The 121,027-nt window shown below is 39.7% G+C and overlaps 1 protein-coding gene across 1 annotated transcript; it reads right to left on the bottom strand.

Moving 5' to 3' along the window:
* Positions 1-212: 212 nt before the first annotated feature.
* LOC124296781 (acetylcholinesterase-like) lies at positions 213-118,131 on the bottom strand. Its single transcript, XM_046747133.1, has 8 exons — positions 116,673-118,131; positions 62,075-62,217; positions 50,620-50,772; positions 25,837-26,000; positions 22,779-22,936; positions 18,612-20,424; positions 5,506-5,512; positions 213-4,518 (listed from the first exon to the last, which is right to left on the bottom strand). The coding sequence occupies exons 1-6, from the start codon at positions 117,796-117,798 to the stop codon at positions 20,294-20,296; spliced, it is 1,875 nt and encodes a 624-aa protein (XP_046603089.1). The 5' UTR covers positions 117,799-118,131; the 3' UTR covers positions 213-4,518; positions 5,506-5,512; positions 18,612-20,293.
* Positions 118,132-121,027: the final 2,896 nt, after the last annotated feature.

Raw genomic sequence — 121,027 nt, 5'->3', positions numbered from 1 at the left:
TTTATATATATATAATTTGTACTATATATATATATACAGCTGGTAACGGTTTTTGAACCGCAAGTCAAAGTGGAATTTGAAAATCGTTGGACATTTTTCAACCGCAACTTTTCTCTTTTCCCGTTAGTCATACCGAAATTAATAATACAGAATCATTTTTTTTCCACATCACATTATACATACCACGAGGTGCACTAATCCAAAACACGAAATTCACAAATCTATTCATTTATTATTATGTATAACTGAAAGTCTGTTTTAAAAGTTTGCGCACATCCATTATATTTATACTGGGAATATTCGATCTGACATTTTCTCACGTCTGCACACGTCGGCTCGTTCAACGCTTGAGAATTCGATTTTACTCTCTTCTTTTTTTCCTCTTCCTCTCTCTCTCTCTCTCTCTCTCTCTCTCTCTCTCTCTCTCTCTCTCTCTCTAGCTTCTTATTTTCTCGACGCTCACACCCTTTGAATACGCAAATTCCCGTGCACGCGTATCTGAATAAAACATTACAACCACTCAGCACAGTTTCAACCCTTTTCTCAGGTGCAAACATAGGAATTCGAGATTCACATGCAGTTCTATATATGTAAATGATTATCCTTTCGAGTTAGGAAACCACTATTAAATCCGAATTGGTTTTTTTTTTTTCGGTGTAAAAAAATTTGAACGATGATGTTATGTAACAGTTGTTCCTCGGGTTACGTACGATATTTAAAAAAATACGACAAACTTGTGCGATTTCAATGTGACGCTAATAAAAAATCGAATCTCTGCTTTAAGTGGATAATCTTGTAAATCCACGTTTTATGGCGCGGAGCGCGGTTGGCTCGTTATTCTTGTATTTCTGTTATTAGTTATTGTTGTAGTTTTATTTTCTCACCAGTTTTAGTCTATTTCTTTTTTTTGTTTTTCTCGTCCGGTATCCAATTCAGATAGGAGTATAGATCGATGCTGACTGGTGTCTGGGACCGAATCGTGCTACGAAATCTCCCTAAATTTCCAATTAATTGGAAATAATTAAAGAGACAGACGAGGGCAGTCGGTATGAGGCATCATTGATCTTGGCTATTAACAATGCAAGCATAAAGTCTAAACTTAAATTTAGAGCGATGCGGTCGGCTGGGAGTGTCTTTTCTATCGTGTGATAAGTACGGTATTCTTAGAATAAAATAAATAGCCTCGAGCCTCGGCTACAATGAAAACTCTTGGTCGTTATCACCATATTGATAATTACAAATTGCGGATCGTTAAATATGTAACTTTCCTCGCTTTTCTCCTTTGAATTAATCAATACCGTAAGTCGTTTTGCTATTATATCACCTTCGGGCGTATCCTTTTGTTACATATCCATTGCACGCATATGTAAACGAAAGGAATGACAAAACCATCGAAAAATACTTTTACCATATACTCGAGGGGTTGAAACGTGCCTCTGTTACGAGATATCTGACGGATAGATCTCTGGCCGGCGTATTAATATGACATTAAAAGTTAATCAAGCAGGCATGCGGAATCAATGCTGTTTGGATATATACGGTAAAACATTCACCGCTATTTCAAATCAGAGAATCCATGAATGGACTGGCGGCTTATTGTACAAACTTTCTAGATTGATATCTCAGATTAGGCCGAATACACCTTTCGATTTACACACTTGCGTGACGAATGTCGCATGTTGTTTGGATTAATGCTTTTAGCTTTATACTATTTTTTGTAAATCTGTGCATCTTCACAAACATTCCTCGGTGATCGTACGGTGCTTATAATTAACAGCGGAAAAATAACGCATTTTTGTGTAACAACCTTACACGGAACTAGAAAATTCAACATAGTTCGTTTCTTCCTCGGATTACTGGATCGCACCCGCGGAAGAATGAGTTCTTTGAACTTGAAACCGTCAGCAGAACGGCGAAAATCATTTTTCAAAGTTAGGTGAAAGAAAATTATCAGTTTTGCGAAAATTTTCTGCTTAGAGTAATTGACTGCAGTTATATGTACACGTACATCATTTACGAGGAATGGCGAAGCCTCAGACCCCGCAAATAAAGCAGGTGTTCATGTACAGAACACTATTCGTGTAAAATTAACAAATGTTGTTAAAAAATTTATAAAACTGCTTTAAAAATTTTAATTACTGGATGTGTGAAATTTCATTACCACATTCGAAAATTGAAATGTGATGAAAAATGTCGAGGAGAAAAATATTGAATTTAAAAAACTGATATATCTTGCTACGAAATTTTACGACAGTCTTGAGAATTGACACATGAATTTCGAATTTTCGAAATAGATTGCATATTGGAGTTTTAAAATGGGCCAAAAATTCAATTGATGACAAATAAAATTTCGAAACAGGTGTGAAAATTGTAATCACAGGGTTTAAATTAAATTTTGCCGTATATAAGCTCTATGCGCCGAATTACCAACTTTTTGCATAAAGTGTGTCATCGATATTATTTATTCGAACTAACTAGCTCATTGGGTCGCGACGGTAAGTTCACATTTTTAAGTTATCGTTTTTTTTATTTTTAGTAACTATCATAGATTCGAAATGACTAAGAATTTTTATGGACGAGTGTTGCTTTTTTTCATTTTTGATAAAATTTACGTTTTTGCCCGAAGTCGAGTTTCAGATACAATCTTTCGCATGAAGTTTTATTGAGCTGTTTTATTTTCACAACTAGGTGTCTTAATTTAACTAAAAAATGTGAATCGCTGAACGTTTTTTGCTTCACAGTTAAAAAAAAAAGAAAATCAAATATCAAAGAGTAACTATTGACAGCGTATAAAACCAGGCTCATGAATTAATTACCAATACTCATTGTGATTAATTCCGACGAGTAGTAAGAGACTTTGTAGAATTTACATTATGTGGCATGTGACCAGAATCGCTAATCGATCTCGTGTCGGCCAGGTGTTTAAAATTATTCAATTTATTGACATTGATTTTTTTTTGAACATTATTATTTTTATTATCATTTTTTTTCTCTCTTCCTCGAACAATTTGCATCCCGAGCACATGCTGACCGCATATTTCGTCATCGAGAAATCGTAAATTTTTATTCGTTAATAAATTACCTCGTCCCACCTAATCGTAATATCCTAATGAGCAGCCAAATTCATTGAATTGTTTAACAGCTGTATATAATACGGAAGAAATAAAAAGTCGAATCGTGTTTTGTGGCACGTAGATGTGCGGACGTGACGGTTTTCAATTTTTACTGGCATTACCGCGAGCCATTCACGACTAATTAGCGCGAAAAACAATATAATTGCATGCTTACGTAAGTTTTATGTATATTACTAAATGCGTGGAAATTAGTTGATCGATTAAATCTGGACGCTCTCTTAATTTGAATGAATTTACGACTGTACACTTACGACTGGGGTGCAGACATTTCGTATTAAATTAGGTAGGGACTTGTACACGCAACTGTTTTCCGAAGATACGATAGATGCACATGTATCATAAAACCGATTTTGTAATCAATTTGAACGAGTCGTGGTTCGTTGGGAAAATTTCTATACGATCCAACTTACTTTACATTCAATCGTCTTACTTCAGAATTTGTTTCATTTTCTTCTTTCATTATGGATGTTGCTCAGCTTTAAAGCGATCTAATTATTATTAATTTTATTTCGAGATAGTAGTATAATAATTGCGTATAATTTATAAAATTGTCATATTCTCAAGCAAAACTATCACATGCTGGAATTAGAAATAAAATTAAATTCAGAAGACTATTTTCTAAAAAAATAACCGAAACACTTTCCTTTTTTTCAAAAATATTTTGGCATCGTTGAAAATTTAATTTTACGTTATCGGCATCGAGATGGATTACGATCAACAGATGTCAATATTTAACTAATTGCTAAGGTACAAAATCGGTTTCTGTAACTTTGTAGAAAATATGATCTCTTGAATGGAATTAGCCGGTTAAATTAAAACTGAACGGCACTACTGTAAGTGTAACAACTATAAAGCGATTTGACACGAAACGTCGATGTGTAGCGACAAGTTTCTGCTTTATAATTCGAGTATTTTACTACACATGTTAATGCACCCGTATTTTTCTCAAAAGCTATCTCGTAGCTTAGGAATATAATAATTTCATTGATTATACTAATCACACGATTATCACGCAACAACATTGAAGAGAAGAATTAAAAAAGGCAGCAAGTGCCTGTAACTAGTACTTATTTGAAAATTAAAAATACAAAAAACGGAGAGAAACTATTGTTTCTTCGCTGCTTATTGTTAGTCATATGATGCATGGGATATTTGTTGACAAAAATTGCACTTAAATCCTTTTTTAATTCTCCTTCTCAACTAATAAAAAGTATAAATCTTCGGACAACCATCCTTCCTAAAACGAGTGAATGTTACGGAAAGATCGATTCGCCATTCTATTTATCGTTTCAATTTCACCCCCAGCCATCACTTTTCCCCGAATCCGATTGCCGGACGGATCTAGATACATGTGATCGAAGATTTCCACGATCCTCCTCCGATCCTCTTTCCCCTCGATCATTGGGGAGCTCTTTGGCGATTTTCAACGCCGTTAAAAAGCAAATGAACCCTTGTTTAGAGCCCGCTTTGCGGTTCCATTGGTAAACCATTTACGAGGGGGATCGAATTAGCGGGCTTTCAAATTAGCATTATTCAAATAGGCCGGGGTTCCAGGATCCGCAGACCGTCGAGGATATCTTGCCACTGGACCTGTTTGTGTGCCCAATCAAGGTGGCAGCCTATTTACTGATTACCGTCTATGCAGAGGAATTAAGTTGCCCGCGAAAGCTGATACAGTTCGTCCGATACCTCGTCCGGAATTTCGCCCGAACGTATTTTTTCACCCAAAATTTCAGCTTCTCGAAAAACATTCCGATAATATAGCGATACAATTATACTGGCTGAATTCCCATTCACGTGGAGATTATTTAAGCTATTTTACATTCCCGAATACGCAATATTTTGCGTAGTGGTCGAGGAAAAAAAAAACTACATTATGAAAATCGTTAATCGCGATTTTAAGAATTACGATATTGTTATTGCTTATATTTTGAACAAGGTTAATTCACTGACAAGTTTCTTTGAATTCGCCAATTTCAATATGAAAATTAACCGGCGTTTCGAACATTCGTTTTCACACAATTCTGCCATGATGTGAAAAACTTGCGAAGCGTTGGAAGAAAAAACAAACTGAAACTACAAATATTTTCGATCTCGATAATTATATGCGTATTGCAAAATCATTCAAAAGTAAACATCCGATAAACCGGACCGAAAATCTCGTTTTCAATAACTCAAAGTCTGACACCCTGTTGGACTTTAGCGAATATTTTATATAATAAATTCCCGCTGTCTCAGGCACGTTTCGCTGGGTCCACTCCATAGACGTAAAAATACAACATCCATTGGCTCTATCGATTCTGCCGCCTCCTCCGCAGGCTCGTTATTTGCATATTGTTATTTCTGTAGTCTGAATAATGTCTTCTTACACGCTTCATCTGTTCGACAAAAACTTCCCGATGCGTACCAGACCGTGATATTTAGCGCTGGGCGATAGTCGGATCGAATTAATCAAAGTATTTCCTCAACTGTCGATTAAAAATTGATTGCGACTGATTTTCCGCGGTTTCGACTAATTTTTCATTATTTTTAATCACCTCGAATCACTCACACAATGCTTTTTTTTTTTTTTTTTTTTTTTTTTAGAGATACCGACTAGAAGCTGCGATACGCGATTATCTAAAATCGATGAAAATTGCGAATAGCGTTAGAAGCAATGAAAAATGAGTGAATAATTGATCCGAGAAACTTGATGACCGTATAAATCTGTCGGTGACAGGTATAAGGAATATTCGCTGCGTCCAACTGTTTTGGATTCCGGTCTTCGCGACGCAAGCTGGTTGAAAGATATCCAACCAGCAAAATCTCGAGTCAGAATAGCTGAAAGTAAGAAAAAAGGATAAAAATAAAATGTGAGAGCTCTCGGCCTTATTCGCGTTGTATAAAGGTAAGGTACCTTTGTGATTATAGTTTGCGGTCTTCAAGTACCTTATTCAAGTCTGCGTTCCTCCTCGGTGTTTTGTTTCCTTCTCTACTTCTTCTTTTCCATTTTCTTATTTCCCTTCTTCCCTCTTTTTTTTTCGTATTATTATCTCGAAACGCTGCAGCATAAGGTAAGGGTTCAGATGCCGAGAGTGCGTTGCCCTCCGTGCAGACGGTGCGTGGGCTTTGGTTGAATCACCCCTCGACTCGACACACCCTCGCTTACTTAGCTTTTCCTCCGCCCCCTCGTTTTCTATCTTGCTTTAAATTCTCCTTACAATTCTTCTCCCTTTCTTCCGTATTCCCCAATTTATTCACAGGTGACGCAATGCATTACAAGGAGCAGTGCAGGATCGTCGATGTTCGATATGCGTAGGTATGTTAAATGATCAAAAGGAATTGCATTCGCCTCGGCATAAGCTTCTTGTTCGAGCCCAGTACCTGTCCTTGACCTTTCAACGATTATAATATCTTTAATTAAACATACCGACCGTCATTCTTTGATTGATTCGATGAATTGTGGAGAGAGGGTTGCCTATAGTATAATATAATATATATGAGGTAATACTAAATATAGACTTTAATAGTTAATATACCACCGGCATACCTGCAGTGGGAATTATCATCGAGTGACACACCCGTATAGAGTAAAAAAATTAATTTTTCGTACAGTTATGCAAATACATTAATAAGGATCGAGTGCTCGAATAATTCTTTTGAATAATTATGCTTTGGCACGAAATCGTAGTAATTCGTTATACAATTTATTCGTGATAACTACAATGGTATTAATTGTTACACGGTTCGGTTTTATATTTTGTTTTGTTGAATTCACATTATTTTTTTGAACGGTGATAATAATTATACTACTAGAAATAATAATAATAATAATAATAATAGCAATAATAATAACCATAATAATCATATTAATAATATTAATCATCATACGTAGACAACGGTAACATTTATAATATTTAGTCAACCTAACAACATCCAACGTAATTATATATAATTTATGTGTGTGTGTATATATATATATATTATATGTGTATTTATGTAATGTTATAATCCTTTCTTTCAAACGTTTTTTCTGCTTAAGTTGTGTACAATTATACATGACATCGTTATATTGAAAGAAAGCAAAAAGCAACCCATGAGTGAGATATTTTCTTTTTAGTATAACAGCACATTGAATTTCCATTATATTGCGTGTGAATGATATTTAGGTACTATATAATTAATACGTACGTAATGTATTTTTAAATATAATATCGAAAATGTTATAACGCCATTCATCACGTTACAAATTTACTAAACATTATAATATCCACTTCGTTATTTTTCCACCATACGCGATACAATTTAGCAGTTTGTATGCAGCTACAGGAATCGATTATACGTATCGCAACGCCCGTTCTGCAATTTAACTCTTTCAATTACAAGAATATTACATTATACACTGTGTGTAACACGAAGTAGGTGTTTGTGTCTATGTGTGTTTTATTATTATTTTTTTTTTTTTGTCCGCTTTTGCGTGGGCGCGGGTGTCGCGTAGCTTCAGATCTGCTTCAGAGTTTACACCCTATTCTATTTGAGAGTAATTATTTCCAAACGATGCGAATCTGGGGTAACGAAAAAACAGCTGCACGACAAAGATCATTTCTCCTTCGGACGAAGCGTCGATAAAAATTGTTTCACAATCGGATTACAGGGGTTTATTTAAAGTCATTGAACGATTTAGGATTCGAATGAAGTAATTCTGACGAAGAAGCAGCCTGAAGGGCTTGGAATCACTGCGCGTACGTATCCATGTATACGTACGTAGAGCACGCGTGTGTCTGATTCGTAAATGCATTTACCGCAATGGCATAATAACTCCGTGGCCATAAAAACGCGATTAGGTATTATTGTCGAATATATTTTAGCTACGAGCCGATTGAGTGGTTTTCATTGTTGTGTAGAATCGGGAATGAGAGTGGGTGCGACGAATATTACACGTTGACTAACGTGTTGGCTAACACCTTATACCGACGAAAATTAATAACCTCAGGATACGGAGCTATTAACATCGTGTGTCAGCACCTGACGGACTTTTAACGACTTCTGTACGAAATTTCAAAATCACAGAAGTCGCTTCGAATTTGTGTATTACATCATCTCCCGATTAATTAATTTACTCGTATTTCTCATACTCGAAATCCGTCAATCGTAAAATATTCGCGTATCTTGTACAATTATGAGAAATGTCTTTGAACGGGTATGCGTAGTACAGGAAGAAAATTTTTATCCATATTTGTTTATCAAGAAAATTTTCACCCTCAAAATCAATCAGCTTGGTTGTTTATAAATTTGCAATTGGTCTTCGGTTTCGATAGTAAATCGCAGTGTCTGGTCTGTAAGATGAAATTTTTTCACATACCTACACGTTATAACACAAAAACCCCAGACGCGTGTTGGAAGAAAATTTTACGTACATAAACCTATCCAGAAAAGTTGTATAAAGTATGTATATAGTCTTTTGTATAGTATATAATATATAGTCTACATTGTAAGGTAGAAATTGCATTTATTTACAGTGTAGTTTATCTATTTTTTTTTTCCTCTTCTACTCACTATTAGATTTCATTTCATTAACGAAATCGAATCTAGGATGAAGAGAGCAAAACGAAGAAGAACAATCGAAACAAAGTGCGACAAGTTTTATTATTGTTACTTTTTCGTATACGTTTCTAATGTTCATCTAGATGCATGACTCAAAAAGTGTCGCATCGCCTTGAAAAAGTTGTCAAATTTGGAAGGATGTTTTTCTTCTAATTTCCTCATTTTTTTTTTTTTTTTTTGTTTCCGAATCTCTAAAATCAAGCTGATCACGCGTGTCGATTTAGGGCATATTTTTCACAAAATTCTTGTACAACGAACGATGAGATCAATTCCCCGTTCCAAACGTATCGATTTCATATTATTTATTTATATTGATTCTCGGAATAACAAATATTTTATTCGGAAAGACGATGTGTAACCTATAGATGTATCTACAGTTAATTGAACTACTTTATCAGATAAAAGTAATTGAAGACAATAGAAAAACTGTTTCTAAATCGATTAGCTCTTCCAGTTAATGAACATTTATTGATTTCTAATTAACACATCTGCGCTGGCATTTAATCCGATATCTCTTCTTCTCCGAACAATTATAGTTCAAATGATCCGATTTCATCTGACAACGAGCAGCCGAAGATGCGATGCATTCGGTTCTCGCGACGGTTAACATTGACATAATTTGATCGAAAATAATGGGCTTTCTACAGCTATTAGGAAATCTTTACTTTTCAAGGCTGCACCCTGTTCGCCGCATATGCACACACAAAGAGAATGGATCTGTCGAATTTACCAAACACGAGGATCAAATTTTACTTCGAGGGTAGTAAAAAAAATTTCACTCGACTTGACGAAAAAGCGATCCGAGAAATAATTTGTTCGTTTCGATCGGCAAAAAATTTCTTTCACCGTACATTTGATCGCCAGATTTGGTAATGTCGACAAAAAAATTTTCCTGCGTACATATGATAATAAAATAAATGTCGCTCTGAATTTAAATCAAGTGCGCGGAACGATGCAGGGAAAAACTGCGTGGATAAGAAATGATTGACAAAAACGTACAGATGTATGACGTACACTATGCGTTTATGCTGATGTCTAATTCTACGTAATCTACATTGACTTCGTATAGAAGGAGTCGTGAGGAACACCTGACGCTACCCAAATGCGATTTCATCACCTTCGAAGTGTTAATTTTCTCTGCACAATGTGTTTGTGTTTTTAATTGTTTCAGCTGATAGCCCCTGATAATTAGTGATCGTCGTTCGTAAATTCATTCATATATTGTTACAGTTTACAAGGAGGTAGTTGGTTAGCCTATAATCGATACTCTTCATTAATTTTATTACCACATAGTCGCGCATCGAGTAGATCGAGTCAATATAAACGTTAGTTACCGAAGATATCTCAAAAAATACCGAAAATAGAAAATACTGGAATCATAAACAAAAGTTCAGATATAGTGAGACTTTGGTTTAAATCGTTTAAAAATTGTCAAAAAAAACTAGTAAATTTGTTCGGTTTCTCGCCAACGATAAGATGGCTTGTTTCAGTCGGAATACAATTTTCTAAAATTAAATATTCAAATAGACGTAGATAAATGACAATATTAAATCGACTACTGAAAAAAGGAAATACATGTTAGTGTCTTTGCCGAAATGATCTTCTGAATAAAATTAGACATCGTAGAGTAAAATCGAAAATAATTTAAAATACTATATTTCAAATAAGGTCAAATCGATTTGAATCGAAGCATCGATATCCCAGCTTTCGTTTATAATTCAAGTATTTCCTATTTTTGTGTTATTTGAAGAAATCTTCGTCACATCTTTCGAGCATAATAATTTTGCAAATGCTCGATGTGCGATTACTACGTAATAACTGTTAAAATTCGGTAAAACGTATCGTTTTTCAGCCGATATACCCGCAACCTCTTTAAAGATTCCGTAACGCGAGTTTCTCGCAAATTCCTTACCTCCGCCCGAGTGTGAATTAAAATTCTACTCGTAATTTCATCCGTGATTAAAAATAGATTATTAGGTGATATTTCCATTAACGATATTGGACGATTAGTTTACACAAGGTGATAAAATCCAAGTACCAGCCGAACCGTCACTGCATGCCTTCTGGTCAGAGAGAAAGAGAGCATAATTCGGTACGTAATTATCGCGTCACTAATGCTATTGTTTATACAGCTACATTAGCAATACTGCGTTAACGCATCAGGGGAGAAAGTCGTTTGCGTCGAGTAGCTTAAATCCGTGAATAAAACTTTCGTCCGAAAGACCCGATAATTATTATTACTGTTTCTTTTCTTATTTTGCCGAGTATCCTTTCATGTCACTTGCATATTTGACGAACTAATCGCCGGTGCGGAAAAAGCATAAATTAACAGGTCTCACGGGTCTTTTTAACAGCAACTTGACGCAAACGTGCAGTTACGATTTATAATGCAATATATCTCGCGTCTCATTTAAGCAGTCACATTGATCAACGAGCGGTGTATACCTGCATATGTATGTATGTATGTATGTATGTATAATGTGTATATATAACGTAATATACACGTATGTATATATATATATATATATGTATATATGTATGTATGTAAACGTATTGTACGGGAAAAGCACATCACAGTAGAGTATGGATTGTTCGAACTGATGCAGATCCTAGCGTATTACAGTATATTATAGGTACATTATATATTTGTCATTGTATTATTATTGTTAGTAATATATTATCGTACAGCTATATTATACATATACCGATCACGTTTAAAAATATATAGTTTAATCGTTCGTGTCGCTATAATTCATCGATTTTATATCGTTCACCTTTTATTTTCTCAATTTTGTATTAATGTTTATTTCGTCAGTAACGTAATGATATTATACGCGTAAACCACCCATTCGACGTACCTAGACGTCGTGATTACGCTTCCGTAGGCTTTAATGGGCGCTCGTAACTTTTCCTTAGACTGTCAATTAACAAAGATCGTATTATTTTCACGTGTGTACGCTGTAAATAATTGCACGTAGGTACACAAGCAGATCGTATTGAGGCGATCGCGTGAAGTGAAACTTTTTTTCTTTCGATATTTTATATCTGAGCAAGGCAGGATTAGCTAAAACGATCGGTATTAGAAATACATAATTGAAAACTTAGCTTGTGTATATAATTTGAATTCCATATTACGTGCAGAATGGCATTCTACAATTTGCACAGACTCGTTTATAGGTTCGTTGACTTGGACCGAGGTACCAAAATTATCCCTAAATATGCATTGTGAAATAATTACAGACAATTGCGTACATAGTAAATTAATTATCAGAGTGTAGAAAAATTCACGCGAGACAGACAGAATGTATAATATGTTAATGTTACAGTTTTAATTCGTTGCAGCGTGTGTGTAATGGTGTTATACCTACACGAGATAATCAACCCACTACAGATGTATAATATATTAAACTACGCACAGAATTTTCAGTTGATACGTGATCGTTATTTATACGTTATTACGTATATAACATGTAAGCCGATTTTTCGATATCGAATCATTCTACAATTATAACGGTAGTATATATATATATATATATATATATATATATATATATATATACACAATTAGATTCGCTGTCCCGTTGAAAGGTAGATAATCCGTCGAAATATCGTTCTCACACACCTAGGTATCTTTACCTACGTAGTTCTCATTATTTCCCGTAGCACAATATCGGAGGACGATGTTTTGAACTGAATCTCCACACGAAATGTGTAAAAAAAGAACCATAGTATTATACAAGATAAATTTTGGTTCGCGAATTACAACGCTATTTGGAATAAATTATCTCCGACTGGGTTTGATAGTTGTATAAATTTCGGGATAAAAATGGAACGTATAACGTGTAATAATGGTAATTAACAATGATAGTAATTTAATGATAATGATAATAATAATAATACACATAATCTCTACAAGTATAGGCCGAATTATAAATCTATAAGGTATAATGTGTGCTCTTTGAAAAATCTACATTTCGTGTATGAAACAGTGCGACGTGCGGTTTATATATATGTACGTTTTATAATATATATATAAAGTTAGCCAATCCTCCTCGATTAGGCCCTATACACTCGTCGATATATATCCTATAATACAGAGAATTGGATAGGCGTAGCCGAGTTCTTGATTGGATCGTCAAAAGAATTACAATATGTAATGTACTAGATGGTTGAAATTTTCCTATTTGTTTCTTCATTTTTCGATTTTCATTGTATAATGTGGAAACTCGGCAAATACATGGGGTGTACTATTTGCGTGGGTATGTATATATATTATAAATAGATATCATTTGGCTCTGTATCGTGTATTATTATTATATCGTATATAACCCTGTAATACGACTCATTGTCACTTAAAATTCACTGTTAATCCCCTTATAGTTTGCTATACTGCAATCGTTAATTACTCGATTCGAACAGGATGTCTTAAGCGATAGAAATCAACGAGGCCTTTTCCATAAATTTTAAAGTGGCGTGATTAAATGAGATAAGCCCTCGAAACTCGGTGACTTCATTGTTTGTTTCAATATCCATTATTATGGCATGACGAGAAATTTTTTAGAAGTAAGAAAATAATTATGATTGTAATCAATTACATGTCATAAGAGTGCGATGAAATTCGAAGCGCACGCGCTAAGTTGGTATTATGTAATTTCGCAATTCGCTACTCGCAAGCTCAACATTAAAGCGTACCAAAGCTCTCTGTATCGGGCTTCGGTCATCCGGATTTGATGAAATAAATCCGAGCTGTCGGATCTACTGTAGGTATATGTATATGTATCTGTGTATTAGACTGCACAAAAAAAATGGATTTTTTTTTTTTTAAACTTCGAGTCAAACATATTGTTTCAAAGTACAAAAAGAAAAAATGCCGTCAAAGTTTGAGCTCTTAATATTAATATTTAAAGGTGCATCATCGCGATTTTCTATTTTCCATTTGAATAACATGAGAATTGTTTTTTTTTTTTTTTTTCTTTAAACATTGGAATCTCATAACTCGTCAACGTACTAGTGTACTGATAAGACCAGAACGTATTTTTGTAGGAAATTACATATTAATATCAAGAGCTCAAACTTTGACGGCATTTTTTTTTTTCATCATTTCAAACAATATTTTTTACTCATATTTGGCAGAAAAAAATAGTCGATTTTTTTTTTTATACAGTCTAATGTATATGTATATGTATAGGAAAGATTACACTTCATACGTTTATACACTATTCGTATAGGCACAGCGCTAACTCTACTTTTTATACAGTAAATTGTTCGTTTGAAATAACAGTAACAGGTAGAATGGTGGAAGATGTAGAATTTGTACGGTCGAATAATTGTGCCTGATTATTGAAAAAATTGGGAAACCAATTTTCTTTATCGCTATATGTCTTACGACATTGTCGTTTATACCGTTTGAAATATGCAAATTGGCTCTATATCCGAAGGGAAGTGAACCAAAGACCGAATGATCTTTGAAATCTGACGAGGATCGGAATAAAAAGTAAGTGGGTTTATATTCGACGAAGAAAAAAAAGAAATAGAATAAGAGGAGAAATCTGTTCACCGGTAGTAGTGAGCGAATTGTTAGCCGAAAACGAAATCTGTGAATGACAGGTAACAGGTGGGAGTATATGTGGGTATATAAAATGAAAGCGAAGTATATAAAACGGCGGAGGGAAAAGCAAGAAGGCGGAGTTCGCGGAGACTTTAATATCAGAGGAAATGGCTTCCCTTGCGGAAACGTTCTTCCTTTTTCCACTTGCCGCGCGTTTTCTCGCGGCTGTCTAAGTCTCATTAAATGAAATGAAAAAAAAAAGCAAAAAGAAAGTAGCCGTAAAATTGAAAGAATTTCGGAATAAAAAGATAATTACGAGTCAAATTTTGGAATATATATTTATAAACTTACGACGATTTTTCCGTTTTTACCCACGTTTCGTGAATTTGATTAGAAGTTAATTATATCCAACGCAAAATACAGAATTCTTACAATTCCGTTCAAATTGTAATTAACGATCGTACCTTCTTTTTCACACATTAATTATACAATCAACTAAATTAATACGGAATCCCTCTTAGCTTGCATACGAAATTTTAATGACACTAAGAAAGGAAAAAATATATTTGGAATAAAAATAATATTTCTGGTTGATTCAGTCGAAATTTCGTTATTCCTCGGCGAAGTCGCATACTCAATATGAATTTTACGTATACCTTGACACAGCTGTCGGTAATTACGACTTAAAATCCCCCTTTTAGTACTTGAGTATAACAAGAACAACGACGATATTAATAATTATAATAATAACAGTGATAATAATTATCCCAAAAACATTGCTACCAGCCTCATACATTATAATGTTTTTTACGTTGTTAGTATTAAAACGTTGTCTGCCGTTGAAATTATTAATACGTAGATAAATTGTGATATCTTGTCGTTCGAAATAATAAAAAAAAACAAAAAAAAAAGAAAAGAAACAAAAAATTAATCGTTATACAGTGACGTCGCACAATATCGCGATCGTCGAATGTAAAACGACGAGTGAACGAAAATATACATGTATACCGTATATGGTACTTGTGTAACAGCGTTTGTAATTGAGGCACAAATCTACAGTGCTACGTCAATTATATATTCAAATGCTATCGTTAAATCGGCTATTTGCCATAATTGTTACATGTAGGTATAGCTATTTTCTAGTGATATGTGATGAGGTGCTTACTGCCTAAAAAGCCGGGCTCTGCGTTCCAATATTTATACATGTACGTATATACATAAATTATGTCTATAATATATACATGTAGAACTTGTGCAGTTACGCCTGTACTTTAATTTTCCGACAACTATCCACACGACTGATTCATGCCGCCGTACAGATTGCCCATTTACTTTTGCATTAATCTTCGAACGAGCGTATAACCACGACAGCTCGTGCAAATACTCTGATACTTCTTTACACAACTCGATCCAGCAAAAGAAGATAAACAAGAAAAATATCCAAGCAGCAGCTATTTAAATTGCAACGAATTTCCTGAAATATATTCTTTCATTACCAATCATATATAAATATGCAATTTCGTTCGATTATTTATTTATTTGTTGTTTCGAAAACCCGCGGGCATGAGCCCGAATGATTGGAAAGTTTATTTATAGAATAACGCGACATGCGAAGTGCGATAATTATTGAGAATAAAAGAAAAAAATAAGAAAACAGGAAAGAATCGAATGCTTGCATCGAAAATAAATAAGCATGCTAATTTTCATAAATTTTTTTTCTTTTTAATCCTCGTCACCTGGCCCCAAAATCTTGAGCATAATTATATATTTTTAGCATTAAAACCACGTTTCGAACGCCGCAGTGCACGAAGAAACTCCAACACGTCATACAGCTATTAATCAATCGATGAGCAATACTGCAGTAGCTGCACAATATCAAACAATATATAAATATCTATATTCACTTACATATATAGACCTCTGGAATAATTTGTTTTAAAAAATATCAACCTCGTTATTTTATTTTACTAATTTTTTTCTGTTTTTGTTAACTTTTCCCCTTCTTCATTTTTGTATTCATCAATATATCTAAACATCATCCTATATTCTACATAGGTATATTATACATATACATATATATATATAATATGTCATGTTATTGGTAATTTTAACAATTCTCTACATTGTATTTTATATTTACGCTTGTGTATGGATAATCCCCATTTTATACCTAGTTGACAATTGTGATGGCTACCTATCAATGCAATCTCTAATACCTAAGTTACATATATATGTATATATGTATATATATATATATATATATATATCAATATCATCCATCTAGTATAATTACGATATTAATTATACAGCGCTATACGCACAATCGAAATAATAAGAGTATTATATGTATGTATATATAATATATATACACATGTATATTTCAGCTCAATTTTAACTGAATATATATATATTTCCGTAGCTTATAGTGTATATAACAATGTTAACAGTATAGTATACTAATAATAATAATGATAATAATGGTTTCATCGACAATGTATAAGCAATGGTAATAATAATTTTATCGTTAAAGGTGATATGTACCAAATGGAAGATTCACGTATATATGCATATACCATATTTATATGGTATATGTGTAAATAGCCTATGTCATGTGGCGTGGTTCATTTTGTTTGATTTTTTTTTTTTTTGTTTTTTTTTTTATATCAAAGGTACATTTTTGCCTCCGACTTGTATTGTTGTGTAGACGAATTTTCACGATATCAACGGTGTAATATTGTATAATACGGTTTAATTGTACAGCAACGAAGTTGTCGCAGCGACGCGAAGTTTAGAGTCGTTTTGCGGACTGGTAGAATAATTATATGTGTGGTGGTTTTTTTTTTTTTTTTCTTTTCCGTGCTCTTTACATATATTATACTGTTTATTATTTATTATGTGCGGTTGAGATATTAAATGCATAGAATGTGATTTTGAGAAACGCACACACATGCACAGTAGTGAACGAAGGCTTGCAATACAAGCAATGATGAAATTATCGTCGTCAGCAAAAATCGTCCCCGGATAAAAGTTAATTCGTTTAGTTATTATCACTATAATTCTTAAACGGGAATTACGCACACATATTAAATACATCAGGCAAAAAGTCCCGTGAATAGACTAACCTGACGCATTTATCTGCGATCTCTCGTCATCAACTTAAAAAATAAAAAATTCTTTTCATTACCAATTACTTTTATGTAAGATATAATACACACGTGACATACATGTTACCTTACATTTGCGTTAGCTTCGAAGGAATCCGTTCAATAAAAATTCAGTCACACGTTTCGATCCAATTCTTCTCTCGTTTCACATTTTTTCCCTTTTTCTCTTCTTTCTCTCATCTTTTTTCGCACAAAGCTACTCTCTTCCCCTACCATTTCCAACTCCACATTTCGCATCCGCACTCGTCGGACATGTCAAACCTTGTATGAATTTTGCAACATCTGTGCGCCGTTCAGCCTGCAATGCAAGCTCGCTGCTGCTGCAGGTACGGTAACGCGTATAATATGCACACTGCGCACTGTGTATGCACTTCACACGAAAAGCTCTCACGAATTACACGGCTTCGCGCACTAGAAGCGCCGGAGTATCATCTCGACCTTGTTTCCGTACTCGTCTATCTTATACTTCCAGCGTGTCACACGTATCACGTAGGCACGATTACACCTATCCACCTACGTACCTAACCAGATTTATACGAGATGCACCCTTCGATCTCAGCGTATAGAATTTTTTCGATATTCTCGATTATATACCTTCCTTCCTATTCCTTTTCGTTTTTTTTTTTTGCTATCAATCTATTTTCGGTGTTCTATCAGACTCTTTCAAAGTTGTCGTTTTCTTTTTTTTTCATTTTTTTTTTTTTTATCTTTCTTTTCTCTTTTCCTTTCAACTTACACAATATATGTATGTATATGATTATAGGGTATGCACCTATTGTACAGTGCTTATGATACAATAAATCTAGCACGATTATACATGGTGTACCATAATTCTAATTTATACAACTTGCTTTTGTTATTATTACTTTTTTTTAAAATTATTATTATATTATTTTTATTATTAATATTATCACTATTATTATTACTATTATTATTGTTGTTGTTGTTGTTGTTGTTGTTGCTGTTGTTGTTGTTGTTGTTGTTGTTGTTGTTGTTGTTGTTGTTGTCGTTATTATTATTTCAGAAATTGTTTATGTTTAATCAACGTAACACATTGCAAGATAATATTTGTTGTTGTAATAACAATAATAATAATAATCCAGTTTACCTCAGAGAGCGAATTAGGTAGGTATTGTATATTTGACTTATATTCGATATTTCAAATCAGTTTTTCCCCTTCACTTTGTTTATGTATATTATTGTATATATAAGTATATGTATACATATACATGCATAACATATAATACAGCAATGCACGATTATTCGTTTGACGTCGCAAGAGCGATATGTTATATAATTTGAAATTATAAATTTCGACCCGTTTGTTTGACTTTTGTTTATTTGTTTGTTATATTTTTGAATGCGTTCTAGATATTCTAATGCGATACGCATAGGTGACGAACATGTATTAGGTGTGGTGTACTAAATTTTATTAGCCCACCGACTGGCTCGATATTTTATACTTTTTACACATTCACCGTGATCTGATTGACAAATCAATTGCGAACGAATAATTATGCATTGTACATTCATTCGTATATTGATTCTATTCTCGAAAGGGGAAAATTTTCTATGTTTTTTTTTTTCTTTTTTTTTCTATTACAGTATCCGTCAGATTTTGGATCATATCGTATATAATATTAGGCATAAGGACTATAAATCATTGGACCAAACACGCGGTGTTTCGGATAATAACTTCATCGCTTATCCCAATCATTTGACTATAGTGTTAACCGAAAATTGAGAAACCGAACAGCATGTATTTTTTACGCGAACCCTCCGTCCGAACGGCCAATCATAAAACATAGATCATTCGAACAACGGACAGAGATAGGAGAAAAATTGCTGAAAATTTTATTTACACGGTGAAAAAACGACATGCACGTGAGGCGCAAGGTAAATTGGTGCTTGCAGATCTTTCCAGGACGCGGGGTTTCGACTTAATCCATAAACCGTCGAATTATAGGGTGTAAAATATTTACGATCGACGGACAATGTTTTATTCAGAAAAGCCCTCCAAAGCTCGGACACGCGATTTCACTCCACAGCTTTGTATCGAGTCGAAATTCAGACATTCAACAACCGATGCGGTTCGTGTATCCTCCCTTCGAAAACGAATCTTTTTCTTCTCGTTACTTTTCCTCTTTACATTCTGATAATCCAAATAACTTAATGCGGTGTTCAAGCGTTAAATTATGTCAACAATTTATACACATATGTGGTTATTACACAATTATCGTTAATTGCACACGTTGATATTTATATAAACAATAAATGGTCATGCAATTATAATCTAAAAAATATGTATCATCTTTTTTCACTATCTGCGTTCGTTTTTCGGTTAATTTTCCTCCGATACCGTGAATATCTTCTTTGCTACTTTTTTACATTGTTTTTTTTTTTCTGGTCAGGGATTTTTCTCTCTCCACATCCGATTCGTGTTCAATTCCAACCAAATTACAACCTCTGCAAATCGGTCAGACCGACGCGCACATCATTATCGAGGATGAATCATACGGGATAATAAGTTTCTATGGTGTAGCACTTACAACGAGGAGTAATGTAAGCGACATGCGTTGTAATCTCGTCTCGACCTAAGCCAATTTCTGCGAGCAAATGAAATTCAAGTTGATGAAAATCACGGGCTGCTTCATTTTCTCCCGCTCCTTCTTCTTCTTCTTTTTCCTCTTCTTCTTCTCCTTCTTCTTCTTCCTCTTCTTCTTCTTCAGGTTCTCTCTTTTCCTTTAACACACCGTGTTGTCCAAATCGGGACACGTCTTGGAACTTGTTGGGCTTGCCTATTACAGCCTGCAGCGAGAACGTGTGAGGGGGATTTTTATTTATTTTTATTTCTACCTCTTATCTTATGCAATAATCGGGATCGTTATCAGCGTGCAGGAAACTAGCAGTATCAAACTGCATACGAAATCGTAAAGCCGTCTTGCACCCGCTGAAACGCTGGAGGCAACAGCCGCGTCGCAGGCTTCGGGCGGATCTGAAACACACGAAAAATTAACAGACCTGCAATTCAAACGAACCGAGATCGAATGATTCAGAAACACTGACCGGAGACAAAAATAACACGTAAAAAATTTACTCCAATTTAATTTAATCTAATATAACTTTGTGTCAATTCATTTTCATCCTGGATTACTTTTACACACGCAACCTGTTATATCAGCGATTCAACGATTGCAATTTTATCGCGAATTATACCGCCTTACAGCGAATTAAATGTATTATTCAGAGGCGATCGACGTGCGGTTCATTCTAGAGATCATATCTGCATACAAGGATTATGCTTTCGATGAAACAATTATCCGTAGGTATCGTTATAGTGCTCTTGGAAATTTTTACGGAATTTTTTATTAGGTGCATTAGAAACCACAGATGGCGCAGCCCGATAGAACGGATTATTATTCTTCTGGGAATATTTTGAGCACATCTTTGACGATTGCACTTCTCATCGTCTGATGGCCGTCAATTAAACCGTTCACGTGCCGACGATTAACGAATCCAGTGGGTCGTTTGTCACTTAATACCGAGTCATGAAATTGATACCTGTGTAATACAGGTTAGACTTTCAAAATATTTTTCACCTAAATCGCGCAATCCGCTTCTTGATCGACGATTAGGTTAATTTCTCTTTCGTTTTCGCTTGATTGATAATTGTTTTTTTCTTTTTTATCTCATCGTTGGTTTTGTGGTTTTTAGAGAAAATTTGACCTGTATTTTACGATTAAACAAGGTTACAGCGTCGAAATTTCTGTTACACTTGTGTATTAATTTGCGTCTACATATACCTATATTTATGCATGCACGCGCATTACGCGAAGGTATGTATCATACCGCCAGGGATGATTGAAAATTGATACACAACCACACGCCAGCTAGACAAATCCCGATTCCCGTCGTGCGAAATTTCCCGATTTTGTATGCTCAGGGACGGGCAAACACAATCGTCGAATCATTAACTGACGCCCACCTAGGTGGAAATTTTCGACGCAGTGAGCACAGCTTACAGGTTTATTGCACGATGGGCTCGGCTGTTGCCGAGGTAAATACTGTCGGTATTCCGCAAAATAGTAATAACACGTAATAACGTAATAACATTATCTTGTTACACGCGTTGTATGTACGTTATTTCCATCATCAGTCGACGTGTAATTATTTTATTCTACTGGTAGTTCTACTAATTTTATGCAAATTCCGCGATTCGAATTCTTTCACAAGTCTACGTCATACCAGACTTTACTGGGAGACGGTTCCATTATCTTTTCCAACGTAAATAGAAATTTTAATCTATCCTCAATCGATAAACGATGATTTTCTTAGAGCTAATGGATCGTAATTGTATAAGTGCCTCCTTATAACCAGCGCTTGGATTTTAGTTTGAAAACAAGGTAATTTCGTGACGTAGATTAGTGAAATTGATTACAGTAATCCGAGGAAACCAGGAAGGTTGTGGAAAAAGAATATTATGCGTTTAGTAATATTGAGTGATTAAGTGATGGCTTGCGTTGATAGTGAAGCAGTCACTTACTTCGTACTGTCTAATTCTTTTTCAGCATTGATGGATGAAGATTTCAAAGTGTTGTGAGAATAAACGTGGAAAGAATTGAAGAAAAACAAGCGGCCTTTGGCCCAGAAAAAATATAGTAATATCCAATTCGAATGTCGAACTACAAATTCAGATTAGTGATTAACGATTTAAAAGCCCTCGGGTACCGTATCACGCGAAAATATGACGATATTTTAAATATTGAACCACTATAATGGGCCCACCATTACAAATTTGAGAAGTCTGACCTTGGATTCGTTATCGGTGACCTAAAAAACCCCCACCTACTAATTTTTACGAAAATATCAACATTTTTAGATCTTTTTTTTCCACCATATTGGATTCGCAATTTTCGATATCGCCGATCTGACCTCAGATTCGCGATCAACCGCCCGGCAAACCTTCCAATACGAATTTTCATAATAATTCAGATGTTTTTAGTTGTTTTTCAGTAACTTGAATACACCAAATTCAAATTTTGCAAATCTGACTTTAGATTTGTGATTCGTGACCCAAAAAACCCGACGGTACCAATTTTCATTGAAATCCATTCATCCATTCTCAAGATATCATCATTTTTATTTTACTTTTCGAAATGTTATTATCTTGCACACGTACATACGTACACAACGTCAATGCGAAAATGGTCGACGGTGGTTTTCTACATCTCAACGTTTCGAGAACTGGTGAAAACTCACCTTTTCGGGGTGATTACAATAACTACCCTTCTTCTCTGAAAATAGAGAAACGGGAAGTTGGAAAAAAATTCCATCCCGAATAATACATACCAGGAACGCCCTTCAGCCGTGGAAGAAATTCATTCCAGAATGCGCAGGCTGTTGCTCGAGGACCTTTTCCAAGGCCGCTTTCTTCCGCGTCAAACACAAAGTACTGCGGTTGATCCCTCGAATAAGTCGGCCACTCAACACCCTCAGCCATCGGTTTTCTGAAGTAAATATAAATTGGCACGATGACGCAAGCGAAATATGCGAGAAATTTTCTTTTCACGCGTAGAAACAACGCCTCGTTCGTATAATCGATGAATAAAAGGGGGAATTGAATTGTGATGCTGTTTTTGTTTTCAAGAAATTTTTTTTCATCCCTCTCAATTTTACTTTCCTTTCATCTGAATATCCCTCTGAAAATTATCAACCTCGGTATTTGGGCAACGAAAATTCTTGGCCAAAACACATTTAACGATCATAGGTATAATGTTTGCAAAAAATGTAATAGGACTTGTTTTCAATGAGCGAGGATAATCGTAACCACGTAATAATACCGACATCTACGGCCGAAGATGAAATACGTGGAGAAATTAAGATAGGAAGAGGAGAAAAAGAGAGAGAGAGAGAGAGGGAGAGAGAGACAGAGACAGAAACAGAGAGCGAGGGGCAGAAGGGAGGAAGGGGGATGAAATAAGAGAGGAGAGATTTCGAGAGAATCGCGAGAGGCAGAGAGAGGCGAGAGAATTATAGCAGCCTCTGGGGTGTGCTTTTCAGCTCAAGCTTCTTCCTACCCCGGCGAACTTCCGGCGGTAAAACAAAGCGTGTATACATATACACATAATTCCAGTTTCTACACGGTTGCGAAGGGGGGCAAGAAACGACCCGAAACGCACACCGAGCTGCCTGGGTCAACAAAAGAAGAAATCGAATTTCTCGATTGAATAACGATAATTCCTCGACCTCGGGTCGCAACAAGTTTCCCTAAAACTTTACGAAACTTGTCTCTTTTTTATTTTCACCTTCGGGGCGATACGGTCTATATTATGTACATATACATGTACAAACTTACGAGTGCATACACGTATATAAAACAAGTATACAAACTTGGAGAGTCGCTGGAAAAGTACAGAAGAAAAGAGAAAAGAAAGAAAGAAAGAAAGTAAGAAAGTAAGAAAGTAAGAAAGAGCAAAACAGCCGCATAAAGGAAAGGGAGGAAAGAATCCTATCGTCGTTCAGATCAAATGCCCGATTCGTTTTCGTCCTTCGAGGAAGCGATTCGGTCGACGTTACAGCAACGAAAGTACGTATACAACGGGTGTTGATCAATATCTCGGATTGCTCTTGCGGTAGTCGTTTCGCATTATCCCCGCATCCCTTGTGCACTACCGTGCCTTTCGGTTCAAGTTATCGGTTTGTTTTTTATCCACCTCATTGCACAACAAGTTGACTTCGATCCGTCTTCTATACAGACATTCTCTACGGTCTTGTGTACGGAAAATCGACGGAATACGAACGGCGCATTGAAAAAAATTTCATTTGTTGCAGAAATTTCTAGTGAAATCGGTACGTTTGAAATAACGATTCAAATATTTTTCAAATTGCGAGAAAGTGTCGTGCGTATAAGTATTCGGTGTGATTATAACTGACGATACTACATGTTCTGATTAAAGCTGCGTTGAGTCTAATATAGCTAAGTTGAATGAGTCTCGAATGTAAAATCAATTTATCATTGCGTCATGTTTAAATTATTGCAACATGTGTATTACATAAACAACCATTATGAAGAAAAAAAAAAAAAAGAAAAAGCTGCCGATACATACCAAATTCTCCGAATACAATTATACGAAAATTAGTTTCATTTACAGTGGATTTCGGTTGCGATGGAAAGTAAAAACAGTCATGGATTTTATTCCAGTGACCTGCGCAACTAGAAATTTTCACTTCATACAGTATATAAATTCTCATCAGAATTAATCGTAGAAATTTCGTTGTTACAGGATGGAGTCAAGCCGCAGTGAGACATCGTCGCAAGGTGTGTGGGGGGTTGGTTAAAGAAGAATGAGAAAAATGAGCAGAAGATAAGAAGAAAAAGACGGAGAAAGACGGTGGTAGTAAAACACAGGAAACGTAGTTTAGGTGTAACTGTTACACGCCCCATGTGTCATCATGACCTTAAATCCAGATTAATTTATCCGTAGCCAGCGACCTGCAGGGTTTACCTGTGACGTGGATATTTACCAGGAGCAATAAAAAGTGAGATATTACCCGTCCGTAAATCGACGACGAGAGGTGAACGTTTCGCACCGATTAATCAAACGTGCGTCGAACGTCGATCATTTGGCTCTTTTGTAATTGGGGAAGAGAAATAAAAGAACAAAAAAAAAAAAACAAACTAATCTTCAAACATTTTCACAGTCGGATTTTTGTATGGTTTTTGAAAAAATTTCACAATCATAGGTACGAAATATTATTTGTACTGTGATTGCGGACAGTGTAATAAATCTAATAGTTTTGACTGACGTTTGGAAGATGAAGGTGATTTCGACGTCGGAATCGATGTATCGGCGAACTTCCCGCAAGGGAAATGTACATACTTGGTTTCTCGGACGCGAACCTCCCGCAAGATATACGCCAGGCAACCTCCAGCCCATAAATGACATAAATAATTCATGACCCAAGTGTACGTATGTATTAATATGGCTTATTTCAGCTCAATATTCCATCAGGTGGTGCAAACGTACGTGATCGGAAATAACAATACCGAGACACGCCATCACGTGTCGCATCTTTGTTCACGTTTACCTTCGCATGTCGCGTCAACTCCTTGTAACGCCAATTGAAAGATTAAAGGCACAGTTCGGATTTGAATGAGATTTTACAGTGATTAAAACAACGATAAATATATTTAACGATTTGATACGATGGTGGTAGATCGCTGCGATTTGATCGCTGACGTCTACTTCTTACATTGACAAATTGTTACACGCGTGAATATACGTATATACGTGTATATTTGAAATTGAAAGAGAGACAAACTCGTGGAAGAGGGTGTACCGAGAGGAAATATGGAACAAGGGACATAAATTTGTTGATGAAATTAATTGCTGTCGGTTACTCTTACCCCAGAAGCGCGAATCGCGAATATGCCTGCATCATCCTGAGGGAGAGATCCCGCTCCTTTATGTTGTACTGCAGAGACTGGTTCAGGGGATGGCCGAATACGTATTCGATCTCATCCCCGTGCATGACGCCCATCCACTCGCCCCAAAGATTCGTGCTCGTCCTCTGAAACAGAGAATTGGGGCGATGTATCGTATAGGAATGGAAATAATACTTGCGAACAACGGTTTCGTTGCCCTTGATATTTGAGTAGCGAGCGCAGTTTTTCGAAATCAGCTCCAGTTATTTATTTTATCGACATTTTCATACATGACTCAAAAAAAACCATGTTATAATAATATGATAACGATGACGATGATTTGCATTCGCTAGATTTACCGATCCCCAATTGTTTATTTACCTACATTTTTTTCTCTCCCCTCGTTTCCGACTGCAGTACACGTTACTTTATACTTATGCGGGTACGTGGAGGTATTATACTGTAAATATACCGTGCAAATAATACAAGTCAGAGAGAACCGGTTGTACGGGCAAGATGAGTTACAGTGCGGTGGTCGACGTGTACCACCTTTGAGCTTATCCGTCGTCGTCCGGTGCAGCAGAACCGCGTGAAAAGCTGAAAGTTTGAGATTTGACTGAGCGCGGTTTTGAATAATACATCCAGGCAGGGCTTCGTATGCCGGTAACTCTGGTGGAGAGCTGTATGGCCGAGAGAGAGAGTTAAGTTGCAGGTGAAATATTTAAACTGTTTACAACGTAGCTTCGAGCTGCCGGTGGCAGGCGTCCTTAGAAATTCAAGCTTAACAAAATCACTCCGAACATGCCGAAAGAATATTTCAAGGAAAAGAATCGACGTGGTTCTAGGCGAGAAAATCGATCCCAACTTGCAACCGGCTGGAGAAAATGAAAATGTTTATTAATAAAAATGGTGACAAATGATTCTCGAAATGAACCACAGCGAGGAAAACGAGTATCAAGAGTAAAAAAAAAAAAAAAATCCGGAGCTTTTTCGAGCGCCGCGCCGTAAGGTGAGTTTTTGATTTAAAGAGTTAATGGTAACGGATGTAATGAATTCGTGAAACCTTAAAAGCATCGAGTATCCTTTTTTTTAACTGATCTGCACGAGCTTTTTGATAACTTTGTTGCGTTATTCAACGAAGGTATGAAACCTGTAATTATGCAGCAGCTGCGCAGTTCCATTCCTGCTTAAATTCCGACCGTCGGCCCGTTCGCAAATCTGTAACTCTGCCTCCTTGCAGTCCAACTGTTGAAATATTACCCGCCAACCGACAAAGCTCCTCTGACCTTTGAAGCTACGCCGGGATCTTATTCGGTTTCATCCCCTAGAGGCAGCTAGGCGGAAGGTAAGGGAAGCATAGGGAAACCGGGAGAGGAAAGCGGGATTTTCGCCACGGCTGAATATCGGATCTCTGCAGAATCAGCGCCTCAACGACAAAGAGAGACTCGAGGAATATTTTCACCGGGCTGACGAATTTCGCAATAATTATGCGCCCAGGGCCAAGCTTCGAGGCAATTTTCGACTTGGGAATTGTCTAAGCTCCGTTCGAGGGTGGTAAAATTTGTACTTCCGAAACGCGTGTAGGAAACTTGGATTGAAAGAAGGTGAAGGCAGGGGGATGAGAGTTTCGGAGGAGAGTCTCTCAGGTGCATGTCTTGCCATGCGAAGAACTCGAATAATGATCCTGAATAGAGATTGTGACAAAACTCTCGCGGCAAAAGTATGCGGCGAATTTTAAACTAGTTTCCGAAACTATTTTCCTCCCACCGTTTTTATCATCAGCTATCCTCGCGCGGAAGCGCGGAACGATGGAAAAAATAGTTGTCAAAGTTTATGGAGCCGAAGGAGTTTCCCGGCTCTCCGTACTCTCGGATTAACCCGAATAACTCGAGCGGATAAGTCGCATTAATTGAAACGCAGCAGCAGCAGCAGCCAGTCTCAGCCGGCAAACGAGAAATCCCGATTTCTTCCGCGCCGCAGATCTCGAGCTAAATTGTGCTCGGCTCGTCGAGGACAGAGGTTATCTCTTGATCGTTGAGAGAAAGCAAAGTTTCGCTGTATCGCGACCGGGTGAAACGTGTTTCACCGATTTCACCCCCCAACAACTTTGCAAATTTTACCAGCCACAAATTAAACATTTACTCTCCGGGAGCAAAGTTACCCAAAATTATAACCTGCGCCCCTCGCCTCTGTTTCGTTTCCACAAAAATCTCCTCCACGCTTTCTCTTCCCACCTATTTTATTCCCTTCCGATTTCACATTCGAGGATGACGAGTAATTCCGTCTCACGGTCGAGATAATCGTACAGATTGAGAGTTACTCGTTGTTGTCGAAATCCTATATCTCGGCATCATTTTTAACGATGTATAACGTGGCTTTGTTTTCGAGGCACGAATAAGAGACTTAGCATCGTTATGGGTACGAGGATTAATTAACCGGCGTAAAAAATAAAAGACCGCGGTTGAAGTTCGACGCAATACCGTGTATAATTGTCGTTTCAGAGCTTGTAAAGCCGGTAAACTCGTTCGCGTAAAACGATATCTACGCACTTAAATACATTTACGTAACCGATGGAGATTGGCAGATTTTCCGCAACTTTTCGACGCGTAACGGTGGGATTTTCGGAGCCGAGTTGAACGCGTTTATTCCGCAGGCTTTAACGTCGGATTACGAAAGCTGCACGACGCGAATAACCGTGCAGACAAGAATCTCAACGCGAAGGGCTCATCCGGTTTTATATATACGCTTTCACCCTTTTACAGCCTCGGCTTTTCCTCCCCCCGCCCCTGAAATTACCCTAATTTACACGAATATCCTCAGGTTCGAAGTCCAAAACTTGTATTACAAAGAAGGGAGATGTTTTTTTTCGTTCCTTTCTTTTACAATCCGCTTTTTCTTTACGTCTCCTTCTTTCTTCTAATCCGCGGCAAAACTCCCCCCCTCCCCCCCTATATTGCCATTTCTTTTCTCTTTCCATTATATTCCTCTCGGGGGATCGCACACGTGTGAACACCTATTCCGTTCTGGATGTACCAGGAGAGTTTCCGAGAAGAAGATTCGACTTCGGTATTTCGGTCACGTAACCCTGGTGCCTTAAAAATTGGCCAAATAAAAACATTAGGAGTTCAGGCTGTGGCGGGCTTTTAGGAAAATCTACCTTTAAATAAAGTTATCGCGCAAGCCTGACTCGTATCGAAGTTCTATTTTTTTTCCCTCGAAGTATACCTGATGTTTCAAAATATTTGTTTTGTTATTTCTTATATTCGGTATAAAAATCGTTCCAATGCTCGCAGAATTATTCTACCGCCAACTGAGAGGGGTGAAAAAATTAGCAGCTTTAAATTCGCAGCCTGAAGGCGACGAGCAGATGAGAAGTGTTCAAACGAGGAAGAAAGAAGAGCGTCGTAATGACAAATTAAACATTTTAATGACGCTACTCCGCAAAGTTGACGCCGAAGAAAAGTAGCCGGTGAGAAACTTGAAATGAAAGTTGTGCACACCAATTAAAGTTACGCTATGGTAGGAATGGTGGTAAATTTCACCTCCGCAGTAAGCTTGTCGCGTTACGCGTTCTCGTTCTTCCGGAAGTTATATATTTTGCAGCTCCTAATCCGTGAATAAACTTCCGCAACTCGAGTCGAGTACCTAGAACAGCGTGGAATTATCGATAGGGTTCGAATAGGGGAGGTTAAAGATTGCATGCAAATATGGTGGGAGTTTTCATCTCGATTTTCCCTTTCAAAGACGAAATTCGCCCACGACTGGATGAAAATAGTTTTTCGTTGCGAACAAGATAACGTAATATTTATTCAGTTAATTCAGTATAAACAATGCCACAAAAGAAATTCTTCGATCCTTTTGGCAACTGGGCCAAAATTTTTCCGAAACAGCAGACTGTTGTTCTTTTCAAATCGAATTTTCCAAACTCCTGAACCAGTGTAATTATGAAATAGGTCATATATTTATACGCTAGAGGGAAAAGGTGCAGTTTGGGTAAACTGAAATTGCCGAAAAAACATTCGAATCGTTAGGTCGTGGCTGTTGGGTTTATCAACGAGTATTGAATAACTGAGAACGTCAATTCAGAAAGCACGAAAGCGTCGGCGTTGCAGGCCGAGCGTACGGAAATCGATTTTTCGTCACGGTGCTTCTTTTTTCCAAATTTCTTTGCGTTCTTTTTTTTTTTTTTTCTCGTTTCTCCGAATCATGGCAGAGTGGTTCTAACGTGATCCTGGATCTTTGATTTGACTAATTCTCGAGCACCGGAAGGCGGATGCTTAAATAATTCAAAGCGGTACGCGCGTCGCACGAAACGAATTTAATTTTCACATTTACACCGAGAATACTAATTCGGTCGATTCGCCGTATAAACACACGCAGAGTGCAAACAGCACAAAAAGGGAAGGGTAGGTACACCATGTTTGTCGTGACAATTCGCGAATTCGTGCGTCTTACTCGTTTCACATTTTGCTTGTTCAATCTCTATTTATTTTTTTTCATTTTTTCGTTCACTCCTCTTCACCGCTGAAAAGTTCGGCTTCTTACCGAGAGGGTCGAAGGCTGCGGCTCGAGGTCACCTTTGAAGTTCGTCATCGATATAAATGTCTCGGGGCTTCTCGGGGTGATTCAGGGGGTGGGATTCGGGTCTTCGAGGATCCCCGAGGGACCTCGAGGGTCGTACAACTGCGACGTGTTCGAAGCCGGTCTAGTGATTTATGCACGAGGCGCTTGGCAAGTACGATTAGCAGTGCTTCTTTCCCTCTTTTTTCCACCTCAACCATGTTCCTATATTTTTTCGCTCACGTGTTTAAACCGCCTCGGCTTACAGCTTATGATTAGCTAAAACTGCTCGTGACTGGAAGAAAAAACGAAAAAAAAAAGAAAAAGAAAAAAGAAATCGCTCCAACGGATACTTACGAAATGATCCAATTATCCGTTCGGTAGCGATATCGCTCCTTGAAAAAATTCACCGATCAGTTATTTAGTGGAATAAATTCGTAACACCGGGCTTGGACGTTAAGTCAGCGGTTATAAAGATGGAGGACTACTGTGTATTCGGTAAACCAAACCGTTGAACCAAAGCTCGCGTTTAAACACCACGTTTAAGCTCAACTTTTCGAGTTTGTATATAATTTGCGTAAATAGTAAAAAGCCCGGCGATAAATCAGCAAGAGTATGAGAGAGAGAGAGAGAGAGAGAGAGAGAGAGAGAGAGAGAGAGACACTGTGAGACACGTTACATCGGTCCCCATGGATTCTCGTGGCAGAGGACGCGTGGATTTTTTTATCCCACTTGAGGGAGACTTGGTCAAGATTTACATTATGCTCGAAGCGTTTAGCGCGGTGATTTTTTTATTTTCTTTTTATTTTATGTTCTTGTTTGTTTCTTACACCGTTCGTTTCTCTTAAAACGCGTGGTTTCGATGCTTTGAAAATCGATGGTATTGCGAGCTTACGATAATGGCTCGTTACTGCTACGTGTTCGTTCAACTTTCAACACTCGAGTCTCTCGCATCATCGACGATCCAATTAGCCCCCCTCCCCTCGCTCAAGCCTCGCTCTTCACTTCTGACCCACACGACTCAAGAATTAGCTTGTGAAATATTGAGTGAGCTATTTCAGTACATCAGCGGTCAGCGTGACGTCAGCTGACCGCTTTCGTATTTTGAGGTGCATTTATATTTCAAACGAGGTGCGGAGATAGAGGGATCATCTCGTGACCTAGAATTCTCAGGGTGCCTATATTCCGGTGGGGTGAAAGCCGGAAAAAAAAAGGAAGTCGGGCCTCTGATTCTCTCCGAGGAAATAATGTAGGGATCGTTCTCGAGTCTTCCGAAACTCGGGAGAGGAAGAAGTGATCAAAGATAAGTGGAGGATTTACACGCGTGAGTGAGTTCGTTCCTACCCTCGATCCGGTAGCGACTACTTTTCTCGTTGGATACGTTCGACGGACCCCCGAGGCTTGGATCAAACTCGGGGACAAAGTTCGAAACGTCCCTTGTTCACGTCAAGTGAATTTCAACTCCGCGTGTTTTCTTTTTTCTTTCTTTTTTTTTTCATACAAAATAGATGCTACGGGAATTTGTTTCTTGTATACTTCTTTTTTTTTTCGTCTCACCGTCTTCTTACTCAACGTTAATTATAATTGATGGTGATTAGGAAAAAATTGGATTCCGGAGGTGATAATTACTCACTTTCTACAGATGTATGCTGTTAATTTGAGACGAATAGCGTGGATTCACGCCGCCTAAAATTGCGAACGTGTTTTTATCCTTGCGTAGTAATTTGACTCGGCGGCGGTTACGAGACCTGCGGGTCTATAGGTATGTATACCCCAAGCAGGAGTAATTACGGTACGAGTAAAATTAACAGAAGAATCTGCCCGAAGAAATCCCTAACGATATATCGTTCCCAGTCCGGAGATCGGAATAAATGAGCTTTTATAAAAAGAAAAAAAAAAAAAAAATTAAAAAATACACACACACCCACATCCCCGATATATCGTTTCCCCTCTCGAGCGGAAAGGATAATGAACGGAAAACAACGTCACGATAAGTAAATACATAGAATGGCAGGCGGGTCGTATGTATTCCAGTGAATAAACGCAAATAGGAATTGAAAATAAAAAGCTCGTTACCGTTCGCGCAGCTACACAATGCGCATAAGGATACAATATGCATCGCTATGCATTCACACGCAAGTGAATTATCGAGTATCGATGGTCTGAATGAAAAATATCAATTACTCATCGTTACGATCAGACTGCAGGTCTGCGGATACCGTTCGAGAGGAGAAAATTCGTTCGATAAAAATTTGTTATATAGAAATTTCATGCTCCGACTTTACACAATCTTTCCTGGTTCCTGGATTCCACAATGTTGCACCGAATCGAAAAAAAAATAAAAATAAAAAAAAAGCCGACCGCGACCAGAGGCACATAGAAAACTAGTATTTTGTTAAACTTTTGTAATTGTACCTCGAAAGAAACACATTTAAAATTGCCATTTTGAATTTTGTTTACTTTATTGAAAATCAAGTCTTGCTCTGAAATATTTAAAAAGCTGTTTGATTGATGTTTGTCATTTTTGTTTTTTTTTTTCAATTCTAATTCGGCTAAACCCTTGAGCAGAAAGGAGGTACGAAATTTGAAAATGGACATGCAATAGCTGTCCGCTCTGGAAACCAATTAAAATCGTGATGACGTCGATGAATACCGGTTTGCATTTAACCGGGTAAAAAATGATGCTCGTCTAAACATTGACGCGGGTTGGTATTGAAATTGGCCGTGTAGGCTTGTGGTCAGGTCGTCGCGTCGTCGGGGTCCCATGGTTAATTAAAAAACCCAACACGCCCGGAATTGTGACGGTGGTAAAAATGTTCGTGTAAAAATGTTCGGTGATTCAAACGGACCGAGGGACTGCAGCTGCGAATTGTTCGCCCGTTAAACCAGCCGGCAGGCACGTGTGTCACGAGCGATCGTAATTCCTAATTCAACTCGAATCCACACACTCGTCGTCAGACTCGAGTCCCAAGTCGGGCAGGACCGTCGTAATCAACCCGGCTGCGCTTGCAATTAACATCGCTTGGATTCCAGGGGCCCAGGTGCCAACGCTGTCTGATCGTTAATGCTCCGCCAAATGACTCAAGCTCATTCCGATCTCTCTCGGTCCCGATTACTAAATAGAAACAAAGACGCCGAGGTGATTCAAGTTTTCGGTGTGCAGCTGCGCTCCTTGTGAAACTTTGTTTCGCCGAGGGGTGTTTCACCGTAGCAAAAGTTCACACCGCGTGATTACGTGTTTCAAGATTACTTACATTTTATAGAACGATTACTACGCATTTCCTGACGGATGAATTTTGATTTCACTGAGTGACATGTTGTGATTTCTTAAGATTAGGCGACTAGTAATTATTATCTTGACGATTACTAATGCGGAATTTTATTTCAATATTGTCGATTTCAGTGTGATTTCCAAAAATTTACAAAATGATTTCGAATGATATTGACAGTCGGTTCGGTGAAACACTCCATGCGTTTTAGATTTATAACGTCACCTAGATTATTAGGTAATTATGACTGTACGTGACATTATCACTTTATAATTGACATCGCTCGAAATATATATATAATTACATATACACATTTTTTTTTTTTTTTCTAAATTAACATCGAAAACAAGTTCTCAGTATACTTTCCCCTCTCCCTAGAAAATGCCCATTGAATGTGAATTTTCTTTTCTTTTCAATTGGCTTGTTTCACCGCACGACATCTCCTTGCCATACTACAATTAGGTGCCAAGTATCCAGCTGTCAAAACCTCATTTCCCTGCGTGTAAAATTGGACCGATACATCTGTATCGTGGAATATATAATTCAAGTCGAATGACTTGCAAGTAAATAGTGACTGGACTCTTTCTTCGAGCCTCTTTTCCATCGATACTGAAATTCGAATCCTTCTCGTCTATTTCCGCTGTTCACCAAGGTCTTCGATCATGGAACGATATATATATACACAAAGCTAGTTTATCGCTATATCGTTATCTATCACTACAGCTTGCTTACGGGCGGGTGCTTGACGAGTTTGAAAAGTCTAATCATCCCTCGCGGCTGCCTTCACCCTATATATACCCGCGGGACAAAGTTTGACTGAGTTGCTAGCCTTGGCTTTGGTCACGCCACTGAATAATATCGAGGCTATACAAACACGTCTCCGCATATGTATTGTCCATGAGACACATAGATGTATACAGAATACGGTCACGTCAACGCGGAGGTAACTAGTCGCGAGAACTGTCTGGTAAATTCATTGTAATCCGAAGTGACATCTGGCTTCCGGAATAAACACACACACACGCGCAAACATATACCATATATTTGTATGACATATATGCACCACTGAATTATGTACCGCAAAAGTGAGACACGAACACGAGCTTTAATTCCGGCACTCTTTCCTGCGGCAATTATAAAAATAATAATACAAGGGACTGACACGTAATGCGCAAATAGTAGGTACGTGTATACACGTATACACCTATAACCGCGTGTACGTGTGGGTAGAATTTGGAAATGGTGTGAGGAGCCGACGCGTCGTGGTCGCGGTTTCGCCCCTCACGCTCAGTCCTGAAGGACTTCTCGTCTCCCGGATGACCTCTGCCGACATCCACTCGACCGCATCCCCTCCTCGTGATCCTCTTTCTCGCCAAGTATACTCGTGTACGTAGAGACCATGCTTAATCAATTGGTCGAAAGTGCTGGTATACAGCAACCCACCTACAGAGTTCTTACACTTCGGCCGGTATTATTTATGAGGACTCTTTCGGGCCTTCGAGAATACGTCGGCGTTTCAACGATTGTATCTCGTGCCGCTTCCCTTTGCCCGGCGATGAAACTCTCCGCTTGATCTTTGTAAAATTATGCCTTTGATTATGATTATTTTTCTCGTTTTGTGAAACATGCTCGCGAAGGGACAGAAAAGAAGAAGAAAAAAAAAATAGAACCTGAGTCTTCACCGATTGGATGAAAGCTCGGTCACGTTTACCGTGCTAACTTGCACACCTCCCCTTCAGTCATTTAGTATTCGGGATAATTCTTGCGCCGTAAGCACGGCGGCAAAATTCATCGTAAAGAAAAATGCTTGACCCAAAAGCTGACGTGCTGAGCACACGTCGGTTTATGCAAGGGCACGTCGTCAAACAATATTCCGCAAAGCATGATTTGCAACACGTGTGTACACTGCTGAGGACTACGATTCAGAAAATCCATGAATTTAAACCTGGTGCCGGAAAGTTATTGCGAATGGCTAGCCTGACTCGAACTGAATTAATGAACAGTTGATTCGCTGAAAAAGTTTAAAATAAATGACGGAAGGAAATGCAAAACCTCAGTACTACACACAAGTTTTAACGGACAGGCATTCGTTCATCCTTCAGAAAATTCCTTTGACACGTCGAATAATCGGAAAGAATAACATTTTCTACAACTTGTTACAGGGTTCGTCACCCTTAATCGATAGATTGCGTAGCTCTTTTTCGATGCTTCACGAATTCACAGACGAAATTTGCTGATCTATTGATAATCATGGATGACCACGAGTCGACTACTCAAATCCAGATCAGCATCGAAGGTGAAACTGGTCTTTAGACATTTTTCATCGACACGACGTCAGAGGATGAGAGCGTTAATAACGAGATAACGATGGAGGCAATAAGGGAATGGAAGTTTGATTACAGTCTCGGTGTAAGTACGACCGATATTCGCCACCGCGATGCTTCTTCTCGTGCTCATTTTCCTCAAACGTTTCCCTCGAATCGTCCGGTACATTAAGGGTATAATAACAAGGTAGATAGGCGAGTAACAACATATAACGTCGAGGAAATTGGTTTTCGCTATCTTCTTCTCAGTGTCGTAATCCCGCCTCGTTTGACACGTTTCACTTGAAGGGAATCTGCAAGGGTACGTAACGACGTCACGGAGGACATTTGCGGGGCTTCCTTCCGACGTATCCTTCCACTGAATTTCGACAACCTTTCCGCCGCTTTGTAAGCCTCGTTTCCTTGTACCTACTCACCACCACCGGAAGACTTTCTGCTGACGACAAAATTCCGCGTGGCTTGTATACCCGGACTCATTGACTATTAGGGTTGCTAGTTGCTTACACGCCGCGAAACCCTCGCTGTGACAATGACGTCGTTAGCATAGCCTTGGTAGACCTCGAGAGTACGTTCTCCAGGGTTCGAGGGTCACTCCACTCGTTTTTTTGCGAATCGCTGAAAATCCGGTGATCGCGATCGCGCCGCTTGGTCCTTGTCGTTCCTTTTCCACAGCCAAATTTTCACCTCCCCCAATATTTCTACAACAAATCTGGCACTACGATTGTCACATATTTTCTCTCACGAATCTGCAATCTTGTCTTCTCTCGTTCTTTTTTTTTGTAACTACTTACTCTCTGCATTCTTTTTTTCATTACTACACCTCCGATGTTTTTCGTTGTATTTCGTGGCTAATAAAAACTAATTCTCTCTTGCTCGCCGTTCCGCTCTCGATCCTTACTCTTCGTTCTTGTCGTCGAAATTATTTCCTGCAATTTAGGAATCAGCCCCAAAGATCTGGCCGAAATTCCGGATGTATCTTATCTCCTCTGCACGACCGCCCAACCACTCGACCTTTCCGCGGCTTGTCAGTTCCGTTCGCAATCCGCGTATGCGACGCAGGACTTTCTCACTCCTGACGAGGGTTCGACAAGGTGCAATCTGGGCTAGGCCCACGGGTCCAGGACCAAACGCGGAGCTGGACTTTGAAGCCCGTCGCAAGATCCAGGATGAAATTGGAAGCTCGTCTCGCGGTTCGAGACTGACATCCGAAAAGCCTCGGGAAGGCTTCGGAACGTGATGCTACCCCTGCTGCCTCAAATTTTAAAGGAATCTGGTGTCACGGGCCGTTTGTATTCCGTTGGAAATTTTCGGGGAAAAACCGCCTAATCTTTTCCACTGTTTTCAAAATAGAAACGGACCTTGTTTTGACCTGTGAGTTTGTAATATGAATAAAAGAGTTTTGAATGTGGAGTGAAATAATTGTCTTCTTATTACGACGCAATCCCGAGTAAAAAATGTTATTCATACTTGGCGAGGCCGATAGAGAAGTAAATCACGGTGAGATCATTTCGCTCTCTCAATTCAAATTCTCGCTTTAATTTCACCGAGTGGGTTAGCGTTGCTTTGAGTGTAATTTGTATAGAAACGAGCCGCGCGTGCAGGTTGCATCAGTTTTCTTCTGATTGTGAGATATAAAGAGTCTGTAATAAACAAAGGGGGGGAAAGTGAGAGAGAGGGAGTTGCAAGGGGGGTAAACGAAGCTCGGCTTTTCAATTAGTTATCGTTATAAGGTGAAAAGAAATAAGGAGTTCCATAGTAAAAGAGTAAAAGTCTTTGCACCGAATTGTACCCACGAGAGTTCTGAATGTAGACCGTATGACTCTCAAGAATATTTCTTCCGTTTTCTTTTTTCTTCTTTTTCGTTTTCTTTTTTTTTTTTTTGTTTTTTCCACACCACGCAGTCTTTTATACGATTAGAAAATAATCTCGCGATTCATCTAGGGAGAATCTACTTCCGTTTATCCTTCTAGCCGGGAATTACACGCGCAAAGAAACGGATAAAAAAAAGTATGTGAAAAACCGTGCGTAAGGTAATTAAACATCCGCAAGGTGGCCTTTTGTCGGATCACGGGCGGGAAATGACTCGAGGGAGAATCGCCGAGCTTGAGTGGAGAATTCTCGATAAATTAAAGGACGCTGTACGAAGGGCCGGAGTCCGATGCCACCGAACGTCCCTTTGGATAGTAAAACTGGATTTAACTCTGTCCGCTACTGCACGGCTTAACGGACTTTTGCAAAGGTTTCCCTCGTTTCGGTTATTGCTCGTGTTCCTGCGCTTCCACTTTCTTTCTCTCTCTCTCTCTCTCTCTATCTCGGTCATTCTCTACATTTCTATATATTCCACTTTGAGACGAAGGAGAAGAAGGAGTTAAGGCCGAGCTGTTCAAAGTGGCGAAAAATATTTGACGAGCAAAACGGCGTTTCAAATTTGATCCACGCATACGAATCGGTACGAAATTCTACGCCACTTGAATATACGCTTCGTCCTTTTTTAATTTCCAGAAGTAAAAGTATAACCGGAGGTATAAAATTTCCAACAACAATCATACGAAACACGACGAAATTGAATGAGAATACATGAATAATATTATGCAATAAACTCTTCAGGATATCTTATCAAGTTATCCGGGACTGTGATACGGGTAAGTATTACCAGAGTTTTGGGAGTTATTTCGACGAAAAGAAGAAACGAAAGCAACTAAGGATAATTAAAACTTTTAATATTTTTTTTACGGTTTCAATGCGAATCGCGAATTTCTTCAATTTCCATTAATATTATACAGCGCGGAGATAAATTCCGTATTCGTAAAATTCAAACGAGTCCAATTGCAAATTACACCGGATACGGTATAATCACGTCTATCCGCACATGCAGCTGCAGTGAATTCTGTCAGAATTACGTGAAAATTATCCATCAGGCAGCTATAGATGTATATACATACATATTACGTGTATATACATACATATATATATATATATACATATATTCGGTGTTATTATAATTGTCGATACCGGGTGAGTCGATAACGACCGCGATATTAATCTGCTCATTACAGTGGCTTACCATCAGATTTTCAGTGAAACAAGCTCTTGGAATTATTCTATATAACCGTTGCACACGCTTCACTATCATAAGCCTTTGTCACCCAAGAATGACGAAAAATGATTCAAGACCGCTTTAATTATTCAATCAATCGTTATTTGTAGATTGAAAACCCCGCTGTTAGACTTTACTAATGAAATATAATGCAAGCTAGAAGTAATTACATTTTGTTGGTTGCTGGGAAATTATAAAAGAATTGTTATTGTTTCGTTAACGGTTCGCATACAGCTGTTCCAAATACAAGGAAATGTGAAAGAAGTAATTATTTAGTCTGGTTCAGCTGTTATATATTTATGATACGACACTCGTATAACGTTTTCTTATAATTAAAATATCGATCTAATTTATTGCATTACTTTTAAGTTTGGAATTAAACGAGTCTTACGCGTCGTTTTATTGTTGCAATAAAATATATACCTATAACTAGATTTTCTGTTCGGTGCCATTTTTACTTATTCATCACTTTTGGTGATATAAAAAAAAGTATCGATTTCGGTCGAACATCATTTTTTATAAGTCCAACGAAGCTTCATGTTTTCCAACCTCCATAATCCGAAAAAGAGGTTTTTAAAAAAACGTCGGTCTGTCCGAAAAACTCTCGCGATGATATCGGAAACGACTGGATGAAAAAATTCGAAACTTATAGGATCTTACAATCAAATGATGGGCATAAGAAATTGTCATGTTTAATTCGAACTTCCGGTTTTGACGGAAATAAATCGATTTTTAATGTTTTACCGATAAACGCATACTTTTTCCTACCTATCACTTTTTCTAAATAAGCAATCATATTTTTCCCAGTTTATATATTTAGTTAGACAAAAAAAAAAAAATTGTAAATTTCCAATTTTTCTTTCAAAACTTTTTGATTTGGCTGCCAAGTTTTATCAGTTTCATGGTGATGAATAGTATCTCGAAAAAACTGTTTTCGGGTTTATTTATTTACTTTTTTTTCATTCAGAATTAGTATATTTATCAGTTACAGTACTAAAGGGTGATGATTTTCAGGACTATATAGCAATTAAATTCGTCAATTACAAAAATCATTTTTCTCTCCTCGATATAAAAACAAAAGTGTTATTTGCTAGTCAATTTGTAAGACTTGTTCAATTCTATTAAAAAAAATTTTCAAATATCAAGTGCAAAGTAGCGATTCAAAATGTTCGATGACTGCAAGTTAGAAATAATTCATGTTCAAATAGTAAAAGCATCCGCATTCCCCCCTCATCGCCGAAAAATAGGGACTTTCATATTTTTTCAGAGTAAAGTCAACGCAGCCGGCTTTCCTTACTCGGCCGCAGGTGCGAGAATTGCGTAAATAGGGCGCAGAAGACGCGCGTGGTCTGTTAGGGATCCTTGGTATTTACACATTCCTGGCATGGCGACGCGCATTGCGGACGCCGGGTCAAAGTGTAATGGAAGAAAGGAGGCCGGGGCGATGTAACGAAGAGGGGTTACGAGGGGGCGGAGAGATTTAACCCTCTTGGAGATTAGCGGCCCGTAGTGAATCCCCGAATGCGTATATAGGTATGTACAAGCATAAGGGTGGTCCCACCGACGCCTCGAGCTTATTGAAGTAGTAAAGACCAGATTAGGGAAGGCAAGACGCGCGCCTAGTCGAGATGTAAAACGACCCCCCTTCCATTCCTCCCTTCCTCCGCATCGCCTAGCCAGAAATACCGACTTGTCGAGGCACACGTGACTGTGCCTCTCCCTCTCCCTCTCCCTCACCTTCACCCTTCTATACCCACATCGAAATGCACAAACCCGGAGATTATCGTCAGACTAAGCTTCCTCCCAGATGCGGGTGTAGAAAGATTGGAGAAGAGAACGGAGGAGTCGTAGTGACATCTCTCGAAGATGCGAGAATCTGTTTCCTTGATTTAAAAAAAAATAAATAAATATTTATATTTATCACAAAGGGTCGGTGCGTGTAACAGTGAAAATGTAGAAAGGTTGCATGCCGGATTGAAATACACAGAACCGTTGAAATGATTGAGGATACAGCAAGTCGAAATATCTACCCAACAGATTCGGCAGAATTCTGACGGTTCTACAATTTGATGTTTCTGTATTTCGGCCCTTCTGTTTTCTATTCTTTCTACACTTTTATCCCCAGTCTTGATAGTGGAAACGTTCGGTTGAAAACCTCGTGATAATATTGACGATTCGAAGTTGTTGAGAATGAATTAATTTCCACTTAGGTATACAAAAAATTACATAGTTCATTAATTTGCCCTAATCGAGCAAGTTTTATTAAATTAGCTCAAAGTCTGTAATTATCCGTCTAAACAGGCTGAGAAAATTTTTATTCGTTGTATTTACTATCAGGTTCTAGTGAAATGGGAATCGTTAGTATTGTAACGGTTTAAATATTCTGGGAGCTAGGTCAAACATTAATTTATCACTAAACGACAATTAAATTATCGAATTAAATAAAAGAACGTATAGTATTATACGAATGACGAAAATAAAAAGGATAACTAAAACATACGAGATTTTCTGCTTAAAGCTACAAAACTCGTATGTAACATATTTTACTCAAAACTAGTATTTTTTCGTCTATGGTGAGTATTGAAAACAATCAAAGACTGTACAATGTAAGCGTAGTACTTGGCTTTGTAATTCAGCTCATGAAATTCTTGGATCTCCTTATCCCAGCCTTAAAGTTACGATCATTATAAGCTTCGAATTACAACCGTACCAAGTTACAAGATGTATGGAAAGCCTTTGCAGCGCATATAAACGGCGCTTTATACATTTTTAATCCACCGAAATAACGTCCCTTGTTTCACGCACGTGGCTCGTTTTCCCGTATCTTTTCATATTCAAGTTTCTCCGTTGCCGAGACTCGGCAAAATGTCTTTTTCCTTACTTTTTCACTTACACCTGCGTACGATAATTACGAGGATTCCAATACGGTTATAAATAATGTAAAAAGAATACCGCACTGCTCCGTCTGGCACACTTTACAATTTATAGCGGCAGTATAATTTAATTTTCACACGCGTTTTACGACCTGCAGGCTAGTAATCAGGAGGAACAGGTGTTTTCCCTCCAAGCCAGCCGTTGCTTGTGTTAACAACTGAAAACGAGCGATGAACCGAAAGCGATATGAATATCGGCAGTCAATAATGAAGGGTCGCAATATCGTGGGATCAAACTAACAGCAAACGCGGTGCGGATTATTAAAGCAACTTGAGGAAAATACCACGCGGTGGAAAAGAAGGTTCACTGCGGGTAAAATACAAACGTGAATTAAACTTTTGGTCTACACCATAATCTGGTGTTGAATTTCCAAACTGATGGAAAAAATTGTTCTGCGATACTGGGGGCCACTCGAAAATTAGTTAACGCGTTTTTAGTAAATTTTCGCATTCTTTCTTCTTGAATGCATGCAATAAACATAATATTTGCGACGATATTATTATCGAGCAATTCATGCGTTATTGCCGCACCCTTTTAAAGATAATTTTTTATTATTCCGAGGCAGGCGGCGTGTTGGTTTTGAGCACGTACTTCGAATTTCCTATGTTGGCTAAGGCTTGACTGGAATGCCTATTGCCATAGGATAACACTAGATAACGTTTCTCTGAATGGCATACCCCTGTCTTAGCGTTAGCTAATAATTGAACGGCCCCTAAACGCGGACCAGCCAATTTCGATCGATTTTATGATTAAGAAAAAAAAAATAAAAAAATGTCCCAGTGTATCCTTTCTTTCCTTCAAGTATCTGGTCCGTTGACCAAGCTCTGTTTGCGCTGACATGTGCAGAAGGCAAGTGTCGAGCAAAAGGTGCCAATTAATCGATTAATTAAGAAACTCGAAGGCGAGGTCGCGGTTAAGGAAGTAATACCGGTCGAGTGGCTTGAGAACTTGACTCTGGGCTATGACAACGAACAAGCAGGATAATGGCGGAGTACAGATCCGACAGCAGCATCGACCGAGCAACTCTACACGTTGTACCTACTTTGTCGAAGACTCACTACGAAGGGTCAATATTGCAAATGGTCGATATATCGAAACTTCAAACATGCGAAAATAAAATAACGAAAGTTGAAATGTTCGAAATCTTGATTTTTACATGTATCACTGATTGGTAGTCATTCTAATAAGTGACACTTTCGCAAATCAAGATTTGGGGAACCGAGATTCTGAGATATGCATTCCCCTCATAGCCCGGGAGCGGCTCTATTGAGAGGTTCCACTGTACACGCGCGTTCTTACAGTAACCACGGATTTAATCAGTTATTACAAGTAATCGGCTAAATTTTTGTAATAAATCGGTCCAAAATTGTTATTTTTATTACCAGTTATTACGAGGTAGGTGTGTAGAGTATTTATCAAGTTATTACTTATTTCAATTCACTTCCAAATTGTTAAAAATCTCGTAGAGTCATTCGATTCCAACTTCACGATGGCTCAAGGTTAGTCTTTACAAATTCACTGAGACACTTTATTTTTAAACACGTGGCATCGTTAAATGTTCAATTTCATAACATTGCGCTGATTCGACGATGATCAATAAATGACAGTGTTTAATCACCTACTGAAATGGTCTTTCGAATAAAATAATAGACCTACAATAAAGTCGAACGAATCCGTTAGATTTTGAAATAATTTGGAGCTATTGGAGCATCGACATCTGAGTTTTGTTTTATTTTAGTTTTCTTTTTGGATACCAGTATTTTTCAATAGTATTATATTTGTAAATAAATATTCGTAGCTGACGAATATAATAGAATATAACTTGATGTATATTCAACGTAGAAGAGCCTCGTGATAAGACTAATAAAAAAAGTGTGCGCAGTCCGTTGGTTAACCAGCCTTTTTAACCAGACGACTAATTTCTTGCGGATTTCAAGGGTAACTCCACAGCCAGATTATAATTGTCAGCTGCGTCGAGTTGTCGGGTTCAATTGCCGGTCCATAATTACAAAGATAAGAGAAACCGGAGCTTATCAAACTAGACCAAACACGAACAGCTGGGACGCCGAGTCTCTGTAGACAATTCTGACGAACCTGCGGAGGATTGGGTGAATAATGCGAAATCATTACCTCGTTCGCGATGGCGTTTTACGATCAATCTCATTCCTTGACAAAATTGACAAAAGTTTATCGCTCCTATACGTACAATCTTCTATTCCGAGACAATTTTCCGATCCCCCATTATACGTAAAAAAAAATTTTACTCCCTTCTCAGTCGCAAATCAACCAACTGGAATAAAATACATCGCACTTATACAGTAAGAGATAACTAATTGTCTCTCTCGATATCGAAATTGGGTAAAAAACTTGCATTTTGTACATATAGCGAAGGTAGTAAACAATATGCCTGAGTAGCGGCGGGTCGACGTCGAGGCTTTGGAATGTGGGTACACGGAGGAAATGATCAAAGCGACGTTGAGCCATCTATGCCAAGCCTAGTATTATACCTATGCTGTTTACGATGCATCGTCAGACGTGGTTATGCATATTAATAGCGACACGAGGTACCTGAGAGACCCTCCGTAAGGTTGCAGGAAGGACGGCGAGGAATAAATATTTCCAACTAGGTTTAATAACAAGCCGAAGGTGTAGGTAAGAAAAATTCGACATCGTTGGAGCTAATTTTTAACCTCCTCCTCCTCCCCCCCCCCCCCCTCCTCCCTCCCCGCCCTTCTGACAGTTTTTCCGTTTTACTTTATTTTTCGCATCCTCTCTTTCCTTCGAAGGTGGGACCGTATTTAACCGACGAGGGTCGGTAGGTTCGGTAATTTTTTTTCTCCAGTTTGACAGCGTATAAACCGAAGAACCGACATTATAGATATGAAGAGGGAGTCTTAGCACGAGTTACGTGTCGTGGAAACAGAATCATGGTCGAAGGAGTTGCCGGAGTGTTTTCCAAGTTGAAAGAAAGTTTTCGTAATTTATGAGGCCTCTTCAGCTTCTCGTCGTTAAATGACGCGACGGAAAGGAAAAAAAACACCTTCAAACTTTCGTCCGAGAGGTGGAAACTTGCGATAAATATAACGATGGATATACCCACGCGATCTTATACAGAGCTTTGATTAACGCCTGCCGCTTGAACTTAATTCTGCTGGAAAACTTTCACCCGTCTTTGCCATTTTCGCGATCCGTAATCTCCAACTTTTATCCATACTATATCTGTGTATACGTAACAAATAAACATATGATATATGCGTTACATTAATCGCGAGCCTGCGGATCCTCGAATGAGTTTGCAAAATTGTTTCAAGTCTCTTGATAACTCATTTTCTCATCACCGACATCTTTGACGACGGATATTATTCAGAGTGAAAATACGAATCCAGCACTCGAAACTTTCTTAATTCTTTTTCATCTTCATCTTTTCCGAACTACCCTCTCTAAATCGCTAGAAATGTATTTCTATAACAATTTTTTCTTGAAAACACTTCATCGCAGTAATTCACGCAAAATAATTAATAACACTGGTCAACAGTGATTTTGTTGCCCTTGATATTTGAGTGGTCTTGGTAAGATTTGATGGAAATGATCCTTGGAGGAAGCGTAGTGTTTCGAAATTGGTTCCAGTCATTTATTTTATCGACATTTTCGAACATGACTCAGACCGGCAATATTTTAACGAAAAATTCAATTTTTTTTGTCCAATATCTAAAGTTTATCATAAAATACTACACATCTGAACATGAACCAAAAAAATTTTGTAGTTTAAGAACGAAGAATTTACGAACAAAATCATGATTATATTAGAAACCATCCCTTCCCTTAAAATACTACATTAACATAAAAACTAGAGCTAATCTAACACAATCGTGATTTTATTCGTAAATTTCTTTTTCTTCTCACGAGCTGTGTAATCCAAGATGAATTAAAACGTCGAACCGTTTTTGCGCAATGCGTAATTCGCAAATTTTGTGTAAAATGAAGAATGAAAAAGAGGCTAAAACCCGGATGATCCATGAGACCGCAGGGGAGTTTCAGGCCCTTGCTAATCAGCCTGGCTCCTTGAGCAAACCCTTATCTCGGACGTGCGTGCCATGACCGAGGGCAGGTGTAAGAGGCAAGGAACGTGTCGGAAGAGAGCCGCCGGAGATTGGGAGGCTGCGAGGAAAGTTGCAGGAATACTCGAGTTCCGTTGGTACTCGGCGTACCTTGCCGAACTATAAACCGCGTTTAGGAACGGTTACACTTTTCGAGCCGTTATTAAGATTAGGGAGCGCGCATGAATAATGATACACTCTTGGGCTGAGCCCGCTCTTCTTCCTCTCGGTTTCTCTCTCTCTCTCGCCTATTCTTCCCCACCACCATTACCGATAAATTACCAAGCCCGGTAATTACTTCGGCCCTTGTAATTCTCACTCCTCGCACTCTGTTTAACCGAGTACATTTTACTGCACGTGCAGTTTTATTCGTCGTTATTGCTTAAATATCATTTTACATAAAATGTTTCGCTCAACTAACCGCGTACCGCGATAGAAACTTGAAGAAAACTCGTCGCGATTTCGGTCAACAGCATCGTTGGGCGGGATTTAAAGCTCGGCTTTAAAAGCTGCATCAGTATGGAACATACAGGTATAAAACGGATCGAATCCCGGGTCTCCGATTGTTCTCGGAAGAAGTGACGCGTGGCGCAATAACATTTCTTCAACGGAATCTTCCCCACGACGCCTTTTACCCCGAAAGTTACGGGCATTGCAGGATCGACTCGAGGGGAAAAAGACGAGGCTTCGATCGACGCCGTCTTCGCTGCAGGGATCAAGTAGTGAGTGCCGAGTTTAGTCAGACTCGCGATCGGCGGTCCGAAAAATCGATTCACGTTACGAACCTGCGGCAACAAAGTACAAGAAAATCGAGGCTATTACTTGTCACTTTTATTCGCCAAAGGAGCTGGAATAAAGAAAGAAGCAATTTCCTTCAAAGCCCTTGAATTTTCGCGATACTTTTTACCCCTGGTCGGTACAAGGGAAGAAAAACGAACTTACATATTACGCATTGATGCTTGGGACATGAGGTATGCGGGTAATGAAAATACGTAGAGTGGTAACATGTTGCTGAATTATGTTTTCATGGCTATTTTTTTTATTTTGAAAGAGAGAGAGGGAGAGACGAGCGCAGTGGGTAAAGCAACGAGAGTCAAGGAGGCATTTGGTTCTTTTTGGAGGGTCGAATCAACGTCTTATTATACGTGTACGGGTTTGGTCCAACAAAGTGGAATGGGCGAATAGAGAGGGAAAGAAAAAGAAATATGCAAGAAATGAACAGTTGAGACGGGCAGAGGGGAAGAGAAAAGCACGAAAAGTACCAAACACAGATTCGCATTTACATGTCAAGCGGCGGGGGTAGGAAAAAAGTAGAAGCGGAGGCTGCGGATGGAGATATTCTTCGATAAAGTTGAGGGTATGCAAGATGGCGGAAGCTCGCTCGTATCTCTATGCGCGTTACGCATACATACGTACAATACATACATACACGCAAGTATAGTATACGCCGCATATATTAACAATAGCTCGCAGCTTCCATCTTGCTCCGTAGAGCGTTCTTCCACGACCCTGAAGACTGTTTTTATTAAATTTCTTTTCTTCAGAGAAACGCCGTCGCGATATTAAGTTCGCTCCCTGGAGTGCAGCGTAACTTATCGCGGTTGAACGAGTTCGAGAATTATTATTGCTATTCGAGTGAAAACCTCGAGGGAAGGGAAAATTTGTTTGTAAACAAAACGCGAAGGCGTCACATGCTTGTAATATACTGAAACATTTTCCGGTAGCGGGGGCAGGAAAGGTCTAAACTAAACTATAATAAAAGAACCGATAAAAAAAAAAGATAGAAATAAAAAAAGAACAGAGTAACACTATCGCAAATTGTGCTTCTATTATTAACTCTGTAAACTGCCAATCGAAAATCGCGTGTGTAACGCAAGCTGAGCCAAGACTATAAGACGAAGAATATCTGCACCAGTTGGCATTAGGTATATATATATATATATATATGACAAATAGGATTGTATTTTCCTCTGCATGCCTGCACGAAAGGGTGATAAGCTCGACATTCGGAGTCTCGCGATTTCAGACGAGAGTTTCATCGTCGAGCATGAAAACTTTGCAATAAAAGAGAAAAAAAAAGAAAAAGGAAAAGAAGTGTACTTGTTATTTACTCCTCGAAATGCCTGTAACCGTGATGGAAAAAAAGAGCGGCGACGTTTTTATCGGTTGATTTTTTTTCACTCTTTGCATTTTTCACATTTGTAATCACCGGCTGGATTTAACCTTGTTCTTTGACCTGTTCTACTCGCGCGGCGTTTCGCTTATAGAGATTAACTTCGGGGTTTAATTTTAATATGCAGAGAAACACGCAACCCCGCTGCAATATAGGTAGAGAACAACCGTTAATTCGATCGATAAGAAACTTTCTTTTCTAAAACACATTCTCTGCTGTATATATACGTATTCATGCGTGTACGTACGTACACTCAAAAGTATATATATATATATATATATATATTACTTTTCATTCTTTTTTTATCTAAAAACTTTTCACGGGTCATTGACCGATAATGGAGAGAAAGTCTCATTGAGACCTTGAGAACTTTGACAATTTTATTTCCTGTTTACAACAGTTGGATCAATTGTTGTTATTTCGATTTGGGTATTTACTAAAAAAAAAAAAACATAAATAAAGGTTTTTTCAAACAACGGATACAACGTAACTCTGCTGCGTCTGAATTTCCCTCGTCCGTCAAATCTGAAACTTCCAGCCGCGTTTTCGGACGACAATCTTTCGACCGCCCGACAGTTTTGTGATTCGGTAAAATTTTCGGCAATGAAATTCAGCGCGTGTGTCACTTCCAGAGAGTTTGATTAATTCCACAGCCAGCTTGGCAGGGGCACATCAAACAAAACCCCAGCTTTTGTGTGGGAATGTGGTTAAAGTAATGGTCAGACCAAAACCACCGCCGTCGCACGCATAGCTTCTATATTGTATTCGTAAACGTACCTGCATGCAGTCAAATACCGCGGTTACAAATAAAGCTTCGCCCAGATTTGTCTCGCTGTTAAATAAACAGCGACATCACTTCACGTTCTACTGTACGATCGTGTACAGTCGGCTGTTCTACTTCTAATTTGGCAAATTGAATATCGTTATGAGCGATGAGTCGAGTATGCGTAGGTTGAACAGGAACGCGTTTTGCTGAGGCTGGGAACGGGTCATACAATTATACAGGTATTATAGAGAATCCTCGAGGCGGATGTTGCACTTTAATCAGTTCGACTCAAAGGATGTTGCTCGCGTTTCAATTAACGAAATTTCAGTCAATATGGTCCACGGGTCAGTCGAACACATGTGTACGGGAATGATAATTACACCCAGAACCCCTTTCGCCATCTGGGAATTTACCCCGGCTTTTGCGCATCGACCTTCCGCAAATTTTGACTGTTTGTCAGAGTTCCATTCGCGAAAGTGAATTTTTTTCACATCCTTGCGCAACGCGAATATATTTATTTGCTACGATCCATTGACGGCTGCGATTCGTCGTATTTCGAATTGCACCGACGTACTTTAAACAGCAGTTGGTAATTAGATGATATATAAGGTGTAAGACGAGTACTAGCTGTTCGTCAAGTTTGTATTATCGCTAAACTCGTTAAGAAAATAATTTGCCGTCGGGGGCTGTTCTCATACTTATACCCAACCACGCCCAGGTGAAATGTGACCTTAATAAATTATAACCATGCACACTGAGACGTTAAGACACGCCGCAACGAACCGCGGAATAATAATCCTTTCGCAGATAAATTATCGCGTACACGGAGCAGACGCCGCATCCTTCATTATTATTATTGTTATTACTATTATTTACCACGACCATCCGCGATGGGCATCCTTGCACAGAATATATTACAACATTCTTCGAATCTCCTTCTCCACGTTTCTTTTGATTTTTTTTTCTTTCTTAAAATTTTTGTTCCCACACCACGAGACTGGAATATGCGTCGAAGTCTCGTCGGCACGAAGTATAGAAACCTAAATGCTATTTCGCATTGTTACAGCTTTTACTCGGGAACAAAGAGTAAAGTTTAGTTACAGTCTGCAGTCTGCGGGGGGCTAGACGCTGAAACAAGTTTCAAAAGTTTTCTCACGTCAGATGCGTTGGCCGTTGCTGGCGTGAGAGATGAAGAAGCACGAGAAGAAAGTAAGAAAGAATGGATACAAGACAATGTTAAAAAAAAAGAAACTCTTTGCCTTCTTGTCGTATTTTTTTTTTTCTTTCTTCTCATCCCGACAAAATGATTGAATATTATACGGAGCGTCGAGGGGATAAGCGAACACGCTGTGTAATATCAAATTTGAATTCTATTCACGGCCCGTTAGAAGAACCGCGGATACAATTATACGCAATTCTATAAGCTTCTAAAATCAGAATTCTATAATCTGTAAATTTGGATACCGATAAGTGGAAATATCCCCCGACTTGATGTCGAAGCAGTTGATCGTGGTTCGGTTTAAGAAACGAGGGCCGAGTACTCACCTGAGTGAAAAAGTAGTAGTAGACCTTCATTCCACGTTCGGCGAAAAGTTGGGCGAAATGCGTACTGGGACAGATGAAAAAGTAATCGCCAACAACGTCGCCGATCATTTTCTGGTTCAGGTATCCATCGCTGATATGCTCCCAGTCGGTATACTGAAATAAAAAACACGGTACGTTAAATATTTTGGAAATAAAAATGAGGACAGCACTGCAGCAGGCAGGCTTTCAGTCTGCATCAACGGAATATCCGGTTACGATAAGCTGGACGAAACGTTTCGACGGATCTCGTGACGTGAATTCTACAAAACCCAGTTCCCAATTCTGCAGTTTCTCTTTTTAACCTGCAAAATTCTCTACGATGGACCGTTCAAGTATTAGCTAACGCATTTTTTGCAAATTTTCGCATCCCACCCCTAGTGATAACGATTGGTAACGTTTACTTGTTTTGCCCACTACTATTTTTTAACGTTAGTTAAAGTTTTTAAAAAATTTTATTTGCAAATCGATTCACTACCCGAGAATGGAAGAAATACCATTTATAGTCACATCCCGATCAATTTATCCCTACTTCATTATGTGAATTATTACTAATTATTAACACACGTTGACATGTTCAGTAAAACGTGAATCCGTTATCCATCTAGTATTAAACACATCGTATATTGTCTTTCTTCTTGAATACATGCAATAAACATAATATTTGCAACGATATTATTATTGAACAATTCATGCATTATTGCCGCACCCTTTTGAAGAGAATTTTTTATTATTCCGAGGCAGGCGGCGTGTTGGTTTTGAGCACGTACTTCGAATTTCCTATGTTGGCTAAGGCTTGCCTGGAATGCCTATTGCCGTAGGGTAACACTAGATAACGTTTCTCTGAATGGCATACCCCTGTCTTAGCGTTAGCTAATAATTGAATGGCCCCTGAGACTGGCAATTTTTCTGGCTAGCATGATGCTTTCGAGTACTTTAAAAAGTTCACGAAAGTCTCGATTATTAAACGGGAAGTGCTTCGTTGATGCAGAAAAGTTTTCTGTAAAATAACTTTCAGCTTCTCGAGATTTGATACACTTGTTGCTTGAACTAAAAGCCGTGTGAAATGGTTCGATTAAAACTTTATAAAACAGATTTAGTCCGTCTTGCGCGCCACGACGCGTCTGTGTTATGGGGAATGCAGAATATAGAAAACCTGAGCCACTCGTGTACACGTAACGCGACCAATGCGTGTAAAATGTCAAGTTTGTATGTGTGGAAAAAAGACAACCAGTTTCATAAAAGTTATCACACTGTGTGTTAAAGCGAGTAGCGAGAATGCTTCAGCCTTTTATTATCCGAACTATAAAAGTTTGCGATAAAGTTGCAAATGAAATTATTATTGTCAGTATTCTTTTTGGCGGGGCTGTACAGGGGTGAGGGGTGAAAAACTGGATTGGTCGACTGATAAAGGGACCGAAATATCGATATTTTCAATGACACAAAAACCTAATCCTTCGAATTATCAAACTGTATAAAGTCCGGGTACGAAAAATTCCAAATATAGAAAGTCAAAATATAGAAAGGTCAAAACATAAAATGAAAAAATTTTAAATCTGTATTCAATTCTATATTATCGAGACGAATTTTTACGATTTCACCTTACAGCACTCTGCATTCTGCATAGATAAAACACTCGATGTAAAATACATGCAGGACGATTATGTCAGGGGAGATGAAGATACCTATTTCGGTTAAATAGAATCGAAGGATGACGACCCGGTAATTGATTTAACCGGCCCGTGGAACTCTCATCCTGCTAATTTGACACGCTGAAATTAACCACGGCTTGTAGGTGGAGCAGTCGGGATGAAACTGTGTGCGAGATGCGGTCGAGTAACGCGATCAGGACCGTCTCACCTGGCAGCCACGTCACGAAAGCTCTGAAAACCATGCAGGAGCTGCGATAATCCTAATCCAGTTTAGAGAACCGTCGGACATCCGACTCGTGCAACTTTAAATGTGAAAGCACGTATTTGGCTCCAAGTTGATTTTCGGTAACTGGAAAGAATTTCTTGTGACGTATCCCGATTTGATTTTAAAAGGAAGGGAGGATGATGAGAAATCGCGCTTCTTGAATTTATCGATCAGTTGTATCGTTCGTCGGAGTTATGAGTATGAAAATTGAAAAGAACTGAACAGATTTCGATGTAATTCGTTATGAGGAGGGTCCTCGCTTCGGGCCGAAACGTTAACAAGACTGTTTGCGCAAATTCACCTCCATTTCCAAGAACCTACCCCATTTTTCGGAGTTATAGGCAGTTTTACGTACGATAAACCGCTGTATAATTTAAAAACTCGTAAAGGTGGAGGATTGACGGGACAGAATCGAATGGCGAGAAGTAATAACGAATTGGATTTGGTGAATTTAGTCGGCGAAAAGTTTTCAACTTCATGAATAAATTCAACGTGATCGACGCGATTTGTTCCTACGGAGGTTTATTCGTAGTTATTACATATTTAGAAGGTGAACAAATTCCCGTTATGATTATTAATGATTGTCATGTTTCGAGACAGAGATGAATACTGCACGTAGATTTTTACACTCTTGGATAAAAAATAAACAAATAAATAATACAGCGTCTATAAAATCCTACATAGAAGACACGTTCCTAAGAGTCTCGAAAAATTTTTCATTCACGCAATAAAGTGTATGAAAGAGCGAGAGAAAAAAAAGAAGAGGAAAATATCGTCCGGGGGCGCATATATCCATTATATTTTTTTTAACACCATAACCCCGTGTAAAACATACTGGACCAGTTACAAATCTTTGTTAAGATTATAATCTTATGGTCACGATATTTTATATATTAAGTTGGGATTTTTAGTAGACAGATTAACATAATTTTCTACAAAAAGTATTTACACGAGAAAAAAAAAAAATACAGTTTTTATCAACCTTCGCAATTTGACAACGATGTCAATAACAATAGGTGGAGATAATTCTCCCCAAATTTCACTTGCAAAATTTTGTCGGGAATAGGAGAGCGGCACAATTAATTAATTCATGAAATCTGACGAGCCGCTCGCGCCGTGGAGAGATAATGAAAACAACAACTTAAATATCACCTGGAAACGATCTTGTATAAAATGAGACAAAATGAGAAATAATTCAGAGTGTGTGTAACAATCGTTCAATTTTCAGAGGCATTTTTTAGCAGTGTGTGAGTATATTTTGATTTTCGGAATTGGGTGCTTTCGGAACTTTTCAAATTCGGAACTTCAACCTGGCTCCGATTTCTATACTGCTTTGTCGAACAAGCGCGTAAATGCCTAAACAATGCTCGACTTTTAACGATTAACAAACCTTTTCCTCCTACATCGGTACGTATTGTAGTTGAAACATCCGATCGGCGTCGACGGTGGAACTAGAGGGCCGTGAATGATCAAAGAGAGGCTCCGTCAAAGGATGAGGCAGTGGGCACAGGTGCCCCGTGGCATAATTTTGCCAAGTTTAATTTTCTCGAGGATCCAGCTGTCGCCGTGCCGCGAGGGAGTTTGAGGGAAGAAAAAAAACAAGGTTAATTCTCCCGTTAATTTCCAAAGTTTCAAAACTTCCGGGACGTCGGCGCCGCTCGGGGGTGAAACCTGAATCACGTCCCTTCCGGTACGACTGAGTCACTCTTGGATTTTCCACGGTCGCGTTCAGGGAGTAAGTAACACACTTCGGAAAAATTTACTCCAAGGAGTGGAGATTGGTCAGTTGAACGTCACGGGGGGAACGAAAGAGCAGATTTTACTCAAACTTGCAGGAGAAGAAGGGCGCATCAGGTTTTTTTTTGTTACTTGGATCAAATGTACTTTCGAAAATATAGAATTTACTCTGGAAACAGTGAAAAACCATTGTATGAAAAGTAAAATCTGTTACATTTATAGTAAAAAATAAAGTTGACTTGGGGATTTTTTACCGATAACTTTGATGTGTCCCTTTTTTCTTGCAGTTTTCAGTGAAATCTGCTCTTCATCCTCACTCCGTGAATTGTTCGTTAGTTTTATTGCGAGATAGTCATTAATTTAATGTATAATAATACGTTATAACAATGATTTTTCTAAAATCGAAAGAAAAGATATATCGAGTTTGTATAAAAGCGATCATCTCTCTATAAAGTGGTGAAAACTTCAGTTTAGTTCCTTTATTTCATCGAATGCGATGAGTCATTTGATTCAGAATGCTATTTTTCACAAATTTACCGAAACACATTTGTCTCTCAGAAATTTCATTACATATTTTCTATTTCGTTTAGGCTTTAAAGAGAATATCGCAGCTTCCGAGCATAATAATTTACACCAAATATTCAATGTACTTCCTACGAATATTAATAAAAAGTAAATATTTTTGGTCGACCAACCTATTATTTTTCCTATCACTGATATCCAAAATAGGCTCATCGTTGATCGACCATCTTGCCTATTGCCTTCTCCCTGTGTATTTTCGCAATTTTGATTGTATTCGTTGAAAGAAATTGGGAAAACCTCTGACAGGTGATCCAGATTCCTCGGTGCATGTACCCAGGGATCGAAGTCGAGAGCCAAAGTGTGAAAAGGGAAGCAAGCAGTCGATGGGAAAGACGTTCGAGAAGAGTAGGATCAGGCGCAGGGGACTTTGTGTATTCAATCTCGATCGGAGATTGGTTTATGCTGATGACTTGGCTCCATTCCCCGCCCTCCCCTCCATTCCCTGCAAAATACCCCGTCCTTTTCCCCATTTTTCCTCTCAACAATATTATTCCTCATTCCAGTATTCCGCAAGCATGATCCAAAGCGGGAAAGAAGAAATTTGTTTCACCGTCGCGTGGGGGGGAAAAAAATGGAAACAAACTAAACGGGGAACAGAAAAAAAAAAAAACTAATAAAAAAGGACATGGAAAAGAAAAACAGAAAAACCGTAATGTTCGGTTCTGCAGGCGGCGTTTTGCACCGAGCGAGGAAAGAAAATTGCACGAGTGCATATACGTTCGCTTTCTTTCGAGATAAGAACACCGGCAATCTGTGTCACGCGAAAGGCGTGCATGACACGCGTGTGTATTTCCGTATATATCGAGCAGAAACGAGAACCAAATGATTTGGTATTCGGAGTTGGGTATACGTTGAGAATAGTAAGCCGTCAACGCAGACGATTATTGACGGGGTTAAACGAGACGGTGAGACGACGTTGATAACGGTTCGCGGTGAATTTCGGAAGCCTCGAAGCTCCGGAATGCGTAATTCTGAAATTTAAATTCGAGGAAAGACGAGCGAGGCGGTTTCTTGACACCTTATACCTTATACCTTATACCTTCGAGAAAACACGCGGAGAATGAAAGGCAGGTAAATTAGGGGGGAAAGTTCGTAACCTCTAACGAGTAGAGCTCGGCTTTCTGCACCTTTTCGCAACGCGTTTAATTAAACACGTGCCAATCGTCCCGCAATATATTCTCTTCCTCTACTCCCCTGATTCTTAACGGATCCTGATAATTGACTGCGGCACGACCCGGCGGAGCTTTCGAGACGATAAAGCACCGTCGTCTCTGCCGGCTATAGCGTGAAAAACGCGGCTTCGTTCTCGGAGAGAAGGATGTTCGGTGATGCATGCAAAACGCGACATTTTACAAACTGGAGTAAAAAATGATGGGCTGTTAGACGTATATTCAGCGTGTTTTCTCTTTTTTATCGGTGGAAAATAAAAAAGTGACAAAATTCTCGTGGTAAAAAATGATTCGAGCGATAAGTATACATCCGGGTGGCAGTTACATCGGAAGAGCACTTAAATTCGCATGCATTATTCAGTCGGGAGAAGACACAACGCGTACCTAAGTCGATCTACATCCTTAGAAATTTTTAGGGATGTACACGAAATAGGTACGGAGAACCCTATTTCAGGGGAGAAAAAAAATTGACGAACCCCATTCGCATTTCAAATCTCCGCTCAGTCTTTAAAACCAGTCGAATAATCTCTTCTTCGTTTTTTTCCTTTGGGAGGAAAACCCGCTTTCGCAATCAATCAATCAATCCGGCTCAGGACTAATACCGTTTCGTTGAGTTTAGTCTCGTTTCGTTTCGTTTCGTTTCGTTTCGTTTCGTTGCTCGTCGACTTTCCCGGCTCGGAATCGCAGATCTAGTCTCAGACTCGTTGTAGCGATAATTTTCACCAATTTTACTCTAAATCCCGTGGCAATGAACGTACAAGTGGAACTGAAAATAGACCGGAATTTGCTGCAGGCTGTAACCGATGTAGGCAGAACGGCTGGCCGGTAAAGTTTATCCCGGAAGTAGAATTTAAGGAGAGCTCCATTCATCACTCCGGTCTTAACAGAACCGGGTATCCAACACAATAAAGCCGAGTTAGTTCTACAGCCCTATATTTTCGCCCCCAATCTGTATACCTGCGGGTAGATTAGACCGGCATTCTTCGTCGACTTACCCTACCGTCGTCCCTTCTGTTTCCCATAATGCCGGATGGACTCGTGTGAACGGGGCGTAAGACATTCGATACGCACGATAAATCTTTTTCATCTGATCATCGAAACGACAATTTCATTTTCCAAACTCATTTACGTTCAGCAGTTTCTCGCGACGAAAGAATGACGAAGTATAGAAATAACAATCAAATTATCTCGCGTTTCGTGATTGATTTTTGCAAACGGTAAAATTCGGGGATCAAAATACCGATGACCTTATAGTAGTTTATTCAAAGGGTAAAATCGAGGGGTTGGTATACACGGTGTAAAATACAACGCGATAGCTTCGAGGGTGAAACATTTATGCGTATCACCGTGTATTATCGAGAGAGAGAGAGAAACGCAGCAATAAAGAAAGCGGGCATTCAACCTTTCTAACCCGTTAGTTGTTACGCATAATCGGCGCTGATCTTAATGCGAAGGAATTACACTTACTCGTGTTGAACGGTTAAATGGCACACAACGTTTTTGTTCGAATGATGGATCGGGCTGGTTCTAAATCTTGACAAATCGCGCAGGCGTTACACACAACGTTTCACATTTATCGCATTATGCTTGCACTACACTTGTTTTTAGATACGCAAGCGAATCGGTGGTGTTTTTTAATTTTTGCCAATCACGTTGTAACCTTGTGGATAACCGAAACGATTTTCACCGAGTTAAACAGCCGAGGTGAGAGATGATTTAACATAAAAGCTTGCAAATTCCCTCTCTCGCCGCATAATTTTCAATTGAAAAGTTAACGAGAAGATAATATTGAACGAGCAAATATATATCTTCCGGGGCGCGAACGCTGAGTAATCGAAAATGATAAGAAAATACTTTGATAGATTCGAAATATACGACATTTCATACAATTTCTCGCCATATATATTTTCTAAATTCTCCGATCAACGTAACCGATTTGAAAAAAAAAAATGTACGGACTTCTGTGACACAAAATAAAACCTATCCTAATCCTTGATCCTGTTATTTTGTTTTTTAATAAATGAAAAATTTATCTAGGCGACGGTCAGCTATAAATTAATTACGTTCTGCTCTTACGATTAGCGGAACCTCTGCTTGCCGATGAAACGTTACTTTTGTCTCTCATGCAATATAAATATCGGCAAACATACTCTGAATAATGTCTCGTCTCCATTTGCTAAAAATGGTATTCCAAGGACAGGTTGATAAAATGATATTTTATTATTGCACCAAGGAACTTGAATGACATTTTTTTTTCTCGAAAATCTCGAAAAATCATCACGCGGTAGAATAATTCGCTGTAAATTTGCGTTAACACACTGAATACAGAAGTTAGTTTATTTATTTAAAAATCGTAATTTTGCATATATCACAGTTTTTTCATTTCAATTTCACAATAGAACGATGGAAAAAACGGAGTCACGCTCTAGGCTAAGCTAAGCTTCGATTATTTTCTATTTTCGGTTTTCATCCGGGTAATATGATCGCAAAATTCGTAACCGAATGTACGTATAACGTACCTTACACGTGTATAATAAATTCCACAGAAGCTGTATCGCGCCGATCGATACATTCCGGAATTATTTTTCCTACGTGTGACATTTATCAAATATTAAAATCCACCGATTGACATTTGCGCTTTCGCGACCCGAATCCCAGCCTTCGCGGGAATACTTTATTCCACTATTAAAACTGCAATGATTTGTTATCAAACCCCGTGCCTGGTATCTTTAATAAAAATCCCAAATCTATCATAGATCCTTTGATTCTATTCTTGATATCGTATGCGAAGAAGCTTCATCGGGCTTTCCAAGATTGAATATACTATAGCGGTCCAATACTTTTCGACCGCAGCCTGCGGGCTTGGGTCAGCGATTTGGCTGCTGATTTTTTTCAAGAAAGTAGGTTAAAAAAAAGACGATTCTCCAAATTTGAGCTTAATATGAGAAAATCTGGTGGCTATAGAAATTTTTGAAGTTTTTAATAATTCAATTTTTTAGTTATTTTCACGATTTTTTCATGGGAGCTCTATGTGACTTAAAGACTCGAATCAAACGGCATTCCCCTTCTCTGACCTTGTATTTTGAGGAAAAAAATAGTTTTTCCCTCCAAAGCAAAATCCAGTTCAATTGGGACCCTTTTCATGGACTACTATCTTAGCAAAATTTCGCATAACTTTGAAACGCTGCCAAGTCAAGAATTTTCCAAGTAGACGGCCAATCGACGGCTCAAATTTTTCGTCTAGGTATACTTTATCACTACCTACACGAATTATTATTAATTACAACGTTCCTTTCTATATACGGCCTCGCAAAACCAACTGATTTTTGAAAAATCGCTCTTTTCAGATAGCTGTAAATTTTTTCTGTCAACTCGAAATCGCTTGAAATTTTCAGGGAAAATACTTCATTCTATCCCCAAACAACGCTGAAAATTTCCAGCCAGGAGTCGAAGTTGTTAACGAGCTGTGAATTTTCAAAATGTTCGAGTTTTCCCACATAATATTTCATATTTCATGGCATTATTACTCCAATTTCTGTGTTCAGCAAGTATAATCCGCGGAATGGAAATCGGAGGTAAAACTTGAAGCTAGGATGGTATTTCCTAGCGGTTTTGTTGTCTCAAGTAAAAATACACACATTGTATGTACGTATACCCATACAATACTCATAGCTAGAAGGAAGAGCCGGAAAGCTCCGCTTTTGTGTTTTCCTGAACGAGTTCGCCGGCTGGAAGGCATCCATGCGAATGTGGGCCACCTTTCCGTAAAATCACTTTTAACGGTTCCTTTGTTGCGGTCCTTCCCCCCCCCCCCCCCCCCCCCTCCCCCCGCCCCTAGCTGCAGTCATCTCGTCGTTGTTTACAAAAATATGTCAAACTTTGGCTCGGAAAGATGTTGTTTTTCTTTTTTTTTACTTAAATTTTTTCTCATGCATAAATAATTTTTCTTTTTTATTTTTCATCCTCCAGTCCCATTTTCCACTTTCTTCTTTCAGCCGAAGGCGACTCGTTTGCAGCGGAGAAGAGTTAGGGGAAAAAAAATAATTGAAGAATAAAACCAATGCGAGCCGCGCGAGAAACAAAAAAACGGTGGCTGGGGAATTCGAATTAATTGGCAACGAATACGCTCAACTGGGTCCGGAGCTTCGTTATTTTTCAAAATTAAAATAAACAGACTACAAAAGGAAAGGAGAAAAAAGAAAAACCGTGTACCGCTAGCTTCACAGTTTCGAAGCACGAAAATAATTCCGATTGCGAATACTGAGAGAGTCGAGGCGAGCTTATTGAAAAAGAGAGAAGGAAAGATATTTTTCAAGACTCTCTTGCGGAACTGATTGTGAGCTTTTATTCACTGGTCCGAAATATGGTGGAAGGAAATACTGTGCCTTTTCTATATCTGGTTTAATTTATGCATAAATTTATGTATAACAATAATGATATGAAAGTAGCAGAAATTCATGCTGAAAGATTGACGGATTACGAATTATTCGCGTAGTAAATTATTCCTCGGCTTTCGCGACTCTGCCGATGTTTCATGTACAATCTTAAGACACTGGCGTACGAATCCGGTCTAACAAGCACTTCGATTTTCGACATTTTTCTTACCGTGAGTATTATGGGGATTAGAAGGACAAGGTCGGATTTTTGCACACGGTTAGTAAAAGGTTTTATGAAGTTTCATTGTTTTTTTTTCTATCGAATAATATCAATTGACGAAATAAGCTATTGTTCGAACACGAACCTCTGTTTTCCAAAACAGTGTGGATCAAATTTCAAAGTTTATTCGTCCGATTAACTTGAGATCTGTACAGAATCTAGATTATAACATTTTATGTAGAATAACCGGATACTTTTGAAAAAAATTTCAAACCGTAAAAATGGTGAGCCGGTTAGTAAAAGATACGATTTTTGACGAAAGAAAACGACTTTAATCGTTTCTCATTAACAAACGAATAAAAATTTTTCAAAATCATCCGGTCATTCTACAGAAACTGTTGCAATCAAAGATCTGTCCAAATTTCAACTCAATCGGAAGAGTAGATTAATTTTCTTTTTTTTTTTGTTTTATTGTAATAACAGTAGGTTCGTTTTCATTTGATATTTTTCAACAAAAAACAAAACAAAACTTCGTACAATCTTGCACTAACCGTGTGTAAAAATCCAACAGTGCCCTTCTAACACCCGCGTGTTGAAGATAAGGAAAAAAAAATGAAAAATTTGAAAACGCCCGTATTTTTCGAACTAAATTCTTACGAAAGTGCCTTATAAGCGATGTATAAAATGCACAACGGCGCACGATTCAGAAAGACAAAAGTCAGACACGAGACAGTGTTCAGCCTGACGTATAAAATCCACGGACCGAAGGTCGAGCAGCTGTAACATTTACCGGGACAACTTTATTGAAAGCTCGCGTTTTATCCAGTAGCTACATATTTCATAGAAAAAAGTTGAACGAAGTTCAGTAGACCAACGAATGAGCAGCGCTCGCTTTGCCACGTCACGTAATTCAAGCCCCGGGTAGATTCTCGGTTGGATAAGATTTAACGTCGGCACACAAGGTATTGTTTTGTTTGTACAGGACCACGGTCTGTTGGGAATTCATCCCCTGATGAAGCCCTCAGCCTCTCGCTCCGACATCGAAAGCGCGAAACGCGCTCGGTTTTAAGAATTAAACCGAGGTTCGCCACCTCCGAGGAGTCGAGGAGTTGGGGTGCATAATTTTTGTCTCAATCAATTATTAGATTGAGATCGGCTGACGGTTTGTTAGCGAGACTCCGTGGCGCTGCTTCGAAAGCTCCCTGTCGCTTTAATAGCTATCGCAGCTGAAATAGAACGAGCTTTCTCGTCATTTTTTAACATTTTCACACTCGGCAGTAGTGAATCCACTTCGACTCGATGATAATCGAATCGATATTTATAAGGTGTGAAATTCACACGTCTCTCGCATCTCGAATCTTAGTGCAAATATTGCTTTGAACTTCGAAAATACTAGAAATAATTTTCGTAATACTTACTTGAAAGGTGATCGCGTCTCGTTCGAGAGTCGACATATTTTTAAAGATGGTATTGATGATGTCGAGAAATTTGTCACGCTGCAGAAAACTCGGTCCGTCCTTTTCGAAGTAATCGATAAAGTCGTACAGTATGAAATAGGTTCCTGAAACCGAAAAAAACTTTCGCTAAAATAATCAATCGAGGTTTTGACAAAGCTCGAAAGCACATCAACAAGAGTAATAATTATACATAATGTAGAAAAGATACGCGGCCAAAGATTCGAGAGAACGAACGAAAGAATTGTACAATAATTAAGTCATTTTTTGTCAGGTTTTTGCTGAAACATACTTTGACGCGTTGGGTTATCAGATTTCAAACGGCGTAAAATTACCCACGTAGCTCGGGAAGGTTGAAGAAATTTTTCCCAGGGATAACAATCTGATTCAAAGATCTCGATTTTCGGCTTTAAGGTCTCGAGACTCAACGCAAGAGTCTAACCGGCATACGTGACGAACTTTGGATAGAAAACTCGACGTTGTTTTTTTTTTTTTTTTTTCTTTCTTTCTCTCCGAGACATACGTGCTCGTCGGTGTTTTTATCGCTCGATTACCGTTCCTCGGTAATTTAGGTACGTCTGAATCCCGAGAGCGCGGCACGATGTTCACGATGTTCAACATGGCGTGGCAGACCTCTTAGAAAATATTCATCCCGCCCGGGGAAAACGTCTGGCGGTTGCAGCGAGTAAGAAAAAAAAAAAACAGAAAAAATTGAAAAAAAAAGTAAAAGAAAACGGAGAAGAAAAACTACAACAAGAAGCAAGAAGATGGGTAAGAAAATGAAGAAAAGGATGAAGAAGAAGAAGAAGAAGACGTCCAACTTTTCTGCCACATTTCGCAAGCAGAGATAACGAATGCTCGCGCTTAGCCTTATCTTCGCCATTTATACGTAAGCCTCGCAATCACGCTTATGTATGTATTTCTGTTTTTTCCTTCACCTCCCCCTTTTCACCTTGTCATTATTTTACCCACTTTTTCACACCGCGTGACAGACGGCCCTTTAGTCACACGCTACATGAAGAGCCCGAGTTTCCGTTATCAATCCCTATACGCGTCCCGGAGTCCATCGATCAGCGAGATTAGATTACAAGGGGGAGGAAAGAAAAATTTAGCGATTTCGTGCAACACGCTCTTGCGCTTTCACAAGGCGACAATTTCGAAAAGATTTTTCTCTTTTCATTTAATTAAAATTTTGACTCGTAGGCAACGAGGCCAAATTCACTGTCTCATAACCGGAATCGTGTAAGCCCCGAAATTATCTGCCGAGAGAATCGGCGAAACAATATGATTTCAGCTTTCGGGACCCTCGAGCGAATAATTACACCGTAAAACCCAGCGTTGAATATTTCGGCGAAAGGTTACAAACGTTGCCTCGCCACGTTGTTATCCTCTCTTCGCCGTCTCCGTTTCGATTTCCTCTCTCATTTACGGTGTTAATTCGGGCCGTGAATTATTCGGAAAAACACACTTTCGCTGTACTCGGTATTTACGTCAGTATCAAGTTGCTAATGGTAACAGAAGCTTCAATTGCTGCGTCTGCCCGGTACAGTTCTTGTTACTTGCTGTTCGGTGTACAGTACGTAACTCGGAAGACATCGTACACCTAATCAGGAAAAGGATGCCGGACGAAAACACACGGCGAGAAAAGCTTGCGACAATTTCACGTCCGCATCCGCGTGCAGGTTGCAAATAATTCTTGAGCCCCGCGGCGCGAGCAAAACGTCGACAAAGTTCACAAGCCGTGGTGATTAATCCACGATCCGTGATCGTTACCTCGAGTAGGTATTAACGCGTCGGTTGGATCGTCGACGCGGGCATAAACCGAAATGCCGACCGAATAGCGAATCGTTATAATCACTGTACGATCAGACGTCGCAGTTCTGATATTGCGTAAATGTAACACGCGCATGATGTTCGGCCGATAATTTAATACGATTGACCGTCATCGGGTATTCCGTATGAAATTCCAACTTGTCTATGTGACGAACGAGCTTTCCGTGCTTACCGAGATACATCGAAACGGGGCGGGGTTGGAGTTCCGAATTTGAAAAGTTCCGAAAGCACCTGATTACGAATTATCTGGTGTCGAAACTTGAAGATGAGAAACCAAACTTTGAAGAGACAACAAAGTTTCGAATGATCGGATACCAGACGGATCAAAGTTCCGAAACGCAAGATTTCGATGATTCAAGTTACGATTGAGCAAAGTTACGAAAAGGATAGTAAAATTCCGAACATTGAAATATACTCACCCGGTATGTAGTTTACTGAACGAGTGGGTGTAAAGTAATCAGAAGAACCGAAAATCTGAACGAACAGGATTCCGAACGTAAAAGTATCGAAAATCCAAAACAAAAATGATCAAAGTGGTGAAACTTTACCAAGCAAGAAATTCACAGAAGCAAAGATCTTCGATCATTCGGAATTTTACACATTTTCGGAAGCTTGAGCGTCGGGTTTCAGACCGTTCGAAACTTTTACTTCATTACTTCAAGTTTCACGACCAAAAAATTCGGAATTTGGCTCGCCCCTTCGAAACTGTGAGCGCAGTTGTGAGAAATTGGAAAAATCACGAATATGCTATGCTAATTGAAAATGTTTCCCTCCGAATTGCCAAGCTCGGGAGCTGCAGCGCAACATTCGGGAAATGTTATTTCGGTAACGCAATCCCCGTGTAACTGTTTCCTCTAGGATTCCATTCCGCAAGGATTATCAATAGTAATTGCCCGAGTAATTAGTGGATTAATCAGGGATATTATTCAAGTATCGGGCTCAGCCGCAGCAACCGCAAACGAAACGTCGGATCTTCCATCTTGCGGAATGAAATTCCACGAGTAAAGCGTTTCTTCTTTCCCGGTTCTTCAAAGTCTCCGACGCGTCGTAACTAATCTGCTCGTCGACTTTCACGTCCGTGTGATATTTTACCGAAGGGTTAAACGACCCCGTGCCGAAATTTATGAGTACGACAAGTTTCGACGATAGAGATGAAAAAGCTCAAAGCGCATGTTTATATGTACAATAAAAGCGTGTACCAGAATTATGTGAACCCGTTTAGAAACCGGGGAAAGTGAGTCCTGCTGCTTTACGTAGCGAATGGTAAAACTTTTTTACGACGAACAATATATTTCACAGTCTCATCCCGCGGCTACTAGCGAGTGGAAAAAGTCATTACGGAGATGAAAGTGCTCGTGCTGCCGAGCTTTTGCGAGATAAACAATAAGCAATAAGTTTTTGCAGCCGCTGCATCGTCCGCAATATTTTTACCCCGACCGTATCCGAACGACATATTTTTTCTTCAAGCCTAGAAAAATAATGTGCTTTGATTCATTGACGCCTGATCGAAACAGTTGTTCCACATTAATGTCACCGACTTTTACCACGTGTCGAGTACGACGAGACTAACTGCTTGCGGTGTACAATTATCTCGAGAGAAAGAAATTGCACCCGATCATTTAGTGTCTCTTAAGTGAATGTTTCTCGCTTCGACATTTCTCTCGAATCGTAACAAGCTCCGACAATTAAGCTCCCCGCGAAGCTATTCAAGACTAAGAAAAATCGCTTCTGCTACCGTGGAAAAGATTTCTCTGTTCTTCCATACCTTCGTTCTCAACGATAACTGAGATGATCAATCCACTCTATTAGTTTTGGCGCTGCAGAGCCTTCGACGCTTTGATTCCTCGCGCATGAATTGCTTCAAGGAGTTCAGCGACGATTCGATTTTCCCGCGAATAAAACCATCCGAAACGTTATAGAAATTTACTTCCAACGGGAATTGTTTCGTCCAAGTTTAAACTCACTATAAGGTACGCAACGTACATGCATAAGTAATAAAATGGCCGCATTGCACGGGCGAGCAGTCTAGTTGGGGCTATTATTTAACTATCCAGCAAGTAAACTATTTGCATACGGGGGTCGCGTTGCCTTTCAGGAAAGTTATGGACCGGCTTTATACTTCACCGCATGTCCGTGCTGTGTGCACCGTTGAGTAAGCCGTGCCATCGTAACCGTAGAGTGTGAGCCTCTCTCTTTCACTTCGTTACTTTATTGACGTACAAAAGGTTTCAACTTAAATTGACTTAGCTTTCAGCGATCAACCGAGGCATTTCAATTACCCGACGGCTATTTCAACGGTGCAACTTTTTTCCCCTCCATTATTCTTCTGGTTCTTCCATTTTGTTTCGTTTTCTCTTTTTTGCATCGTCCCCCTCGTTTTCCGTCAAATCGCGTATACCTTGCCCTCAAGTACATCTCGTCGGATACATCGTTGGAAATACAATTACACGGTATTCGAATAATAAACGAAATAAACTGAAAATGTACAGAATAAAAACAAGGCACAGAAATGAGATAAACAAAATTCAACTTTTTCTTCTCTACGTACGACGTGTACTTTTCTCATTTTGTTTACCCAACTTCGTAATACTTTTCCGTCTTTTTTACCCACCTAATAGCCTCTCCCCGTTACACTCGTAACAAATTCCGAATAATGTTATTCCACGGGCGCAACTCGACCTCGGATCGCGTCTTCGGTAACAAACGAACAACCGAAACATGAACAGTCAAAAAAATGTTTGTACATGGAAACGACCCGTTTCAACTCGATTGAGTCAAATTTCTTAGCCCTCCGGGCTGATTTCTAGAAACTTCACCGCCATATACACGTATAAACATTGAATAATTTCATCGCTTGTTGAAAAAAATAAATTAGTTGAAAAAAAGAAGAATCGCATAATATAATATTCAAAGTATCTTTGCATCATCGGATATGACTTTTTTTAAATCAATTTTCATAAACTGCGAGTGTTCTTAGTTCTTTTTTAGCGGTTTAATTTTTTTCATAAACGTACGTATACAGGGTGGGCAAAACAAAAAAACGGAACGATTTAAAAACGTGAATAAAATCCGAATGCGTTGACCGATTTTCAAAAACTTTTCGTTGCTCGAAATTAGAAGAATGAGTTTCACCGAAGAACAAGAGAATAAATAGGCCATGTAAATTCAAGTTTCACAGATCAGTGAATAATTCTCTCCCACGATTGCAAATGTGATGCGTTGGATAATTCGCCAATTAAAAAAAAAAAGCCAGCCGTAAGATCGTCTCGGAAACCTCGTAGATGTTCGTTTCATCTGCCTGGTAATTTCTCGTGCCTAATTAAATTCTGATTGAATTCCGATTAACTGTTGGCTGAAATATTGAGATCGTTTACTCGATGCTTATCAATCTTTGTTCCAGTTTTCTACATCGCTAACAACTGACTTTATCGATAATGGACTTTCTTTATAATGTCCCGGAAACAGAACGTTTACCTCGAACCGCAAGTCTTGTCTCTAATATAACAAGAAACGTTTCGTGTCGCGTGAAAAGAATATATGAGAATTTCTAATCGGCCAAAATAAAACTTTGAATCGTAATTTACGACTGAAATTAAGTTGAACATTCTTTAACAATAATTTTTCTCAACCTTCCAGGGATTTTTTAAAAACTCGTGTTTCTATAAATCATGTATCTAGGCTGGAAATGAATATTCTTACGAATTTTCAAAAGCAAAGCCAAAGAGCTTACTCTTCTAGTTCAGTGCGAAAAAAGTTTCCGAAAAATCGGTCGATGCGTCGGGATGGCAAAAAAAAAAAGAACAGAACATCTTTCTTTGTTTCAATAACATCGCAGAAAGAAAATCAGATAACTGAAAACTGAAATCGAATGACGAAGAGAAAATCAGAGCACTGAAAACTTTGTTCGACACGTATTTTATTACAGGAGGGAAAAATGCGAAGTCGCGGAGATGGTACGCGGGAAAAAGAACTCAATTACAAAGCTGGTACATCACAATGCCCGGGGCTTGCGGTTGGTTCCCCATTTTTCTCCTACGACGCCCCGGGCTGGATGAAACGCGTTACTCGAGCCCGGGTGCTAATTCTACGGCTACTGCCGCTGGTTCCCGTCGAGTCTATCGATTCAGCACCGGCAACTTGTTGGCTGCCTCGAACCCAGTGAATTTTATTGCAATTGCATCCCGCGCCCTTTGAGTGTGCCGCACTCTCCAAGTTTTATCGAAAACGAACATACCTGCTCCGACATTAATCTCGCATCCCTAAGGCGGAGTGCTGATTCTCTCGCACCTCGGTATTTTATTCCTTTATTTTTCATTCCGCCTATTCAGCTGCGAAAACTGCGATGTACGAGTTCGCTGCAGGTGTGGAAAAATGAGGGATGACGATTTTTTATGTATTTTTTTTTTTTTTTTTTTTACTCTCTTTATTCTACTCTTTAATACGGTTTTTATCTTCTTCCTTTTTTCATTTCGCTTGAAATTAGATTATCATTCCCCCAGCTGTCGGCCCCTCCTGCAAGCCGGTTCAATTATATATCCAGCATATTTGCACAGGGCAAACAAACTCGGACGAAAAATTTTACCTCGAGTAATTATCGTGAAAATGTTTCACCGCGGTCCGCACGGGGGGAAATAAATTTTTGAATAAACACACCGATGGCTCCGACAACACGTTTCATTTCTCCGTATAATCCAGTAAAGGCTGAATTACACCGTCGATTCAAGGTCGTTCCGATTAACCTAATTCAAAGTAAATTTAATCGACGATTCTACTGCGTAAATCAGGAGCCTCGAATCAATAATAATAATAACGCGCAGTATTTATCGTAAAAGTATATTATTTTCCCGTGATCGGACTCGCGAAATCCATAAAAATAATTAGGACACGTCGAGAAGGTAATAATTGTGTATTAATACAACTTTGATTGGAAAAAGTATTGATATTGAAATTTCCCAGTTCTCGTACACAAGCGAGAAACAAATTCCTCACGTTCCCTTCTTTGGGGATTGAAACGGGGGTAATGGGGCTGAAATTTGAAAGTTTTGACGTGCCCGCAGATTCCGTTTCAGCGTCATAACCGCGTAGCTAAATCGCAATGATGGATTATTAGAAAGCGAGAGTCAGGTGACGGAAGTGGGTGTAAAAAACGGGGTTGTCCGTATTTGTTTAACTTTTGTTGTTGTCGTTGAGTTTTTTTTTTTTTTTTTTTGTTTTCTCTTACTCTTGTCGCGAGAAATATTTTATTAAAACACCGAGGGACGAAAGGATTGTTTGCAAGTCGATGTGTTACGAAAGTCGATCGTCGCGCAGGTGTCTCGGTATAATATCAATCAATACCTTTGTACAAAGCCTCAGAGAAAGGAAGCCCGCTTTCTCTTGTATATCACATACCGATGGAAAATCTGTCTCTTCCTCGATACATTTGCCGCGAAATATCGTCTTCCGCCTGACAAATTACACGCCTTACAGACTGTCTGCCGTTATGCGATATAGGTATACTGGCATACATATATTATGTATACACATGATACATTCGAGGTGTAAGATAGAGCTGGCTTTTAGCTGGGGCGAGAGTCGATTCGGTAAATTGGAACCCCGGACCGACGGCCGACTTGCAAGCTCCGCGTCGAATCGGGCGAGAGAGAGAGAGAGAGAGAGAGAGAGAGAGAGAGAGAGAGAGAGAGAGAGAGAACTTGGGGCGAATGTAACGCGCCTTCGTGCAGAAAAGGAGAGCCCGGATAGCGGTAGGTAATTTCAATAATATTGTCTCGAGAAGAGAAAAGAGACTGTCGTCGATCATCCGAAGTAAAAAATTGCGAGCAAGTTGAGAAGACGAATTACACTGTAAAGCAGCGAAGAAAAATTTGTCAAAATTTACCAGGCGAAATGAATTTGAAATTTCTCTCTCTCTCTCTCTACCATATTACATAAGGTTATACAATGTGCAGCCGGTCACTTATTGTTTGTCTACAATTATTTAATCCTAATTTATTTATTATTTCTGGTATTGTAATAATTATTAGTTTCACGTCTAATTTTCTTTGAATATGTACGTTCTACTCTTTATCTATAACCAATTATTGTTAGCATAGCTAATTGTACCGTTATTAATTATTATTAATAAAAAGTTAGTCGATTTGAAATTGTAGGTATCCTGTTTTTTCCATGACATTTCAAACTTGTATTGTCTTCACTGTTTATAATTCATTGCCTCAGGATGTAATCAAGGCATGAATAAAAAATCAATCAACCTCTCTCTCTCTCTTGACTAGTTTTATTTTATTTAGTTTCATTTATTTACCGATGCACTCACTTGTTCTTTCTTTTACTCATTTTTTCACTCACTTGATAACTCACCGACGTATTCGTCTATTTTTACTTATTCATCTATTAATTTTTTTTTTTTTCTTCCAATTTATTTATTTACTTATTACTTCTCTTCTATTACGCTTTAGCTCTGCTTTATTCTATTCATACTTGTCATCTTCCTCTGTGTTATCATTCTATTTTGCCTCTATTCATACTTCTACATTTAGTTTCACCTCTTTTTATTTTCTGTTTCTGCTTTACTCGTGACTCGTGATTTTTTGTCAAACGTTGCAATGGGCATAATAAACTGTATTTAACTATATATATATATATATATATATATATATATCTACCCCTCTCTAATTCTCTCCCAATAATTACACGTAGTTCAAATATCATAAAGTGAAATTACCCCCGAGACTCTACATCTAACAAGTTAAGTTAATTCCAAGTTTGCGTTCTCTGTATACTTGCTCATTTGTATTTGTATTTGCTCTCTCTACCAATGGCGATATTTCGTCAAAATTTTTCCCTGTTATTTTTTTTTACTCATCATCAACACCTGAGAACACGGGACAAACTCAATGACTATTAAGGCCGCCTGGGGAACGTTTTGTACCGGGCAGGTCTGCGAGAATGGGATAAGAGAGACCTCTTTAGATAAAGAGATTGGGAAGAACTCGGCGCGTGGTCGGCGTACGAAAGGGCCTTTATATTTCTTGCCGTTTCACCGTGGGCGTAGCAAAGGGCGCCATTAATAGGTAGATAACGTGGGAAAAGCTGAGCTATGGATTTATATCGGGGAATCGTAATAATCGTAGACGCTTTGCGAATCCCAAATCTCATTTTGGGGAGCGGTGAAAAATATTGCGGAAAGATCGAATCGTTGAATTGGATGAAATTAATCGAGGCGTCAATTGTGAGGGAAGAAAATAACAATGAAATATGGTGATAATTCAAACTTTTAAACTTTTAAAATAACAAATTAGTGAAACTTCTGCAATCTCGTGACAACGCGTTGTGCACATTTTAATTCCCGCTATGGTCGGTTTTACCGTTACGAAAATTAATTTGGTTAAAACTGGAGTAAACTATTTTCCGTCTGTGCCGTATTACCTGCGTCGAGCTGATCTCTGTGAGTAGAAAAATTTTCATTTATCCTTCAAACCGCTGCAGCTACGGTAAAACAGGAGGAGATGTACGCAAATGGATGAATAATTGAAAGCCTCCACTGCAAACTGTTTTCACAATCGAAATAACAATTTCAACAAACTCTCTGATCATCTGGTTCTAATTTCAATTTATAAATCGCTAGTGTTGATTACTCTGTCAAACTTTGCCTTTTGGGAATCGAGGAGCTGGTAAACTGAATAAATTTTTTTTTTTTTTTAACCGACAGAGTCTGCAAGAAGCTGTTGTGAGTTTATTCACCGCGTTGCCAGAATTATTATAACGTAGTCGGGCATCATGCGTGATGCATGAGCGCTTCGCCTCGGGGATGGCTTCCACACTGAGGGCGAGTCGCCGGGTGCGCAACTTTTCGTGAATCGCATCGTTATGCTGATCTACCTTCGAGTTTTCCGTCCGTTATACGTCCCTGTATTACAAAAAAAAAAGGGTACGAGGAGCTGTTGCAGAAACGAAACAAAAACTGTTTTCTTTTTTCAGCAACAGATAAAAAAAAAAAAAAAAGAAATATAAAAAAACACATGGAAGCAAAAAGTTGGACAAATATGGCGACCGTTACACAAGCGTCCCGCTGTATGTTTGAAACATTGTATAGACTACGTCTGACCCTGGCTGAAATTAATAGATGATATTACGAAAGTAGCGATTGCTCGTAAATCGTCTGCCGGGGAATATATTATTAATTAAAGCCGTAAATTGCAGGGTGGCACCAAGTTACGTCTGCAGACGGTTAACGTTGCGAAGTTTGCTGCGTCAGTCTGGCAACCCTTTGAAAATCGATGATGGCGATTAAAACTTGCAAACGTTCGTCGTGATCCGGGGAAATGTTTCACCGCCGTTATAGTTATTAACATTTCAAACTGGGTTAACTGTTGTCAACTTGAATATTGTACCTACGTATACGCACAGTGTTAGAATAGCTCATAGAAATTTGAAATTCGTTGTAACTACAGTTTGTCAACCGTTACACGAGTAAGCAAGACAAGTTTTATCAAGTTTAATTCGAATTTACCGTAACCAAAACTGACGGTGAAATGAATTGTCAAGTGTGCAGTCCAAGAAAAAAGAAAAAAAAGAAAAAGAAAAGTAACGATAATGCGATTTGTTGAAATTTAATATCAAATCTGATTCGTGGGTTCAAATTTTTGCCCACGTCAAGGAGATATATTCCTCCTTTTATTAAAGTTCGGCTACGAGGCCTTTATCCTCTCCTTTAAAACGTTCATCTCAAGTTCTGGTCCCGCAACTTTAAGTTGAAGAGTCTGACGGATGCTCCGATCGTGCGTGATGCATGATCGGTCAAAGAGACTGAGTTGTGGATACAGGGGGTATCCAGGGAGAGCCGAAACACATAAACCCGATCCTCTTTGCGGCTGTGGCACGTACCCTATATGTATACGCGGGATCACTTGAGGAAATATATCGACGAAGGACGATCAGCTAAATACATCGTCAGCGTGTTCGCGGAAGGTCGTAAGTATCGTATAACATCAACACCGTGCATGATAATTACGACGCATTGCTGAAAGCTAATCAAAATTGGGGAGCTTTTCGCTTCGATGATAAAAATTAAGATCCCTCGATATTTTTATACGAAACAATCATTCTCTGACTGGATTCTAAAATAAACGAAATTATTCGATTCTCTCCGGGTTTTCGAGGGTAGCGAGATAATATTGTCCTTTCTGAAAAAGCTTATAATCGAGTACAGCAGCTTAATTTCATCATTTTTATCGGCTTACTCGTAATTCCCGAACTGAAAATCGAAGAATTTCACTTGATTTACGAGAGAAAAGTTGACGAAAGTTCTCGTAAATCGTTGCTGTCAAAAAATGGTTTCCACGTTTTTCCTCCCTCCCTTCCTCCCTCTTTCTCTCTCTCTTTCTCTCCTGAACTCACGGATATCGAGCAAAAGATACGATTCGGTCCCCGAACAATTAAGTCGATGCGTAAATAGTCGCGTCATCAGAATCGACGAGGGAGTCGTAAAATTACACGAAAGAGGGATGGACCGACGGCGCCATGTTTGAGTGGATAATGAGGAAATGATAGGGTCTCGCATCGTCTCCTCGGCTTGAATACAAATGCAAGTAAATCGAACGTGAAAACGAGAAGCGATCAGGTGACGCAACGAGGCGCGTCTTTACCGAACCGTTAAATTAGGAGAGAGATGAAAAACCGATTTTCAATACGTCTGCGTTCGATGTGACGTCTCCGGCTGCAGAACCGGAAACCAGACTCCGAATCTGAGGGTCAAAATTGCATCCCCCGATTTCTCACCGCTATTTACCCGTCTCGCAGTCAATGCGGAGGCATCCGAGCCGGCTATTGTGCCATATGTAAATTGGCACAGAGTCTGCACAGGTCGGTCCAATCCTTTGAACAAAGCGACCTGCAACTCTCCGACAGCTAATTATACCACGGCTTGATTACCGGGATCGCGGACAAACTTTGCCGACTGATTAACGCACTTACCCCGCATTGGTTGGTCAATTTTTTGATCGGCGCGGAAGCGGGAGTGCTTGCAGGTGCTGTCAATATTTGTTTCAAATCATCGAAAGCGCAAACATCGGGCGGTGATTACAAAAGCGACACCTCCTGGGACCTGATTCCGAATTATTTGTCGGCGAAGCTTGAAGTAAAGAAGTCAAACTTTGAAGAAACAACAAAGATTCGAATTCTTTAAGTTTGGCCACTGAAAAATTGGGAATTTCGTGTTTTCCAAGATTTCTCAAATTCGGAATTACAACCGTACCCCTTTGTCTTCACGTTCACTCGATTATAACCAGGGAGTTGAAACTGCGAGACGCGAAGTCCACTTGGCCTTAATTTATCATTCGCCAGATCTCGGCACCTGCACCAGCCTTGTAAAACTCGTATAACGGTTTAATAATTGCGTCGTGTCTAATAAATCGGATGATTTAAACGGTTTAAAACAGTCCAAGCGATATTTCCCACCTGCGGCAGGACAAATGGCTCGAAATAAATCAATAGCGGATTAATGAAACACGAAAGAAAATGCAAAAAAAAAAAAAAAAGAACGTAAGTAAGAAAAATCGGCGTAATTTTCTTTTTCACTTTTCACTTCTTCGGTTCGTCGTAACATTTTTTTCTCACATTTTTCACTAATTCTCTCATTTAAATGTCAAGATTTTTTCACGACATTTTCTGTCTCCTTCCGCAAGAGGGATTGCAGAGTTAACGAAGAGCAATGAAAATCTACTCTCATTACCTTTCCCTTATACCTTATTTTTTTTTTCTTTTAAAAATTTTTTTTCTTACACACATTTTATCCGCCCTTCCCAAGCGTCTCAAGCTTATCGTCACGGCGAAACGTTTAATACAAAAGCACGTACTTTAATTGCCAAGTTGATTTCACAGTCAAGCTGAATAATTTTCCTCTAAATTACCATGAAATTATGAATCTATATCGCTAGGGTTTAACTTAGCGAGCGCAATATTAACTGCCGTCTAGTCCCGGTTCCTGATTTGCGGGAAAAAAAATCAAGTTTCATCACTTTCGTTGACATACCTGCATAATAGAATGACAAACATCGCGTCACAATTCGTTCATCGTCTATAGATCGTATCACATGATTCCACGTAACATATCGCATACAGATCCGAGGGTGGATGAAATTCCGGAAGTCGGTTGCCGGATGAATCCGCATTCAACGGAGGTCCGCGAGAGACGTCGAAAAGGGCTTTGGGGGTCCAACGCGAGAAGAGAAAACTTTATTTTCCCGAATTGAGACGCGGCCGACTTAGGAAGGCGTGCTGAGAAAACCAAACTAAAAACGGGAGGCGGGAGGAGGTAATATAGAAGGGATAGAAAAAGCAAAAAAGCGTTAATAAAAATAAAAAAACAAAAAACAAAAAAAAAAAAAAAAAAAAAACGGAACGATATTCCAAACTTTTGTAATAATACTTCCCGTGAGATGTTTTTCGCTTCCTGTTTGTATCGTAATATAACGCGAAATTCCGTGATCGAGTGCCAGATGAAAATAAAAAGCATACAGGCTACGGGCGGAAAGATTTCCGGTGCAAAAAATACGTTCTTCCTGAGGAAATTTCTTACGCGTAGATACCACGGATCTCAATTTATTTCGCTAATCATTTTACGCCAATCTATCACGTACGGTATATTATCTACTTTCGGCAGAATGACGCCCCGTACGTTCCAATTAATTCCTTTCAAGCAATACAATATACGAACCCCTTCGAAGCACGATGTGAAAGAGTATGTAAATACAAGATACCTGTGTAAGTAAAAGAAAGCGACGAATCGCTGTTCCAACAGCAACAATAGCAGCGACAACAAGAAAACCGAGTTTAGACCCTGTAACGTGTTGTACAGGAACATAAACCGTAGAAAGTACAGTCAACTGGAAATTTCTCATCTTCGAAGATCCCTCCGGAGAGTTGAAACTCTATTAAAGACGGAAACCAGTTTTCCCTTGTACCGTATACGTACCGCACCAGCTGTGTCTTTCAATTTTTTTATCAATTACTTTGTCGTTCACTGAAGCGTCGCTCCTGCAGCAACAACCACACCGATGGGATTTGATTAAGACCCGATGAAAAATAAAAAAAAACAAACATAATGTATCTTCAAACTGAGAGAGAGAGAGAGAGAGAGAGAGAAGAGAAAACTTGAAATTGACGATGGTAATAATTGCTTGAGGAGGGGGTAAAAGGAAAATAAAAAATAATTGCAACGAAGCTCGCCAATTTTTTTAAATAATTTCATCTCGCTTCCCCGAGGGGAAAAAAAATCACGACGCTGGCGTTCAACGGCAAAACGACGAGAATATCCACCCTGGCCAGGTTCGAGATGCATGCAACGAGTATCGCCTAATTACGGCGCCTCGACGCCGCCGTCCTTCCAGCTCCCGCACCCCTTAGCCTACATCGTCATGCACCCTGCCTCTTAACCACACGGGTAAGTTTAATCCTTGATCCAGGCGGCAGCGGCATCGAGCCGAGGAGTAAGGGCGGATGAAACCGCATCAAAGGGTGGCTTTCTCAATTTTTCTTTACAGCTTATTGGTTTTTTTTCTTTTAGTTTTTTGTTACTTCTCTTGGAAAGCGTCACTTTATCCGGATCAAATATGTTCGGGAAATTTATTTTCCAATAAGACGCGATTGTTATATACTTAAACGGGGGTGAACGAAGAATTTTCGCGATATATTTTTGTTTTTCATACCAGGATTGGAGGAGGGATGAAAAAAGAGAGAAACCACGAGAACGAGACACGGTGAAAGTGAAACCAATTACTCTCGATTGTCGTACGCAGCTGCAGGGCTGTTATACGATATTCTCTTTTTTGCTACCGTTTACCCACTCGACGTTTTATTTTCTCTCTCCGCTTCCTCCTCCTTTTGTTCGACCGTATTTTTAATACTAATTTCCGGAAGCCCCGCCAAACTGAAGGTGCAAGGTGGAAACTTCGAGCTCGTTAATTTATCCGAAATAAACCTTGTACAACGGGTATATAAGGTATATAAAATACCGAGAGGCTTATTCGCGGATACATAGTGTGTATATATATATATATATATATATATATATATGTGTGTGTGTGTGTGTGTGTGTGTGTGTGTGTGTGTGTGTGTGTGTGTGTGTGTGTGTGTGTGTGTGTGTGTGTATGAATTTTCAGCATCATTAAGATCGTGAATAAGAAAACGACGCAGCAAATACAAATTACACACCAAGTGAAACTTGTTTTACTTTACATCATTTTTGTAAGATGTCAAAGCGTTGAGAAATTTAACGAACTTTTTTCAATTGTATAAATATTGGCCTGCGTGATAAAATGTGATAAAATTTGCCAATTATTTGTTCAAGCGAATAATAATCTCCCAGTTTGCCTCTTTTCACGACGATTGGTGAAAGTTTTTTCAAAATAGAAAATCCCGCTTTCACGAGGAATTTTCGCCAGTCGGTAGAGCAAGAATTAATTTGATTTCGGTATCGAGTTCAGTGCGACCCGTATCGATTTTTAAACGCGCGCTTTCGCGGTTCTGCGGTTATAGCTGACAATGAGTGTGAAACGAAACGCGAAATGACAACGGGGCGGCAAGTGAGGCGAAAGTATTGTGCGCCGGACGATTTATATGAACACGCATGGGCGGGCGGGCAATTTGAATAATTGGAATTCGTGTTTTCCGGTAATGAGCCGAACGGGCGAGTTGAGGTGAAGGGGGGGCGGAATTGCGGTGGGTATAAATGTGCAGGCATGATTCGAGTAAAGTCCTACCATAATTGCGGATATAAAATAAAGTTTCCCGAAGGTGGATTATAATACACCTACAATATCGGACGATATTAAACGGGCGAAATTTATTGCCTAATGATAACCATCCGCAGCATGGCAGAGAACGATACTTAGGCACACTAAAACTTTATTATAACCTTTAATGAATTTCACCCTACGTACAAATGTGGATATAGATCCGACAGCACGAGTTCTGAACCCGCGGCGATGATCGTTAATACGATTCAGCAACCACTTAATCGCCGAGTCGCACGACACTCGATTAAAATTATTAAAATATATCCCCCTCCTCCTATAATTGCGCGACAATCGTGCCCGTCCTATTGTCTCATTTCGTTTTAAGGTAATGAATTTTTTTAAACGATGATAATTATCGGCGTAGGGTTTATGCGGTCGAACGATTGATAAAAGCATTTAAAAAATTCTTAAAGCAGAGCTCGGCAAGTGATAAGATATTCAGATCGGTTGAGATGAAATTTACGACGAGGTTCTCGCCTCGGAAAAATTAAAAAACTGCCAATTTCAGTAGAGAAAGTTCAGGAGTTGCAACAAGTTGGGAAAGATCATATCCTTGATCAGCTTTTTTAACGTTTATCCAGTTTCGATAAATTACTCGATTGCGAATCGTCTGAAGCAAATATCGAATGAGAAACGGATGAAAAAGTTGTCAAAAGATCTAACAACAAAGATCCGACCAAACGAGAATGGCGTGTAAAATTTACCATAACGTCTAAATGTGTTTCTGAATCAACCGGTAAGTTGAGCAATTATAACTGGTATGATAAATTAGCATGTGAAGTATTTCGTGTAACTATAACCGAGTAGCTTGTGAGAAAAAAATTTATCTCAGACGTTTAATAAAATATTCATTAAGGAACAAAATAAACTGTATGTATAATTATAATTAAAATTGAACGGCTTTTGTTGTATTCATGGCATTAAAAAAAAAAAAAAAACAAAAAAGATAAGAAAAAAAAAAAATTCGAGGTAATCGAGCAGTAATTATTCTTAAATTGATGAGTATCAATCATTCGTTATTATTATTTTTTGCTATTCTTTCTTCACTTCGCGTATCGATTTGAATTTTTGACTAAATCGAGCATGAAAACGGAGATCATCCTTGTCGGAGCAGAATCGACCGAGCACTTTCAACTACTTCGCAACTTTACAGGGGTTATTATTGTTTTGCGAAGGAGTTACTCGATCGAGACTGCCGAGGTTCTAACTCCTGGCGCCAGGCCGTCGAGGCGTTATTGCTTCTCCAGCATCGCAATGCCTGCAAATTCACTTCCTGACCAATGCGCTTTGTTGGACTGCGGTTACCGTCGAGAGATTTCGCTCGTAAATTTTTTTTCTTTTCCTCCAGTAAGTACATATTGAAAATTTACTGCCAGCAGGAAATTGAGAGAAAATCTTTTCCACTTTTTCAGAACACTCGTTTCCATAAAAAACAAATTGACGATAATAACGATACGCAAGAATTCTGAGAACATATTAATTAATACACTAGTATTATAAATTTTGGCGAGCATCGCCGCGTTCCATCGGGGATGAAAATACGACGAATAACGAGGAACAAAAGGGGTAGGAAAGGGGTAAAAAACGCAGGCCTGAACCGAGCCCATAATGGAGGGAGTCTATTGACCCGTGGAAAACATGGCTAACAAATCACCGTTCATTTCCGATACTCGGTGGGGCCGAGCTCAAACGAAATACACACTCGACGCGTCCCGTTCACCTCCGGAATAGATACTCGCTTAGCCCTAACAGCTAGGGGCTGTGCCCAGCAATTACTCACAATCACTTGCTCCTCTCTTGGCCCGTAACTAATAGGAAAGGTCGGCCGGATTTTCGTGCCTATAGGAAATGGAACACGCGGTGTAATCTGTGCCGTCGTTTTCCGCACTTATTTCCATACTCCGCGTCAATTCTTACAGGCGGAGAGTAATTTTGTTCTCTATTGAAAAAATCATCACAGTATAAGAGGTTTAGAGAGTAATAATAACGATGATGACGATAGTCAAACAGTGAAATGTAACAGAATGGGAAAAGTTCGGAAAGCGCCTGATTCCGAATCATTTGGTAGCGAAGCTTGAAGCAAAGAAATCAAACTTTGAAGAAACAACAAAGTTCCGATATGCAAGATTCCGAAACTCGAGTTACGATCCAGCGAAATTGCAAAAAATAGAGTTTCGGTAGAGTCGAATTTCGAAAATTAAAACGAGTGGGTGTGAAAAATCGGAAAAACCGAGAATCAGAATTACCAGGATTCCGATCGTATAAATATGGAAAATCTAAAACAAAGAAAGATCAAAGTGGTGAAATATGATGAATCCAGAAATTTACAGAACTGAAAATCTTCGGTCATTTGGAATTTCGATGTTTCAGATTTTCAAATTTTCGCCCTTTCGGAACTTTGACCGTCGGGTTTTCTGACCGTTCGAAACTTTCATGTTCGATGTCTTTACTTCAAGTTTCGCCACGAAAAAATACGTAATTTGGCGCTTCCGAAACTTTTAAAATTTGTAACCTCAACCCCGCCGCGTTTAAAATAAACGCAACTTACGCGTTCGCGTAAATGCTGTGAAGTAACCATCGGGATGCGAGGCTTTAGGCCAGGAGAGTATAAATATGCATATTCTGTAGGCAAAATCGTGCGCCGCGCACTACCGAAGGCTTTCGCCCACCAGATAGACGTGTGACGTTGTGTACAGTCTACGCACACACACACACACACACACACACACGGGTGTACGAAATAGGGAATGCCGAATCGATGTCAGGGTGCGCTATATTCCCACTACATTATTTATGCATATACTCGGGGTGGCGATTTTCATTCGTGAATATATGTATATATTGTACACGCGTGTAGACGTATACCTTGTACGCGTATACGTGCCTATATACCTACCTACACTTCAAAAAGAGAATATATAACCAGCTACATCGCGACGGTGTCACCATAGAAATATTATGCAAACTAGTACCGATCGGAACGTGTTCGGCTCGAGGATTTTGCGACGGAGTAAAAGAGGAGACTGTAGAGGAGGTTTCCGCCACTCGAAGAGTTTTATTTTTTTATCTCTTCCTTGCTTTCGAAAAAAAATCCTCTGCCAATCCCGAATATATTCGCTGTTACAACGTCTTGTGCTTCACCCACCGGCGTTCGCTGGTTTTAGGCAGACCCGAAAATTCTCAGCATTTTGGACCCTCGACTGACTCTTATGCAATAATAACGAAGGGGCCAAAATGCGGGGAGGAAATGAAATAAACCGGAGTTTAATAATTTATCCGATGCGAAACGGGCGAGGAAGAAAAAAACCGGAGCCACTTTCGCCCTGAGATGGTCTCGAGCTTCGATCGATGAGGAATAGAGGAAATTTATTTCGCACTCGATCCTCTCGAACGATAAAAATATTGAAATAGGGTTGTTTGGGTAAAAAAATTAATATTTACCGTCACTGTCGCTAACGGTTACTATTATATCGATGCGGAAATTTATGAAAGCCAATTTATACGACAAATCTTTACGTATTAGTCTTCTACATTGAAAAGTCTCACCGTATTAAACCTAATTTATCGATACGGATTACGTGAATTGAAGCAGATGCAGCAGATTTGTTCCAGCGATGATAAATTTTATCCAATACTTTTTCACAATCTGAGTAAAAGGATGTACGTGCTGTGGAAGATACGAGTAACAATTGATAAAACATCGATGCTCAAGCACGAATGTGGGTAAATTTCTATAAAAAGTTTATTATTGATCGAGCGTTTGGATCGTATAAAAATCAATACCTGCGACACGTCATCGAATCACATTTTAATAATAATCGAATAGTATTTTACTATCCAAGAATTGAAATTGTTATCACGGCTGGGAGACGTGGCTGCAACGCGAATCTTCGGAGAAAGAGAGAAATGGAGAAAAAGATTCTGCGAAGCGAGATGAATGTGTAAAATAATTCAGAGAACCGAGAAATTGATTTTCAGCAGAATCCCTGCAGCGGGTTTCGAAGTAATAACTTGCGTATACATCTAACGCATACATATTGCGCTCTGATGTATAAGATTCCGCGTACGATGATTCAATTACGATTAAAATCATAACGAAACGTAGATTCGTAAAAGATTTATGGACTTAATTCGTTCCGAATCGAAAAAGAAAATTCTCGACCGTTTCCTTTTGGTATTGTTATTTATCAACAATTTGTGTACACGTAGCGAATGTGAATCTATACAGATACGGTCAGAAGTTCGTTGAAAATGGTAAGATAACTGAGCGGGAGAAACGAATGCACAGAATTTTCTAAAAACGATTTTTAAAAGTGATAAATCGGAATTTAACAAAAAGTTGGAAAGTCAATATTGCGGCCATCTCGTTCTTCGGTTCGGCAAAGATCCGACCGGTTAGATAAGCTCCAATAATATTACGTCATCAGAGATTAGAGCCAACCAGGAATATTAACGGGCCGTTGTAACGCGATCGTTTAATTATAAGTTTCAAAACCAATGAAACCGATCTCGACGCTTTCTAATTGACTACATCACAGCGGTTAACTCTCGTAAAGGGATGCTGCGATACCGGAGTCACCGTGAAATCGGAGAAATCGATAGGATCTAATGGAAAAACCGCGATCTTGCTCCGCCCACGCGATCTGTCTTCATCCAACTTCCCTTCGACTTTGCTTCAGGATGCAGAGGCGAACCAAGCGTGTACATCTATAATGCATCAACGTGGGCAGCTACTGTCTCCCGAATTATACCTGCGTGAGTGCTGATGTCTCACCCCATTATCAAAATATCGATTCGCCATTTCGTGCACAATAGACGCCCACGCATCCACACAACGCCGGGGGTTCTATGTTCTAGGTAGGTAGTTACCTACGCGAAGGATAAACCCTTTGATTCGAACCTCGGGGCTAACAAAGCTGATCGATTTTCATGCGCAGGTAAACGTGCAAGCTTTGGGTACACACGACGGTCGGTTTTAATTGTATGCGGATGATCAGGGAATCCGGAATTTCCAGATTTCGCACAAGGTGAGATAACGTAGGATATAAGACTGATCCGCACCCCGTGAATTCATCCCTCGATATCCAATTTAAAACTTCCGGATCATTCGGCGGCGAGAAGGCAAGAGAATAAATGAAACGAAATAATAATTCACCCGGGCTGCAGGATAATCCTGGATCGAAGATGTTTTTCCTTTATACGTGAGAGTCTAGGAGGATATGTGCTGACCGACGAAACTTTTATATCGAGGCAGTGATAAAAAGGAGGAGTGTATTTTTTATGGAAATTTGAAGCAAGCAGAATATTGCAAGAAAAGCTCTGCGAGCATATTTGAATTTGAATTTGAATTTGAATTCGCGCAATTAATTTCGAGCTTTGAAAAACGTAATCACGGCAAATTGGAGGCGATCTCACGGTTAATGGAAATACGTGACACCGCAAGCTGGCTAAAACCTTGTACTAGTGCGATAAGGCTCCGAGGCCTGCGGAAGAGTTTGTACAAATTCGAGTAGAAGAAAAATACTCCGAGGAGCTTCGGTAAAGAGAAAAGAAGAAGAAAAGGAATAAGAAATTCTCTCTGGACGTGCTACGAAAATACTTCTCAAGTCCCGCCAGGCGTCGCGTCGAAAGACGCCAAATTATAGAGCACGTCCGTTCCTCGTAATATTCTTGGGAGGATATTTACACAGGACTCGAAGTCCGTGCGTTTTTTCTCACTCATCCAGATTCACTCGCGGTAAGAGGAAAATAAAGAAAATAAGAGGAACCTGCATAATCGTGTGTAAGACTTACGTAAAAGTGACGGAAAATATAAAATATGGTATAATTACACGGATTAGCGAAAAGATTTTGTTTTTTTATTTTTGAGGTTATATATTAAAATAAATAAATTTTGACTCTATACATCGAGTAATAACTAAAATCTTCATTTATTACTTATAAAGTTTGCTTTTATTTGTTTTTACGTTTTTACGACGAATACAAATTTTAAGTCTGGATTCTAGATGTCAAATTTTGATTTCTTCCACGTGACTAATAATAAAAAATGAAAATGCTTTTACTGCACAAAGTTTGCTTGTATGAAAACCAGAACGATGCTTTGGATTTTAAGAAAATAGGTAGGTAATTTTAATAAGAAATATCGTTCTGGTTTCTGCAAAAGCAAACTTTGTCTAGTGAAACTGTTTTTTTGTTTTCTATCAGTTACGTGGAAGAAATAAAAATTTTACATCTAGAATTCAGACTCAAAATTCATGTTCACCGGTGTTATTTGTACAATAACATGTAATATAATCGTATAGTAAATTTATAACTGTGTTTTCAAATCAGAGATCATGAAAGACAACTTCTAATTACTATAATTCAAAAATTATTCACCGCTTACGAAATCGATTTAAATACATGCATATACCCATTAACGTTTTTGCCAAAACGCCGAGAGAAATATATAAACTCGCCGGTATAATTCTCATCTCGGTTTTATCGGTTAATCTGCCCTACATGTAATATTGCTTGCTCCCGAAACCTGCGAGAATATTTGTCATCAACCACTCGACGTCATTTCCCATCATTTCTCTAATTAGTCCGCAGACACCCGCGGCTACGACAGCAAAGAAGAAGCTAATTGAGGTGGAACCGGCGTAGTAATGAGATGGCTTTGACAGATGAAGAAAAATAGAGAGATCGTCGTGTAATTATTGCTTTTCTGACAACGCGGAGAATACAAAAAAGTTTAACAAAGCCAGACTCCCTGTTCTAACGGGAAAAAAACGATCGGCAATCGATGACGATGACTGTGACGAATTCGTCTACAAAATCAATAACGAATGATGTAATCGAATAAAGGGGATAAAATTCTTCGTCCTCACAATACGCGGACCGTTAATTGCGCAATTTTGCAATTAATTCGCGCATTCCTTTTTCATTCACCGATTCGTTGCCCTCGAGTATTGCGGTGGAAGTTAAGTTAGCAGGTTCCTTTTCTCCGAGTTCCTTTTATCATTAGGACCCGCGGCCGCCTTTCCACGTTACTAACTCTCCGGGATCCAACAATCGCATTACCTTAAGATACCGCCGCGAAAGTTATCAGCTCGGGAAGAAAAGTGCTCGGCGTTAAAGAATTTGAATGGGGAGAAATTGTATGTAAGGGTAAAAATTTTCGCAACTTTTTAACGTTTTTTTTTTTTTTTTTCTGCCATTAATCTTTCACCTACCTGTGAAATTGTCTGCACTCAATTTATAACAAATGACGTAATTCGTTTGCGGTTATAACTGATGAAATTATCGTGCAAAATGAGGTCTTTTCTTTTTTTTTTTTTTTAGATTTTAATACCGCTTTTTACTTCTTCTTCGTCTTTCTTATCCGTATTTTCGTTGTATAAGGAAAACTCTGATCTTCCTTTTAACGTACGTGTATCGCGCCACGTTTATTTTAAAAAGAAAAACAAACAACAAACTATTAGCGTAGTATATAATGGATTTGCTAATGATATCGGTATACATTCCTGTCAAGAGTCAAGGCTAGTCGGTTAATTGCCTACGACGTCTGGGAAGAAGATAATGTTTCGCTTCTAATGTGATGTGTTGCTTATCTAATTTTCTCTCCTCGACCGAGATTCAGAAGATATTAGATATTCACGCGAGGACGCGATACAAAACATGAATGATACTTAATTCTTATCGCGGATCCATGTAACGTACTCGTAAATGCGACGCGTAGAAAGTAGTTCGTCAATACTGCAATTTGGCAGATCAAATACAAGTCAAGAACAAATAATGGAATGAATTCGTTGGACGTTGAATACGAATGCAAAAATCTGCATGTGAACTGCGCAAGATATCTCAGATTTACATCGAGTTTGAATACATAAGCGATCCGTTCATCGATCGCGCACAAAAAAGTTGCCAAAATATAGAGAAATTTATTCGTAACGTCACCGTGTGAAAGTGTGTATATATACATATATATAACGGCTTTGGAAAAAACGTTCTGAATAAACGATATATTTCGTTTGCCCACGCTGAGATAAAAAACAAAGTCTAAGAACCGACTTTAAGCCAGAAGCCACGTGGGCGAGAAATACTTCTTTATGTCCTTCGTGTGTTATGTACTTTTGTTTTTTTTTTTTGTTTTCTTTTCATTTTTATTTATCCCTGGATAGAAGGAAAAAACATGATACAAAAAACAACACGGCGAAAACAGTTTTTTCGCGATGATCTCTAAAACGGCCGAGTAAAAGTTCTGAAACTGTTGGAACTTGACAGCCGTATGAAAAAGTTTTGAAAGGAAAATTAAAATTTTTTCTTAATAAATGAACATCTAAACTTGAAAAAACGTAATCGTTTATTTAGAAAGAGCAGTAAGGAAGGAAAGTAGGTATGTGTTTATCGGTAAAATATTGAAAATTTATTTCTGGTACGGCGGCAGTTCAACTTAAACGAAACATGGCAATTTGTCAAGCCGTTTATGAAAACGTAAAGATTCGTTGGAATTAGAAAAAATGATTTTCGACCGAAACCGATACTAATCTTGTGTTACCAAAGGTGATGAAAAGTAAAAACGCTTACATCTACAGCGGTATCTATTAAGGCTGACGGTATTAAAGGAATTTTACAAATGCAAAACAAGATGAAAAGCAATATTATTCGAGCGACGTAAGATTTGAAAAAATGAAAGAGATTCGTGTAATAATATAAACTATATGCTCGTCGTTAAATAGACATCAACGAACGCATGCCACAGCTGTGGCATAATCCATTGTTTGTAACTATACACAAACGAACCGTAACATTATACAGCCTGACACCTGTAGAAACTCCTAAGTTTGTACATTAAGAAGAACAAAAAAAAATAAAGAATACAAAGAAATTTTTCCACCTTGTACACACTTGAATGAATTTTCCGATAATTTCAATGAGAGGGGCTGATAAAAACGGAAACACCATTAACGCGTAATGTTCCGCAGGCATTGAGAATTAATCGAGTTTAAACGCTTGAAGCCTGACGAGCATTAACCGACAAAACTCCCGCACCTGAATAGTTAATTGTTTTAAATCTCTCTACGGAATTGATTATTTAAATTTTCATTTCTCTTCCCATCTCCTCATTCTCATTTTTTCCGTTTCTTTCAGTTTTTTTTTTTGGTTCCTGTTACCAGCGATGAATTCACGAAAAACCGATCCCACCTCACTTATGTATAGACATGGTATATAACAGGGAATATACAATAACGAAGTATGACAAAGTTCCCTCGAAACGAGTAACAATCAAACACCTCAAGAGAAATAATAAAAGGATGAGTAAATAAAATGAAATAAAAAATGAAAATAAAATTTGTCGTCCAAGTCTTCAATTCACTTACGAGTAATGTTTAAACAAACGCGGACGACGTGTGTATAAAATATTTTGTATTATAAAATTAAAAAAAAAAAAAACAAAAATCCTAAAAGACATCATAATATTTGTACTTTGTTTCAATTCCGACATCAGATTGAATTTTGAAGAATCCACGATAAACAATGCGTGTACAATATAATGTGTTTTACGTTATACCTGAATATCGAAATCGGTTACAGATTTTCGTGATACTATTATTTTTATTTCGTTAAATCCGGATGGCAGAAGCTGGCGTCATCCAGGATGTTAAGAGAGTCGGAATTTAGTCGGCGATATCTCAGTCGAACCCTCATCAATCACAAGGAGTGGGTCAAACCCTGGCGATTTTGGCCCGAGTGACACACGACGATGAAACCGACGCGAGCGTGTGTGCGTCACCTCGTGTACATCCGTATACGGAGTAGGAGAAAAGGAGTTCGAGGGATAAAGTAGCAAAGGAGGTAAGAAAAGAGAGGAAGGAAGAGAGGGGCGAGAAATAAAATAAAATAAAATTAGCTTCCTAGATTGGCGGCGCGAACTCCCTCGAGACGGGGATCCTGGTCCGCCCACATCCTCCGTCATCCCGGCCCTCCAGGATCTCCCGAGTTCCCCGCGAAGCTTTCGGTTCTTTCGCTTCTATATATCCCCGCTTCCCCCGAGACGGATACCAGGTGAACCGTCACGCTCGACCGATTAACCCGGCGAAAACAATCCCGGGGACATATGCGTCCCAAAAAGTTTCCCTCCCCTCGCCTCCTGCACAAAGCGGATTTGGTTTTTGAACACCTCGAGAAGTTCCTTAAATTGGTTGGTCAAAAATTGATAGTGATCGGTGATTTTATCACGGCGTTGTCACGAGTTGAGATGTTTGACGAGTTGTTAGATTCTGCGGTGGATTGGATAATTTTTCAAAGTACGAATATGAAGAGACTGGAATTTATATACAAAAGATTGGACGACGATTCTTCGTTCCGGATCACTTCGAAATTGTGAAAAATCTAGTAAATTTGTTTAATTTCACTCTCTGTGGAATCACTTTGTTCGGTATGTAAACTTTTCGACAAAGTTACTGGAATGGATTTTATTTTTTTCGACAGTCTATTCGATGTTTGGATCGTAATCAATATCGGCGCAGTGCCGTGTAATTAAAATATTCAACGATACCGACATGATAAAAAAAGATTATTTCAAATGACTCGATAAGTTTATAAATAACAGTTTTCTGAATAAATCTACCCATCGTAGAGTGAAGTTGAAGAAATCAATCAGGTTGCCAAGAATTTTAGAGGGATTTGAAACGAAGTATCGGTAGGTATCTAAGCTTTTGTTAATAATTCCAGAATCTTCAATTCTCATATTTTCCAAGAAATCTTCGTTGCGCACGAATATGATAATCAGATAAACACTCAATGTCCTAATATCTCGATACAAAATCAACAAAAAGTATTTATTTTCATTTAAACGATCGTCTAGGTTCATGGGGTGGAAAAAATCCAAGGCGTACATCAGGAGCGAGATAATCAGCCCCTGGGATTTGAAAGGCGAGTAATTTGAATACGGCGTGGCTACTTTGGCCGTATGTATCTGAAACCGCGTATACGTATAGCTTTATAATACATATAATAACAAGAGCGCCTCAGGCGGAAAGTTTTTTAATTTTCTTCCTTCCGGTAACGCGATAGCCATGCATGTGTGCATCCATATACTGCGAAGAAAATGTGAGAACGTGGAATCGGGTGAAACATAAATTTCTCCCCGCGTGTCTACGGCGTGTGTTACAGAAGCGTATAACCCGCAGCCAGCGGGTATTTCTTTTCAAAGAAAGCCTTTTTCAATTATTTGAAATCAGAGCAAAGTAGATAGGTATACACATATACCTATATAAACCGAGCGCAGATTTTTTTCATCCACGATTTTGCAGCGGTAATATTTCGTCGCATTGATTCGAAAAGTGGATGATTGCTTGTATGTGTAATGAGGTTGAAAATTATCACCCACTACAAAAATTTCTCATCACCGTGGTGAAAAATTTTTTGCATTTATTCGTACCAGTAGAGAGATATTGCAACGTTCCGCTTTCTTTTCAGGTTGTACAATTTATTCTTCATTTTCAGGATGACTATTTATTATTTACGATTGCGAAGACGCTGAGGAAACATCATCTCACCTATGATTTGACTCAATTTTAGTAGACAAAGTTACGGCAGCCGCGAGGCGAGATTCTTTGATCGAATAATCGAAGATTACCGCCACCGAAGGACTCGTGAAAGGACGATAAGCTGCTGATTCCTTCTTTTGATCGTCTACTTACGGCTCGAAACGGAAAGCGAATAACGAGACTTTCCTGTCTCGTATCCGTTTCGTCGAATTTTCATTTCCGTTGCTTTTTTCCAAAAATTTATTCACTTGTTATTCAACCCTCATACCAGCGAGAAAACGACGACTCGACGCGTCGCGATATAATATCGTTTCTTTCTCCTCGCGTGGAAGCGATGGAAAAACCATATTCCATGTCCGTCGTAAAAATGCATCGCGGGTCGAACGATCGTTTTACTCCTCTGTTTCAATCCGTTCGAAAATTTACGACGTCGCATTGCGTCACGTGACCTTTGCACGCGTATATATGCCTGAATTATGTGCAAAACAGAGAGAGAAGAGAAACAATTTACGAAAAAAATCCAGGTTACAAGGGGAAATCCGGTTATCTCATGGATACAGCGAAAAAGGATTTTACAGACAAATAGCATGGAAATTTCTGGTCCTTTTTACACCATTGCAGAAAAAAACCGTTTTACGGACACGAAATATTGACAATCGATCTGTTGACTTGTGCGTTGCAACTATTGGTGAGAAATTTTGGATAGATATACGAATGATTGAAATCGTTGTTGGTGCTGCAATAAATTAAATGGATTATAATCATGTTCAACAAATTAACATTTCAGCCACGAATAAATCTACATTTGAGTAAAATTTAATTTTATTACTATAGTTTATATACTACCAAATTACAATAAAATTCGCATCGTCGCAATAACGTTCCAACATTATTGAAATTATAAGAGAACAATATGAACGATTATCGAAGTGGTCGTACAAATAAAAATAAAAAAATAAAAAAATGCAACGCGAACGATAAAATTCTTTCAAAAAAGAATATTAATAAATGTAAAATTTTCCGTATTCCGCGCAACTACATCTTGCTTACTAATTTTCATTTCGAACTCAGAGAACCGTACATTTTTTTCTCTCAGGTACAAAGGATAAAAATAAATAAATAGACAAATAAAAATAAAAAAGCAAATCGCAGATCAGTTATAATTCTCCAAAATTCTATGAAATAATTTAACAATCTCTGAGTGTAATCACCGCACAACGAAAATGAAATTGAGCCTTGCTTTTTACGAGAATGTTTACAATTTTGAGTGGCCGATAAGTTGGCGAGACGTTTCGTCACTCGCTGTCCGCGGTGTGGGGGTGAAATTTCATTCCCTTCACCCTTTGCCAACATCCCGCAACATGATCCTCAATTCCGTTGCCCCGTGGTAATTTCCCGATATAACGGCGAGCCGGTCGGATGGAAGAGGCGACCAGCTGGTTTATTGTTTGTGGCAAGGTGAGGAAACAGGCATCGGCTTACGGGCTGGTCGTCGTGTAATTAATCGCTTTCCATTACGCGGCCAGATAACCCCGGGGGATGGACGCAGGCCGGTCGAATCGTCGCCCCGTTATAACCTCCGGAGGGAGCTTTCGCAAGCTCATGCTTCTGTCTTACCGAATATCCCGTAACGGGGGACCGGAAACCCTGCGGGTCAAAGGGGTTGAGTTCCGGGGATCCAAGGGATGAGGATAAAAACCGAATTGCGTTATCACAGCTGTTGAGCAGGCCGACCTTGAGCGGCTAATTACACATTTTACCGTTTTGCGATTTAAAAAAAAACAATGTTTCTAGACATGTTTTTTAGACATTGTATTGACTTAATTCAACTTTATTAAGCTGACAAGCACGTGTTCAGTCTTCATTTTACAAGTTCATCGTTTGGCGGTTGTCAAAAAAAAAGAAGAAAAGAAAAAACAAGGATAACTGGCACTCAGTCGACCGCCATCCGGGTTGGTTTCGAAAGATTCGGTCCATAGTCCGCAACCGCGAGTAGAAAAAAAAGCGACAAAAAGAGAAGGGTGAAAAAGTCGTAAAAGGTACTGGAGAAGAGTTTGGGCCACTGAGTTGCAGCGAGGTGGAATAGCTGAGTAGGTACGATCCTAGGACCCCTCGGCGATACACGAGGTCGAAACGCGTGTGTTCACGCAGCCGAGGGCCGTAGGAATTCCCCTTAAATAAGTAATCAAGGTTCCGGAAAAGGGAGCGAAGGACCCTCGACCGAACTATTTCCTTACCTATAAATATTTTCACACCGAAGCTTATCTTTTCTCTCTCTTTCTTATCCTGTTTCTACCTTCAGGGGTAAACGGTTTCAGGTTCGGGTTAAGTACGAGGATGTTAAAAAAATACCCCATTTTTAGACTTGCGAGTTCAGCCGCACCCTTTTTTTTCCTTTTTTTTTATTCTGATTTTGAAAAGTCGGTTAATTCTTGAATATTTCGCAACCATTTACCTTGCCTTTGACACATTTTCGTTGAAAAAAGTATTTGAAAGAAAATGGATTACATTTTCTTTGTCGAGGGATCAGGTGTAGAGAGAATATTTTTTTCCTCTGGCATCTCGCAGCAACGCCTGAAGCCAATCGCCTGGTATATTAGGGTGGTTCTTATTTTGGTAATGTCGGTATTTCTTCGCGCTCACCCCGAAAAAACTAATTAACGTATATAGAAAGGAATCTGGCTGAATCCCCGAATTTTTTCGATAACTCTAACACGCTCCGCCACGCAGTAGAATTTTTATATTGAAAAAACGCACGCGTTTGAAATTTTGTTAAGAAAACTGTTTATTACTTTAAAACTGTATGTATGATGATAAAAAAATTTCCTCCGGCTGTTTTGTAGGAAATTTAATGGTCTACAAAAAAGATCTGGTGTAAAATTTTCGTAAATCTAATATTTATCACGTTATTAGCGATAAAATGAAGACGGTTCTTCGCCGATAAGGTGATAAATATTAGATTTACGAAAATTTTACAAGAGATCTTTTTTGTAGAGCATTATATTTCCTACAAAATAGCCAGAGGATATTTTTTAAGACGTACAGTTTCAAACTAATAAACAGTTGTCTTTAACAAGTTTCAAATGCATGCAAATAAATTTTAATCGCTTCCTTACAGACGGCCGTTACGAACACGATGACGCGCGATACCTGCGCAGTGATTTTTCGCTGCCAATTCTCAATTCAATTCACTCGCGTTCAGAAATGCCGAAAGTGTAAGAATCCTTTGAACATAACGCGATGGATAACCTTGCTTAATGCGGCAGTGCCGAAAGATAACGACGATTTCTCGTGCGTATTATTTGAATTTCCCGCCATTCCGCGCGCGAGGTAGCCCGGGGAACAGGAAATGGCGGTTATTGTACAGAGCGTATAAACGCTCGGCGGGAATGATAAACGGAAACAATTAGGAATGAATCAAGTTTTAGTACCGTCAACACTGTCGAGTCACACACGCACGTTTTTTTTGTGTAATATCGTTTTATACGTGCATGCATGAGAAACACGCGATCGAGCGATACCCACATGCGAGAAATCTGAAAGCGAGTTCTTACATGCGACTTGTAATATCAGGCAATTCTGCAGGCATATATACGTGAAAAAAAAATGCAATGACCGACAAATTCCGATATTAAAATTGTACCGAGTATACAACGCTGTAATTTATTTATACTGATAATATACGCGTGAATTTCATTCTTTCAATGATCATCAGGACCTGCTGTATAAACTCATTGTGCAAATTCTTTTTCTAATTCGCTTTAGCAGCGTTATACTTGACTTATACCTACCGAGAATTTCTCAATTACAAAAAATAACGAAAAAAGCTTGTGACGGTGTTTAGAAAAATTAAAAAGAAATCCCCTTCAACTTGTACAGACTTCCGAATAAATCAGGCGATTCTTCAGACTAATGATTTTTTATTAACTATACGGTAACTGTACGGTACACAACGAGTAAGACATATTTTATGCTTCTTCAAATTACCATGGCTTGGTTTTAAACCCACTTTATTGTGATATTATTTGTAAAATCTCTTGCAGACATTATATAATTCTACAGACGCAATTAAAAATGACGACTTATCTTTTTTTATATGTTTCGTCGCAGAGTCGGTCACCCTCAGTTTCGTACTCAAAATTCCCATCAGGGTTCGTCGATGTTGCGGTTTAATAAAACAGTAATCAAGATAAGGACGATGATACGGTAAAACTTGTACGTATTGCTTGGCCAAGCGTGATAACGAGTCGTTACGTGTGAACGTTTGACGACCGACTGCCAGACTGACCGTAATCCTCGCCTAAGCTTCACCTTCTCGCTCTCTTCACACGTGTGTACCATTCGCATCTAATCTTACACCTCGCGAAATATTACGATCACAATTCACATAACTGTACAGGATCGACAAAAAAAATCTTCATAAATTACCGATTTTCTATTAATTATTTCAGGCCCAATAGTTGCGATTAAGTTCCAAACTTTTTGCTGGTTCGTTTTAAATTTTAATTCGCCCCATAAATGTGAAATCAAGAAAGAAGAAAAAAGAAAAATGAAGCCCCACGTATGAATTATTCTCTACAACCGCGATTCTCGTCATAACGAATGTTAATTTGCAAGTCTCTCCCAGCCTCGCGATCGGGTTTGAAAATTCTTCCCTGGCCTCGATGAGGGGGATCAAAATGTTGAAGCACGTGCTTTCCGTGTGGGCTTTTACGATGAAATGAATTCAAGCCTTTTAGCGTAATACACGAGGGTGGGTTATTTATACGGACGGAGTTGAAGACACCCCCTCACCCCGGCTTCCGCATACATGTTTAATTCTGCGGGATTTACTCGGTACTTTGTTTACTTTCGTATTACGTCCGAGATATAAGAGGAGGCGGATATAATGATCCGGCGCTAGGCGGCGCGCTTTGCCGCTGGTCGTCGCGTCGTGGTTGGTTATTGAAACTCGGCTAATTGCAAATTTTAATTAACATTGCAGTTGCGCGTTTTATCCCCGAGTATAGTATACGTTCTTCACATGTTATATTACGATACCTACTTGCGTCGAGCACTCTCGTTCGTTTTTGCAACTTTTATTCTTCGACAAGCCAGTGTGAATAACGCGTATCATTCGAGTCGAACCTCGCGTACGTAGCATGGTTGAAAATTCTTTTCATCAACTAAATCCACCAGCGCTTTGTCCCCTCGACGTTACATTGTAAATTCTCGTGATTCGTTTGTTCGTCAGAAACATGTACACGGTCGAAAATCTATGTTTTTATCTTGTCCGCAGTCCACTGAAAATTATGGTTAAACAGAGAAGTACTATTAAATCAGTATCTGGAGAATTGAAGCCCAGAGGTTGAGTGAACAAATTAAAAATCCTAAATTCGAATGAAGGGTAATTCAGATATTGACAACTTTAGAATGTATTATCCCAATATTCCACAATTTTGTTTCCTTCCTCTGTTGCAAAAATCTTATTCCAATATGTAACCTAACGAATCTTAAATTCATTATTTAGAATCTGAATGTTTTGCAATCGTTTCGAGAAATCGAATGAGAAATTCACTATAGAGGAGATGCAAGCAAAGAACTCGTCAACAAATAAAATCAACCGTAGAGGTATGTGAGAAATTGTAGAAAACGAAACCGATTCTATAAAAAAAATATCTCAGAAAAAATGTGTTTCAATTACGTTTTTATATAGATTACCGAGAAATTCTTCAACTAACAATAAATTCAACCAGATTGGCATGCGTTCAATCCCGCGGCCTTTTTCTCCGCAATAACAATCATTGGCGAAAAATTCAAGAGCACCGTCCGGTTGACTCGGTAAAACCGGGCGAGGAGAAAGATCCGTGAGGGCGGATAGCGAGTTAATATATATTTAATCGTGCATGAAACATCGTTACGGCCTATCCTGTCAATCAGTCGTTTGAAGCGGTTGGCCTGCTGCTTTATGGCCTGAAGCGATCAGTGGAGGTTCGAGTTTGTTCGTTACATCCCGGTTTCAGGCAATAAAGGAACAGCCTCGTCGAGGATATTGAAGCGTTTTTTTGCGAGAAGCGCGAATGTTGGGTCAAAGAAAAAAAAAAAGAAAAGAAAAAAAATCAAATCGTAACAAGAGAGTGTAAAGTGACCGGAAATTTGCATGGAAATGCGAGTTCAGCAGGTGTGAAAAATAACCATCGACACTTTGCCGATACTCAACTCACCACCTCATCCATCCAGCTTCCGTAACGACCGTTGCATATATATGCATTATTTTGTATGTACAAGGTAATGAGTATTGTTATATTATACCGGGAAGATAAAGATAAGATTGTTCATTTGCAATTTCATGGATAGGTGAGACGAAATTATACAGTTATTATCAATTCAATTATCTCTATGAAAAAGCGAAATTCGGTTTATCATTTTCATCTGGATACATGTAACCGAAAATATAATATAATTAAAACGTAAGATTCTTGGATGTGTTTGGAAGAAAGAATTGTTAATTTAACGAAATATTTCCGCATTGTTTTATCCAGATGAAGACAAGAGATGAAATCAACTGATATTATCTCGATGAGACGAAGCAACAAGTAAAAGGTGAATTAATTAATCGAGGAAAACGATTAATCACTTTGATAATAAAACAGTTCAAATACTGAACGACTATGGATCTCTAATTTTATTCTTATTCGACTATTTCCTCGACCCATCAAACACTGACGGCAAAAATTCCGGATCAACGTGTGCGAAAAAGGCAAAACTGAGTTAGAACCGAGCCGAAGCCCCGAAAGCCGAGCTGAGTTACAGACAAAACACATTTCCCGGCTGGTAAACCTTGAGGAGGTGGAACTTTGGCAAGTGGGTGTATAAGGAAAGCGACGACGAGAGGGACGCGGGAAACAAAGAGACGAATGTTTGGGGTGGCGAATGAGGGAAGTGGGAGCGAACGATGAGGAGGGCGAGACAGCCGGTAGAGTATAAATGAAAAGTCGGGCGTTGCCGAAGGGCGATAAAGACGCGGAGAGTCGGAGAGGAGAAAACGAGGCTAGTGCCGTGTCGTGCCGTCTATTTGCCCTCTGCTTTTTCAGTGTCGACGAGGTCTGAAAGCCGGTGCAGCATTCCAGAGATGCCTGGAACAACCGGAAGAAATCCTCTACTGGGGTGATAAAAAATTTACCGACTCTGTGCAGATAATTCTGACCAAGATAATCAATCGTCTTGGAAGGATTCCCCTAGTATTTTATCTCGTAGGTTCGGTTGGAGACGATTATATACGAGTTGAGTTCATCTTTCATCCTCATCAAGACAAATCTGATCCTCGTCTTGGTATTTTTTTTACCGCGAAAAAATGGCAGAAAATCAGGAACGTGATGAATTTGTCATTTTTCATTAAAATAACTGACTATAAATTGTTTATATTACTTACTTAGTTTTCAAATTACATAAAAAGTATACGTTTACGTGAAATTATTTGACGTAACGTATAAACGGAATTTTAAATTCTGAGCATACTAGTTTTGAATGTTTGTAACAGACCCATCTAGCAATGATCCGAGCCAATTTTCAAGAACATAACTTTGAATATATTTTCATCCAACTTCGAAATTGGAATTCGAAAGCTTTCTGATTTTTCGCCTAATACCGAAATGTTATTATGGCCACGATTTTCGGGGTAAAAATTTTTCATTTAGTATTGCGAAAATAAATGATTCAATATAAAATGACGATCTTTACGAATGAAACACGAAGGTATGGATTTACGAGACGGGATTTTCGCCCCGTTCGGTTCACTTCCGTGAACAAAGCTCCAATCGTACTCACTCCAATTACACAACTGCGCGGTGGAGCTTTTGGAAAGTTAGAAGCTCACCGCGAGTACGTATGGCGAGATCTTTTATTCCAAACTTTTTCACTCTCGTTAAAAGCTACGATTGCACGGTATTCGGACCGGATCAGAACGCCGTGGAGAACGACGCAGCTTCGAGGATTTTTGCTGATACCCAATCGGATTAGCCGCGATTAGACCGGCTCGAATAATCGCATTCTCCTCTTTTTTCGCCAGCTTTCCGCCTTTTCGAACTTTTTCGAATAAAATTCTACCGTTCCGGTTCGTTTCGGCAATTCTGTGCAGTGTTAATAAGACGAGCCAATATTGAGCTTCCGAGTTTTATTGAGACGAGAGACACTCTGTGTAACGTTCGACTAATCGCTCTGATTTCATTCGACTTTTTCTCTCATTTTATACACCCAACCTGTGACTGTACGACGCCCGATAATTATCACGTGTCTGTTAATTCTCAATGATAATATTGAAACGGTTCTCGCCAGACCTCGGTGCTAAATTCAGTGCAGAGAATCGATAAGAGAGACTTTTCAATATTCGAATTCGGAGTCGGCTGTACAGATTCACACTCACTCGGGGATCGTTTAATCGATATACTCGCTAATGCGCGACAACAATCGATGCGAAGATAAAACATGACCGTGAAAGGAAATCGCAAAGTTTGAACAAACGAATTTAAAAAAAAAAAATGTTTCAGCAATGTTGCAACCGATGTATCGCGATCGAGCAAGTAAATCAGGCAACTGTTATCCCGTCAAGGCGTGTCTGACTAGCGACGCGGTTTTATCACTCATGAAATTAAATTCGTTCGCCTCTGCCGTGAAACCTGCCACAAGCAAATGTCGGACAAGAGTCTTATCGAAAATAGAAGCAAGCGGGAAAGGGAAGAAAAATAAAATGCTTTTCGTCCCAAGTGTGGAAAGGCGAACGCTTGTAAATCTGTTGTAAACAATGAAGCGAGAAAAAATATATTAATATACGAAGAAGAAAATTGACAGTTTGAAATTGGCGGAGTTTAGAAAGCTTTTCGCACGAGAAAGCGACGCGACTTCCTCGTCGGAAGTTTATACAAAGCTGCAGCAGATGTCCGCCCCGTCATTAAACCGACCGACGGCACCGCGGGCGTTAAACCACGAAAGCGTTAAAAATGAGAATGATAAGTTTTTACGATGACTTTAAGTGCGTCGAGTGAAAAGCTCTCCAAGAAGCTGCAGCGGACATTGTATCTGCAGCTCGACCGTTGAGGGAGAATATTGAACGTTATAACTCGGTGAATTGCGCGTAAAATCAGCAGTTTGCATGACAAATAGCTATTGCGAAAACCCAGATCCTTGCGGGGGAGGGACGGGGGGGGGGGGGGGGGGGGGGAATAAAAAAAATTTATACTACACATGTCTCGAATATATAACGAATATAAATATTTCCACGGTGTTGAGATATCGCGGCTTTTCATGCACAGAGCTTGTTGTTTTTGCGCATCTATTTATGCGTAACATGTGTGCGTGTGTGTGCGCAGGTCATATATTTGAGGGGGACATTTTATGCGCGTAAATAAAAGCAAATACCCCGTGTTTTACAGAACACCGTTACAGTTGTGAAAATATTCCGGATCGCGTAAACACTTCTAGGAAAGGAAAATCCCACACGTATTCTATTTGCATAAGAAAAACCTTGTTAACAGAGGCGTTTATCCGGTGTACAGATAATATTCTACCGCGAGTGTATTTTCGGTTTCACAAGCCTACGTTACGCTTGTTTAAAACCTTTTTACGCTCTGTATAAATATTTTCTCGCTACTCGAATCTTGCAGGGGCTGATGTATAATTTATAACGATACATTACGCCCGGCTTTACTTAACGCGGCAAATTTCTGTTTTAAATTCATTTACAACGTAATGTATCTTTTTAGAAATTCATGGTTATAATAAGTGAAAATTGTTCGAGGAAACAAGGCAAGGCGGCAATTTATCATCGTGTATTTGAGCAAGGAATGAATTAGAGGCGAAATTATGATGAAATTGTGTAACTGTATAATAAAACGAATAAGGGATTTTTTTTCGCGCTCTTTTTATAGCCTACAGAGGAATTCACTGGAAATTGAATATTCTTTGAGCAAAAATCGCGAGCTCGTTTTTCCTCGCGAATTAGGATATGACAGGGGTTGAAAAATCGACGGTGATAAAGGCTTCAACTGCTTTATACAGTTACTTATTATACCTACTCCGCTATTCCGTGTCGATTTTTCGACGTTTTTACGATTCATATCTAACCGCGTTGAACCTCGTGATTTTTATTAACTTTAGCGTGCATAATTTACGACCGGGAATAGAGTAAATAGAGCCTTCTTCGCTAACTGAGTCAATCTCAGATATCTGGATAGTTTTCATTATTTTTATCCATCCCTCCAATAATCCCTTTTCACATTTTTTTCTATATAATCGCAGTTTGATCGTTTCAGAATAAGAGAAAAACAAGAAGTGAAGACAAAACTCGTGGAAATATAGAAATGAAAGTCGACGTCTCAGTTCCGAAATGCAAGATTACAAAAATTCAAGTTACGATTGATCAAAGTTACGACAAGTAAAGCTCCGATAGAGTAAAATTTCGAAAATTAATATATTCTCACGCAGCGTAGTTTACTCAACGAGTGGGTGTGAAAAATCAGAAAAACCGAAAATCAGAATTACCGGGATTCCGGTCGTAAAAATATCGAAAATCCAAAATAAAGAAAGATCAAGGTGGTAAAATTTCACCAAGCCAGAAATTCACAGAACTGAAAATCTTCGGTCATTTGGAATTTCGATGCTTCGGATCTTAAGATTTTCAAATTTTCTCATTTTCGCCCTTTCGGCACATTATCCTTTCGGAACTTTGAGCGTCAGATTTCGGTTCGTTCGAAACTTTGATGTTCACCACCAAAAAATTTCAAATTTGGCGCTTTGGAATCTTTTCGAAGTTCGTAACATCAACCCCGTGACCCGTTGAATAGTTATAGCACAGAGATTGCGCTTAATTAAGATAAATTTTTCTCGATAAAAAAAAAACTTAAAAAAAACTTGAAAAAAAAAATAAATAAAAATAAAATGCGCAACCCGACGGAAAAGACGTTCCTCCACGTACACGAGACGAGAGTATCCTGGCTGGTAGCAGTATCGATCCCCTCGAAACGATACCGACGGTTATATCCCGGCAAGTGTATTAAGCCTGCAGGGCGGGTGCCTGTAATAATTCGAACTGATCATCACTCGTCATTAGAGGGCTTCGCTATTTTCTGGCAATAATGAAGTACCTATCTATCCATCCGAGAGGTTCGAGGCACTGCAGGTTAGACTCATAAACACGCAATCTGAAATGGGCAGGTTGAACTGACCAACTTATCGCAAAACGCTGGCAAACTACGGGCTGCATAAACGACTTGCATACCGAGGTCTCGAGGAGCTTTCACACGCCAACCCTCCCCTCACATTGTACGAAGCACAAGCTTACACCGCGTGGGTGTATGAACCTGGAGTTCTATCGCCTTTCACATCTCGCTGCAGTATATAGACTGAGTAAAAAATTTCGAATTTTACAATTCTAATGAAATGGGTGTTGTTACGATTTTACACGGTTTACATATTGCTCGAGTGACCGGAAAGTTTTATACTAGTGACTATTTAGTGCGTAATCGTGCTGTTGCGATTCCATATGATTTTTTTCGCGGTTAAATCTACTAAGGGAATTATAAATAAGTTCGATTGAGGGAAACTTTTTTGAAAGCTGCTTGAGAATTTCATCCAATACCGAACCCAATTTGAACCAGGTACTAAAGTGGCCTGCGGCTTTTCGCAACATTTTTCCTCAACTTTGTTTGTTTATTATTTTGCCGCGTCGATTCCTCCTCCCAATTTCTGTTTCAATAATCTGATGTTGACTTGCCGGGAGATCAAGTCGCAAAAACGAGAGTTTCAGGACATGTCCTTTTTATTTAATTTAAGCTATATTGTCCGACATATTATTCCGTTTAATTCGAAATGCAATTCGAACTGTAACTCTTTTTTTCCGTTTACGATCATTCAAGCACTCTTCGCAATCCTTCAATATGTATACCTTGTAGCCTCTATTGCAACGCATTTGTTCAACTATGGTCAGTAAAAAACCTCTATCAATCAATCCCGCTGGTGGTTCTCCGAGTTTTCATACCCTCGCAACCCTCGAAGCTTATTGCTTCGAATAATCATTTTGCGGAGGACTCTTCGTGAAATTGATTGTAAAAACTTTCATCAAAAGTGGGAGAAAATTCAATGAATCCCGTGAAAGGGCAGCTGATTGACAAACGTGATATCTGCAGTCGTCCCAGTCGCTCTGCGATTATCGCGTCGATTTTCACTCATAGATACTCAACACCGAACTTGCGAAAGGTCGAAGCTTGTCAATTTTTCAAATACTCGGATGTTTCCGGGACGGCGAGACGAGGGGAAAACCAAGACTGAAATTAAGTCAAGTTGAGTTATGACTTGGTATATGTATTAGGGGTTGAAATTAAGGCTCGACAAAGTGACGCGCGGGTAACGAATGACGAAATGAGCATCCCTGTAAATCAACGGGAAGTTAATTCACTCGCTAATTGTAAGATCACGATCATCGCTGTGAAAACAAGATCGTACGCAATGCGTGGGGACCGACATTCTTATAGGTATGTACACTGAGAGCAATTTTTAGTACCGGTTACCGCTCAGTCCTTAACTATTTTCATTTTTTACCACAATCGAAAAATATAGTTCTAGGTAGAAAATGAAAATTAGTTTTCTAGCTGTTACCATAAAGTCTAGTATCCGTTACTATTCTTTCTCATTACGACCACTGTTACTATATTTTCTTCTAACTGTTGCGAAAATTTAATGCTTGTGCTGCAATAAATTGACGTTAAAGCCTTGTTTAACTAAAAAAGTATAGTAAACCTCACAAACTGATTTTGCCTTGCGATTACCAAAAAAGGATCGACGATAGCGCAAAATGGTTAAGCGTACCTCGTTTTTCGTAATCCTAACAATATTTTCAAACAGTTTTTTTTAACGATACCTATTTTACTGAATTTTTCTATTTACCGTAACAAATGAAATTTTGCTCAGTGTACATAAGTATTACAGGTATATGCGGGGATCAATTTTCTGCTCCAACTCCGATCAGTCCTGAAGTTCAGAGTCTCTGTTAACGGCCCATGGAATTTGCCTGCGTAACCGTAGGATGTTCGAGAACGATTTGAGATTAAAAAAATGATATCGCAGACTACTTTATTGTGCGCATCAAAACCTGAAATGGGAATTTGGATTTCTAGCTGATGGGAATTCTCTGCGTGAATACGAACCTTGGAAAAAAAACTATCGATAAAAGTTGCCTGAAGTGACTTGTCGATTTCCCGTTCGAGTATCTTACATTTCACGTCTCGGGTGTAACATTTTTCTCAAGGTAAATTTCAGAAGTGGAACTCGTCGAGAGGTTCCAAGAACCTTTACAAAAGCTTTCAATTCACCTGTACACGTTTATAAAGTAACTTGTGCAAATTTTGTCGAGGACTAAAAAAGAAGCCCGTCAAACAAGCGACGATTTGAAAATGTTTGTACGGTTCAAAACGGTTACTTGTAAAATCTGAACTTTTATATTCGGCACTACATGTTATTATAACACACGTGCAACATACGAGGAAAAGAGAGTCACAAGTTTATTTTGCGTTTTCTCGCAGAGACAAATATTTTATTACGTTATGAAGCTTATATCTAACTGCGGAGGATAAAAGAGCTGCAGAATATAAATATAAGAGGAGATACTGGAAACTCGTACACATTTTCACCGGGTGAAAGCCTATGCCTGAGTTTTAGCCGTGATGTACGGCTGATGGAGCTCAACACGCGAGACTCGAGACGTTAGTCGAACTAGATTCAAACAACGGCGTAAAACAAGCCTATTCCATACGAATTTGTTTAAACATTTGTATTTACACTCTTCATTTACCTGTAACTGTTTTGCAAAGGAAGTTATTGAAGATAAAGTCAAAAAGTATTAAAAATTATTAGACTTGAGCTTTGAAATTGGCCTACGATGTGATTAGAAATAAATACCCAATTTTTACTCTGCATCAATGAAGGTATATATGGGAGATTCCACGTTAAATCGAGGGGAAAAAAGAGATTTTTTCCCTGGCCAGTTTTGATATTTTCGCCGTTTTACTAACTTGAAGTTCGCATTGAAAGCATCAAATCTGAGTTTTTTCAGATTCTCCTAACTTTCTTACCACAGCTAGTCGAAAAATCAGCTTTCGACGATTTCTCATTTTTCCAAGTTAATATAGCTTGAAATTCAGACGACATATAAAATTGGCTGAAATTTTTACACAGCATGTCTTTATCAATACGAAAAATTGTCTACAAGTTTCGTAGTGGGCGGAAAAGTGGTTCAAAAGTTACAAGTAACAGTTTACACGGAAGTGTGAAATTTCTCATCCACACGTACCGTAATACGGCGGTATGGACGCTGAAAGTTTTACTAAAGTCGGCGTTACGATACGAAACGCAGCGTTGAATTCTTACCTTGGACGAATAGGCTTGAATAATGTTGCTCGGCGGTACGGAACTCACACATCCTGTCAGGAATCGTGATAAATAATAGACCGAAGTATGCTCCTCGAGAAAAAGTCGACAATCGAGATTATAAACAAGACGCGTAACAATTGAAGATCGCGTTCGAGTGCGCAGCAGCGCCTCGCGCAGGGTAACAAAATTGCTTGCCGCGCCGCCAAGTTTGAACCGAATTCTCGCCACGGAGTAAATATTTGTTGATACATCTTCCAAACTGTTGCACCGCCCATGTGAAATTTTGAGCCAACCTTTCGAATCGAACAAGGCACGCTGTGCATAAGTTGTATCCCATTCGATCCGGGCACTTTTCAGTTGAGAGTAATTTACGCGGCTTTTGTATCAAAACTACACTGAAACGGGGTATGAAAAATCCGAAAAAATATTCTCGAAGATTTCAGAAAAAAACCTACAATTTTTATGAACGAACTTTTTTCATATGTCGTCCAGGTTTTAAGCTACGTAGGCGCGAAAAATCGAAACGTTGTTGAAATTAATTTATTGGATGAGTGGCCGTGAAAAAATCACGTGTCAAAAAAATCTGAAAAAATTCATAGTTCATCCTTTCAATATTTACTTTGACTGTGTGAAATGGCAATCAGATTAAAATGGATGAGGAAAACCGACCGTTCTATATGACTTGGCATACCCCATATATACATAATAAGTTGTATTAAGTTGATTTTATGCGGAGTGAAATTTGCACAGAAAATTAGTTCGAGATTCGCGGGAACTCCAGACGTCCTCCAGCCGTCGCGTATAAGTGCAGCTCTGAGACGTTAATTACTATTTCAACGAATTATCCCCAGAGAGTAAGAATCTCGTTAAAATTTTACCAATCCCGTACGAATGACGAGAGAGGCGTTTGCGACAGAGATGAAAGATCGCGCGACTAATTTGGCGACATGTCGTACGTTGCATACAAAATATGTAAATTTTCGGAGGCGATGGAGATTTTCGAGAAATGAGAAGTTTCCTACGACGTAGGTGAATCAACGCGAGCCGCACGGCGAAACTGGAGAAGATAAGGGTAAACCGATAATTTTCAAACCCTCTCGACCTCGTCGTCTGCACAGCCGAGTTAAAGTGGCGCTGGCGCCGGCAACGAAACACTCCTCAAGGGTTTGCCGAACGGGGGCGGCGGGGGTGGGAAAACAAAAGGTTAATACGACAATTTGCGGACTACTACGTCGCTTTGTGCGCGGATGTTTGCCATCCTGCAGCGGCGCGGCGCGATCTTTGCGTGAGCAAAGCCATGAACCGAACCACCCTTCCACCCTTTAACGAGAAGCGGAAAACGTCATCGAGCGACGCAAACCCAGAGGACATACGGTTGTCGGTTTATCATACGTATTAACGGCTAGGAAACAAAGATAGGAGAGACCTTCGAGTTGTTCTAGCCTGATATTGCCGAATGACGTTCGACTATAATACGGAAAAACGGGAGGGAAAAGAGATCGCTGATTCGCGAATCGAATTATCCCACGAGGCTGAAGTTAGTCGGTAAGGTTAATGACTCGAAACGTTGAGACACAAATTACTGTTTCGCACCTTTTTGAATACCTGAAGAAATTGAATTTACGAAATCTGAGTTTGTCGAGGCTGTTATTAACAGTTTACTAAATTTCAAGTAATCCTAAACTTGCAAAATAACGAGTTTTTCCAAATACGCATTATTACATTAACGTTACAAACTTCAGCTCGATATTATTCCATCATTTACTCCACACAGTTTTTGTAAAATTTCTGACTTGGACGTAATTCGACGATCCAAGTCGAGTCGATGGATTGGACGAGTACTCGAATAATGCTCACCTATAAAATATACCGTCCAAGATCCGAAATCTATTCCATCGAACAGAGAGTATACATTTAAATGGTGGAATACAACCTTGACGACGTTATTTTTATCTGATCGATATCAAATTTCTAAGGACATGGTAACGAGGAACATGGATGTTTGAATTAGGTGCCAGGTATCCTGTTTTTCAAGTTACAGCAACTCACAACGTACATCCCCTTAAATATTCACCCCTTCCTTTCGCTTCGGTCGGTATAAAGACGAAACGAGGATATTTACAAATGACATCGCAGGCGCGATCCTCGTGGTGTAGACGGATATAGTTTCATGCGTAACGGTAGAGAGAGGGAGAGAGGCCAATAAAGTAATTTGCGACCGGAAGACGGTATCTATACGTATTGAAAACAAACGCGATGCCGATGTAGGGAGTCGCGACGAGGCGTGGCAGGAGGAAATGCCGTCCTATTACGTGCCTGCCATTTATAAATAGTATATTGATAGGTACCGAGCCTGATCATAGCGTGACTGATGCTTGGCGCAATCTTGTTCTTGCATTTTCAGCCAGGCTATAAGCTCATTTATCGAGCCGTTGAGCCGGATTTGGCTCTCTGGTTCTGTATATTAAAGTATCACGTTGTTGTGCCAATTCGGTGGCAGATATTCGCCACTATTTCACCCCCGGAATAATTTAATGCCCGCCTGTCGATACTTATTATATCCCTGAAGGCATTACTTTCCCTAATTTGATTTCCACAAATGTAGGCTGGTATGTAGAGTGTAAGATGGGTGTGTATGTGCACGTATATCGGAATATATACGGATTCGATACGCGGATCGATAAAAGACTAATGATATTTATTGTACCGTATATAAACCAGCGTAGCACCGGCAGAATATTTTTCAATTTTGTTATTCTTCAAGTGTCATACGTAATATCGGAAAAATTTTCATCACCTTGCTGCCGCGTCTTTTCGTAAGTTATTTGTATTTTTCGCATCGAGCGGGAAAATCTTCCATAACTGGATAATATTTTTTTCGTTCAAGCAATAGTTTTTTTCTCTATGCAAAGACTGGATTCATGTTTTGAAACTAACTCAGCGTAATATATATATATACATGGTTTTGAATTTCATTTTACCTGACATTCAGCCTTGAAATATTTTATTCGTGTTATTTTCATCATTACATAATTATTTCCCTCAACATACCAAGTTGATGAAAAATTTCGACACTAACTTCTATAGTAACCGTTTCGCATAGTACTTTTTACCGTTTTCCCGAGCTTCCGATTGTTCCATAATTAATTGGTAGACCGCGTATACACGTAAACAGAGACAATTAGTTAGTTACGTTTTACGCACAAGCAAACGGAGAGAGAGAAAGAGAGAAAGAGACGGAGATGCGAGGGTGTATAATGTCTGTAATTATAACTAATGACATCAATTTCGGTGGTAAGTTTTGCGGCGACGACGGCATAACGGTAATCAAAATGTCATTAAATAGGTCCGACGGCGATATTCGTAAAAGAAAACGTGACCAAGTTTGGAAGGTACTGCATACGTTATATAATTAACAACACTGATGTAAACAAGTCGGCGGTTCTTGTTTGTACATTTAAAAATAGTTTTTCTAAAGCACAACCCTCTCGGTTGAATCGCCCGAGAGAATTTTTCATCGAAATTTTATTCGCAACGAGCTTTTATAATCGACTTTTAATTTTACCGAGTACGATAGGAATAATTAACTGTATAGGCTACGTAAGGTTGCGCATACTATACATTTTTCCCAAAGTCCCGCATAGACATTGGGTATACATTATACACCACTATACATATATACGACGTGTAACAAATTTCCATTTCACAAAAGCCTCAAGTACCTAAGAGCTCGTTTGGCCGAGCATCAGTTTGCGAGTTAATTATGCGGGTCGGTATTTTTTTGAAATGGCGCGGCGAAAAAATTAACAACGCGACTAACAGGAGGGAAGGGTTGAAAGTGTGCGAGGGGCACGGTGCTCGTCAAATGTCGGGCGGAAAAGGGAGTTTCAATTGTCACGATTTATACTGTACATAATACGTGTATGTATGCATGTGTATATATATACAGATATACAGGCGGTGGAACCATGCAGGGCTTGGCGAGGAAAAAGGAGATGATGGAAAAAAAAAGGAAAACTAAGTTGGATAAAAGGAAAGAGAAAAAGGAAATGGAATAATTTAAAAGCTCGTGAATATTCAACTACGCGGCTTATGACTCGAACGATTTCGCCATTATATGTATACGTACGTAACGAACACGATTGCTAAGCACTTCCGCAATCCTGAGGTCAAATTATAACCAGGGATTAACGAAGCTCGCTGCACGCGAAAACAATTTTAAAAGATTACAACCGCGAAATTTCCCCCTTTTCGCGCTTTTCAGAAAAGCACCAAGGCGAGTCTCGGACTTGACGCGCATTACGAGCTGCTGGAACCTTTTCATTTTACGATTTTCCGGGTATTGAACATCTCACGACTGTCGCCGATAAAGGATCCGCAGCCTTTTACGTTGTAGACGCAAACATACGCGTGTACACATCGGTACGTTCTTCTCCCTCCCTCTCTCTCTGGAAATGGCATGACACCTTTACGACTGGAAAGAAAAATAATACACCTCTGTGCTCCTCGAACGAACGTGCAGAAGATTGTCAGCTAGGGTGTAGCAAAACCGGAAACAGGACGCGAGGTGGAAAGAAAGATAAGAATAAGGTGGCTTTTCGTTCCCGCTGGCAAAAGCTCGCTGCGAGTTCAAAACTATTTGAAATTCCACACGATCCTTGGACGCGAATCATTTAGAGACCATCGTAAAGTGTCGAGGTGGTTTAGCTGTGAGGCCGGTTGGGTTGCTAGTAACCAAAGGTAATAATATGCAGACGAGTGTATTTTTTCAACAAGATTTCAAAAACACAAAAAAGCCTCGAGTCCTGAATTACGAATGTGGAAGGATATGGAACGGCAAGAAAATTGTATGACAAAATTAGGTATCGTGCAGTTTTTGAACAGGAAAATGTTTCTCAACGGCGAGTTTTTTGTATAACCGGAAGTCGTGTAAAAAATTCAAAACCAAATCGCGCACAGACACCGCACAAAAGTGTATAAAAGGTACAGAAAAATTTTAGGAAGCACAAATAATGTACGAAAAATGATTATTTTACCTATTCACCGCGTAAATAATAACTTGAGTTTTCACTAGATCTCGACCATTTCTAGATCGACGTCCAAGAGTGTGACATCAATTTTTGAACATCTTGAGAATCAATGAACGAATGTCCTTCGTTCCAGATTCTATCGCTGTGGTTATTTCCAACTTTATGGAACTGCTTAGACATGCTTGTCGAAATCGCTCAAACCGTTCCAGCGAGTCACTTACAAAAATGTGAATTTTTTTATCGACCAATAAATCGAAAACGAATGAAATTTGGCCCATCGTTTAGCCTCGTTTCGCTGACAACTCATTTCAAAATCACCAAATTTTTTCAAACACCCAGTATCGGCTAACTCGTCATTTTGCCCAAACACAACGAAATTTATATGAGAAAAATTATAAGTTTTGAAAGTACGAACGCGTTGCGTCTTACCACGATTTATTGCATTTCGTAAATTTCTGCAATCGTGAAATAGCGATTTTTTCAAAACGTAAACCGTTACAACAACGTCACTAACTTCAGCGAATGACGATCGATCTAACGAATCGAGATCGAAGTGGTACCAAGCGACTTGGAATGAACGACGTGGATACGATTGATGGTAAATCGCGCTGCCTGCTGTTCGGTCCCGAGGTGTTATCAGGGCTCGAACACACAATGCAGCTATCGGATCTTACGTCAGAGGCGCAGCGTGCATCGCCGGTCGCACCTATCCTGGACACGTGAGCGGGTTCCCACTGTGCCGGTGAAACGGTTTGAATTAATCGTTTTGGGTCAGCGCTAAATGGTAGCAAACGCGGCTACACAAACCAGATGCTACGTGCACCGTGTTCCCATGATTTACTTCCCTAAACGTTGTTCAACTATATACGTGTATGCGTATATATTCTCGATACTCTCGCGCTGCCGAGAATATAATCCAACTGTGCGCGTGTGGCAACCGTTTAAATTTATTATTTCCCGTAACTCGGGGGCTGTAGGATTTTTCGCGAAAATTTTATATTCCACCGGCACCTTCGTTCCGCTACAGATTCTCACAATTAACGAGCCATTAATTACACAAGCAAAAGCTCTCAGGGTGCAGGAATTCATACCCGGAACAATACCGTCGTTCATTATACGAAGGTGGATGAATGTCGTCTCTTACAAAGACCGTGAAAGCTCCTTCTGTTCGTGTACTCCGTACACAGCGCGATCGCAGATATTCGCGAGGAACGTCGGCCGCGAAATGTTTCACGAAGCGCTGACTGGACGGTCTTACTATTTTCGCACAGCGATTCGGGATAGAAATCGGTGATCGTTTTCGCATTTTTTCGCATCACGATTCGTCGAGCAGCCGCTTAAACTCGATGAAATTTGAAAAGAGTGTCCTGCAATGGCCGGCGCCTCATTGAGAACGGTGAAAAGTCGAGTATCGGCCTTTTTACCTTTTTACAGAATCCGCGAAGGATCGAATTTGAAAGGGAATTCAGGCTACGTAGACGTTCGTCGGAAAAACTCGCGCAGGCTTTACAAAACGTTGAACCAGTGATGAAACGCTCTGCGGACGCGTTCCTTTGACAAGTATCAACGAATCTAGAAAATTTCGGAGAAACCGAAGCGTTGCTTACGTCTCAATTCTCCCTCTTTGCACTGGAGCTAGATAAAAGTAGTGAAGAGAGTGACTCGAGGTGTAAGATGTAATATATTCAAAAGACCGTATCGTCGATGGTAGATTCGAAGGCGCTTTTACATGTCTTATCAAATTTTCACCCTCATATCCCCCACGCGCATTCGACTCGAGGCTTTTTTAAATCGGAGCAATACTCATTTCTTACCAGAACTATATCAGAACAAGGTCTAAGGTTAAACTTTGGTTCTAGGCTTGAAGAAAATTCTCTCAAAGTAGAACAGTTTCTTACACGATACTTTTGTTTCGACAAAAAGTAACGCTTCGACTTTCTGTCGGCAAAAAAATTGGAGCACAACTATTTCTCTAATCTGGATATCAGATTCTCGGTTACAGCCGCTTTCAGCATCTCACGTTTGTAGCCGGGCAGACAGATACGCTAATCGACGGATAAGGCGCTACAAGGTCACGTCGATGTCAAAGGCTATCTCTAGTCCGGTGTCCCAACGAGATTGAACACTCTCGGACGCAGCGTTTCGTCGTAATAAAAAATACAGACGATATACTTTCTCGGAGTTTATTCGAAGGCGGGAAAAGAATTTCTGTAATATTTCACCGTTTAGTCACAGACTCGACGTTAGATTTTTATTATCACGTTAGACAAGCGTCACTGCTAAACTTGACAAAACACTAGGCGTCAACTTACGACGGATGACGTTTATTCTGATGAAAATTGATGCGTCTGTATAGTGGGTGAGTTTTATTTAGTTTGTAAAGTCGAGTCTCGTTTCGTGCCGATTTAGTACACGAAGGCCGGAATTGAAGGCCAGGCTCTGCTGAATAAATGATTCATTGCTTCCGGTGCAGGTGCTGGTGGATTTCGATTAAAAGGCCCCCGGGGTGAGGGGAGTTTGTCGAAAAATAATGGTACGCAATGAAAGAATGGAGCGAAGGTAGGAGGTACGGGATGAAAATGACACGCTCGACGATCAGCGAGTGAAATGAAAATGGAATCCCGGAATGAAAACCTTTCGAGGGCTGATCGGGCTCTTTCTAATCTTTGAGAACCCACATTTGTTGGTAATTGTAGCCGATTGCCAGGCTACCATTTCTCAAGGACCGCTCGAGCTCTCTAATCTTAGACGCAAGGCGCACCGCAGCAGCGATCCGTAATCCCGTCATTTCGAAACTGAGGAATCGGCGGATCGCGAATCGAGTCTTTAATTCCGCCTCGTTCGAGTACCGCGATTTTGCACGAGTCGGCAAGTAATTCTCTACCACACGTATATACATATATACGCAGCGAGTCGAGCCGTCGCGCCGATATAAATCACCCGACGTTTTCGAATCCGGGTCGGTTAACTTTCTCCTTGGGTCGATGTAATAGAAATCGTAGTCTACACTTTTTTTCCGAGAGGGCTGAAAGATTCTTTTTCTCTTCAAACAAGTCTGATCTGCTTTGGTCAATCTGTAGGGGACCTTAAGGCCGAGTCCTCTCACCGAAGGCTGATAAAAATCACCCTTCTTTCCGTAGCTGCAAACGAGAGGGACACTTTGCTCCGCTAACTCGAGTGGAAGCTTCTTTTTTCGCCTCAAAGACTAACCGAAGACGATCGTCCCGCTTACGGTGCGAAATTATTGTCTTGAAAGAAATCGCGAATTCCTCTTTCTCATCGATATTCGTTCGATCCGTTCAATGTTCTGTCGGATTACTCGCGCTTATTTTTTATTTAATTCTTTGTTTTTGCAACATCACTGCAATCGACATTTTTCTACGTTGTATTGGAAAAATGCAATTTCCACCGTAACAGAGAATTTATTTATTACCGACCGGAGAATCTTGAGCGTTTTTCTAACTACGACGATATCAAGGGATGAAATTTGGCCGATACGTCAGCGTCGAGTTCGGTCGGAAAGCCACGAAGCGAAACGCTTTCGCGTACCAAGAAAAATGATTTATCCAGCGCATGAAAATTCTCAGATAATTCCATCAGGGACGATAAATTTTTTTATTTTTTAACTTATAATTGGGATGAAAAATCAAAATCAAAATAAAATGTCTCCTGACAAAAATAAAACTTTTGCGTGAAAATTGACAGTCTTACATATTCTTGACAGATGACAAACCAAGTTTGCGCGTCGCTTCGCATACCGTACAGAGAAAAATGAATTTCAACATCGTTGGAAACTCGATTAAAAAATGGGTCATCAGCCACTCGAGGGAATCAAGTTAAATTTTATTTTTCATGGGATGCATCAATGCTTCAATGACCGTGCATATATTACACGATTCTCCGAGGTTATGAAAAATCTCCGATATCCGTATAGTTATTTACCCTTTTTTCCTCCCCTTTGTAATCCCGATCGATTATTCACGTATAACACATCGATGAATATTTCGACCCCGATTAGCCGGCGGGGTATTCAAAGTAGGCGAATGATCGGAACCGAATGCAAGCCAAGGGGAATGAATCGTCGATTACCCGACGTAGCGTAACGTCCGCGTTGCGGAGCTGGTTAAGTTTGAGCCGTAGATGGGCCGGCGTAAAAGCTCATCTTAATTGCAATCTACCACGCAACGCGAGGACCGACAAGCCAGCTTGCGCTTGCGACCGAAGTTGCTAATGCAGCTGCAGCAGCCGGCTGCTTATGCGGCGAAAACACTCGGGCAGGCAAACCGCATCGGCAGCAATAAGGTCCACGCTGATGAAGTTTGCGGTGAATTATTAAACGAAGCAACATTCGCTGGGTCTTCGAAACGCCGTTCCGCGAGAGGCGTAACCACGCGACGAGGAGAACGAGGATGAGATATGAGAGAGACGTAAGACGAGATGCCTTTCATTTTTCGCTTATTTTATTTACCGGGGAGGAGAAGAATCCATCCAGGACGAGCGAATTTCTATCTAGCGGACAAACTGTACCTATACATACATACGCATATATTCTAAAAGCTGCGTTATATTATTCCGTAATACGCTCAGCTAGCAGCTCGAAATCGAAACCCGATCTTCCATCAATAATTCACAAGCTTATACGTATAATGTATTTCCTCAAGTGCCGGACACTCGGGGTTTTATTATAAATCACCTCATATCCACTGCTCGTGTGACGGACCGATCAAGATCAGGGTTTCTCGTCTCTTCGTATAACCGTCGCGATTCGATTGACCGTTTTTTCCTTCCGTTTCGTCAATTTTCAACTTCAAACGAACTCGAAGTTTCGGCGCAGCTTTACCGTGATCACAATTAACGTTAGGTTCGTTTTGTCGACCGTTCGATTTTGAAGAAATTCTTGGCTTTCAAAGCGAAAGGTGTACATGTGAAAATATGTGAACATATATCGCGCCTGGAATCGATAGATAATGACAAAAAAAAACGGTCTCTAAATTATTTCATATTTTTATCTTGATTAGAAAGGGTGCCGAAATCAATTTAAAGTTGGACATTTTTTATCTCATTTGTCTAGTAAAAAAAAGTTACAAACTATCGCTTAATTAATTTTATTTGGTTAGCAGAAAAGGGAAGATTTTTTTCTAACCAAATAAAACGAATGAAACAATACTTTCAATTTTTTTACTCGAAAACTGAGGAATACTTTTTTTGAATTTCATATTGATTGTTTCGGTACCTTTTCCAATAAAGCTGAAAATCAATCAGTGAAAGACTCTGATTTGACATCCAAGTGTGTAGATTTCGTAGGAAAAATTGGCTAAATGCGGCTTTCGTGAAAGATACGTTAATTAATTAAGTTAATTATCGTTACATTCCGTTTCCGGTCGAGCTGACTCGTTAGACGAGGAATTCGGTCACTCGCGATCAAAACCAGTGTGCGCATGTGTGTGTGTGTGTGTGTGATAAACAAAAATGATGGCGATCCGACGCAACGAACTCCTCGAGTAAATATGCCACAGCTCGTGTATAATCTGATGTACAAACTTTCGACGTCAGAATCCGATCGGATTGGCAGCCTTGTCATTTTCAACGTCAAAACTGATTATTGATTCGGCTTTAACAAATTTATACCGTGAGGATGTTAAGGGGGCGCGATTCGGACACGTGGCGAATTCAATTGCGCCTCCCTGCACGCGTAGTTGTTCCAATTTTTCTGACCTGGGTCTGATTCGAATGGAACTCGCCGAGCCGAAATACCGCATCACTGATTTGTTCGCGAAAATAAACATGAAATAAAACATGCTTCGAGGTGAATTCAAGTAGTAATAATACGTGGCTGGAATCGATCGGATTTATTTTTTTCTTAGATATCAGGCCGGCGATGAATAATATCGAGACCAGAATTTTTCAAGAATCTCAAATAGATCAGTAACTGCTCTTTTCTAGCAGATAACTGATCAATTACCTGTAAATTGATTGATTAATTTCCCATGCAATTGCCAGCACTATTTTCCTTTTTTAATAAAAATCGTGAATCACATTCATGCTTAAATAACGTGTTGCAATGTCGGTGATAATGATCGGGTCACAATTTGTTTAAAAACTTACGTTACTTCTTACACTGTAATGACTGCAGTTTATACGAGTATGTTTAACACAAACTACGCGGCAAGGAGAATACCCGAAATATCGATCGATTAAGTTTGACGAAAAACTCTAACAATAAGCTCTGGAAGTGTTAAATCAAACTTGGCAAGCTGACGAAGAGCACAAAATAGTGAACTTCGAGGCTAAATATAAAATAAAAACTTGAAACGAGCAGAAACTTGAGTTTTGGATCTCAAGCTTGACCGATCAAAGCTTGAGATACATCGGAAAAATGGTTCCGTGAAGAATCTGTCCTTAATTTCATCAGAACCAATGTTTGAGAACACATTAAACTCAATCGAGGCCAATTATAAGATAATAAATACTTTCTCCAATCCAATTATTATAAAAAGTTTTAGTTCCAGCGACGTATTTCTGTAAATTCGACCTCGTTTAACTAAAGCTTGCAAATTATTTCCTTGCTTTCCTTCTTCTACCCGGGGTATAATTCTCCGCCGAATACCTATAATACCTAATATAACAGCAATCTCCCTCACCTTTGTCCATATACCATACGTAACATCAGCTTGGATGTATAATATTACAAGAAACTTTTCGTAGTCGTCGCATGCGGGCGAACATTTGTCCACCGTGTAATTACGGGTGGGGGGGTGAATTTCGCCCCTGGTATCGATTCATTCGCTATAATTTTCACCGAAAGCGTGGATATATTTAGCAATAATTTCGCCCCCTCTTAACAATATCCCGTTGTATCAGGGAGGAGCGGCGGCTGAGAAATGCACGAGTGACGTTCCGAATCAGCCCGCACGGACAGACTCGGCGAAACTCCGTCGAGGTGTGGAGAAACTTTGCATAACTATTGTCTAATCCCGCATGGCCAACGCGCCTCAAAGTTACGCCTCGCTAAAACTCGAATCCCCGTGCGAAAACTAATATCGCAGGTATATACGTGCGATAACGTTGAAGAGTAACCGGCGTTCGACTCGGCGCCTGCAGCAGCCTGGAATTTACAATCCCGTTATAATTCAGCCCCCGGTGAAAAATAACCATTCGGAGGGGAAAATTAAGCCCGGACTAAAGAGAAAAAACGAGAAGGAGTTGGAGAAAAAAAATTAGTTTGTAATGAAGAAAAAGAAAAGGAAGGAGGAAGGAAAAAACAATGGCCTACCCCGGAAGGGCGAGTGTTGAACGCGTGGCGTAAAACACGGCTTGCAATCTCCAACGACGAGGTTGATTATTAATGGAAATAAAATTCGTTTCCCTGACAAAGTTAAATAATTCTATCCGAATATCTCCGCGGGCCTCTACTTTGCAAGGGAAAACTCAGATTCACTCTCGTTATTCGCAGCTTCTTTCGAAACGATGAAGAAGAAGAAAAAAGAAACAAAAACAACTTTAGCTTTTCTCAATTCAATTGAAATTAACTTTGCAATAGTATATTTCTCGAGATAAACAATCCCTTTTACATCGTTACCTCATCGCTACTTCAACTCTTCATCGTGCAAGAGTTTCTGTACCTGAAAATCTGAATAAATGTTTTCTAACGACGGAGTTGTTTCTTTATTTTTTTGTCGATTCGATGGGAGAGATTAAAATCTTGTTCCTGGAAGGCATGATTAAGACCGCGGTTTTTCCATCCGTGATACCGAAGTTGACATCGTTACACACTGCCCGCTGTTTAAGTAGTCGTAAAACTTAGCGTATAACATTTATCGTGTACAGCAGAACGAACGGCGTGTACGGAACGGCGTTAAAGCTCCGAGCATTCGGTATTATACGGAGCGTTGATACGTGCGAAGCATGCGACAGGTGTGTTTTCACCTAGATGCGCGAGAGATAATGTAAAAATTGCTACGAGATGAAAACTGACCTTCGTTCTTGTTGTTGCCGATCAATATCTCGGTGTCCTCGAAGTCTCCCTCCTTCAGCAAGTCCAGCGGATGCTTGGGAAGGAATTTCCCGTCGATGGTGGGCGCGGATGGGAATCCAAGAATGCCCCAATAGGTGTTCCACTGCTGTACGGATATGGTCTTGGCGTCTACGGACCGCATGCAGGCCATGACGCGTGACGGATTGTCCACGAGCATGGTCGAGTTGCAGTTGCAATCGTCGACGAGGACGCGGGCGACGTCGTGGGCCTTCTCGCCGGTCATGTAGCTCCACGGAGCGTTGAGGGTCCCACTCTGGAGGATACCGCGCCTCACGAGTCCCCGCGTCACCGGCGAAATCAAGTGCAAGGACACGGACCCACCGCCGGCGGACTCTCCGAATAACGTTATCATGTCGGGATCGCCGCCGAAGGCCGCGGCGTTGTCGCGTATCCAACGGATGGCCAGGGCCTGGTCCCACAGTCCCATGTTCCCCGGGGCCTCCTCGCTGTTCGTGAAGTGGTCGTTGAGGTAGAGAAAGCCGAAGGCCCCGACCCTGTACTGCATCGACGCGACGATCACGTCGCTGGTAGCGGCCATTATGTCAGCGTCGTAGATGTCGAGGGTGGCCGTGCCGCTCATGTAACCTCCTCCGTAGATCCATACGAGGATCGGCACCTTGGCCCTCTCGTTTCCGGGCGACTCGGCGCCCTTGTGTCGCAGCCGGAGCTTCTGCGGTACCCAGACGTTGAGGTACAGGCAGTCCTCCGAGATGTTGGTGTTCGGGTTCCACATCTCCTCGCCTTCGAAGCCCGGGAAGTACTCGTACCGCTCCTGGTAGCAGCTGTTCGGCAGCGACGTCGCCTCCAGCACACCGTGCCAAGGGTCGATCGGCAGCGGCTTTCGGAACCTCAGCGGTCCCACCGGCGGCTTGGCGAACGGGATGCCGTAGAAGACGTGGACCTCTCGGCCCAGCACCGACCTCGACAGGCCCCGCACCAAACCGCTCGTCGTCTCGACCACCAGGGGGTCGTCGTGGACCCCCCGCGAACCCCCGGCCACGCCGAGTTCACCCCCCAGGTAGAGGAGGAGGCGCAACAGGAGGGCCACCCTCGACGCGGTCGTCATGATCGCTCGGATGATGATTGGCTTCGGTTTCGAACGTTTTTCAAGCTCGTCGCAGGCTCGGATCGGCTAATCCATCGCCTCGGGTTCCTGGCCAATAATCGGAACGTGATGCGATCGGCACTCGGCTAGTTTTCACTCGTCCGTTCGACGCTCGTTTACCGTATTCGACACGCGGATGCGAAAAGCCTCCCGGCAGCCAGCGTGCCGCGGTGCACGGGGTCGACTGACTGCCGAGCATGACGGAGCCTCGTCGAGAGCGCAGGGCGCGGGCGCCCCCTGAGCAGCAGGAAAACCACCGAGCAACTCGGCGTCGCGACGACGGTTCGAGAGCCGAGCGGCGAGCCAAGTCCGACTGACGTGCAACGGGATTATCCGCAACGAGCTTCCGCGTTTCAAGTTCGCAAAGTTCTGCCCGCTCGAGCTTAGCGCACTTGCCGAGGTCTGAGATAATATATATGTATACGGATAATATCGCTCAACGAATCAAACCCGGCCGAGGCTCGACGGAGAATCAAATATTCGACTTGTTGTTGAACGGCGACTAATTCAAGTAAACAAGCCACGAGTCGATGCCGTGCCCTCCGTACGTCGACGAATCTCCTCAATAACGTTCAGATCGAGACAACGTCGAAACGGAAGTTAGATATCGTACCTGCACAATGTGATCCAGTCGACTGTGAATTCGTAACTTAGCGGAAACTTCGGCGGAAATACGACATCTACTATCAGTCCCCGATTACTTGACGTCATTTCCTGCCAGCAATAAGTCGAATACGGGTCTACCGACCGAGCGTAGCTTGGCTTGTCTTTCCGTCGACACGTCGGATCAAAGAAACGGTCACTATCCGAATTGCTGACAGGAACGCGATCGATTTTTACTCGCTCTTATCGGCCTGATTTCACCCGTCTACCGATGTCTTCGATGTTTGGAATCGAACTAGTTTCGCTCCGTCGTGTACCGAGAGCCCAACTACAATAACAACAACACCTCGCGACTTGGCTAATCTGTGTGTGAGTGTGTGAGTGCGTGAGTGTGTGAGTGTGTGTGTGTGCGTGTGTGCGTGTGTGTGTGTGTGTCGGCTGACTGAGAACATGAACCATGATGTACCTAACAATAGAAGCTAATCGAAACACGATGGGAATATAATCCGACTCCTTGAGGTGTCTCTGTGCCAAATAATGCTCAAAACATTTTGCCTTCCGTTTGTTCTGCCTCGGTTTCATTGTCATAATAATTTCTGTAGCAGGGTGATTAATTTTCAAGAGTAAGCAAAGCTCGCTCGGACCTGAGACGAAGACGCCGAAAATAAAATCGGGCGTCCAGGTACGGTCAACCGAGGCGACAATTGAGTCTGGCCAATTGTTGAAGAAGAATCATATCGTCCGATCGAGCGATATGGCGAACCGCGCTTGTCGAGCTCGCTCGGTTTAAGACTTAACGAACCATTTCCGCTGACAATTGCTCGGTCACCAATTCGTGAGTTGCCTCTGATTACAAGTACGGCCCGCATCTTGTTATCCGATGCAGTTGTCAAATTGTTTTTAATATAATCCGCTTACTGAACAATTGCCTCGCCTCTATATAGACGCGTAGACACCTAGCTCTGATTTTCTTATCGCGAGCGCGTCGTTTGTTCTTGCTGAGATTTCGTCTGATTGGACTGGAAAAATTTGGCCAAAAATTAACGAGTGTCTTCTTAGATTTTCTAAAATTTTTCAATAAGCGTTCGGGATCAAAGCGGTAATCGCCACTTTTGGAAATTTCATTCGGGAAACAATATCGCGGAACGTGCAATGTATCTATACTGAATTTTATTCGCTTTCTCAATCACGACACAGGTCGATAGTTACGTACCGAGAACGTCGTCGGAGCTACGAAAGATACAACGAGACTACGGCCGAGTGTCCCGCAGTGGCTATCCAATTGTTTTTAGAGCTCCGAGTAATTGCGAGCTTGGTATAAAAGCGGGACGACCGATACAAATTTAATTATGTATGTACACTCTGCACACGTACATACGTAGGGTACATAGATACAGCGACAATTCGGTAGAATCAACGGTACAATCTGTGCAATTTCGCCGATGAGAGAAGGAAAACCTTGGGAAGAGGGAGATAATGATCGGGATACACCGTCGCTGTTACTAAATGTAAGAGGACCAGCCGCCGCAGGTTGAACCGATTTGACAATCCAATTATATCAAAGAACCGAGGCTTAAAATGTTTTCGTATTAATTGGAATTCATTTGAATACCTCTCGCGGCTTGATGAGGAAAACCTCGCTGCTTCGAAGCTCGGTGACGGGAAAATACGAGAACGCGAGTTTTGAGAAGAAAAATCTTTTTTTAGCCACCTTTGACTCACAAACGTATCGTAAAAACAACGTTTCTCTGTCCTCTGCTCCCGTTGAGAGGAAAAAAAATTATCTCCCGGAAACAGCCGGGAGCTGCGAATTTTATCGAGGAACTCCGGGGCGCAGGTTTCACGCTCCACTCCGACGCTGGTTTAATAACTTTGAGAGAATAGGTCGGATGTGTGAAGCTGTGGCAGCGCCGTGGTTAGAATATTGAAATTTGTAGTTGATCAGGGGTTTCCCATCCCTTGGCAAATTTACTCGCACGGGCGGACGAACTCCGGGAATCCAATCCGACTAGATTAACCTGCTAGCGTCCCATGATTCAACACGTTTTTTACCACGGAATTCGGATGCTCGGGAAAGGGGCGAAAATCCTCCAGCCGACGTAATCTCGCCCTGCGGATATACTAATAAGATTTATAAAATCCCAGGAGAACCTCTAATTCTCAGAAACTGATTTGCAAAAGACACTTAAGCTTCTTCGTAGTTTTCGAAAAATGAATTTCACTTACGGAGCTGTTCGTCGAACGGAAAATTCAATTTTCCACATTTTCTAGTCGAAAAAGTAAATTCAACTGAAATTCAATAACCAAAAATTGAATGTCAAAATTCTGGAATAAATTTCAAAACATTTACGACTGCTGCGCAATAAGTTTCGAATCTGATTTACCGGCAAATGAACTCCCGAAAATTTATGAAACATCAATGTCAACTTCTTCTTATAAAAACTAATCAACGAGTGTTCTTTTTTTTTCGACGATTTTCGAATCATTTCCAGCGAAGATGTGAAACTTCCCGAACGCCGCAATTATGCATTACAATACTGCATGATTGTAAAGTTTGGAACCCACTCGAACAACCGTTTCCAGGTTT

Source organism: Neodiprion virginianus, chromosome 1 (genome assembly GCF_021901495.1).
Source record: "Neodiprion virginianus isolate iyNeoVirg1 chromosome 1, iyNeoVirg1.1, whole genome shotgun sequence".
Taxonomy (NCBI): domain Eukaryota; kingdom Metazoa; phylum Arthropoda; class Insecta; order Hymenoptera; family Diprionidae; genus Neodiprion; species Neodiprion virginianus.
Note: the sequence above shows the minus strand (reverse complement) of the source record. Positions and strands in the feature narration are given on the sequence as shown.

Excerpts from the sequence above, each read along its gene's own strand:
- LOC124296781 (XM_046747133.1), bottom strand. The coding sequence starts at position 117,798 with ATGACGACCGCGTCGAGGGTGGCCCTCCTGTTGCGCCTCCTCCTCTAC. Across the intron at positions 62,218-116,672 it reads CGGCAACAACAAGAACGAAG|GAACCTATTTCATACTGTAC; the intron begins GTCAGTTTTCAT and ends TTTCGGTTTCAG. Across the intron at positions 22,937-25,836 it reads TCGCGATTCGCGCTTCTGGG|AAAACCGATGGCTGAGGGTG; the intron begins GTAAGAGTAACC and ends TATTTACTTCAG.